Here is a 144179-nt window from a genome sequence, read left to right as displayed (position 1 = left end):
CTGCCTCTCCTCAAAATGGCCCCTTACACCCCAAGCACATGTTGCCTGTAGCAGCCAGCACTCAGGATGGCCACCACCACCACCCACATGGCCAGTCCACATCAACAGTACACCCCCAAAAAACAGAAAAACAGCCAGAAATCACCACAATCCAATGCCATCCATGATGTTTACATTAAAGAGAGTGAGACCACACCACAGGCACACTCAGTCCATGCACCACCACCCCTGGGCAAAAGGCCACACCAGCAGCCCCCCAAAAACGACAAAAAACAATAAAATAAGCCCAATCCCAGCCCATCCATGGCCTCAATTATGTTTAAATTCAAGAAGACACCCCACAGAAAGACTAGGCCCATGCAACACTCACCACCCCTGGGCAAAGGGCCCCACCAGCAGGCCCAAAAAAACGACAAAAAACAATAAAATCAGCACAATCCCAGCCCATCCATGGCCTCAATGGTGTTTAAATTCAAGAAGACACCCCTCAGAAACACTAGGCCCATGCAACACTCACTACCCCTGGGCATAATGGATGAAAAGTAGGCAAAATAAGTGCAGGCCTCAGACACTGCCTCTCCTCAAAATGGCCCCTTACACTCCAAGCACATGTTGCCTGTACCAGCCAGCACTCAAGATGGCCACCACCACCACCCACATGGCCAGTCCACATCAACAGTACACCCCCAAAAAACAGAAAAACAGCCAGAAATCACCACCATCCAATGCCATCCATGATGTTTACATTAAAGAGAGTGAGACCACACCACAGGCACACTCAGTCCATGCACCACCACCCCTGGGCAAAAGGCCACACCAGCAGCCCCCCAAAAACGACAAAAAACAATAAAATAAGCACAATCACAGCCCATCCATGGCCTCAATTATGTTTAAATTCAAGAAGACACCCCACAGAAAGACTAGGCCCATGCAACACTCACCACCCCTGGGCAAAGGGCCCCACCAGCAGGCCCAAAAAAACGACAAAAAACTATAAAATCAGCACAATCCCAGCCCATCCATGGCCTCAATGGTGTTTAAATTCAAGAAGACACCCCTCAGAAACACTAGGCCCATGCAACACTCACTACCCCTGGGCATAATGGATGAAAAGTAGGCAAAATAAGTGCAGGCCTCAGACACTGCCTCTCCTCAAAATGGCCCCTTACACCCCAAGCACATGTTGCCTGTACCAGCCAGCACTCAAGATGGCCACCACCACCACCCACATGGCCAGTCCACATCAACAGTACACCCCCAAAAAACAGAAAAACAGCCAGAAATCACCACAATCCAATGCCATCCATGATGTTTACATTAAAGAGAGTGAGACCACACCACAGGCACACTCAGTCCATGCACCACCACCCCTGGGCAAAAGGCCACACCAGCAGCCCCCCAAAAACGACAAAAAACAATAAAATAAGCACAATCCCAGCCCATCCATGGCCTCAATTATGTTTAAATTCAAGAAGACACCCCACAGAAAGACTAGGCCCATGCAACACTCACCACCCCTGGGCAAAGGGCCCCACCAGCAGGCCCAAAAAAATGACAAAAAACAATAAAATCAGCACAATCCCAGCCCATCCATGGCCTCAATGGTGTTTAAATTCAAGAAGACACCCCTCAGAAACACTAGGCCCATGCAACACTCACTACCCCTGGGCATAATGGATGAAAAGTAGGCAAAATAAGTGCAGGCCTCAGACACTGCCTCTCCTCAAAATGGCCCCTTACACCCCAAGCACATGTTGCCTTAAATTCAAGAAGACACCCCACAGAAAGACTAGGCCCATGCAACACTCACCACCCCTGGGCAAAGGGCCACACCAGCAGGCCCAAAAAAAGGACAAAAAACAGCACAATCCCAGCCCATCCATGGCCTCAATGGTGTTTAAATTCAACAAAACAGTTGTATCATGCACCCCTAACCAACCCTGGTCCTACTGGATACTGTGGCTACCCACAATATAATTTATTTAATGTTCTGAAAAAGTTCCAAAATTTTACTTGCAGCAACTGTAATGCCCCAAACAAACTTACTTGTGAAAGTTGATTTCTAATCCAAAAGTGATCCAAAGACAGTCAAAAAGGCCTCAAATCCAAATATCCAGCAGCACCCACAAAAAGTAATCCTTCCAGCTCCAGATCCAAATGAAAGTGACCAGGAGATGGACAAAGCACTGGGAGGAGCCTGCTGGACAGGAACAGGAAGTTGGAGACTGTGGGGCACTTCCTTCCTCCCCCCCCCCCAAAATGGACTCCTTGCAAAAAAAAAGGCCATGCAAATGTCAACCTGAGGAGTGATTCTGATAAAAATCATAATTTTCTGAAGGTTTATCCTGTTTGCTGGTGATTTTCTTGTGCGAAATTGCAAAATCTCTATTTCGCAAGTGCGAGATTGTTCCTTTCCGCCGCAACTACGTGTTCGCAATTGCGAACTCTCGCGAGGTGTGCTGTGCAAGGTGGCAAGCCGCGATTACGTATTCGCGGGCGCCAAACTCCCGCGGGAACACGCAGCAAGATCTAAAATGGCGCGTCACTTGCAAAGAAAAACAACTCGGCAAACGCTAAATGACGGAAAGTGAACGCCGTGCACCACGCCGCACGCCGCAACCAAGCAAAAAATCCGCCGCGAGCGGATTCACGGATTTTTGACAAATTCGCGAGCGTTCGCGGATTGCGAATTTGCCGAAAATCCGAAAAATCCGCGAGCGGAGCGGATTTTACGCCCATGCTTAGTTTTTATCCATAGGCTTTGTAGCCAGTTCAACTTCAAGGACTTCATTAACAACCTTAATTGTGATATCCAAGAAGTCCACCCTAGTTTTACTAATCTGTGAGGTAAATTTAAGATTGGAGTCCCCCAAACTGAGCCAAGTCAGAAAATTCATTCAAGAAGTCCAAGTCACCGTCCCAAATGAAAAAATATGTCGTCAATGTGGCGGTACCAGCCCGCTACATTTTCTGAAAAGGGAGCAAGATCATTAAAAATATGCCTTTTTTCAGACTCTCCAACATAAAGACAGGCCAGACTTGGGGCACAAGTAGCCCCCATGCTGGTACCCTTCTTTTGTTTGAAGAGTTGATCACCAAAGAGAGAGATATTATTCTTTAAAATCATTTTCACACATTCAACAATAAAGTTTTTGTTAGCACCTTCCAACTTCACCTCATTAAGCAATTCACACACCATAACTATGATGTCATCCTGGGGAATGCTTGTGCAGAGAGACTCAATGTCCAGGGTGACCAGAGACTGACTCTCTCCACAAAACGGTGTGCCCTCCAGCAGCAAAATATTGTGTGATGAGTCTTTAACATAAGATTTAACCCCTTAAGTGCTGCCGTCGGCTGTTGGACGTCACGAGCACTACCTTTGTAGTGCTGCGCACGTCCAACGGCCGACATGGTTCCGCCCGTTTTGCAGAAGTGCCGCACTGCCGCGAAATAGCGGCCGCGGCAAAGGGGTTAAGACCACTTACCATTGGGCGCAAAAAACAATCTACATACTTGCTAAGAGGTTCTAGAAGAGAGTCTATACTGCTAACGATGGGCCTCATTGGAAGATTATCAGGGTTGGTATGTACCTTAGGTAGGCCATATAGTGCAGGAATCTTCGGTTCTACATTGTTTAAAAACTTATATTCTTCTTCACATATCCAATCGTTATCTCTAGCTTCATTCAGCAATCGTAGACAATCTCTAAACAACATGGTAAGGGAACTACTTTGAGCAGGTTAATAGTGTTCAACTACATTTAGCATCCTAGTCATTCTTTCAGTGTAGTCAGTAGTGTTGAAGAATACTACTCCACTGCCCTTATCATCTGGTTTTATAGTCAGCTTCTCATTGTTTCTTAAGGCGTTGACGGCTACTCTTTCCTCCTAGCTAGTGTTATAGAGAGAACATTGATTACTATCACTTAGGATTCTTTGTATGTCACTTTCTACTGCTTTTTCAAATACCTCTACATTTTTTCCTACCATTCCTAAAGAAGGTGTAAATGAGGATTTAGGTTTTAAGCCCGATTTATTGATCAAATCCCTAGGTGGTCGGTTTTCAAAAAACCTATTTAGTCGGATTTTGCAAAAAAAACGTGCGCAAATCTTTCTCTAATTCAAACATATTGTCCTGGGTAGAGGGGCAAAACTGAAACCTTTTCATAAAATCCTAATTTCTGCTTCACTAAGCACACCATCTGACAAATTAATAACAGGGGCTACATCTAACGCCAGTAGCTCTGTTCGCGTGTCCGAATAGACTCTTGAGGTCGAGGAAAGCGATTGTTGTTTTGCGGTAACTGGGAGTAGTATGCTGATTCATACCACGCTGATTTCTATAATAGGGAGGATTATTATATACAGGGCCTAGTTTCCTTCCCTCAGTGTTAATAATTGGGGATAGCTCATCGGCACCGTTTATTGACTGTGTAGCGTTCCACTCTTACCATATGGTGCAGGACGGTTGCTATCGTGCTTTATAGTTGCAGGACAGTAGGGATTAACATTAACATGTTGACACCAAGGCGGACTTGTATTTCACCTTTGTTCTGTCTAGAGAATATCTGTGCAGAGTGAGAATGTGCCTTTATTCCATGTGAGAGAAATACGGTACGAGTCTGGACATTCGCAACAGGTACTTATGTGCAGGCTCTATCCATAACGGCCAGTGGGGTAGAGGAGTGTACATATAAAAATAACCCTCCCTGTCCTTTGTTTTTAATTAGATGAGGAGTTTTCCCTTTTGCCTTGTCTACTTTCGTAAGGAAGTGAACCTCCAGCAGAAAGAGTTTGTATGCCATTTGTTGAAAGGGGATTCCGTTCCTTTTTGAAAAGGTAAATATCCTAGCCACAATGAGCGATGGGATTCTTAACTAGCAATTATGAGTGTGGGCTCTTGATTTAGATATTTTTTGTGTATTTTTTATAGTTTTGTTTGTTGAGGATCAGAGCCTCCGTCATTCGAGTATATCTGAGTTTGGGAGTACTTTCACTTGGAGGTAAATTTGCACCTTGTTCTTGAACAAACCAGTTGATGGAGCTTTGTTGAGACTAGCAATAGGTCCAATGGCGAGCTTATGATAAACCTTGGACATGTTGTTTTTATGGTTTGGTAATATGTCTGTGGAGCTTTAGATGGCCCACAATTTTTAACTTAACCCAGGCTGGGGAGTCAAAGCACTTAGAGAGTTGTATGTTCATTTGTGCCTTACCTTTGAATGTATGGAGTATGAGTGTTACCTCTGTCAGGTCCACACACACATATGTATGTGTATGTATATATTTTTTATGGTCAGATGGTATGAGTGATTTGAGCTTTGTGAGGATGTTAGTATGGGCTCTTTAATTGAATCAGTTAAAAAAAAGTTGTTATATGTGTATACAAAAAGTTTTGTTTTATTTCATTTCCATTCATAATCATTGATACGAGGTGGGAAGAATTTTACTTTCCTGAAGAAGGTGGGGTGTTATTAAGTTGGACCCCCTAAAACACGGCGATGCTTGGTGTTGGAATACAACACGGATGAAGGACAAATGCAACACTTTACGATTAATATATAACAGGAATTGCTGTTCTAGTAGTGTGCATTTACATTTTATTTATCTGTCGCTTTGACTTTCGTGATGTCTTCTTGATTTGAAACTATATTTCTTGCTGCCTTTGTGTCCCACTTGTTGTTTTTAAACCTGTATGGATCATTTTGATCATTGATTTTTTTAAAATCTGAATGAGATTACTGAATATTGAGTCTGCTTTTGAAATGGTTTTTTTTAAATTCTGTAAACTCATATTTTATATGATATTTTAATAACGTGCAGTATTAAATTATATTACGACTATTCATTTTTGCATTGATTTGATTTTTGAGCCCATGTAACTTGTGTCCCTGGTTTGGCCCACTGGGTTGAATGACATTGTTGGTACGTGTATGTGATTGATAGTAGTGTTCGCTAAATATTTTCTCCCAAGGGGATTGTTGTTTGACTTTGGTCTACTTGGTACCCTACCCCTTTGATGTTATAGGGTCCCTCTCTCTTTTTTTGCAAAAAACTATTTTTGATCTTGCCAGTTTGAACTTGCTTCTTCAACATGCCTGAACAATTGCATTGTCGATTGCATCAGTAGAAATTGCCTTTGAGGAGGATCGATTGGACTCCTACAATGTCAAGGAGTTAAAATCGATTTGTAAGAACCTGAAAGTCCAGGTCAGAGGCCTCACCAGGAAGGATGAGCTACAAAAGGAGCTGAGGGCCTGGGTAGCAGCCAGATATGCCAGTGGGCTATCTGGTAATCTCAGTGTAAAGGTGGATGAGCCTGTTCCTAGGATGGATGTGCTTTTGGGAGGAGGGGAGCCCTCCAGGCCAGGCAGCAGTAGCTTGTCCTCAGAGGAGCTGGAGGACAGGCGTGAAGCAAGGAACTTTGAACTAGAGTAACTCAGAATAGAAAGTGAGAGGGAAGACAAGAGAATAGCCATGGAGGAAAGGAAGATGATACTAGATCATGAGAGAATGATCAAGGAGCTAGAGCTAAAGGGTGGAACAGGCTCAGATGGTGGCAGCAACTCTTCAGCACACACAGACAAGATTGTACACATCCCCAAGAACATAGGTAAAGAGTACAAAAAGGGTGATGACATTCAAAGGTGGTTTCAAGGGTACGAGTCGTCTATTCATATGAATGGGGTCCCTGAGAGGAACTGGGGGGCAGGGTTGTGGCCTCTGTTTCTAGAAGAAGCCAGGGATACTCTGATAGCTTTGGGTAAGGGGCAGGACCTCACCTATGCTGACATGAAAGACGCTCTCCTCACTAGGTATGGACTCACTCCTGAAAATCAGTTTAGGTCCAGTAAAAAGTCTGAGGCCAACACTTGGTTGGAATGTGTGGATATGTTCTGTAGGTCGCTAGATGGCTGGGTGAAGGGCAGTAATGTAACAGGTTTTCAGGGGCTCTACAATTTGATTGCATGGGAGCACTTGTCTAGTCCATGTTTTGAAGATCTGCGCCAGCACCTAGTTGACAGTAAGCTAAATGACCCCAGAAAGCTTGCTAATGAGGCGGATCGCTGGGTGAGTACCAGGGTCCACAAGAAAGCGTTTGGAGGAGACTCAGCCAAAGGTGGACAGGGTCCCCAGCAGAAAAGTGGTGGGGACAGCGGTAAAAGGAGTTCTCTAAAGGGCCCTAAACTAGTACCCAGGGTAAAGGTTCCCATCCCCCAGGTGATAAGAAGAAAGGGGTCTCTACAGGAAAGCCTGCTGAGACCGGCCCCCGCAAGTGTTATGCTTGTGACCAGGTGGGTCACATGAAGGGGGACCCCAGTTGCCCAAAGGGGACACAGCTACCCACCGGTGGACAGACCAAGGTGTTGGGTAGTGTAGTGCTTGGGGAGGAGGGGTGCCCACAGGAGGGTGGGGATCCCACAGAAATGACCCTCATCTCACTAGGGCAGTGAGATGGTCCCAGGAAACCAGGTGCCCCCTAACACAAAGAAATATAGCACCTGGGTGACCATTAATGAGAAAAGGGTAGAGGCTCTCAGAGATACTGGAGCCAGTGTCACCTCAGTCCGGTGTCACCTGGTCTCTGAGAAGCAGGTAGTCCCAGGGGCATTCCACCAAGTAGTTGCTGTGGACAACTCTGAGCACCAGTGTATGGTGGTGCAGGTTCCCTTCAAATGGGGGGAGTCTCAGGTCTCTTGAGGGTGGTTGTGAGCCCTACCATGCCTGTAGATTGTCTGTTGGGTACCGACCTGGAGCAGTCCTTATGGAAGGATGTTGAGCTCAGGTCTCACTTGGAGATGCTTGGATTGCCAGAGTGGGCATGCGTGTCTACTAGGTCAATGGAAACCAGGAAGGATGATCAAGAGGACTTCGAGCCTGAAACAGTGGCCCAAGTCCCTGCTAAGAGAAAGGGCATGGGGCACGGGAAACCGGCCCTCGAAGTTCCCACGGACCGGGAGGAGGCAGACCTTGAGGGGGATTCCCTGGTGCCTACAGGGGAGCAGGTTGCCGAACTGGGAGACATCTCTGAGCTGACCCATTGGCAGCAAGAAGGGGGTCCCACCAGGGAGGAGTTCTGCCAGGAACAGAACAAGTGCCCTACTCTGGAGGGTCTGCGGTGGCAGGCTGCAGACCAGGCAGCTGGTAATCAGTCCGGGTCACATCTGATCTTCTGGGAGAATGGTCTCCCATACAGTGAGCCTAAGGTCGCTGAGACTGGGTCAGCCCGTGTGCTAGTGGTACCCCAGCGCTTCAGGACCTGCCTACTGTGTCTGGCTCATGTCGTGCCTTTGCCAGGACATTTCGGTCAGGCCGAGACCTTTGACAGGCTTGTCACCCACTTCTTTTGGCCCCAAATGCAAAGGCAGTCAGATGCACACTGTAGGTCTTGCCAAACTTGCCAGGCAAGTGGTAAGAGTGGGAGGAAGGTCAAAGCTCTTCTCCAACCTTTTCCTGTTGTTGGAACACCCTTTGAAAGGGTAGGGATGGATGTTGTGGGGCCACTGGATCCCAAGACAGCCATGGGCAACAGGTACATCCTGGTTTTGGTGGACCATGCCACCTGGTACTCGGAGGCAATCCCTCTCAGGACAACAAAGGCGCCAGTGGTGGGCCGGGCGTTAATGGGGATATTTTCTCGCGTGGGATACCCCAGAGAGGTGGTTTCTGACAGGGGGACCAATTTCATATCCAAGTATATGAAATCCCTGTGGAAGGAGTGTGGTGTAACCTACAAGTTCACCACTCCTTACCACCCCGAAGAAAATGGTCTGGTGGAGAGATTCAACCAGACCTTGAAGGGCATGATCAAGGATCTAACAGAACTCATGAGGCGTACAGCCTCTTTGAGCTCCTGTATGGCCACCCTTTCAGAGGAACTCTGAGTTTGGTAAAGGAAGGCTGGGAAGCATCTCCCAGGAAAAACCCCCAGGATGTGTTTAGTTGCATGCTGGCCTTCAGAAACCAAACTGCCTGCTTCACGAAACGCACTCAGGCGATGCTGGAAGCAAGCCAGGACGAAATGAAGAGGTGGTATGACCAGAATGCCACTCTGGTCAAATTCCAACCTAGGCAAAAAGTGTGTGTCGTGGCCCCAGTGGAACCTTGTGCCTTGCAGGACAAGTGGACTGGGCTATATGAGGTGGTGAATTTGCAGACTCCAAGGAACCCTTTGAGGGTCCTTTACGTGAACCGCCTCAAGCCCCACTTCGAGAGGTCCGAAGTGAGTATGCTCTTGGCGACAGATGATGGGGTGTAAGAGGTGAGTGAGCCTCTCCCGGACCTCCTGTCTACCAAGGAGCATGATGTCAGTGGAGGGAGTGATCCTCTCCCCTACACTGACTCAAGAGCAGCTGGGGAAGCTGTCACCAATTGTTGGGACAGTTTGCCCCACTGTTCTCTCAGCCCCCCAGTGTTACTCACTGGTGTACACATGACATGGACACTGGTGACAGCCCTCCTGTAAAGCACAAAATGTACAGGTTGACTGACCGGGTCAGAGCCAGTATCAAGGAGGAGGTCTCTAAGATGTTGGCGTTAGGGGTAATTGAGCCCTCCAACAGTCCTTGGGCCAGCCCAGTGGTCTTGGTCCCAAGGCTGCTGCACCCGGTGCCACTCCAGAACTGCGGTTTTGTGTTGAGTACCCTGAGTTCAATGCCGTCACCAGGACTGACGCGCACCCCATCCCCAGAGCTGATGAGCTCATTGATCAGTTGAGAGCTGCCCGGTTCCTCAGCAAGTTTGATTTAACGTCTGGTTACTGGCAGAATGCCTTAACCGATGGGGCCAAGGAGAGATCAGCATTCTCAACCCCAGGAGGTCATTACCAGTTTTGGGTGATGCCCTTTGGGTTGAAGAATGCCCCTGCCACCTTTCAGAGGTTGGTCAATCAGGTGTTGGCTAGACTGGAGGATTTTAGTGCCGCATACCTGGATGACATTGCTGTGTTCAGTTCCAGCTGGGAAGAACATTTACAGCACCTTGAGAAAGTGTTGAGGGCTCTGCAAGGTTCAGGCCTCACAATAAAGGCCAGTATGTGCCAGATCGGGCAACGGTTCTGTGGTATACTTGGGACACAAGGTAGGAAGCAGGCAGGTGGCGCACCTACAACCCAAGATTGACACCATTCTGGCTTGGAAGCCCTCCAAGACCCAGACAGAGGTGAGAGCCTTCTTAGGTCATACCGACTACTATATGAGATTTGTTAAGGGCTACAGTACCATTGTTGCCCCCTTAACAGAGCTGACTTCCAGGAAGAAGCCCAGGAAGGTGATCTGGACTGAGTCCTGCCAGAAAGCTTTTGATGCCCTGAAGGGAGCCATGCGCACGGGGCCCGTGCTCAAGGCACCTGACTTCTCCAAGGAATTCGTTGTGCAGACTGACACTTCAGAGCATGGTGTGGGAGCGATACAAAGTTTTCCTTAGCAGGAGACTACTACCCAGGGAACAGAGGTGGAGTGCCATAGAAAGGGAAGCTTTTGCTGTGGTCTGGGCCCTGAAGAAGCTGAGATCCTACCTGTTTGGGACTCACTTCTGGGTTCAGACAGACCACAGGCCCCATAGATGGTTAATGCAAATGAGGGGTGACAATCCAAAACTGCTGAGGTTGTCCATTTCACTACAGGGGATGGACTTTACAGTGGAACACCCCCTGGCACAGAACTCGCTAACGCAGATGGTCTGTCCAGGTTCTTCCTCCTTAGTGAAGAGAACTCCCAGGAGGGTGGGTAGTTCTCCCTATTTTCAGCTGGAGGGGACATGTGTTAAACGTGGCATCTTTTGACTTGTTTCCCCTGACTTTTTGCTTTCTGACCACCTGTTTTTGCTGGTGTAATGATTCTGCGCACTTTCCTCACTGCTGTCCAGTGGTAAAGTGCAAGTGCTCCTGTATAACAATGTGTTATGGATTGGTGTTTCCATGATTGGCCTACTTGATTTATGTGTCAGTCCCTGTTAAAGTGCACTACGAGTGCCAGGCCCTTTAGATAAAATGCTGTTGGTGGGCTGCAGCACTGGATTGTGCCACCCACGCAAACAGGCCATAAGTGTAACTCTGGCCTGCCATTGCAGAGCCTGTGCGCAGCCTGGGGCTGCCATGTCAACTTGGCAAGTGTACACACTTGCAAGTCCTTAAACCTTCCGTTTTCTATATGTGAGTCGCCCCTAAGGTAGGCCCAAGGTACCCCCATAGGCAGGATGCATTGCATGTAAAAGGTAGGACATGCCCTAGTGTGTGTGGCAAGTCCTGGAAGTGAATTACAGCCTACTTCGTTTTTCACTATTGCAAGGATAACTGTTCCCCATAGGCAAGAATGGGCAGTTTGATTATTACAACCTATAATCCTAACTGACTCAGGGAAGATGGTAGAAATTCAAGTTTAGTATGCCTGAACTCAGAATGATAAAATACATCTTTTAGTGAAGTTGGTTTTAACATTCTGTGTTTGAAAATACCACTTTTAGAAAGTAGGTGTTTTCTTGTATAACCATCCAAGCCTGCCTCTGCTAGATTGTGTATTCCTTGTCTGGAGTTTGAGTGACAGGGGCTGGGGGATTACAGGAGACAGGGTGAGTCAGTACAGGGCGGAATAGCAAGATCTACATGTAGATGGGTGGGAGGAGTTGCACCTGGGACCTGAATAGGGCTGGGCCTTCCCTCCACAATGCTGGCGCCACCTCCTGTGGTGCGTCTGATGTCCCTGGCCTACATTGTGAAAGGGAAGACGGAGTCTTGTCAACAAAGTGCTCCAAGACTGACCAGAACTGGTTTGGACTAGGCAAAGGCCTCTCTGCCTTCAGAGAACAAAGAGAATTTGAGGATAAAAAGGGGGACCCAAACCCCAGATCTTCAGAACTCGCTGGAATCAAGGAACCTGCCAAGAAGAAGAGCTGGAAGAGCTGCTGGGAGGAGTACTGCCCCTTTGCTGTGTTGGGTTGGTCTGCAGCTGCTGCTTCTGCCTTGGGCAGTGAAAGGACTGGACTGAACTTTCTTTACTTGTGCTAAGTATCTCCAAGGGTTTGAGGTAGAGCTTGCCCCCTGTTCAAAAAGTTTCAGGACCAGCAAAGACTTCAACCCCGAAGCCCTCTACGATGCCGCTGCCGACACCATGTCCTGAAGGCACAACAGAGGGTACCGCCGCACCGCGACCCTGGTCTCACCGACGACGCCTGCTGACGCCGTCACCGAGCCGCTGCTCGCACCGTGACCAATGGGCTCCGCACTCCGCACCGCCTCGCTTCACGACGACGCCTTGATATCCCCAACGACGACGCTCCACAGCGGACTCAACGCCGCTGCTTGCACTGTGGTTCGGGGGCACCGCTCGTAAAGTTACATGATGCACCGCCCTAATCCCACACCGCAGCCTTGACCTACTGATGCCGGTGCCATCGACTCCAGTTGTCAGCCGACGACAGCGCTTCAGAGACAGCGACGCCGCTGCTGCACCATGACCTGCCCGCACCATGACGAGCACCGCCTTCATCTCACACCGCGACCCTGGTCTCACCGGCGACGCTATCCAACGCCGCCACCGAGCCCCTGCTCGCACCGCGACCTGAGGGCACCGCTGCACTTTGCACCTCAGCACCCGACGCCTGCCGACGCCAGTGCTCCTGATTCCATCAGAGAGGAGATCGACCTGCAACGGGTGTGACAACAAGAGATCATTGACGACCTGCATCTCTGAAAGGTACTGTTTGTGGGTCTCCCTGACACCGCAGTTGACCCGCGATGCCGCAGTCAGCCAGAACTGTTTGGATTTGTTTATTCACAACGCGGTGATAGCCGCGGACTGAGCTATCGACATCAAGGAACTGTGTTTTCAACGTATCTTTGCAATTTAAAGACATCGTGCAACGCATCTATTTTTAAAGTACTGTGCTGTGGATTTTTATTGTATTTGGTCTTGTTTAAGTATATACAAATATTAGCTATTTTTCTAAACAGGTGTGGTGTCTGTTTGTAGTGCTTACACTGTATTACTGTTGGTTATGTGCAAATGCTTTACATACTGCCTCTAAGATAAGCCTGACTGCTCTTGCCAAGCTACCAAGGGGGTGAACAGGGGTTATTTTAGGAGTGTAACTCCCTTATCCTGACTAGAGTGGTGGTTTCCACCTGGCTTTGGTGCAAACCTTAGCCATCCAGAAATCCCATTTCTAACAGTACATATGAAACATGTGAACATGTGTTTAACGCTCGTGGTTTAACCTCTGTATCCCAGTATTAGGTAATATAATGAATTGCAATTGTTTTATAGGTTTTAGCATTTTTTCTAGCTGTTTTAAACTGTTTTACCCTGTTTTATCATTTTGATCCTAGATTTCAAGCATCCAACTATCTTTTTTTTTATTGCGTGTTTGCATTGTGTCTCACAGAGTATGTATTGTATGTATTGTGCTTCTATGACATACATGTCAAATAAAGCTGATTGGATTGGAATGATGGCTCGGGGTTATGGCACAGCAGCTTATTTCTTCTTTTCTTCAGCCTGTTCAGCAAGTCTTGACTGGTTCTCCAGCAGTGCTTCTCTGCAAGGCCTTCAACTTCTTCGTGAGGCCTTGTATGGCCTCGAGTGCGGCCTGTACTCCACATACGCCAACTGCAGACTCTTTAAAAATATATATTTCTTTATTCAGTTTTCGCAGAGAAAAACATACATAACATACCCACCCCTACTGTTGAGGACATGTGAGTGAAACAGATGCCAATTATTACATAGGTCTTCCCAAGGGTTGGGCCAGAGCATGACACCAGCGCAGCTATCAGATCCTTTTCCTGTCATTGTGCACAGCATCATCAAGAAAATCACAGGTTAACTTGTGGCTCAAGCCCACTACACCCTCCATTTGCTTTGTATCTCCTGCTTTTCCTCACTCTACATCTTCACTCACTTCTCTCCAGGAACCCCAGATCTTCTCAAATTAACGAAGGCAACCTCTCACTTGGTACATTCGTTTTTCTGCCGCCATGCACCAATCCATGTCTTCCTCCAACTCCTGTATGGAAGGCAGACCAACAGCAGACTCCTTTGCACCAGCTTGTGGTGCATTTGGCATGCATGAGCAGTTTGCTGTATTCTTGCAAACTCTCAGGGAGAGCAATCTAGTTTCTTTGGAGAATGTATCCCCGAGTCATTGCCACTTTTCACATCCCCCGGAAGTATGCAAAATAAATTACTCACACACAGAGCTCGTCACTGATGTCTCTAGTTATCAGCATACAACGTTTAAGTGAACTTCTCATTATCCCATAACTGTTCATAACCACACCTTAACACCTTCCAAATAGTTACATAATCATTTCATTGAGTTTGCCAAGAACTGCGAGGTCTTGACGCTCACAGTCTCAAGACACTACACATGCGAAAATCTAAAACCAAGGTTGCAGCTACATAACAACCTGATAGAGTGTTACATCCATCCAATAAGAAGCTCTTTCTTACACCCAACCCAGCAGCAATAGAAAAAAAAGGTTGGCGACTGGAAGCTTCCAGCAATTGAGTGTTCTCTCTGGAATCCCTTGCCTGAGGACTTGAGAACTAATGACCAAAATCTTCCCTTCCAGATGTTGTTTAAAAACCTTTATTTTGAGCTGTAACCACTTTCTTGTCTCTATGAGGTACAGGGTTGGACTGGCCTGTAGGGCAATCAGGCAGTGCCCTACGGGCTGGTATGAAAGGTCAGTGCGTGGGCTGGTTTTATGGCTATTTGTGGGCCTGTTTTATGGTCTGTTGGGCAGCATGTTAGTCTGGTATTACCACAAGCAATGCCTGCACATATGCATGCAGTCACCCATATAGCTGCAAAAAACATACGCAGCATGTCTATACAAGTAGAGAACTGCCATGATTTGTGATTATGACCCACTTTTTTAGCTATCTGATTTGCAAATGGGGGTCACTTTTATTTTGGTGCCTGAGCCTATTTTCTGTCCTAGTCCGACGCTGATGAGGTTTTTACCAATGTTTAGGTCCAAATGGGGTGTACTGACACATACAATGATGTCCTTGTGACCTTTGAGGCCAAAGGTCACTTAATTTAATATTATTGATATCAAATGGCGTGTTGTGTAATTTGCAGTGATCAAACCCGAGTACAAAATGGTGTCTTGATATGTATGGTGAAAGGTGTTTGATGTTGCTGCGACAAATATTTTAATGGTTTTGGCCCATTGAATCCAATGTTGATCTTTTTTGGGTGGATACAAAGGCACATAAATGGGAGAAGTCAGGGCATTTGTGCATGTCAGCGACTGCCGCCGAGGTGGCGTTGTAGAGCTAGAGACATTGTGGCAGTGTAGCCTGCTCCATTTGAAGTACAGTGATGTGAATTTAGCTAGCAAAACCTTTAAAGTGGCCATCTAGTGAAAATAAAATTGTACTCAGTCCTGCATCACTTACAACACCAACAGTAAGCAAGTTAGAATGTTCAATTGTTTGATAATGTCTGTGTGAGTTTTGAGACGTATTGTGACAACCTTCACTGGATGCACCCTTTAAGCGAGGTGTAGCTTACCCGTCTTACCTTGTTCGACATTCATTCGCTGCTAGAGTTCTTAAGACTCAGTGTTTATTGAGGTTGGTAAGTGTGCAAGAAGATCCCTCCTCAATGGAAGAGCAGTGCTGAGCTAGGTATTGTTGGGTTAGATAGTACATCAGAGTGTAGGTGTGTACTCCCCGTTTCTAGATGTACCTTAGATCCATATGATGGGAAACCACAGGGGGAAGCCGCTGCTTCTCTTTTTCATTTCTTTTTTCCTCCTGCGACTCTCCCCACATCTTTCATGCTTCCTTCCAGGAACTTGATGACAGAGAAGAAGATGGAGCAAAGACAGGCATTTCCCTCTATATGGGTCAGTTAACCAAAACCTTGTTCGGTGTCGCCTGCATTAAGTGGAAGAGGATTACAAAGCTCTGTGCAGCCCATGCTGGCACCTCTGCTACCTGCAACAAAAATCAACCTGAAACAAGAAGGCTAACATGGAAACAAGGAGGAAATACAAATGGGACAGGAAATGGAGACACTGACAATAGAGAAATAAAACACATGGTCTAGGACTGGGAATACCATGACCCTGGGAAGTGACAGACTAATATTATTATAGTAGTAGCAGTAGGAGGAGGTTGAGAAGTAAGAGTAGTGTTAGCAGTATAATATTATTTTCACCAGCAGTAATAATAATATTAATAATATTTCAAGTTACTATTCTTAGTATAATCATATCAGTTCTACCAACATCTGTCTTGCATTATTCAACCTTGTAACTTCCAGATTCATATCTCCATGTTGACTAATGAAGTCCTTGCAAGCCAGTTAAAAGTGTTGTCTGTGTAACTGGGACAAGCATCCAGCAGGGTATTATGTCTTCAGCCTTTTTTCTTCAGTAGTTTTTGGCACTACTTACCTCTGGCAAATGTAGAGCAAAGGTCTAAAATCAGAGATCCTAGGGGCAGGATCTCAGTTTCAAAACCATTTAGGGCCAGCCATATATATTGCATCCACCGATGAACCTTGTGAAAGGCAGTGGTATTAGTGGGATCTTCTCTAGAAAGGGGTAGCTACAAACTGTGACATGATGGTCCATCACCCACCTCTCTGTGTTCTGGCTCTCTTCCCTTCCACAAACTTGCAGCAACTAATATAGTGTGCACATGCAGGTAAGTTTGGCTGAAGATCAGGCAATGACCTGCTAGCTACAGGAAGTGTAGGAGGGGGGTAGTCTGTCCATGATCCTGCCAGCACTGTGGCATTAATGTGCACAGCAGAACTGTCAGTGTACCAAAAATACTAAAACCTCTCGGGTCCTCAGTGCACAAATGGCTTGTGCGGAATCCTGCAGTGGTTGTATTCTGTGTTTAGTAGAAATGGATTTAAGCAAACAACCCTTACCCACTACATGTGGCACTGCCTGTGACCCAAAACTGCATTTCTGCCTAGCTCAGATGGATTTCCCACCAACTGGTCAAGCTCTGTGTTTATTGTGAAAATGGCTGGTATATGCAGACATGTGCAGTAAACCTAGTTGTAGCTTTAATAAAGAAGCTTGAAGTTTGAAAAATGGAGGAATGTGGCTGCAGTCCCAGCTGCACCATTTTATATTCAAGTTTGTTCTGGCCATCTGCAGGGGACTTAAACCAGCCCCCAGGGTGTACTTGGCTGCCCGGATGGCCATTCTTGCCTTGCTCTGCTTTGTATTTCCTAAGTGTATTTGCACCTTGCACATGCATGCAGTGAACACCCTGTCTCTCTGATGTACCCCTCCTTCTTCTGTATTGTTGCTATGAGAAAAATTATATATCCATATATACTTACCAGAGTGAGGATAGATGGGATTTGTTTCAACTGTGAAAGCTTAGACTTGGACTTCATGGCATATTTACACAGTTCAGTTAATATGACTGAAACGGTGTGACCCAGGTTAAGTAAACACTTCTGTGTTTGCAGGCCGTGCCAGGTGGATTCAGCATTATCGACTATTCACTGTAGTGGCATGAACAAATATTAACATGCATTAAAAAAACTAATATTCGATAAAGGAGCACAAAACTTGAGAACCAAGAGGATGTGGCCTTACGGCTAGAGCGGTCGACCTCGAAGCTGGGGACCTAGGCTCGAGTCTCGACAATGACGCTCAACATCCTGTGATTCTTGGCAAATCACTTAATTTACCCCAGCCAAAATAAAATGTATTTATCCATCTGTAACGAAACTGGTGTTCCTGTAAAGTGCTCTGATGTCTTGGGTCTGGTTGGTGCTATATAAAACTCTGGAAAAAAATGTAATGTTTACAATATTGCATTATTGAAACAGGTTCTTATAGCCTCAATAATACAACAAATAAAGCTAGGTCTCCCTCCCTTAAAGGTCGCTCTTTTGCCCAATGTTAAGTAGTACAGCAAAGTCCTAACAGCCCACTAAGCCTCTGTTCCATTCTAGTATACCTACTTTCAACCTACCCCATTCCTATCTCTTGTAGAGCCTTTAAATTATCTACTTGCACCCATTTAGGAGCTTGCTCATCTGTCACTCCTGAACCTGCCCCTAACTCAGCAAAACAGGCAAACCCTTAGAAAAGATTTCCTATCCCCAATTTATTCCTCCAAAATCCCCTTACCCCGAACGACCTTATCCCAACATTTCCCTTAATAATGTGCCACTTTCTCCCTCAAATTCAACGAGTACAGCTCCAAGGTGAGGGAGGTGCAGGAACGCTGAATGAACAAGCAGCTTTTAGGGTTCAAGGTTGTAGAAAGTGGTCTCAAAGGGACTGGATTCCAAGAGAGGGTGCAAGCCTCCAACTTTCAGGTGGCACTGTCCGTGGTGGTCTTGTCGCAGGCGATGGGGAGTGGAACTCACGGCAGTGCTGATGGGAGAAACAGTACCCTCGTCAGAAGGATTGACAAAGGCCACACTTTGAACGTGGTATTTATAGCCCTTCAAGCATGTGGAGAGTGCTGCCGGTCCTAGGACACTTGCTTCAGGTCCAAGGAGCACCTGGCTTGGCAGTTCAGGCTGGACTGTTCCTATGAGGCACAGGGTCTAGACTGATTTGCATATGGCCAGGTCTTAACTTGGGTGGCATGGTGAGCAAAAGATGATGGAGTTAACCCATATCTCTTGACTGGGGGTAAATATTTTGATTTGTTCTGCATTCAGACATCAATTGTGTGTCATTTTATATTAAAACATCATCATTGTGACTCCACTGTGACAAGCAGCGACATCCAGATCCTTGTTTCACAGGTGATTTAATTTTTGCGTTCAGATCACTGTTTACCCACAGCAGTAATATGCTGCTATGAGGAATACCATAATAATCAACTTCTGCAGAGAATATCAGCAGTATATATCCATCAGTTGTAACCCTAAATCCAATGCAAACACTACCTCGTCCCCTCGAATCCTAACTTTCACCGTAACTCTAACGTTAATTTAGAGTTTGGCAGATGGGTACTCTGTCAGATAAGGATACAATGCACTTTTAATAAAGTTGATGACTTTAGTGATTGAGTACCCATCTGCCAAACTCTAAATCAGGGCCTAAACCTACCTCTAACACTTTTCCTAGTCCTAAATCTTCTGTCACCCTCAGCCTGTGCTTCTCCATCCCATAGATGTATGGGCAGCTTTGAAGCCTATCTGCAAGGCAAGCTAATCCCATATAGATCATTCAAGAGCTAAAGGGTCTTGTGCCACAGCTCAAAGAACTAGAAGATGGGTGTTAGACTGAAACCTATAACCAAAGCAAACGTAAAAGGTCCAGTTAACAAACATCACAACGATAAAGTGGGATTTATAGCAATAAATGTGCAAAGTTGCTGACGTATCAGGTAAAAGTCTTGGTAAATAGAGGATATTAATCTAGAGTTTGAAGACTTATTTGAAGACATTGCTTTATGCACTCATAGTAACAAAGAAGTCACATTTTACCTTCTAAAAATAAACAATAAGGATTGTCAACTTTTGGCTGCAGGCAATAAAGTGGATGAAACTGAAACAACAATAAAGTCACTCAGTCTCTAGCAATCTCAGACTCTAGCACATGAAATTTTATTAGCAAGTAACATAAACTTTGGGTCAAATCTATCATTTTTCCTGATGCATGTGTTCAAAGAAATGCCTTCATTCAGTGCACTCATACGTGGCATACATGCTTCCTTTTGTGGTCGGTCATGGCTGATCTGCATATGGTTGGGCTGTCGATGCTGTAGTGCAAAGTGCAGATTTTGTGTTGTCGGTTGATGCTGGCTGTCGATGTGGCATTAAGGGTTGGGTTCACTGGAACTTCGTATTGGCAGTTGATGCGAGTGGCAAGATCTTGCAACGAACCGGCTGATTCCCGGTTGCGAAGAGCCCAAATCTTCAGGATTTCTCCTTTATTCAAGGAGGTGCTCCACTGATACCACACCAAGGGACTAGGACCACAATGGCACTTCTTGGGGATCAGGAAATCACTCACGAAGGCTCCAGCAAAGGCTCAGGCAGTTCTAGTTGCAGGTCCAGGCAGAAGGTGAGCTGGGCAGATGCAAGGATAATGATACAGTGAGCAATACATTGATGGAAGGGAATGCACCCACACCAGTTGCTAATAGTCACAATTATTTCAAACATTCCATCCATCCTTTTTGTGTCTTTCTGAGTCATCCTTAGTGGCAAAGAAACGTTCTGATGTAGGCCTCTTAGATATAGCATAAGGATTCAAGCTTTAACTCATTGACGGGTTGCAATGAGGCTGAAATTGAGTTGGAGTTGATTATGTTCCTCTTGGTTTGGCCCATGTCTGGCACTTTGAGCTGAATGTTTGATTTTGGAATGGAGACAACATTAATTTAGTAAATCCCAAAAAATGAAATGCACCCAGAGTACTTGTGATTGTAATTTTAAGTATTCACACCAATACATTTTTTCTAATACAATTATTTCTGGCCTGAAGGAACCAAATAATACCAAATTTCTAACACCAGGAGGGGATCCTCCTCTGTGTATAAGCTACTAAACACATTCTCTGCTGAGAATTGCCATTCGACTGCTTGCCTGAAATTGGGTCTGAGTAATTGAGGACATGGTGTGGAAAGTTTTTTGGGAAGATCCAGTTTTATTTATGATTCCAGCTTCAAGTGCATTTAATTGGACTGAAGTTAGTGACTGGGCCTTGTTGAGATGTTTACCTAAAGATATTCTTGGAACAAAATCTTATGAAGTATAGCAAAAGGTTCTTGTTTAGATTTCCATGTTCAGACTTAGAAGCTCATTTATCCTTTGGTGGGTGTCAGAGGACCGCCCGCAATATTTAAAGATCCCCAATGTATTGGCAGGAAATGTTTCTGCAGTGCTGGTGCAGTCGAACCACATTTGGAGAACTCAAGCTGTGACACCATCCTTCTTTTTTGGGGGTTTTGCTGACCAAAGCTGAGTGTTATTTCTGCAAAAGATAAATACAGTCACTCTAACTCTTTGTTCCTGCATCTGAGGGTGATTTTTGATTTCCCCTGCCTGGGTCTACGATTCCTTGCACACAGATTTAGGCCGTGAAAATGTGAGCTAGAAGGTCCTCCCTACATCGAGCAGGAATCCTGATGTTGCAAAGGCATCTGCCTTGTGGTCAGAAGGGCTGCTGCCAATGATTGGCAGGGCTCGATTCTGGGCCCTACTCTATTCAATTTGTACGTGGAACCCCTGACTAAGTTAGTGGAAGCCTATGGGGTGGAAATAGTGTCCTACGTGGATGACACGCAATTAATGGTGACACTATCTCAGCCCCCGGAGGAGGCGACTGCTAACTTCTCCGCCTGTCTGGGGGACCTAGCAGACTGGATGAATAACAACTGCCTGCGTCTTAATGCGAGTAAAACCGAGCTTCTAGTAGTGGGGAAAGCTCTGTTCATATGGTCCTCAGCGTGGTGGCCTCCCGCCCTGGGACCCACCCATACCCCCTCGGAACAGGTGAAAAACCTGTGAGTTCGATTGGACGTCAATCTATCCTTTGAACACCATACAAGAGGGGTGGCTGGCAAATGCTATGGTATCCTATAAAGTCTGTGTAAAACCCTGGACTTAATCCCTGCCACTGGTAGGAAAACATTAATCCACACCTTGGTTACTCCCCATTTAGACTACGGGAACTCATTGTCTCAGTAAATAATGCCTGCACCGATTGCAAGGTGTGTAGAACGCAGCTGCCAGATTGGCTTTGAATCTCCCTCGGAAGTCTTCCAGAAGTCGTGCTCTAGCCACTCTGCACTGGCTACCTGTCCGCGAGCGTATTATGTTCAAAACAATGTGCGTGACCCAGCGCATTGCTCAGGGAAAGGGACCTATCTATCTTCAAAAACTACTGACCGCTTACCAGCCCAGGCGGTCTCTAAGATCCCTAGGGACCATGCTCTTTCAAGTGCCGTGTATACACAGAGCACGGATGGGTGGTCGTTCTTTCAGATACCTGGCCACCAAATATTGGAATATTCTACCGATTGAGCTTCACATGGAACCATCGGGGACGAGGTTCCGTCAGAAGCTGAAGACGCACCTCTTTCCTAAGTAGTTGGGGCTCAGCTTTGCTGGGTCCCCTGGAGCTCCGTGCTTGACAAATTGGTGTGCGGGCGTGGTTGTCTGTCTTCACCGCGCGGGGACTCACTGTATCAAGTGAAACCAGGCGCTTTATAAAATGTATTATTATTATTGGTCATTGGCTCCCTGGCAGGGGCTCCACTATTTGTCAATCAGCAGTTCCCCATCGAAGAATGGGTTGGGAGAACAAGATGTTTGATGGAGTGGGAGCTCTGTCAATTTATGCCAGAACTGCTGCTCCACCAAACTCTACACAACCAATGAACCCAAAATATTCAGATTTCTTGTATTAAACAGCTGAACCATTTGGCAGCTCCACAAACCTTTCATGTGCCAGAATTGATGAATACCCTTTCTGGGGATTGAAAAGCACTCAATGAGATAAGGCTATGATATTGCCCAGGAAGACTGTATCTTTGTGGCGATGAAGCTCTGGGCACCACACTCTTCCAACACCCATGAATGTAGAGCGTTTGTCAAGTTGTCAAGAAAATTAGCCAATTGCTCCGTAAGAAGGGTTGTCAGGCAAAATGGTCCCTTTACATAGCTTTTTTCATGTAGTGTCTCCTAGTCTTGTCTTAGTGTTCTGAGTACTCTTGAAATTGGCAGTAATCGGCTCACCACAATTGGTGCACAGCAACCACACTCTGCACAGCAGCATACGAGTTATTTGCAATCCTGTGAAATCGTCAGCAGTCTTTTCTGGTTCAGGAATTTCTCAGTCATCAAGTATTTCAGGCTCTCAAGATGCAGATCACACAACAGCTACCTACCTGTTCACAGCAAGTCTGGAACAAAACTCAGCCTGGACCAGACCAGGAAACAAGCTTTCCAAATTCTCGAAATCATGTCAAGGAGGACAGAAGTTCAAGTGGAGTCAGGAACTGCCCTTCCATTGTTCCTCTGGCAGGTAGCACAGCAGTCAAAGACATCTTTATTTTTCTCATATTGAATGGAAGGGATTGTCTAGTTTTCCATTGGTGGGTGTCCAATTTTCAGTTTTTTAATTCCTACCCTGGGAGAGTGACCTGCGGTCCTAAACTAATTTCCAAAGCCATGTACCGCAAAATTCCAAATTGAAGGAATCTCCAGAACTTAAAGAAGAGATCTCAGCTGCTTTTCAGTGCCACCCATAGCAGTCCAGTCCATTTGAAAGGGATTCCAGCATCTTGTTATTGCACCCTCAGAGGATCTTCATCAGTGCTCAGGATGAACACAGTCTGAGATGGTCCCCTCTTCAAAGTCCTACGTGAGGGCAAACATTTACAGGCAGACTGTCCCGGGTCTGTCTGTCCCTCTCATCTCCTAGTATTGGGTGCGAAAGCTGGTCAGGCTGACCCATTAAAATTAAGTGATTGTCTTCTTAAACCCAATTCGCAAATAAATCATTAACTGACTTTGGGTGGCTCAAGCATTCAGGATTCCATATTTAATAACTATTAAAAGTAAATTTGATAAATCCCCTTTTGGATGCAGACTACCAAAAACCAAATCAAAAACTGCTCCTGGCATAAGTGTTTGCTCTGGCCTGCTGCAAATCACAGGAACTAACGGTGTAAAAAGGCCAGTGTGCGCACCCAGGAATGGGCATAGTGTTTTAAAGGTAGTGCATGGCTGGGGCTGTTTTATCAAGCATGATACCACAGCATGGGTAAAAAAATACAGAGATCAGAAATTACCTAATATTTGAAACATAGTTTATTTATTTATTCAAAGTTTTATATAGCGCGAACAGGATCCTTACAGATATCAGAGCGCTTCACAAAGACAGGGTAGGGGCAGTAGGAGTCAACAGAGATAATGGGAACAGTATAATAGTCAATAACATGGTAATAACATGGATAATAAAAACATACATAAAACCAATCCATATACAATCAGGTAAGGAAGTAATATAGGACAGCACAAGTCATTGATCCCACTACAGAGGTGTTCAGGTGGATCAGTAAACCAACGTGTATCATATCTTGGACGGTAGTAAGAGAGTAGCGTAGTAGTGCCCCCAACAAGTAGAGTATAGTGCCAAGGGATAGGGTGAGCAGTGATACAAAGCAATGCAGGGTCTCTGAACCAACATCTATAACGATCAGGAGATCTTGGCCAGAAGGATTGGCAGATGAGGTGGAGGAACCAAGCCATAGGCAGGCGGGGCATCTAGTTGTTTTGGTGAATGCCCCATTACCGTCCATCTTTAAATGAAGGAATTTGTAATTTTGATCATATGTTCTCTCGTTGACTCCTATCTCAGTTGTTTTCATTTTTTGTGGTTATTAATAGTTAATACTTTTTCCTGTAGAAACCAGGTTTGAACTTTGCATCCTTTATTATATCAATGTATTGTTTATTTGAGTTGTGGATCTTTGCATTCCCCTGGACATATTCAGCTTGGGCCAAGGACATTTTATAAGCTTTCGGAAAGACCCTGGACATTACCGGGGGATCATGGCCCTAGCATATTTAAAAGTCCTTTTCCACACTCCCTCCTCCGCCTCCCGGGAGGATTTCTTACACAGGAAGACGCTTCATTATTCTTTCTGTTGTTGTGGGCACTTAACCAAGAATAAGATAGAGCTTGTAGGAGAGATAGGAAAGTCCCAAAGGTCTTAGTACATGCGGCACTGTAGGAGAAAGAGTGTTTCATTTATTTTTTACTTCCCTCTACTCACAGTGTTTTCAGATCTTGGTCTTTCTGTGTTTAATGTCTGGTTTGTGGAAGCCAATCTCAAATTCCAGTCTGCTTTCAATGGTTAGGTTTTCTTCAGGCTCAAGTCATGTACAGAGCATTGCAGGTTCCTAGTGTGTTTTGGCAGTGGCAGCTCCTCCGTAATGGCGGAGTAGTGTCGCCGTCAACCAACTGCTCAGCGCCAACAAATGAAAAATAAAATGACATAAAACAATTTATTTTATTTTATTTTTTATTTCCTGACTGAGTGCGCCGATGCCATGAGTGTAGGGTAGAAAGTACGTAAGTCAAAGTTGCTCATCGTGCAATTGTAAGAACTTTGGCGCAACCTCTAGAACACGCCTGTGGGATAAGGACAGAGATGAAAAGCTGGGTACTGTTACTTTTATCAGAATTAATTCATTCGTAGATAATCACAGTAAACAAAATTGTCAACATGAGATATATACATGGATGGAGGGTGATTTGAGAGACAATAGTGCTCAGGGCTCAGTGCTCAAAAGGTGTACAATATATACAGTGTGGTCATGGTTGTCTATGTACAAGTGAGTGGTAGGCCAGATAATGCTTTTGATTCAGAGACTCCTATCTTTCGTTGTATGGAATCCTGGTAGTTCTGGACCTGAAGTATTCGTCGATGTTTCAACCCTACTGGTGCCCCGGTTGGTGGTCACAGCGGGTCATCAGGACAAGAGGTAAGGGGAGGGGGGTTGGTATTTGGTTGACAGCCCTGAGGAGGCCGGAGGAGTCTTAGCCAAGGGCGGGGGGGACTCGAGGAGTGTTCACGTCGTGTACAAATGGGTATTGTTCTGTGTGTTTCTGAAATTAATCGGGAAGCAGAACGGACGGACCGCAGTACCGTCTGTCCTCTGCATGGGGTGAGATTCTAGAATGCAGTGAATATTATAGTATTAGCTTTCAGCTGAGCTGGAGAGCCTGCCCCTTGAGGAATGTTTTGATATTGGATACTATAATATTCACTACACTCTAGAATCTCGTCCCATAATGCTTTGCATTGGTTGGGATTGTATTTGTGCCCATAACTGTGCTTGGGGTGGTCCTAGGAGGGTTGGACCACCACCGAATCGTTCAGCATGATGTGCTCTTTGTGTTCAAGGCATCTGCTTGGTTCTCTCCCTAGGTTAGAGATGACCCCATATATTTTCATTTTTACTTTTGTGAGATGACTATATGCAATTTAGCATTTAAAGATAGAATTAATTAATGTTTAAATAAATGTACTGTTTGTTATGTTTCATTTTCACTTTTTGTGACATGACTCTATGTATTTTAGCATGTAAAGATAGTTATTTGAAATTTTACTACAGATGTTATTAATCTGTCTGTTTAATTAATAAGCATAACACGGAATTCATGCAAAAACTCTGAAGTAAGCTACTGCACCTACAACCCTTTGATAAAACAACTTTACCTAAAGAGCATATAACCAATTCACAAAAGTGAGTTTTGAAAAATATCAGGCAATGAGAGAGGTGATGATTTTATGGTCCCCCCTAACCTGGGGGAGGACCAAGCAGATGCCTTAAACACAAAGAGCAAATCATGCTCAGCGATTAGGTGGTCCCATCCTCCTAGGACCACACCAAGCAAAGTTATGGGCAAAAATACAATGCCAACCAAAGGCCCAGCAAAGCCTTATGGGACAAGATTACCCTTGAGGAATGTTTTGATATTGGATACTATAATAATCACTGCACTCTAGAATCTCGTCCTATAATGCTTTGCAGGGCCTTTGGTTGGGATTGTATTATTGCCCATAACTGTGCTTGGGGTGGTCCTCGGAGGATGGAACCACCGCTGAATCGTTCAGCATGATCTGCTCTTTGTGTTCAAGGCATCTGCTTGGTTCTCTCCCTAGGTTAGGGAGAACACCCAAATCATCACCTCTCTCACTGTTTGCTGTATGTTCATTTTCGTGAGATCACTATATGCATTTTTGCATATAAAGATAGAGTTACTTGTTGTTTTATCAAGGGTATGTGAGGTGTCTGTTTCATTAATGGGGATGAAACGGAACAGAGTCCGCCGAATTCATATAGTGGTACTCCGTCAATTACACCCACCCTTACTATAGACAGCAGGGAGGAGGAGTGGTGGGCGTACTTGGATAGTGGTACTCCGTCAACTAAACCACCTTTACTATAGACAGCAGGGAGGAGGAGTGGTGGGCGCTGCAAGTGCACGTGGTGTCAGAGTTCACTGAGTGTTTGTTCAATTCTGCAGAATTCCGTGCAGTGGTACTCCGTCAACTACGCCCACCCTTACTATAGACAGCAGGGAGGAGGAGTGGTGGGCACTGCAAGTGGACGTGTTGGTTTGGCCAGCTGTTTTAGGACTACCAAACCGACATGCGCACTTAGACTTCTCCAGCCCACTTGTGTTGTACAGCCGGGTGGAGAAAAGGCACAGACTCTCTGTGCCTGAGAGAGCTTTAAACCAGTCCGCTCAGGCCAATCCCGGTGCTGCTCTCAAACTGGGTAATAGCATGAGAGCAGCATCTGGATTGGGCAGGGAGCCTGTGCAGTGTGGCCATGGCAGCAGAGCACCGAGGCGGACTGCAGTGGGAGTGGCGAGGCGCAGGTAAGTGTTTTCTTTTATTATTTTTTCTCCCTGCACTGCTGTCACCACTTTCTGCTGCCAGCAGCCGCCACTGCGTATTGGTCAAGGAGTGTTTTCCAATGTACTGCTAAGTTGTTTCTTCATTGTTTTAAGTGCCTGAGAGGTATCTTCTGTGGTATGTGGTATCCCATAGTATGATGTTGGCAAGTGATGATGCTGTGGGCCAAAAAATAATACCTCCTTGAGGCAGGCTTTAAATTGGAGAAATATTTTAATTTCTCCTGCCTTTTCACACATTGCCTGTGTGCTGTACTGTACAGCACTTATCCAATGTGTGAAAAGTTTAAAAGTGTGTCTAGTCGTGGTATTTACTATGGTGCAAAGATGTGTGTGTGGCAGTAGGCAGCCTGTCCTTGCACCAGTGGTGGAAAGACAGCAGTAGCACCACATCTGTGTAGGTTGACCCTCTCCCATCTAGTGCAATGCAGCGCCACACTTTGGTTGCCACGCTTTGTCGCACTATATTGTTTGCAAATTTACCACAGAATGTGTTCTGTTTGTCTCATTCTGTGTTGCCGGATTCCAATGTTTCATTTTTCCACCCCACACACAACTTTGTGGCCACAAAAGTGTATTGGGGAGATGATACTGTGATGGTTTTTAGTTGTGGTCTACTGGTGAAATAAACTATACTAGCTGATTTTTGGTGGCAAAAAAACTCATGGAGGGATTCTGCTTGCACTGCGTGCATTGTTAGTTCAGAATTACTAGATGATCAAAACCCCGTGTTCATCTGGAGCGGGGGAGAGTACCATTAAACAAAAGTGCCAACCCACCCTGCTGGAAGTTACAGCAGGTCAGCCAGCTTTTTTCTGTTTGAGCAGGGACGTTTCATGTCACCCATTGCATTACCACCCCTTCAGCTGCTCTCGGGATCTTCTGGAGTTGGCCCAGGATTACTCTGGACACATCTTCTTTGATGAGGGATGGTGTACAACTGGCCGCCATGTTTACCTGGTGATGTATTTCCCGCGTGTATATTTTCAACGCCTCAAATGATTTCCTGTTGTTATGTAGTTCCTTCCTCCCTTCCTGAGTTTCCACATTCTCGCGAGGAAACAGGTGTTCCGGTCGCTGGTTATTTTACAGATCAACACTCCCCCATTCCCCCCCCCACACCCACCCCCTTTCTGCCGTGCACTGTTTGTTTTTCGGCGTTTTTACAAGTGTATCAAGAGGTGGTCTAACAATAGGCTGTCAGTATGTGGTATAAGTTTGTGTGCCTTCGGGCCCTTAATACACATCTGCTGCCTTTGAGATATACACCAGTGTCATCTTGTGACATACAAACCCTGATTATATCAAAATTATTCCCCATCTTTGGTGATGTTGTTATTCGTTTTTTTTTGCGTTTTATTGTGCGGCCCTAGGAGGGGAAGGGCCAGGTGTGGTTCCTATTTCTCTGTGCCAAGGACTCCAATGGCACCTCACTAATAATGGACAATAAGCAAAGCCACTGGAATTATGTGGCAGGGGAATCACCAAATTATGCGGCAGGGTTGACTAAATTGTGCGACAAGCGAAGGCATATTATGCAACATATTTCAACAATAAGAAGCAGTGGTTCAACCATTCCAAATCATCACTTTTTGTCCTAAGAGAACGGTTATCTCAGGGCTGGGGCTGTGCCAGGCCTCTGCTCGTGCCAAGGCTCAGTCATCTGGGCCTCGGCTTGGCAGACCATGGGGCGCCCCACTTTCTCCTTTCTGCCCCCTCTTTTGTAAAGTAAGCAAGCATGAATGCCAATTCATCAAAATTCAAGGGTAGCGGAGGTGACATCACACGCTATTTTTTTTTATTTTTAGAGTTTTATATAGCGCAAACTTGACCCAGAAGGTATCAGAGCGCTTTACACAAGCACCAGTTGTGGTACATGAGGACACATTCATTTTTGTTAGGCAGAGGGAGATTAAGTGATTTGCCCAGAATCACAGGATGTTGCAGGTCTTCGCCGAGACTCGAACCGTGTTCCCTAAATTTGAGGTTGACCATCCTAGCTGTTAGGCCACATCCTCTCCCCATCTTTACCTTTCGACCTTCATTTTCACTCACACACTCATGCTTACACATACAAGCATTCACACTCTCTCACATAAACACACTCTAACCTGCAAGCACACACACAACCTACATTTAAAAAAAAACATTTTTTACTTGCCTCACCTGCCAGGCAAGGTCAGATTCCAGCTAATAAATAGTAATAGTCATTTTATTACACTATTAGTGAATAATGTACTATTATTAACTATTAGTGTAATAACAAATTGACAGAAAACTAGAGGAGTGGAGCCCCAACGGGCATCCATAAAGACTAGCTGCTGTTGTGTTCCAGGCACTCATTTGACACCTCTGAGGACAGGGGTCAAAGGGGCTGTGTCAGGGGTCGCAGCTGTGACAGCTGGCGACCCCTAAATGACGTCCATGCAAGTAAGTAAATCTAGGCTTGCAAAGCGCACGAAGGCCTGTTGGCGTCTTGGCGCTAGAGTCCAGACAGAGCCCCTCCAAGAAACAAGCATTTGCAATGCAATAGGTCTCGCAGTTACGCACGTTTAACTCTTTCCGTGCTGATGACGGAACCGCTCCGTCATCAGCCGCGGTAGCGCTGTGCTGCTGATGGAGCGGTTCCGTCATGGCCCGCCCGACGCGCCTGCGCGGTGCTGATTTCGCGCCTGAGCAGCGCATTCTATTGAGCGGGCGGGGCCATGACGGAACCGCTCCGTCATCAGCACAGCTCAATTGAGGCTGGTGACGGAGCGGTTCCGTCACCAGCATGGGCGCACCGCGTGGCCCCCCCAACCCCTTAGCGCTGCGGCGGAATAGCCGCCGCAGCAGCAAAGGTGTTAAGCTATTGGCATTGTAAATAACAATGGCTTTTATTTAAGTTTTTTAAAAAGAAAACAAAAATTAATGGCATTCTTATTTACAATGTCAATAGCTTAAACTCACATAACTGCGAGACCTATTGCATTGTTTTTTTAGTTTTACTCATTGTACCATCAAGGTATATGCATTAAATAAAATGCACCTGCGAACATGGAATGGCGGGACCCACAAGCCCGAAATCCCTCTTTGTAAGAAGATGCAAAGTGGATGACGGTTTGCTATGGCAACCTCGAGTTCTAACAGATGTTCCAGGCTTCTGCGAGCACGTGTGCATGGGCCTATCATTTATTTACCCTGACCGTACAACCTTGGCAATGTCAACAGATAAAGGATGTCATTGCAGAACTTTTACTTCTGCTGAGTCTCTCTCACTCTGCTGTCACTCTCACTCTGCTGTCACTCTCACTCTGCTGTCACTCTCTCGGCTGTCACTCACTCTGCTGTCACTCTCACTCTGCTGTCTCTCTCACTCTGCTGTCTTCCTCACTCTGCTGTCACTCTCACTCTGCTGTCTCTCACTCTGCTGTCTCTCACTCTGTCACTCTTACTCTGTCACTCTGGTGTCACTCTCACTCTGCTGTCTCTCACTCTGTCACTCTCACTCTGTCACTCTCACTCTGGTGTCACTCTCACTCTGCTGTCTCTCTCACTCTGCTGTCTCTCTCACTCTGCTGTCACTCTCACTCTGCTGTCACTCTCACTCTGCTATCACTCACTCTGCTGTCACTCACTCTGCTGTCACTCTCACTCTGCTGTCACTCTCACTCTGCTGTCACTCTCACTCTGCTGTCACTCTCACTCTGCTGTCTCTCACTCTGTTGTCACTCTCACTCTGCTGTCACTCTCTCTGCTGTCACTCTCGCTGCTGTCACTCTCACTCTGCTGTCACTCTCACTCTGCTGTCTCTCACTCTGCTGTCACTCACTCTGCTGTCACTCTCTCTCTGCTGCCACTCTCACTCTGCTGCCACTCTCACTCTGCTGTCACTCTCACTCTGCTGTCACTCTCACTCTGCTGTCACTCACTCTGCTGTCACTCACTCTGCTGTCACTCACTCTGTTGTCACTCTCACTCTGCTGTCACTCACTCTGCTGTCACTCTGCTGTCACTCTCACTCCGCTGTCCCTCTCGCTGCTGTCACTCACTCTGCTGTCACTCACTCTGCTGTCACTCTCACTCTGCTGTCACTCTCACTCTGCTGTGCCTCTCATTCTGCTGTCACTCTCACTCTGCTGTCACTCACTCACTCTGCTGTCACTCTCACTCTGCTGTCACTCTCACTTTGCTGTCACTCACTCTGCTATCACTCACTCTGCTGTCACTCTCACTCTGCTGTCACTCTCACTCTGCTGTCACTCTCACTCCGCTGTCACTCTCACTCTGCTGTCACTCACTCACTCTGCTGTCACTCTCACGTTGCTGTCTCTCTCTCTGCTGTCACTCTCTCTGCTGTCACTCTCTCTGCTGTCACTCTCACTCTGCTGTCACTCTCACTCTGCTGTCACTTTCCCTGCTGTCACTCTCACTCTGCTGTCACTCTCACTCTGCTGTCACTCACTCTGCTGTCACTCACTCTGCTGTCACTCTCACTCTGCTGTCACTCTCTGCTGTCTCTCCCTCTGCTGTCACTCTCACTCTGCTGTCACTCTCTCTGCTGTCACTCTCTCTCTGCTGCCACTCTCACTCTGCTGCCACTCTCACTCTGCTGTCACTCTCACTCTGCTGTCACTCTCACTCTGCTGTCACTCTCTCTGCTGTCACTCTCACTCTGCTGTCACTCACTCTGCTGTCACTCTCACTCTGCTGTCACTCTCCCTCTGCTGTCACCCTCTCTGCTGTCACTCTCACTCTGCTGTCACTCTCACTCTGCTCTCACTCTCACTATGCTGTCACTCTCAGTCTGCTGTCTCTCACTCTGCTGTCACTCTCACTCTGCTGTCACTCTCTCTGCTGACACTCTCACTGCTGTCACTCTCACTCTGCTGTCTCTCACTCTGCGGTCACTCTCACACTGCTGTCACTCTCACTCTGCTGTCACTCTCACACTGCTGTCACTCTCACTCTGCTGTCACTCTCACTCTGCTGTCACTCACTCTGCTGTTACTCACTCTGCTGTTACTCACTCTGCTGTCACTCGCCCTGAGATATACAGTGATGTCTCACACTCACACACTTATCTTTCCCTCGCACACACACTCCCCCAGGCATACACAGCTGCCTCTCTCCGTTACCCATACACAAACGGAGGCTGCTGTCTCTCTCCCTCACACACACGGTTCCTTTTGTGAAGCGCTCTGGCACCTTCGGGTAAAGTCCGCTATAAAAATGCATAAAATAAATACATAAAATAAATAAACGCTGCTGTATCTCCCTCAGACAGACACACCTGCCTCACACACACTGCTGTCTCCCACGGTCTGTGGCTGCGCTGGGCACGGACTGCCAGTCATGCGACCTGCTGGATGTGGCGCTAAGTCACACGGGCAAACCCTCCAGGACGGCGGCACCCGGGGTCCGACTGGGACAGTAAATAGACCCGGCACCTAAATAATCGCGGACCATGCAAGTATTACAATACACGTTCCTAATGGAGAATTAAAAAGTTTTAAAAAATGCATATGAAATGCAATAACGGTAGCGAGTGGCCATGCAGCACTTTGCAGCTGCTTCCTACTTAAACTAGCGAGACCTAACAAGGCAGAGTGACGAAGCTTCAGAGAAGAAACTTCGTAATGACGTCCGTAATGCAGGCTACCATGTCCGGAGGGGCCGTTCCGAAAGCGGACAGAGCGGCAACGGAAACCCCTCCTTTCTAATGGGAAGCCAGCGTTTACCATGAACGCTGACGCTACCCAATAGAAAGTAGGGGCGGGGCTTAGGCTCCCTTTTTGTTTACAACATCTCTCCGAGGGCGGGTCAGCTTTGCTGCCACACCCACGTGAGACCTAAAAACTGAAGACCTGTTAAGCTAAGGAAGAAAAAAAGCCAGGCTTTCAACTGCTTACTGAATTTAAGCAAATCTGGCTGGGCTCCAAGATGGCTTTTCAGTGAGTTCCACCATTTACATGTGGAGTGGGAAAGCTTCTATCTCTCCATCGAGCCATTTTAATTCTGGGAATTACTACCCTTCTCGCTGTGCTGGAACAAAAATTACGAGTATGCAAGCTCTATTGAAAACGTTTGAGAAAATAGCCAGTGCCAACTTTGTGTGCATAGGGCCTTAAACTCAGGGCTTTAAGTGGGCCTTGTCTCACCGGTGCTGAGAACTGGCAGTTTTTAGGTTTCGCCTGCCGAAGGCTGCGCTCTGCGCAGCTTTTCGGCGCAGGCGAAATCTATTGTTTACAATATGGGCTTCAGGAACGTCCCCCGGCTCCCATTGGCTAGCTCCATAAATGGAGGCTAGCCATTGGGAGCCGGATCTGTCCGTCAAGGCCGGACCAGATTCGGGTGCGTTCCCGCGATTTTTTCGCTCTCCACCCACTTCTGTTCGTCATCGCGGCGGTGGGTGTGTGTTATTTTTTTTTCGAGTCGGCCTGTTTTCTTCTTTTTACAAGTGTTTGTTGTTGGAGTTGGCTGCAAGATTTGAGTTCCCACGAAGCGATCAGGTAAGGAGCATTTTTTTTATATAATGTCTTTTTTTTGTTTCCTTTGTCTGTTCGGACGTTGGCTCGTGAGCTCTGTTTCCCGCCCCCTCCCGCTGTCCGTTCCGCCCCCCTCCCCGTGTGCCCGTTCCCGCCCCCCCTCCCCTTTCACTCTCCGTTGCTTGTTATTTCATGCTTACACCGACAGAACATGCAAAGAATGCATTATAAGAAGGCGACACAGGTCCTGGTAGCCCTGCCGGCTCCTGCTATCCCCTTGGCTACGATGGTGGGCACTTTTCACATCTGCAGCTAGCCGCCTAGCCCCGATATGGACACGGATCTCTGCCGCTGATTTAAATGTCCTCCGTGCCGACCTCATCCCTCATCTGATGTACTCGTTCCTTCCAGCTGCGCCCGCACCCCGTGATGTCTTGAGCCACCCCTGAGCAGGTTCACATGCTAGCAACCCCTTTTATCTTTTAAATTGACTTTGGGGATAGGTTTCTTTCAGTTGTTGTTGGAGTTGGCTGCAAGATTTGAGTTCCCACGAAGCGATCAGGTAAGGAGCATTTTTTTTATATAATGTCTTATTTTTGTTTCCTTTGTCTGTTCGGCCGTTGGCTCGTGAGCTCTGTTTCCCGCCCCCGCCCCCTCCCGCTGTCCGTTCCGCCCCCTCCCCCTCCCCGTGTGCCCGTTCCCGCCCCCCCTCCCCTTTCACTCTCCGTTGCTTGTTATTTCATGCTTACACCGACAGAACATGCAAAGAATGCATTATAAGAAGGCGACACAGGTCCTGGTAGCCCTGCCGGCTCCTGCTATCCCCTTGGCTACGATGGTGGGCACTTTTCACATCTGCAGCTAGCCGCCTAGCCCCGATATTGACACAGATCTCCGCCGCTGATTTAAATGTCCTCCGTGCCGACCTCATCCCTCATCTGATGTACTCATTCCTTCCAGCTGCGCCCGCACCCCATGATGTCTTGAGCCACCACTGAGCAGGTTCACATGCTAGCAACCCCTTTTATCTTTTAAATTGACTTTGGGGATAGGTTTCTTTCAGGTGCAGAATAAACCACATTGTCTACAGGGCCCAGGTCTCACTTGCACCGTAATTATTTGCGAAGAGATACCCCATTCAGACTGAACTTTCCAAACACTTGCCTCATCCATCGCAATTTGTTGGAGAGTTTAATCTGGACCCCCCAAACAAAGGTAAAAACACCTAGGCTCAACCTGGCCGAGCAGCAGAGAGCCGAACAGATCTGTTCATGTATGTGTCACGAGTGTAAGCTGCAGCGAACGGAGCTACACGCTGCTGCATGTGTGCCCCAGGAGAGCAGACAATCGTGTCTGCCAAGTCGAAAGAAGACAGAAGGCCAATTGCAGCTACTGCTGTACCCTCCTCCTGCCTCAAATGCCAATTGTGGGGATGAAGGAGGCCACACCACAAGATGCCTCTCATTGCATCAAATCATGCACCCAGACCAATCTATTGACCCTGGATGGAGGAGAGCAAAATCGTGGCCAAGAACCATTCTTGCCCCTGCCTGTGGAATGTGCAGAACCAGAGTGGTCAGAGCCAACCCATCTGTCAAGAGTACTGGGTCCAGCCAATGGTGAAGACTGGCCCAGCTGAGAGACATCAGCACCACTTCCTGAAGGCTTCGGTTTCTGGGCCCCCCCAGTGGAACATGTGATGCGCGAGGGTCTGCCCACAATCCTGAACATATCACGCTGTTCTGAGGTGACCGGACATGCCAGTGCTTTCTTGGAAGGTATAAGGCCTATCGGGCTCTCTTGAAGCTTCAGAGTATGAGAAGACTAGTGAGCATTAAATACAGTGCTCACAAATTGCTGAGCCTGGCCGTGTACTAGATAAGACTTCAGTTGGTTGAGCCACAAATGCACCTGCACTAGCATCCACAGACTTGAGGAAAGAACGGACTAGGGAGACACCACTTTTTGAGATGGAGATGAAATAGGAGGAATCTTGTATGTGCAACTTCAAGCTGAAAAGCCGTCACTTTTGCACACGCATCATGGCACCACCTTGGCATACAACGTAAACCAATACGGATGATATTTTATTCCCCGGCACAAAAGGCTAACAGGATATTAAATGGCACACAACCAGTGCTGGGCATTATGCCCTAATTTTTTTTTTTTATTATTTCTCTTGGTATGTGATTTTTCTAAAAGGGAATAGCACAGAAGAAAGAAGTTGTTTCCAGTGTACTGACGATATAGTCGCCTACTGTACACCCAATATTTTGTGGAAGGTCCACTTTTCCCTCAGCCACCTGCATGATTTCCTGCTATAGACAAACCTATTTCCGGACTGCTGTGGCAGACACTGAAGTAGTTCCTTTGAAACACGAAGGCACCGATTAGAAGTGGGTCAGAGTTCCCAACCTGTGCGCAAACCCCCGTTTGCAAAGAGTTCAGAATTAGGAGGTGGCTGATATTTAGTGCATTGGGTAATTACCGGATGTGTTAAATAGCTCTCTAAATTTGTTGAATTTAGGCGGGGCAAATATGCCACAATTTAGAAGGTAAAAATGTGCATGGTATCCCTCAGAAACTCGTTATAGGTGCTACTTATTGCACCTAATAAATAACAAACCCCAGAGTATTGTTATTTAACTAAAAGAATAAACAAGCATTTACAATGCAACGCTTTCACCTTTGGAAAAGTTTGAGCTATTGGCATTGTAAATGACAACATTTGTATTTATGTGTTGGTTTTGAAAACAGATAAATAAATGGCATTGTCATTTACATTGCCAATAGCTCTAACTTTTCCAAAGGCGAAACCGTTGCATTGTAAATGCTTGTTTAAAGGTGGTCTTGAAACGGGTCTCTATCGTGCTCTGTTTTGTGCCCTATTTTTTTTTATACAAAACAAGGGAACCCAAAGGTATAGCACTAGGGACCTTGGGCAGTAACGTATTACAAAAAACAGGGGTCCCTAGTAGTTCAGGGATCTTTCGCAAAAATGATAGACATACGCTCAATAGTATGTATGACCTTTGTCCAGCCGGACAGGAATTTTAATTAACGTGATAAGCAAGAATAAAGAGGATTTTTTTACACAGTGGGTGCAGCCAGCAACCCACAGGGGACAAGACAAAACAAGGGGATGGGTTTAGAACGAACAAGGCGGTCTGTATACTAGTAGTTCAGTGAACAGACAAAAATACATTTTAGAAGCATCATTGTATACAATTTATACTTTTCATTTTACATATGACGCTAAAATGTCGACGACGTTTCGATGCCTATTGTGAAATGAGTGGCATCATCTTCAGGACAGAGAATAAAAAGGCTTGTCTTGAAAATCTTTAGGCAATTTTTGGCCAGATTTAGGTCCAAACATTGTTTATTTCCAGGGGGCGGTGCCCAATATCAAGGGACATATGGTGGGGTACTCAATTATCTGAGCATTTTCCAAACCAGGGCAAGAAAGCCTCTTCATAGGAGACCGGACGATCGTGTCTCATTCCTGGTTGGGTTGCTCGATGTCAATTCTGGGCTCGATGTTTTGTGCCCTGGCACAGGCGCTCCGTTTTTTTTCCGGACTGCAGTGACAGCAGGCACATCGATGTGTGCCTGCTCTCCCTGCTCACTTCTCACGATTGGAGGTTACGTCATGACGTCATGCCAGGTGAGCGTTGTAGGGGAAGGGAAATCATTTAAAGAGAGTCATTTTCTCTCTGGATTCCCCCTCTTTTTTTTTTAACTCAGGAGCAGCAACATTGTCGTGGTGTCACCAGGGCTTTAAAGTGGAAGCTTTTTCAATATTACATACAACAAAGCCATAGTTGCTGCTTATTTATCTTATGCCAATAATAAGCATTGACAAAACCAATAGTCCCACTTGTTGTAGGTTTGACGTTACTTGTTGTATCATATCTGGATGCAATGACAGAAACAGCAAAATACAAGTCGGGCGGCACCCTATGTTAAGCACAGATTTCTAGCTTTCATGTTTTAAGCCACGCCCTTTTGGGAGACCCCTCAGTTTTTTCATCACACTTAAAGCCCTGCTTAAACGGAATTGTGTGTCTGTTGCAAGCTAGAATCAAAATGGGATGTTGTTATGTTTAAGGTACATTGAAGATGGCTGTTAGCTCAGTGTAGCTAAATCTCTGAGGCTGGGCCGGAAGTTGCAGCTTGTTACTAGGCCTGGATCAGACGAGCAGGCTCCAGATGGCTGCATCTTTTCCTCCTCTGGCTCAAGAACAGAGGTCTGGCGTTAGCTCAAAAACGCACAGCATCTGCCACAGAGCACACTGCCTGCCCTGCAATGTCAGATGTAATGTCTGTGACTGTAATAAACATGCACAGCTACCACACTCATCAACCTACTCCTAACAGTTTGCACTCAAGGGAGTGCACTATCTTCAATAAATAATCCTCAAATACAGAGGAGGCGAACCTATATGTTATGTGATCACAATAGTAACTCTGTAGTTAAGGATCAATTGTGTAATCCATAGGAAAAGCAGTGTTTTATAATTTATAACTTCTACCGCATTTAATCAATTTTCAATAAAAAAAAAGTGCTAAGAATCAATTATTTGTTTCTTTACAATGTCATGCAGATTGCATTTTTTAGGTGTGTGAGTGGGTGGACGGGGCGGGGGGGTTAAATGTTGATAATCTCATTCAAGTTCCCATTAGAATGTTTGCCCTATAGGAACAATTGCTGCCCAATATACTTCACAATTTGCATAAATATAATGATTGGGCCATTTCTACACCTTCTCTTGGTTTTGTGAAAATGTGATCAAAAGTTATAGATAAACTATTTTATACAATGTAAGGATCTAATGGTAGAGTCTTAAAGTACACATCTGATTGTTTAATGGCTTTAAAGGTCATGAACCTCCTAAATCAGTTTGTGATAATCATCTTGAGCCACTGAAAGGTGATTTGCTGAAAAAGTTTTAAGAAATGGATCTAACCACCATTAATTCATGAGAGGACTTTTTTTCAGATCATGAATGGCTGTTTACAACCTTGCATTGCTTTAAAACATTTTGGGGAATTACATGGGAATATAGTAGGCACTCTCACTAAAGAGTAGATGAGTGTACTTCCTACAGCAGTGAAAAATACACCTTTCCACAGAAAACGGGGTAAAGGTGCCAAAAGGTTTCAGAAAAAAATATGCATTTTTATTTGAAAGCAAACCTACGCTGAAATGGCATTAATAAATTCCTGCACGATAAACCTGGCATTATTCATTTCCCAAAATCTGCACTGGTACTAGTGTGTTCTGCCCACAGGGGCTTGACCTGCACCCTGTGCCAATTGGCACTGGCAGATACTGGTGTTATGTACAGCTGTAGAAAAATTGGAATATTTGTAACTTTAGCCACATGATCAATCTGTATGAACTTTCAAAAAAACAAATGTGACCTTTTTGGATTATTGGAGAGTTATGGCCAGGTATGTGTAAATAAACTTGGTATTTTGACAAAATAAATACTTGTTTCGGTGAATCAATTTGGGAGAAAATAACTGATTTTGACTACTTCTTACCAGTGTGTATTTAATTTTGGACAAACGTGCTCTGTATATTTCGCTTTGTTTTGATTTATTCCACACAAAATTTTATTTTGTAAAAATATGTAATTGTAACTGCAAATGAGTTCCATGTGAACACTTGCCTAAAGTTAATACAGGTTGGTCAACGATCAGATCTCTGGGGTGTGAAACGGCCTTGCACTGGGCTTGTTCAATTACCCACACATCTCCTTACGGGGTCTCTGCTTCGTTCTAAACTTTCCTCGAACATTCGTGTCCTCAACACATACAAATTAGAGCACTGATATGGAATCACAGCACTGAGAGGAAAGAAGCTTGAAACAAAATCCCAGAGATGGTAGAAAAAAATTTGTAAAATTCAGGATATCTGAACAAGTGTTTGTTGACTTCCTTTGGCGTTGCGTATGAACACGCCTGTGAAAAAACAACCCAAATAAATCTGCAATTCTCCAATCTACAGACAAAGAAAACACCCAAATTTTACAAGAGATGCCAAGAGAGACAAAGAGTGCCAGTGGGAGGTATATGGTGGCAGTACTAGCACCAGAATGAATGTTTCCATTGTTTCAATTACGTAAAATTGTTACAATAAATACAGCACAAAGTTAAAACAAAGAACTGTGTACAATCCTATTGGACTGTAAAATGTCAAATCAATTGTTAGCTATAATCATCAACGCAAGATTGCACAATTGTCTCTGTAGTGGAAGTTTTGATCAACGTCTGTTTGACATCACTGACACCAACAGCGGAGATCTTTAGTTCTTTAAAATATTTGATATTAAAATGTCATTTATTATGCATACATTGTTCTTAACCATAACAAAGTCTATGAAGGTGCTGCATCCTATTTCAGCTCGTTTATCAAGTAGAGGACGTTTTTGAGGATTAACTGAATCAGCTGAGCTTACTTAAAGATTTAATTCTGTGAAATATTACATTTATGTACTTACCAAACTGAGCTAGCTCTATCTTATCTTATCTTATCTTAAGGGAATTTTGTATAGCGCTCTGTCACCGTAAGTTTCCTGGCGCTGGGTAGGTGCTGAAGAATGTAGAAGAGGGGAGCTAGCCAGACTGTGTAAAGAGATTGGTTTTCAGAAGTTTTCTGAATTCCAGGAGGGAGTTAGAAGATTTAAGTGGTAGCGGCAACTGGTTCCAGAGTTTGGGAGCCAAATGAGCAAATCTGCAACCACCGTATTTTTTTTGTTTGATTGGAGGTGCAGTCAAAAGTTGGCGATGAGAGGACCGTAAGTTACGTGCCGGACGGTAAGGAATCACTAGGGATCTGAGGCAGGCGGGAGAAGTACCAGTCACAGCTTTGTAAGTCAGGCAGCCGATCTTAAATGCGGCTCTCTGTTCGACCGGCAGCCAGTGGAGTTTGCAGAGCAGTGGTTTTGCAGACTGCCACTTCGGGGTTATATAGGCCAGTCTAGCCGCCTGGTTCTGCACAACTTGCAGCCTATGAAGAAGATATTTGGGTAGGCCATGGTACAAGGAGTTGGAGAAGTCCAGGCGGGAGAGCACCAGGGCGATCAGGACTTGTATCAGGGCCTCAGGCGAGAGGAGGTGAGAAACTTTCCTAATTCTCCTAAGCTGAAACATGCAGTATGACACAACTGCACCAACCTTAGGCTTAAGTGAGAGCTCTGTGTCTATAATAACCCCAAGGCTCTTTGCCGACTTTGCCGGGGTGGGCGGGGAGCCCAACTCCACAGGCCAGAACTGTGGGCCCCAATGGATGGAACTATTGCCCGGAAGGATTAGCTCTGTCTTCCCCGGGTTCAGCTTGAGCTGGTTAAGGTTCATCCATTGCTGGATGTGTAGCATGACCGCCTGGCAGTCGAGAGCTGCGTTAGGAGTATTAAGAGGGAAAATGATTTGCAGATCGTCTGCGTAATTGAAGACGGTGATGTCCCAACTCTTCAGAGAGTGGATGAGCGGGCGAAGATAAAGATTAAAAAGCAGGGGAGACAGAGAGGATCCCTGAGGCACTCCACAGGTGGATGGTTCCCTAGTGGCCGTGAAGGGACAAAGGTGAACAGCCTGGGTTCTGCCTGTCAAGAAAGATTTGATCCAGGCCAGGGCCAGGCCCCGGATGCCGGCTTGCTCGACACGGTGGAGAAGGATGTTATGGTCCACCGCGCCGAACGCTGCCGACAGATCCAATAAGTGCCTGAGGAGACCCTTTGTCTGCATTGCCCCTGAGAGAGTCCATGACCGCCAAGATCACAGCCTCAGTAGAGTGGGCAGGTCTGAAGCCGGCTTGATTAGGCTCAAGGTAGCCGGAGCACTCGACGAACTGGGAGAGGCAGCTGGTGACGTGTGCCTCCAAGATTTTGGAGAGATAAGGCAAGAGAGAAATAGGCCGATAGTTGGCAAGGTCCTCTGGATCAGCTCCAGGTTTTTTCAGCAAAGGTACCAAGACAGCCTCCTTAAAGGAGTTAGGTACTGTGCCAGCCTCAAGAGAGGTGTTTAACAGTGGCAAGATGCAATTTGGCAAAGCCAGGCAGATGTCTCTGAAGACGGAGGGAGGACAGCAATCATTAGGGGAGCCGGATTTGACTCGAGAGGTGAGTTTGGCGAGGGAGGGAGAATCAAGGGGGGGAAAATGTGATAGTGAGCATGGGTTTCCAAGAGAGGAAACAGGTAAGGCGGCGAGGGGGGCCGGGGGGATAGTGTTCTTAATCTTAATGATCTTTTCAGTGAAGAAGCTGTTTAAGGCATCACAGGATTGTTGGGTGGGGACCTGGGAAGGGAGGGTTCTGGCGTCAGACGCCAGCTCGCCCATGATTCTAAATATCTCCTTAGACTTGTTGGGGGCGACAGAGATTCTTTCGGAGAAGTATGAGGATTTTGCTGCTATGATTGCGCTTTTGTATATTTTGCGTGCCGCGACATATGCCTCTCTATTGGGCGATGAGTAGGAACGTCTCCACCTGCGTTCCATCTGACGCAGTTTGAGCTGCTGGGATTTCAGGGAGGTATTGAACCACCTGTGTGATTTGGGTTGCTGGTGGTAATGCAGAATTCTAATGCCTCCTTGTAAATAGAAATCCCATTTGGTAGAAACATTGGTTTGAGTAAAGTATGATGTGCTAAAATAAATTCAGGGCAGCAGTGTAGTAGATGCAAAATAGATTATCTTCTATAGTTGCAGAATCTGCAATGTGTACTAACAATGGCCATATTCATCCAGTTAAATCAGTAGTCGTTGATGGGCAGGGCCATAAATATTGCACTCAAGATGTAAATTGTGCAGGCCTGTTTAGTGCCTCCTTTAGATAATATTGAATCTGGCTTGTTTCATATGATGCAGTACAAAAGGGGGTGGTGATGGACGGAGCATCTGAATCAATCAAACACTCACACCCAGTCAAAAGATCTGGGTTTAATCCATCACCGTTCTTTAGCCCACTCTTCCACCCCAGTTCAGACATGGCTATATGCAAATCAGTCTGACCCTGTGCCTCATGGGAACAGTCCAGCCCGAACTGCCAAACCATGTCTTCCCTGGACCGGAAACAAGCTTCCGAGGAACGGTTTCTGGCATTCCAGCCGTCTTCAGCCCGGCTTGCTTGAATCCAGTGGCAAAGTGAGCAAGGGACTCACGTCTGAGCATACCCTGCCACACTTATGGTGGCCAAAAGCAGTACAAAAAGGGGTGGTGATGGACGGAGCATCTGAATCAATCAAACACTCACACCCAGTCAAAAGATCTGGTTTTAATCCATCACCGTTCTTTAGCCCACTCTGCCACCCCAGTGCAGACATGGCTATATGCAAATCAGTCTGACCCTGTGCCTCATGGGAACAGTCCAGCCCGAACTGCCAAGCCATGTCTTCCCTGGACCGGAAACAAGTTTCCGAGGACCGGTTTCTGGCATTCCAGCCGTCTTCAGCCCGGCTTGCTTGAATCCAGTGGCAAAGTGAGCAAGAGACTCTCGTCTGAGCATACCCTGCCACACTTATGGCGGCCAAAAGCAGTACAAAAGGGGGTGGTGATGGACGGAGCATCTGAATCAATCAAACACTCACACCCAGTCAAAAGATCTGGGTTTAATCCATCACCGTTCTTTAGCCCACTCTGCCACCCCAGTTCAGACATGGCTATATGCAAATCAGTCTGACCCTGTGCCTCATGGGAACAGTCCAGCTCGAACTGCCAAGCCATGTCTTCCCTGGACCGGAAACAAGCTTCCGAGGACCGGTTTCTGGCATTCCAGCCGTCTTCAGCCCGGCTTGCTTGAATCCAGTGGCAAAGTGAGCAAGGGACTCACGTCTGAGCATACCCTGCCACACTTATGGTGGCCAAAAGCAGTACAAAAGGGGGTGGTGATGGACGGAGCATCTGAATCAATCAAACACTCACACCCAGTCAAAAGATCTGGGTTTAATCCATCCCCGTTCTTTAGCCCACTCTGCCACCCCAGTTCAGACATGGCTATATGCAAATCAGTCTGACATTGTGCCTCATGGGAACAGTCCAGCCCGAACTGCCAAGCCATGTCTTCCCTGGACCGAAAACAAGATTCCGAGGACCGGTTTCTGGCATTCCAGCCGTCTTCAGCCCGGCTTGCCTGAATCCAGTGACAAAGTGAGCAAGGGACTCATGTCTGAGCATACCCTGCCACACTTATGGCGGCCAAAAGCAGTACGAAAGGGGGGTGGTGATGGAAGGAGCATCTGAATCAATCAAACACTCACACCCAGTCAAAAGATCTGGGTTTAATCCATCACCGTTCTTTAGCCCACTCTGCCACCCCAGTTCAGACATGGCTATATACAAATCAGTCTGACCCTGTGCCTCATGGGAACAGTCCAGCCCGAACTGCCAAGCCATGTCTTCCCTGGACCGGAAACAAGCTTCCAAGGACCGGTTTCTGGCATTCCAGCCATCTTCAGCCCGGCTTGCCTGAATCCAGTGGCAAAGTGAGCAAGGGACTCACGCCTGAGCATACCCTGCCACACTTATGGCGGCCAAAAGCAGTACAAAAGGGGGTGGTGATGGAGGGAGCATCTGAATTAATCAAACACTCACACCCAGTCAAAAGATCTGGGTTTAATCCATCACCGTTCTTTAGCCCACTCTGCCACCCCAGTTCAGACATGGCTATATACAAATCAGTCTGACCCTGTGCCTCATGGGAACAGTCCAGCCCGAACTGCCAAGCCATGTCTTCCCTGGACCGGAAACAAGCTTCCAAGGACCGGTTTCTGGCATTTCACACAAATCTCTCCACAAGACCGGCCCAGCATACCTCAACACTCGACTCAACTTCTACATCCCCACCCGCCAGCTCCGCTCCGCCAGCCTCACCCTCGCCACAGTCCCCGCATCCGAGGAACGACCACCGGCGGCCGATCCTTCTCCCACCTCGCCGCCAAGACCTGGAACACCCTCCCCACCAACTTACATCAGACCCAGGACCTACTGGCCTTCAGGAGACTCCTCAAGACCTGGCTCTTCGATCATTAGCAGGACCCCCCACTCCCCCAGCGCCTTGAGACCCTCAAGGGTGTGTAGTGTGCTCTACAAATGTTATGATTGATTGATTGATTGGTGTGTCTCAGTCCACATCCATTGTATTGCCCTTGTTTATATAAGAAGCAGATAGACCCATAAAAATTTGCATAACTTGTGAATAAAAAGGCACTTTTTACCAATCTATTTCTGGCGAGGCAAAAAGAATCTGGAACCACCTCCCCCGGCTCTAAGAACATCATTGCTTTCAAGAAAGCCACGTAGGAGAACTCACCTTTAACTGACTTGTGGATCAGTAAGGGAAACTCCTGAGACAAATCACAAACTGCTCATTTTTCTACCAAAACAACAGCAGGAGGTCTTCAAAAATGTTTCCTCCTGCATTAAAAGTACAGATGTTTAGAGGAGGGAATGTGGCTTAATAGCCAAAGCTACCGACTTTGAAAGCGGGGAAATCAGTTTCGAGTCTCGGCGTTCATTCAACATCCTGTGATTCTGAGCAAATCATTCAAACTACTCTCCCCGTGCCTTAAAAATCTAACCTTGAGTGATATATTCAATGCGATGAAAGCGCTCCAATGTATTTGGACCAAGTTAGCGCTACATAAAACAAAAATCCCGATTTAGTGACATCCATAGGATGTTATTCTCCTTTGTGGTGCATTATATGCTTATTTGGCAACTTTGTAAGTAATTAAATAAATAAAAAAAGAAAGATAAAAGTTAAGGATCACATCACTCAAAGCCTTTCATGTTACCGTTTAGAATGTTCTCCTCTTTCCCCTAAATATGTAACTAGTTCTGACCCTATCTTCTTGCAGCTAACGCTTGCCCTTGTTATTCTATGATCTGCATTTCTCTGTATCTTGTAACTGTTTGTCTCGGTTCCTGCTGAGCGGGGAAGCATCCGTTTGTTTCCGCGAACCCCCGCCCCTCAGTTTCTAATACTTCTGCTGCAGTCTGACCTCGGACAGATGTGAGATTTGACATACATTATGAATAAATCTGCTGAAGATTGTCCTGCGCTGTACGAGGCTGTACCAGCCCCTGCTCCCCGCAGCGCAGTGTTTACAGAGCCCAGCCCTGCTCGTGAAGTTTATGAACATCCCTGAGCAGGAAACACCGCCCCCTGCCGGCCCGGGGGCCCGGTGTCCACCCTGCGGGGAGAGGGGAGCGCCCACTCTTCACAGCAGCAGCAGCAGCACGGCGGGTGCTGCCTCCCGACGGCAAAGCAGTCCATATAGGTAAGTACCAATGAGCCATGAACGAACAATTGGATGTCTGAGCCCATGGATGCGCGCTGCGAAGGCTGCTTCTGCGCGCTGCGAACTGGGAGGGCTACGGAAAAAGTTTAGCCGCGCGCCAGCTGCAGTAAGAGAGGGCGCGTTCCATTGTTCTAGTTAGACACCGTTTGCCCTGGGAGGTGGGTGGGTGGTCCTTGCTTATTGGAGGGGTCAGTGTTGTTGCAGGCTAATATTTTTCAGACCTCGCGGGGTCTGCTTTTTTCGGTACCTACGAAATGGAGCCAACAGATGGGTTTGTCCGGTTTGCCAGTAAGTGACACGATTGTAGTGCAAGTGGGCACATCTCGTTCCAGTCATGCACATTCATTTAAACGCCTGTTGAATTGTGGGAGTTGTAGTCTTCGTCACCGACCAGTCTCTCGAAATGTCTACATTAGTGTGGCTTGGGAAAGGAAAACCTGGTCTGGACTACTATCCCTGATGACACGTTGTCACCTTCGCAACGGAGCTTATTCAACATGTGTTCAAGTTCAAGTTCAGGTATTTATAAAGCGCACTACTCACCCAGAGGGTCTCAAGGCGCTAGAGGGAGGGGTTCATTGTTTATCGAATAGCCAAGTTTTCAGTTCTTTTCTGAAGGAGATGTGATTCTGAGTAAGGCGGAGGTGGGTGGGGAGTGAGTTCCAGGTCTTGGCAGCCAGGAAGGAGAAGGATCTGCCACCCATGGTGGTTTTTCGGAAGCGCGGGACTGCGGCGAGGGCTTGAATGGATGATCTTAGATGGCGGGTGGGATAGTAGAAGGACAGTCGGGAGTTGAGGCATTCTGGTCCTAGATTATAAAGGGCCTTGGGTGCGTGGGTAAGAAGGCGGAAAGTAATTCTTTTGTGGACGGGAAGCCAGTGGAGGTTTTTTAAGTGACCGGTGATGTGCTCTCGGCGTGGGATGTCTAATATGAGTCTCGCTGATGCGTTTTGGATGCGCTGGAGCTTTTTCTGCAATTTTGTTGTGATTCCGGCGTAGAGAGTGTTGCCATAGTCCAGTCGACTCGTGACCAGTGCATGTGCAGACCAGTGCGATTCTAACACCTTAACAAAGCCGTATTGTATGCACTGTAAGTCCAGGGAATAGGGATACCCCGCATGACCTTTCACAGCATTGACATTAAGGTCACACATACGTCACCAGAGGCCAGATCTATTTTCCTGCATCCCCTATTGGGACGGTGAAACAAGCAACACAGCCACCGGCTCACAGCCCCTCTCCTTTCAGACCTCCAGTGGCAGTGCCAAAGTGATAAGACACAGCTGCTAGGTTACCATGCCTGATGAGCTGCTCCTGTCAATTTCTTTCATTTTAATTCGAGGCTTATAGTCAGGGGGGCACAAGTCCTAAAAAATAGAAGTGGGGGGACTAACCAGGTTAGGCTCTAGGCAAGGGAAATCATGAACGCGCCATCACAGCGCATGATGTCGCGGTGAGAGACATTGCATGTGACATCACAGGAAGTGACCTCACTAGAAGTGACATCAGATATTAAGACCTCACACATATGTTTATCAGATATATCATGAGTACATTTAAGCACATTATGAGATTTAACAATTGAGATTTGGCGTTGGGGTTGTGACACAAAAGTGTCGCAATCCTGACGCAAAATCTGGGCCTCAACTAATACATTTATTTTTTTAAACCCTGTGACAAACAAATTGGTAACAAGGAGAAGCATGGCAGTAGGGCTGTTATGCTTAATTGGTTGCGAAGTCTACATTTTATAATATTTGATTGGGTTAAGGCATCTGCTGTGAACATGCCCAGTAAATCTCAGGGAATAGTAATAATGGTGAGATAACTCTGGTGGTTAATGCACTTGCTGGACAGATCTGTGTTTTGTAAAGTCCCAGATTTTAATCAAAGTACTAGCGAAGGCAAATGTGTCTCCTGCAAAGCACATCATTTTACACGCAGATTACAGATTTTTATTTTATGTAGATAGTAAAGTGGGTTACTGCTTTTAACACAGAGATCCTTTTGTTTCCTCCAGGTCAGACATTGCAATCCTTGTAATATAGCACAGTGAGCTTATATTACTCCTACACCTTATAACCCTCACTGTCTCATGTAACTCATTTTGTATATTAATTTACCCATACATGAGTTATTGTCAATGTATAATGTGCATGTTACATAAAGAGCTCTGATACTTGGCATTGGGTTGTGTAGCGCTATAAAAGAAATACAATAGTGTTATTGAAATTATTTTGTAAATACTGAGACAGAGGAACACACCTAGCATTCTTGCAGTGCATGCATCTCTTATACACAGGGACTGAACAAAGGCAAGAGCTGCCTCTCTCTCTTAAGTACTTGTGAAGAGATAATTAGCTGTGTGCCTTTATTTTCCCTGCTTGGAATTTACATTTAAGTGTGAGGTTCCAGGCCGCCTCCAGTCAGGATATTCAAACAAAAGCAGGCCTGATGGTTCCCTAACTTCGGCCCAGCTGGAGGTGAATAAAAAAGCTCCCTCGCTGCCTGCACGTTGCTGTTGAGAATCGAAAACGGACAACGTACAGGCGCTGCTGAATGTGTCTGGAAATTACACCGGGAGAAGTTCAGCATATTTATGTGGGGCCCAACTTCTTGGCGAGGGGGGGCGGCATCCACCCTGTGAAAATGGTGGGTGGATGCCGTGTACCTGGTGTATCCCCGACTTGTGCCCTGCTTATATTCCTGGTTTTATACTGGAATAAACAAGACTACAAGTCCCAGAATTCAAATTACAAATCCTGAGCTGGAGCATATACTCTCGCACGGCAACGGGAAACTTAGGACAGCTGAAAATAAATATGTCTGCAGGGTTCATTAGTTCCTCGTTCGCCCCACGTCCTTAGAGCACCACGTTGAATCCTAGACTTTCATTTCACAACTTGTGTGTTCTGGGAGTTGTAGTCCTGTGTAACATCTGTGAGCCAACTGCTGACGCACCACAAATTAGTTATAGTAACAGAAGAGCCCATGGCTTGAAACATAGGGGTCGATTAGGATGTAGGGCAGATCCCGACCGCCATGCGGGCGGTGGCGATCCGCCCTACATCCTTCCCTGCCCGCCACCCATTTCCCCAGTCATATTAGTATGGCGGGGGGACCCCAGTGGACGGAAAGAACGTCCGCCGGTTGACCAGTCGACTGGGTGGAAAAGGGACCATATATGGTGGCAGTGTCTGTTAGACACCGCCATCCATATTAGCATGGGCAGCAGAGCATGACTTTCCATGGCGGAGACCCCGCCATGGAAAGCCATGCAGAGTCTGCTTTTGGGGCCCGTTGTGGGCCCCCAGGTTATTGGGGGGGTGGAGGGTGCACATGGGGAGTACCTATGTGCCTGTCACCTTGTGCATGACAATGCACGCAGTGCATTCCCAGCATTGTGGCGGGCGGTATGTGAGCATCGCCTGCCACAATGCTGGGAATGGAGGATGCCACCACCACAGTGGCGGTGGCATCCTAATTGAAGGTTTGAAACCGCCGCACCACTGGCAGCCGGTCCCAGCACTGCTAGGGTGGCTGGCAGACTAAAGTCCTCCCACCATCCTAATCGTCCCCATAGTGTATCGATGACAAGGCGCTAGGTGGCACCCATAGACACCCCAAAAACAGGGAGTGCAGACTTCAATGACACCTCATGCAGGTCTGACCGAAAGCAACATAACAGTGTGTTCATTGAGGTTTACAGGTGGTCGAGCATTAAACAAACTTTTCATAAACGGCTGTTATTATGCATTCTGTTGTGTAGTTAGCGCTATTGAAGCATCACAGATGCTTTATAGCAACTTTGTTGCTACTGGGAAAGGTGAGACTTAAAGCTAGAGGCTTGTCTTCCCTACGGGCGGGGGGTCCCAATGTCTAGTTGAGCAGAGTAGGGTTCTTGAATCAAGTCCTTGATAAAGTTCACATTATTTCAGTATACACCCGGGATCTGTACATTACAACAAGAAGCACGCGCCCGGCTCCTATGCAGACTGGCCATCCCTATGTGGCTTCTCACATGCACGAGCCTCCAAGGCAGGTATGGACATGACGTCTCTTCTTGCTCTTCTCCCTGGGGTGTCGCAGGGTCTGGTGGAAGGTAGGGGTGTTCCTCGTCAGCAGCCCTCAAGGAGGTGATAAGGCAGGGTCACCATTAGAGAATATCGTTGAAGGCTGACAAGTCTTTCCAGGCCTCCTTGACTCCATTTAAAGTTTTCTGAATAGACCAGGTTTGGATGGCAGACTTTTGACATCATTCCATTTTCAAATTAAGTGCCAGTAATGAACTGACAATTAACAATAAAGGTCATACTATGCAACTAGCCTGATTATCAAGTCCCCAAGACCCATTTTGCAGTTCCTGGAATTTAATTTAGCAAGCAAATGCAAATCAATAGATTTATCAAATGGGCATATTCCAGTAAAAAGAGTGGTTCCTACTACACATCTGTGCAGTCATGTTAAATGAACAGTTATGTCCTCATTATACATTTGAATCAATACTGAAAAGTACATTTATGATAAATAATGTAACAAGAATGAAACATTGGTGATGACAGAGTCTTCGTTCAATCTTGAGGAGAGTAAGTTAGCTAAGCAATCATTGAGGGTGAACTCAACACGCATTGATGTTCAGTAGAATAAGTTAATGAAGAAGGCATTGAGATTATGTGAAGCAAGTTAATTGAGCAGGCATTGAGGTTATGTGAAGCAAGTTAATTGAGCAGGCATTGAGGTTATGTGGAGCAAGTTAATTGAGCAGGCATTGAGGTTAAATAGAGTATAACAAAGAAGCTGATGATTAAAGCAAACAGTCTAGCCACTACTCAAGACCTAACTGGGTTCCCCCAAAACACGACCCCCACCTTGCTGAGCCTCCCGCAGACTCAGCTGTACCTCCTGCGGACCCAGCGCTACCTCCCATCGGACCCAGCCGTACCTTCCATCGGACCCAGCCGTACCTTCCATCGGACCCAGCCGTACCTTCCATCGGACCCAGCCGTACCTTCCATCGGACCCAGCCGTACCTTCCATCGGACCCAGCCAGACCTTCCATCGGACCCAGCCGTACCTTCCAGTGGACCCAGCCGTACCTTCCATCGGACCCAGCCGTACCTTCCATCGGACCCAGCCGTACCTTCCATCGGACCCAGCCGTACCTTCCATCGGACCCAGCCGTACCTTCCATCGGACCCAGCCGTACCTTCCATCGGACCCAGCCAGACCTTCCATCGGACCCAGCCGTACCTTCCAGTGGACCTAGCTGTACCTTTCGCAGACCCAGCCATACCTCCTGCACATACCCCTTAAGATGGGTCCAGAAAAGGCTTGTCTTTTCTACAGTGCTTTCTGCCATTTTATTACTCTCTTTGATCCCACAAAAGACTAACAGTCCGATTTACAACGAGCTCTGCAGTCGTGGTGGAGTCTCCACACTCATCGCGGAATCTTTGCACTCATGGGGGAGCCTCTGCACTCGTAGCAGAGCCTTCGCACTCTCAGCAGTGTCTCCACTCCCGGGGTAAGCCTCTGCACTCGCTGCGGAGTCTCTGCACTCGTGGTGGAATCTCCGCACTCCAGCTCTCATCGCAGACATTCCGCCACAACTGCAGAGCCTCCGCCAGGACTATGCAAACTCTTTGTGAATCGGACCCTTTATCACCAATGGCTACATGTGGCAGACCTTCTACAGAAGAAACATGTGGGTAGTTCTCCAGTGAAATGAGATTGAAGTGGCTTGTGCTGTGCCGACAGTCATGTGGCACCCCATTCCCTCCCTTCTAATGTCATGCTTGGATCCTACCGCCATTAAATGGTCGCACAATCTTAGGCTAATGTTCCTCTAGCGAGAACAGAAGAACTCCTAGTGGCCCGCCGGGCACGAAAGAGGCTAATATTTCACCCACAGGGATGTATTGAGTCCTGGGTGGAATGCTTGACAGAGAAGGTAGTGTGATGAGGGAGTGAAGTGTTCTTGCTGCTCTGTTCAGAGTACTCTATACTCTGCCACATCCGGACAGACGTTTAAAGCATTGGGGTATTTGTTGTTTAAGGCTCTGGGGTACTTGTTGACCAAAGCTGGTCCAGGAACTCTCTGGGCCATATCAGTTCATGTGACCGGCCACCCTGCAACTAAATAGCATGGCATGGATAAAGGGGCACTTTGATTGGCGGCACGGCAGCCAATCTGATAGGTCGCACTTCAGGCAGTCATGACTACTGTGCCTATGAATGGTATTACCGTGGTATCTATGCCCTAAGATGCTTCTCCCTCTCTGGCTTCACACTGGAGTACCTAAGACCTCATGACCCCTTCCCTGTTAAGTGATGTTGCTCATTGCTTTTATCTTTCCTTGCAGGCATCTACTATTGTAGAACTAGGTAATGAACACTTTTATGCAACCTAAGACTACCCATCTCCCCTCCCTGAAATGGGTGTTTTTCAGTAAGAGGTAAACAACACCGTTCACAGCTTCTTTTCAGAAGCGTCTCTATCCAGGAACCTCCAAGTCTGGGGTACTCGCGCCAAGACAAGCGGATGTGGTCTTTTCACAGAAAGCATCCATTTTAGTAAGAATGGCGAGCACCAGTGGAGTCCCACAAAAGAAGGTGAAGCACACTGGAACAAAAACAGGACTGCATGTCAGGACCGAGCACCACAGGGATAAAGCCCTGTGGTGTTGGTATTTCTAACTGATTGATGTTACATTTTGTGAAGCCTGGCGCTAGTCCTATCTGTCGGTTTCACTTGATGCTTTCAGCGCCTTAGGAACAGGTATTAGGATGAGCAAGAGTGTTGCATCCTATGTGGAGAAGTTCAAGTGAAAAAGGGGCGCATTGGGGAAAGAATAGAAAGGATCCTGTGCACAGGAACATGGGGAGAACATACATGATAAAAAGGATGTCTGGTGGAAGTACACGTGACGGGTTGTAGAAAGTGCAAGAAAACAAAGCTGAGCGAGAGCAGGCCAACGTAAGGAAAGATTGTGCGAGGAATGTGAAAAAAGAAGATATGCCAGACTGGAGGCACCCAGAGTAGTTCATGCACATCAGATATCGTTCCTAGCCTTAGGGGTGCAGCCCCCGGAGGGCCTGTCAATGGCCGTTTTGCCTTTACTTATAAATAGTGACTCCATCAAGACCTCAATATCTTTATCCCATAAATCATGCAGAACAAATATGATATATCATTACCTTTGTTAGTGCAGTTGTTTGCAAGATGTATTGTTACTCCTTCTTTAAGATGTACATAGAGCGGCTCCTAGCTCAACCCACAGGAGTATTACTCCTCACCTCATGCTATTGGATGTTTGGTTAATCATTCTTCTGGTGGTCTGTCCAGAGGGGCTGCATGGTGTGGCTGAAGCGGATGTTGTTCCCACCTGTGAAGATGGGGTCGAGGGTGTGTCCTGCCTTGTGAGTGGGGGTGTTGATGAGCTGTTTCAGTCCGATGTTGGCGAGGTTGTCCAGGAGGGTAGTTGAGTTGGGGTCATTGAGGTTGTCGAGGTGGAAGTTCAGGTCTCCGATGAGTATGTAGTCCATGGAGGCGATGGCGTGGGGTGCGATGTCGTCAGCAATTTTAGTGGCAAACAAAGCGCGAGGTCTGGGGGGGTCTGTAGGCGAGGGTGCCGAGAAGAGTGGTTCTAGGGCTGGTCTTTATCTGGAAGTGAAGGTATTCAGTGGCGGTGGAGGAGTCGCTTGTGGTGGAGGTAGGGAGTCGGAGGGAGCAATGGCGAGTCCTCCTCCTGGGTGGTTGGGATGGTCCTTTCTCTGTATCTTGTAGCTGTCGGGAATGTCGGTGGTGATGTCGGGGTGGAGGAGGCTCTGATAGCCCTTACTCTGTCTGGCCATCGGAGGAGTATGTAGGCGGCAGAGCCGGTTACATACTGACGTCCTGCCTGTCTCTAAATCAGGTCATTGGACCTTCTATTTGGCAAAGAGAGTACTAGTGGAGAAGTGTGGCTTACTGGTTAGAGCGGCAGACCCTGAAGCGGAGATCAGGCCTTGGACCAGGGTTCAAGTCCCGACGCGGCAGGGTCTTGAGCTCAATGTCCGCGGACTCGATAATTTCCGCCTCGGCGCCTACTCTAATCATGGGTCCCACGCTGCAACTCTGGGCAATAGCTTGCTTAATCTCCACAACGGCCCCTACAACACTGGCATGCCTGGCTTCACCTTGGGGGTGCCCAGGAGGGGCTTCTCACAGGGAGAGCCAGGAAGGGTTCCACAGCGTTATACAGCGCCGGGACACCCCATTGGGGCAGCTGTGCGCTTTACAAAATACACTACACTACACTACACACACTCCGTCCCCTTTTGCGACAGACCACCCCATCCACCAAACTGTAGATCTGGCCCTCCATTTGTTAACTTGTGCTGCCAACGCAAAGGAATGATGTAATTTCATGGTTGCACAACATACTATTAAAAAAAATGGAGTAAACTCACAAACGCGTTGTGTGCCAGTGGCATAACATAAGCCCCTGCAGCCCCCGCGGTGCTGGAGTGCGAACTCCTGAGGACCCCTCAGCAAAAGTGATAGGTGGTGGGCCGGGAAGTGGGGGATACTTTGCAAGGAGGGCTCTCAGGTTGTGTTATGCTACTGTTATGCCTTGTTCACAGAGACAGGCTTCTCACCCTCCTCAAGGCTTTTCATAAAAATAATATGCACCTCATTTATAGCCGTTTAGAAGTATTCAATGGCCTTGTAAACTGTTGTTCTAGACCCTGTTCAGCCCAAAGAACAAACGCTGATTTATGACTGAGAACTTACTGACCGATTAACTGAACTTTTCTGCAGCTTCAAGTGTGTTTACACCTCCTTACCAAGGCTGCTGCCTTGACAAGAGCTGCTTGAGGGTGAAGGAGGCACTTTCTGTGCTGTGCAAGCATCGCACCAGGAGCTGCCAAGGTTAAGATACTTTTTCAAGGAGAAAGAATGAGGGTGGTGAAGTCAGGCAGATACACAGTTTCAGAATGTAAACAGCTTGCATGGCCTCACCCTCTCTGCTGCCTTTGTGTGGTTCCAGCTCCCAGGCACAGACCTCAAAAGTCTGCACTGGACAGTGCTCGCTTGCTTTTCTTACTTAAGTTTGAAAATGACATAATTCTCTTTTTGGCTAACCCTTTCCCTTTCCTAAGCAGACTCTGCTTAATTCCTCCAGCTGGAGGAGGGGCTGAGCCTGATGGGTGAGTTGCCTGTTTCTTGGAGATGAGTTGCCCTCATAATATAAAGACTGTGATGGGGAGGAGGGTTAGGTGGTATTGTGGTCATGTGGCTAAGCTGCTTACCTTCCATCCTGGAGACTTGGGTTTTAGTCCCAGCTTTTGAGAAATTGTAAATATTTTTTATTTTATTAATAAAGTTTTATATAGCGCGAACTTGACCTAAGAGGGTATCCGAGCGCTTTACATTTAGAATCGTTGCAATACAAGTTACATCAGATACAAGAGCATAGTAAGGTACAGTGCACATAAACAATGTTTCAATAATTCGTAGGAGGGAGGGGAGGAAGGAGTAATAGCGGGGAGACGAGGAGGAACTATGCCCAGTGTCTAGCTGGGTAGATGACGGTCAAGGGGAAAACCAGGGCCAATCTCCTCACTAGCTGTCGAGCAGCTCCACCGGTCACCAGCCATGTTGCTCAGGTCTCAGAGTTCAGGAAAAAATAGTTTTTCGTTTATTTGATTTGCCACGGTTATATAATGTTTTGTAAAGAGTTACTAAACCTGTTTAAAGGTACTTCGGAATTCCATTATGTCTGCCCCACTTACTAAAATCACAGTAAATCCACCAAAAGAGTTTTTATGTGTTCCTGGTGATCTTCCTGTTCCTGGATACAATGGAAGGAGTATTTTATTAATTACCTTTTTACTATTCACAGAACAAATACCCCGGCACTCTAGTCATTTACTTCTATGGTTTAACAAAAATAGTCATTAGAACTAAAACCAACACTACAATAATGAGTGAAACTTTCTATCACAGGAATTATGTATAGAGACAGATATTCTTCATTTCTTTCAGTTGTTTATTCGCAAGTAGGTATCAAAAATAAATAATTCTTCCTCACTAATACCACAACCAGATTTTCTAAACATTCACAAAAAGCAAAATGAGATTTCTGTGATGTATTCTTTGTTCCATTCCTTAGTCAGGTAAAGTAGGAAAACCGCCAACGCGCGTTTCGTCACTACGGTGACTTCCTCAAGGCTTATGATGTATAGTCTGCGAGTCCTAAAATCAACTTGTTTGGCTCTGATATCCCCAAGATTGCTGAGGGTTCTTGGTCCCGATTCGCAAATAAACAATAGTTGACAGAATTGTAGTGGATGATAAAGATTCCCACGTCTTTCAATACGTTCCGGGCATAAAGTATTGACAGCAACGAAAAAAGTCTATTTTATCAGAGTCTTCACACATATAAGTGTCCTCCGAGACGTTACTGGCGTGTGGGAACTGCTTCCACTCAACTGACAGGGTCTTATCATAGTACCCAGAACTCTACAATTGTACTGCGCCTTGAACATAATGGCAGTTGACACACCTTTGGGATGAGAAACAAATTGGAATTAGCACCCATCCAAAGTTATAGCATTTAGCAATTCTCATAGTATCAAATGTCCAAATGGAAGATCAAAAGAGTAGGTCCCAAATCCACTTGTGATAGAAAATTATTCTTTATTTTTATGCTTCAGAAAGCTTGTTATAAAATCCAAACTCATCAGAAATTTTTTAGCCAACGCGTTTCATCTCGGTCGAGACTTCTTCAGGGCTCAAGATGAAAATATCGAGTATTGTAATGGATTCCACTAATACAAATGGACCTGATCAGCTGATAATGACCACTCAAATATTCAAAACGTAATCTCAAAGTGATGTTTGAGTAATTCTCCAGTGTGTGGTAAATGTAACACAAAATTGTCTATGCGATAGCAGTCAGTCCACAATGTAGGAGCAATCTGACTTCATGGTTTGTGTAGCTAGGTATCGAAAAAAGGCATGGTAGCAGGCATGGTAGCCAGAACCGAATTGCGTCTGGCTACCATGCCTTTTTTGTAGTGGACTGACTGCTATCGATGCGGTGCTGAACACCTGTTTTTTCCTGCTACGTCTCTTGTGGAAATGTTTATTTTTTCTATAGAGAGCGGCCAGACAACAGGTGACTCAAGCCCTGATTATATTCTGGTTGGACTACGGGAATGGTCTCTATCTTGGCCTGCCTAGCTAATTGCTAGACAGATTTCAGCTTGCCCAGAATGCAGCTGCCCATACCATCTTTGAGCTTCCCCGGATTGTGCCTGTGTCCCACTCTCTGAGGAGCCTTTATTGGCTCCCAGTAAGGAAAATAGTAATCTTCAAGACCTTACTCGTTACCCAGTAAGCTCTGTATTCGGACCAGACTAGAGTACCTCAAATGGAAAATCGCATTCTATACCCCACGTAGAACTCACCGTTCATTTGACCTGCTGCTAGCAAACACCCCCCCCCCGAGTTAGAAAGTCGAGGACAGGGGGAAAGGCTCTCTCCTATCTTGGTCCTGTCCTCTGGAACAAAATGCCCTTTCACTTAAGAAACATTGAATCGACTCCTCAGTTTCGAAAGAAACTGAAAACCTGGCTCTATTCTTGCCAATAATCGTTTCCTCCCAGCTGCTCTCCTTTCAGCCTTTAGCGCCAGGACACTCTTGGGAGTAACTGTGTGCTCTACAAATACCCCATACATAGACATAAACATAGAATACACTGACAAAATAACTCTATGGCTGAGACTTATAGATGGTCTATTCTTGATATGGAACGGCATGAGCAAAGAATTTATAGAATATTTTGAGAGACTAAATGTGAATAATGTTGGTCTAAAGTTCTCATGTAACACGATTACAGCATCAGTACAGTTCCTGGATGTGATGGTGTACATTGAAGAAAATCATATACAAACAACTGTCTATCGCAAACCTACATCCACCAATGGCATATTACACAGATCCAGCTTCCATCCAAACTCTGTAAAAAAAAATGCATTCCTTATGGAGAATTTATTAGGATGAAATGAATCTCTTCTGATAAGAAAGAATTAGAACTCCAACTTAAAGAAACAGAACATAGATTCCTGCTAAGGGGATAGAGACCAATGTACATCAAGGAAAGAAAGAAAGGGGCAGAGTCTGTGACACGGCACACACTTTTGTGAATAAGCAATGAGGCAAAATCTCAGAAAAGAAGATCCAACAATCAGAATGGTATTAAGCTACAGCAAAGAAACTCAAGACATAATCCGAATTTTGAAAAACCATTGGAATATACTTAAGAAAGATACAGACACTGGGGAACTGCTGGGCAGTTGACCAGATATATCATACCAAAAAGCCCCTTCACTCAAAGATAAACTAGTGAAAATCCACTTTGAAATGGAAAACCAAAATCATGGCTGACAAAACAAGAAGAAGGGTTTACAGGCAAAAATATTTGAGAATTCCCTGACTTCAACGAAAAAATCTTTTCTATTGATGAAAGGATAACATCGAAACTACTTATGTAGTATACATCATTGAATGTCTGTGTGGACTAAAGTATATAGGTAGTACCATCTCTCCCCTGAAAAAGAGAATACATAACATATTCGAGCAGTACAGAATAAGGATATGAACTATGCAGTGATGAAACATCTGGAAGTACATCTTAGATATGTCTGCCAACAGATGCGATATTATGGAATAGCTAGTGTACCCAAAATTGAAAGAGGAGGTGACAAAACATTAAGATTGAGACCTTCAGAATCACGTCTCATTATAGGATTCAGGAAAAAGCATCCATATGGACTGAACGGGGATGAAGAACTCAACATTCATCTATGAGTGGAATTGCCAATAAGAGCAGTAGAAAAATTAAATATAGAATGACTCTGACCATCTGCCCTACGCAAATAAGTAACAATTGTATGGTGTGATAGATTTAGACATTTAGAACTTGCAGGACATAAATAAATTGCAATTAGATCCATAGAGATGCTTTAGGATACAACAATGACATAAAAACATAGTAATTTGATGCCAGAAGGAATGGGGCCCTGAGCCCAGAATCATGAAGGTTGAAACCACACAAAAAGCAATTATTTCAAAGCCCAAAAAGAAAGCTATTAGAGCACACTAATATTAATTCTCAGAAAAGGGGATAGCACCCTAAAATATAAATTTGTGAGGGCCTCATAACATAATGTGAGGAAACAGCAGGAAGGAGCCTTGACGTTAGGCTCCTTAGTGTATGCATGGGAGTCAGCCACCAAGCTATTCAGTGAGACTCTGGAACTGAGCCTGTAGAAGGGTAATGAGATTTCTAACACTTAATTAAATGAGAGGAAGCAAATGAGCAAAAGTGCATATAACAATGACCTGACGAGTATACATCTTTTCTCAAAACTAACACCTAGGAGTGAGACTAGGCATAAAATAATAACAAACACAACAGTGGTAGGCATGAAGTAAGGTGTATAAGTATGAAAATCTGGGTAATTTGTTTTTAATGTTTATTATTGTATGTAATCTCTTGATCTTCATATCCCACAACGCTTCATGGTGAGCCAAGTGGAAACTATGTATAAATAGAGGGATTCACTTAACAGTGAACAATACTTTGTAGCCGAAACGCGTTGTTGATTGTGTACTGAGTGGCAATGTATGCCACTAAATCAACTTTGCTGATATTTCTACAAAAAAAGGTGATGGTGTGCTGTGTGGCAATGTATGGAAACAAAATAAACTTTGCTGATATTTCTCTGAAACTCCTGGGGTGCGGTGTATAACTTGTTGGTGAGAGATGATTGCTTGGCATGGTTCCGGCCTGAACACCGGCCGTGAAGAGCACGCTGTAATTGGAACCAATTGGACAATATATTCTATTAATCTTATATGATTAAATGTTCTAAGCAGTCACAGACCCCCTAAGTAGGCATTGCGGTCCCCAGGGGTCCCCGAATCACAGGTTAAGAATGGCTGGCGCACAGTGGTTCAAGATATATTTTTATATGATTACTGTGTACAAGCTATTAATAGACAATGAATGGAGTGAACCACAAGGAGAAACGTAAAACAATTAAATATCTGTAAACTGGAGGCAAGAAGAGATATGGAATATCGCAGATAACTTCAATCATCCTAGCAAGAATCTTCACAAAGCAGGGATTTTCCATTGGAGGACTATTCTCAAAAAGAGGATATTGGTTTAGAGAGGGATTAGACACAAACTCAGTCGGTCTGGTACTGGTCTAATAAGGAGAAAGCTGGAGACCACGGAGAGTTTGTGTTCCAAAGGCAGCTGGTTATGGTAGAGAGGATGTGCCTGGCTCTTCTCCCCAATTTCAAAGGTTTGCCAAAAGGCTCTACTTCACAGATATAATTTGAACATTACACTGAATTCATAGAAATGTGCTGTTTCCATTAGGACTAATCTTGTATTAGGAAATCGTGCTCCTTTTTGAAGACATTGCAAAGTTTTCTGGGAGGATTTATGTACTACATGTTTAAACCTCAACATTGAAGGAGTATCCCATACACACTCCCACTGAGCATAGTGTGACTCACAACAGTGGGGGAGTATTTAATCATTGAGGCGTGTTCTCCATTATGTCCTGGAGTGAACCACACTAATGAACACACCCCTGGCCCATCATCTGGAATGGATTGCAAAACAGCTGCTGAAATTTGGTCCCAGGAAAATGCTGAGTAGCCAAAGCGAGACCTCGTTAAATGAGAATGAGTCACCAGTTTTGAATGATTCCCACCAAAAATGAGAGCAGAAGCAGATGGGCATTAACATGCACAGTCTGTCTACAAACCCAATACATATTTTTCTGATAACCAGATTTTGATGTATTTGCCAGTTGTTACCCACACACAAGGGTGCTTCTCTCAAACAGAATGACAAAGGAGTACATGGCATATTGGTTGACTATATGCACCCCATCTGCTTCCATGCATTACTACAACTTTAACCGGACTCCAGGCTTACTGAGAGAAGAGAAAAGGGACCTTAAAAGGGCATCAGGACTATCCAAGGGGCCCACTGTGTATTTTGTTATTTGCAAGATATTTTTTGTTTTTGGTATTATTGATGCATTCGTGACTTTCATGAAAGCCCAACTGGCTGGGTCAAAGAGGTCTGGCACCATATGACTAACTCTTGCTGACAGAATGCCCAGGAAAAGCTTGGTATCAAGATTCAGAAAGGAGACTGGTGTATAAGGACTGCATGTGGAAAGAGCCTTACCCAGTTTAGGAATTATAATGGTTGCCTCTGCCACAGAGCCAGCCACAACTCCAGAGTTACTAAAGTGAAAATATATATAGGTTAGCAATGGTGTCAGTGCTTGCAAAATGTGGTAAAATGCAGCTGTAGAGCCATATGGTCTGTGGTCTTTCCCAGTCTTTATTGGTGCATAGCACTAATTACCTCCTCTACACATTTAGTAAATCTAAGTGCTCCACTCACTCAGGTGGAAGTTTGGGTCCAAAATGAGCCTTAGATACTTGTCAATCAATTGTCCATCTACCCACTCTGTCTCATAGAGACTCTAATAAGATTCAGCTGTATTGATATATACGTGTTATATGGACGCACTCTTTTGCCTCTGATTTCTCCTACCTGGCGCTTGTTGAATTTGTTCCTAAGCTGTCTGCCCAGGAGTTTGCCCACTTTGTTGCTGAACACGTAGTACTTTTGCTTTGTTGTGAGTAGGGTATATTCTGCTTCATCAAGATACCGTGCCCTGGCTGAGGTGCATGATCACATAACCCAACCTTTTCTATAGACTTAGTTCATGTTCTGCTTCCAAAGAGGGATGACCTTCTAGTTGTGCCCTAGTGTCAGATCTGACAGCTTTCAGGTGTACTGCTCCTGATGTAATGGATACCCTCTGGATCTCTTTGACAGTGTCTCAAAAAACTCATTCGTATATTCCATCTACGTAGTTTTCTTTGATGACATTAGAGATACTTTCTATGACCTCTTCACTTAAAGCAGAGTTAGAGGTGGTTGTGATTCAAACCCCATCAGGAGTTCAAAGCGGGATCCTTCCCAGGGCAGTGGTCAGGGCCGATGCGAAAGAATTGTCAAGGCATGCATACATGTCCTTACCAGCTGACTAGAAGGTGAAATCCGTCTCCTTCGTGTGGCGTTCTTTGCACACATCTATCCGAACCATTGAGCTTACCCATAAACAAAATGTGGTTGAGGCCTGAAAAGTGATGTGATCTATCTCTGTTGAATTCCATTACTATAGTGAAACCCCATATGACCACATCACCTTTCAAGTATGAGATCTGTGAAATTGCCCTTTTTTAGAAATACCTCTTGACCCTCATTTGGTATGTAAGGGGATGTGAACATTAATAACTCTGAGCCCAGTGAGACCTTAATGCTCAGACATCTTGTCTGGGAACACCTGTTCTGTTGTACAGATCTCCTGAAATGTCTTGCACACAGGATCGCGGTATCTGCCTTCTTTAGTGGTCTGGAGTATAATTGTTTTGCAGTGGGAACCATTTAGATTTCACTTTGGAACAATCCCTTTTTAAAAGGTAGGTCTGCAGAAGGCAGACATCTTAACTCTTCTCTATTCATAGATTCAGTGTTTCCTCCAGGGAATTGACACCTTTCACATTCAGGCTGACAGCTTTATGCAGGGAGTTATATGAGGACAGGAGACTGTAGTTTGTACTGCTGCTCTTTCACCTGTCCTGCTCAGTCAGAGACCTCATTGCCCCTAGCCAACCTATGTCAACCAGAGTGTTGTGACCTCTAAAGGCCACCAACGCTTCCTCCTAATTGAAATTGAAGACCATGAAGAGAATAGAAACTACTACAACCTCCCACCCCCTGCAGGAATGAAATAACCTGTAGACTTTCAGAGGCCAACTCCCCTTTGTAGCTATCCCCCTCCACCTGTCGAGTTGACAGTCTTGACTATTCACAGCTTTCTGCTCTAGTCCATTGATACTCTCAGTATACCAGCCCAGCTTCTGTCTGCACCTCTCTTGCCACATCTTCTGATCTCTTGCCACATCTTCTGCACTCTTGCCACATCTTCTGCACTCTTGCCACATCTTCTGCACTCTTGCCACATCTTCTGATCTCTCGCCACACCTTCTGCTCTCTTGCCACATCTTCTGATCCCTTGCCACATCTTCTGCTCTCTTGCCACTGATCTTCAGGACTTCGTTTAGGGCTTCCACTATGGCCATATTCTTTTGCATGTTTTTACAGTGAATGTTCTGCTATGTGAGTCGTGTTTCTTGTAGTCTCTGTTTCTAGAGCTCGAAGTCCTCCTGCTGGTGACTTCCAAGCGGGGGCTATCTTGTGCTTTCTCTTGGGCTCTAACCAAGGGCGTTGTTCTTCCCAGGGGAAGATCGATCTGAATGGGTCAACGCATTGTTAGGATGTGTTAGTTGACAGAAATATTCACCCTTCTGAATTCCCTTCTCTTCCACAGCGTGGAGGCTGCAAGGTCCTAAACATTAGGACCTTGTGACCTTCATAGATTCAATAGTCTTTGGGCCAGATGAAGATGGCCAAATACTGAGCGCTAAAGTTTGCGACCGGTATTTGGCTGAGAGCAATGTAGGTGAGTTTAAACGTACTAGCAAAATAAGGAATTGCAAAATTGCGATTCCTTATTTTGCTCTTGCATTTAAGGAATCGGTAATTGCGATTCCTTAAATGCAATGTAGGTAGCACAAAAGAAAGTGCACTTTAGCCTTAAGGAATCGCTAATTACCACCAACTTCAAGTTGGTGGTAATTAGCGATTTCCTTTAAAAAAGCACTTTTTTGCTTTTTTTAAAGTGCCATGTGGCAGACATTCATGGCCTCAGGGCATGTCTGTTCGCCACATGTGCACATAAGCACATTTCAGGGGTGCAACAGGGTGTCCTTTTGACACCCTGGCACCCTTGAAATAGCTCCCTTTATTTGCAATTCTTTAATAGCGAATCCCAAATAGTGAATATATCCCCATTCATTCCTATGGGCCTCCTAGCCCATAGGAATGAATGGGTAGGTATTCATTATTAGCGAATCTCAATTTGAGATTCGTTATTAAGGAATCGCTAATATTTTAGCTATTCCTACCTACATTCAATTAAGCGAGTTTTTAATAGCAATTTGGTAAAAATCGCTATTAAGGACTCGCTAAATTGAATTTACCTACATATGGCCTATTGAGTTCATGATTTTACCTTTTTCATCACCATAAATTATTCTCATTAGGATATTTGGGGGCAACTGGTTGAGAAGGACTGGTTGGTTAATATGGTTCTTTTATGCCGGGATCTGTTCTCAAGATCCTCCTGCCTGAGTGCAAGTACTCCATACCCGTATTCCAGATGTAGGGTCTGGTTGCTGACTACTTTTTATTCCTACAGCTGGTTATCAATGTTTTTTTCTCAGTAGTCAGTCTGGAAGCACAACTTATTTACATCTGTTTTACAGTTTACTTATGTAGGTCTTTTGGTCCAGTCAAATGGTTTCCACCGCTGCTTTGATCTATGCCAGGTACTAGTGCAGGTATTTCCTCCCATTGATCAGGGGTGTGTTTTTCTAAACATTTTCCCACTGTTAGTGACCCTATCCGGTAGTCCTTTCCATAGTGGGTGGAGTACTTGTCCTGCAAACCATAAATAAGGCTCACAGAAGACTGAGAGTTTGTGTTTTATTAATGTTGCTGCTGCCTTCTGCACGTGTACGAACATAAGCCTTTATATGGATATTGTACACTATTTAAACAATCTTGCATAGTGTACAATTTGCCCCTCTTTATTTATTCCACACCTTTTAGAATTGGTGTTGACAATAGGTTTGTGCTAAATTTGTAAGGACAACGTGGTGAAGTTCTACTTTGAAATATCAGCCTTTAAAACAAAAATCAGTCTGTAAAAAAGGTGACAATTAAGCTGTTTATCACATTTGCAATATTTTGTCACTGTAATAATTATATTTTTGCAAACTCACATCCTTCTAACACATTAAGTAAAGTATGATTCCTTTTGCTCACCTTATTTTCGGTTGGTTTACTTTTTTATTCTCATTTCAATCAAATTTTTTATTTTGAAGTATCTTTGGTTGTGCTCCTTCAAGTTGTATAAAACTGGATATACAGGTTTTTTTAATGTTAGTGGCTCACTGTAGCCCGACACGTCTCTAGGAAGATTTTTAGCAACTCTGAATCATTCAACAATGTTTCCTGACCGGTCTGATATCTGTGTATTTACAATGATCCAGTGGTCCAGATTGTCTCAAAGCGACTGTGATGATCTTTTCCTTTGTGTTCTAGTATTATTTGTCCCAAATGTATACAGCTCTGAGTGCATTTTCCTCTGTTTATCGTGTAATTACTACAATTATTTCCTCTGCGTCCTTGATTCTTGCCACAGGAAGGCAGCAGTGTGTTCTGTTTTTATCATCTGTGGTTCAGGGTACCGCCTCTGTGTTTCTGTCTAGAATGGCCTGACTTGTTTTGTTCTTCTCTCCCCTGATACCGCCATGACTCCAAATTGCTAATTCATGCTTTTCCTATCTCTTGTCGTCTCAGCATTCTAGTCTCTCTCCTCAAACATCTACCAGTTTACTTCAGTTTACCTTTCTCTTTCCATGGTGTTTGTTGTCTTCAGTAATTTTTCTTTGAAATACCTTCTCTGTTCCCTCACAGAATAAGTATCACGCTATCCAAAAAAATATGAATAAAATCACCTTTGTCTACTCACCTGTATTACCTCCTGTTTTTTTTATTTTGTTTTTTATTTTACAGTTTCGGTATTTTATAGAATAGATCATTACTTTTGAAAGTTGCTGATAAAGACCTGTCAGCAGCCGTCCTTTTGCTCCATGTTTTGTGATTCGCTGACTTTTGATTTTTAAAAATATTTTGCGAAATATTTGCTGGCCACTTTGTAGGCTATGGTCTATTTACACCCAGATGAAATAAATGGTGTCTCGAATGCGCGGGTGATAGTTGTGTCCAAGGACCAGACTTCAATTCAACAGTAGGGTAAAATGGCCCTGATTAAGAAGGCTATACAATCCAAGGAAACTAAACCATTCTGGTGACATGAAAAATACCTATTAAAATGCAGAAGCAGACCTTTTAAGTCTGCACTATGACTCTGTGGTACATCTCTGTGATGTGAGAAACGACCCCTCATCCCAGCTAATAACTATTTCACACAGTCACTGAATTGCTTCCCAAGCTCCTCTCCTTCCTGTCCCCCAGCAAGCTTGTACTGTGCTATGCTGTTGTTGTCATATACCTATCCAATATAATATATTACTAGCTATAGGACACACAAGAAGCTTAAGGCCTACATGTGCAAATTTCACATTGGGAGTCCTGTCCCTCACAACCAAATGGATGAAATGGAAGAAAAAAAGTGTGAACCAAGTTGGGCTATACTATTGCATAGTAAACCGTACATTTGTTTTGACTTGCAATTCCTTTGAGACTAAAAACAGTGTTAGTACAAGCAAATATCCGGGACACAAGCACAGCTATATTATTCCTTATATCCACTGAGCAGGAACTTGCCCAAGGGGTGACAAGAACGCTTATTTGACTGCGACGGAAATAGACATAAAGATTATGGTAAAACCAATAGACTACTTCTACAGCGGAATGAGGGGAATATCTAACCATGTGCTATGAATGCCCGGATAGTTGTTCAAGTTCTGTGTGTTCTTGTTTCCTGGTATTAAGAGTGCATGGACTAGTGTTTAACATTTGTGATATTCATGTGATAAAGAGTTTTGATATATTGTACTATCAACTGTTGAACAATAAATTAAGGATGAATAGGAGAAAAGATGGAATGGTAGATGGCTTGGGCTAAATCGCTGATATTTTATCTGCCCTCATGAGGGTTTTTTGTGGGCAGTGTTATTGCCAGACCTGAAAGAAGGCAGCGGTAAAGACACAATAGTGGTTTGGGCAAAGATGGGCAGCTTTTTGTAGTCTTCATCTGGCCGCTGTGGGCTTTGTTCTGAAAAGTGTATTTGGAGAAAAATCCAAACCCAAGCAAGACTTGGCTATAGAAAAACCTAACAAGTAGGACTTTGGGTTCAGAGACATGACATTCTTTCCATCAATATCAATGGGTTAAAACGTCATTTTGAGCCTTGAGTGCCAGAGGGTGACCCTTTATCCTTGGGTGCTTTATGATATGATGGGCTGTAAGGTGCAGCTTGATGGCCCCACCATCCAACACTTGCCCATACACTTGATTATTTTAATCAAAATAAAAGATGTATTTGGAACCAGACATGCAAGATGTGATGAGGGAAGGTGCTACAATATCATTACCTTTATCAAATAAACATTTCCTCAATATTATTTCTCTGGGAAAATGGAATAGGCCCAGGTTTAACCATAAGACAACTCAAAGAGTGTATGATTTGCAGATGCATTACATTGAGGAAATGCACCTACTATGAAATATGCTCCTTGCACCGAACTGTGTGGTAAAGTAAATGTAAAAACAAGTCAGACGTTTCTGCAGTTTAAGTGGCAAAGAAAGAAGTGGCAATCAGCCTTTTTCTTAGTCTTAATGGCATTGTCATTTATGATCAATCAGGCTTGTGGTGGCCTGTTGGCAAGAGAGAGGCACTTATTTAGACAACAGTCTGATCATGTACCAGACCCTTTAAATTTGCAGGAACAATTTACGTTGACTGTGATTGTACTATAGAACTTCCGGCTGTCATGAATAAGGCGAAATTGATCCTGATACAGTCTCAAAATTTGCAATATGTTGGTTTCTCAGTAGAAATAACAGAGCTGCGTGCAGGCCTTCAGACAAAGGTTGGAGCTCAATTTTGTTATTTTAGTTTGAAAAGATTGGATACCATCAATTATCCAGTCTTGAGACAATCCTTCTCCACACACTTTTAATTGAAAAATTATTACAATAGAGTATCTCCCCAAACAATAGCCAAACACATATTAATGTCTTCTACCAGGAAACGCGCTTGAGCTCCGTAGGCTTTACATTGTTGTTTTTTTCCTTGTTATATACCCAAAAGCCTATGGGTTATATGGGTGACCCCTGTATTTTGTTCAGACAAAGGTTGAGCACGCGAAAGAAAGAAATAAGTACTTTCATGAAAAACCAACTTTTACGTTGAGGCAATGATCAAGCAACGAGGCATCCATCAAAGGAATCTCACTGTGCCTTTGGCACTGCAGATCCCATTGAATCAAAAGGTATATACTCTCCATCAAGGCTTTTGGAAGAGGTTCAGCAGTGCTACATTAATGATTATGGAGCATACAATGTTTGAATTGCAGGGCAATTTTGAAATGGTCGGTGGCTGAAACCTGTCCAAAATTTTATTTCCTGGTAAGCTCTTTTGTGATTACATGTTTGGTCAAAATAGGTAAGAATCGTTTTATAGACCTTGTGCATGTTCAACATTTTTACGATCTGTTACATTTATCATCGTAGAGGAATTTGATGAAAAATACCCCAATTACTCTTGGAGGTGAATATCTTCTAGGATGGAGGACTGAAACGTTGGGATTGCAAAAACAAGAAGTTCGGCAAGATGAGTTTTAATGTTTTCATGTACTGTTGAGTCTCCTGAATGTGGACATCTTTGCCAGGGGTTTTATTATGGATGGTGGTTTCCAGTTGCAAAGCGACACAATTTTAATTTCATAGTGCTGAAATTAGACAGACATAATCAATATGAGAAATCGTAAGAGTAAAATAGGGCAAGACCGCAGCAAGAGAAGAGAAAGAAAGCAAGAGGTGAGAAAAACGAAAGAGGATCAATGAGAATTTGCATAGAGGCTTAGCATTAATGCACTATGTAACAGGTAGATTTGCTACACAATTTAAACGCATAAAATATGATAAAATAACCAAACCAAACTCAGAGTACTGTAATTCCAAGATACAGTATTCTGGGCATGGCTGGGTAAAGACTGGGTAGTCAACACATGCACTGTGAATCTAGTGTGAAGCTTTCAGCCCCCTACTGACACTTGTTGTGATCCCGAGCAACTCACTTGGTTGATATGTAATATGTAATCCATCAAAAGGAGTAGTATAAACGAGGGACATCTAGCAAATTATTCGAACAGAGACTAGAGTCTGTAAGAGAACATGCTGTATAAGGCCTGGCCGTGTAACCTATGTGTCGCATGAAAGATAGCTGAGCTATCCAAGGCCTGAACCTGAAGGATCAGTATAACCTGTGAAAGCCACCACATCAAGTACAAGGTGAACAATTGTGCTCCAAAGTTCCTAGCATCCAACATCAGGACCACTCTAGAACTCCACAAAACCACCAGCAATGCCATCAAGAGACTAGTGATCAGGATAAATTAAAAAACAGATTCCATGTCATTGCTTTCTATGGCCTAGAATGTGGTCAGCCATGCTGGTAGACATTTACAAGCATCCTTCACTTTAGAAACAATTCTTGACCCTGCTCTTCAAGCAACGCCAAATCAGCGTGTGTCTTCTAGATCATTATAGCATCTAAAGATTAACCCTTCATGCCCCATTCCCCCCCCGAATTTATACCACAAACACCGGGTTACCAGCTGTCTTCTAGTCACCTCTCTGGTTTTGAGTACACTTCGCTTGGTTGCGCAGGTACACATTATTTCCATCTACTACCAACAAATGGTAAAATAAACAAATTTAGTACTGAGGTTTGAGTAAGCATATATGCAAAGGTCAATAAAGGCTTCAGGGTTATTATATAGCTACTGACTAGCTACAATGTCTACCTAGAAATCCACTTTCATCACATTTGATTCTTTATCAGGAAATCTTAATTTAAGTACAACTGACTTGACAAATAATACTAGCGCTATGAGATGATATGATAAAAACATTTATTGTAGCGTGTGAATCACTCCCGGAGATGTATCTCGGTGCTGCATTGCCTAGAGAGGGAGAGATTTCCTATGCAGAAGTCAGTGCTTATCCTTATAGCTGTCTTGAATCCTAGCAGGGGCCACTCAACTTCTCTATGTAATACTGTGAAAATAAATATCATAGTTTTGAAGTAATCCGGTACTACGGCAGTAGGATATCCAAGTGTGGCTCTACTGAAACTATCTATTAGTATGTTTTTGAGTGATCTCTTGTTTTTTATTTCTATGGAATCAACGTAAGTTTTCTTTTAAATAATAACAAATGATAAATATATTCAACATTATTTTTATTTAATTCCGCTATCGTTACACCAAAAAAGCTCCAAGACTATATTACTTTATCTGTAAAATGTATAGCTTTTGCAAATTTTTGTTTATTACAAGACATATTGAATATAGTATTTTAATTGAAGGAGTGCCACCATCCAGCATGGCAGGCTCCGCCCTGCCGGAGAGGACTACGCTGTTCAAGAGTGAAGGCGATGGCGTCACATACCGGATTCCCGCTCTCCTCTATGTCCAATCCACAAGCACATTCCTGGCCTTTGCTGAGAGGCGCCGGTCCCCGGAAGACGTTGACGCTGAGTACCTGGTCATGAGAAGAGGTCTCTACAAGAACGGTTATGTGGAGGTAACCTGTGAGGGGATCAAACATTGTGTTTCTTTGTACTTGTGCTCATGAATGTTGCCCTTAATTAATAGGGTGCTATTTGTTAAAATAGACAAATATGACAAGTGGGTTTTTGCCGAATTCTTTTCAAACGTTATTTACAAGAACACATGTCGATCTCCTGTAGCATGAGACCTAGGAGATGGCAGTGGTTTCAGCACTCTTGTTTTCTGTATTTTTTGTGCCTATAGTTAAAGCAAAACAAGAGTATTCTCAAGAATAAACAACCATTGGCAATGCAATTTGTCTGGCCTATCAATGAAAGTGCCTATTTTGTCATTGATGGGTTAAGGCACGGAATAGGTCCTCATGCATGATCTCTGTAGCTTATCTTTGCACTCATACATCCAATCATCCATCCACTGACTCATTCTTGCATTTACCCTCTGAACCAGTCGCAATAAAACACAAATTAAACAACATGTGGAATGGTATACATTCCTAGGGCGGCCCTCCTCCCGCCTGTGCTGCTGCCAGAGAAAGACAAACACAATAAATGATCTAGTTATATAGATACTTTTAGATCATTACAGTGTTGTGTGTGGCCCTGTAAGTTCAAACTCTGGCATCTGGATAAATAAACAAAATGATCAAAGCTGGGTGGTTGGTAAGCACTTTTTATAGGAAGCACACAACTACTGCCCAATCAAAAAATTTACTCCTGCTCCCAAAATGTGAGCGGAGACAAAGGTCCTCTATAGTAATGCTCACATAATTTTGTGGTGACAGCTGTGCTGTCAAGCAAGAACATAGAAAGCTGGGTTAGCATTCTTATCACAATGTAGAATGTTATCTGATGTTGATATTGTGTTCTGCCTGATGAAAAACCATTTTTAGGTGGTGAATGCTTAGTTGCTGGTGAGTGACAGCTTGGTAAATGCTGGTAGCTTGTGTTTGCTTAATTAGTCCAGTTAAAGCAGAGTTTTGTTTGCTGGTGGGGCATACAGAAGACACGTGGAAGTAGAGGTTGCTGCTGAGGTGAAGTCTGGCAAGGGTGTTCATCAGATCTCCTGGTCCTAGAGCACAATGTCTTTAAAAAACACTAAACCTTTGTGTTATCATGAGAAAGGTCCCAGGTATCTCACCCCTAGTCACAGATCTGGGTTGACTCCATCTTCGTTCTTTATCTCACTTTCCCACCACTGTTCAGACCTAGCCATATTCAAATTAGTCTTGACCCTGTTCCTCATGCGAACACGCCAGGTCTTCCGTGGACCGGAAACAAGCATCCTGGGAACGGTTTCAGGGGTAACACCTCTCACCAGCCAGGCTAGCTTGAATACACTGGCAAAGTGAGCAAGGGACCCATGTCTGGCCATACCCTGCCAAATTAGGGCAAACAAAGCAAACACAAGTAGATGATGGACGGAGCGCAGAAAGTTTTCAGACAATCACCCCCAGTCACAGATCTGGGTTGAATCCAACATCGTTCTTTAGCTCACTTTGCCACCCCAGTTTAGACCTAGCTATATGCAAATCAGTCTTGACCCTGTTCCTCATGGGAACAGTCAAGCCTGAACTGCCAAGTCAGGTTTTCCCTGGACCAGAAACAAGCCTCTGGGACCACAGGAGTCAAGCTAGCCTGGCTGATGATGTGTGATGCTCCGAAACAGGTCCCAGGATGCTTGTTTCCAGTCCATGGAGGGTTTGGCCTGGCAGTTCGGGTTGGACTGTTCCACTGGGGGAGCGGGGTCCAGGCAGATTTGCAGAAGGCTGGGTCGGAACTGGAATGGGATGGGGAGCTAGAAAACTGTGGATTTAGGCCCAGATCCGTGTACTGGGGTGAATGTTTGACATTGTACCACATTCTGTCCATCAATTGTTCTTTTTGCATTTGTCACCCCTTTGACACCTAGCCAGACGAGTGTTCTTAGGTGTTCCTCTTTTGTTTTTACTTAATTTATTCTTCTTTTGAAGTCTGGTGGAACTCAAGGGCAGTGCACGGGATGACGTTGTGCAGGATTTGCCATACATGCAAAGTTACTCTTAATAAAATCAATTGCAAACATAGCATTTATTTATTTTGCAATTATTGTTATAGAAGCCTCTATGCATCTTGGGCTGTGCACGCACTATAATCATGAGTAAACAAACAGCTGCAACATGTGACAACTGAAAAAGAAAGGAAAAAATCTCCCTGACTCATTGGCCATGGCCCCTTCCCAAACTCAAGAATGGTAGTACATTTCATATTATGCCATCTGCATCTCCAGATATGCTATATATATGCAGATGTGCATAGTGTAATATGGATCTAACCATAAATACGCTGTTGTGGTCGCAGGCTATGTAACAACAGCTCTGTGCTTATGCAGTTGTAATCTGTAGAAAAAGCATTCTTTGATTGCTAATAGGTTGGCCTTATTTTATGGAAACCTTTGTATTAAGTTTTAGGTAGATTGGTAGGTGTATTGTCTCTTCTCAGCGAGCATTTGAGGCTGGAGTACTGAGGACATTGTGTGGCCAAAGAACCTTCCTTCTGATATTTGGAAACAGGGGTCTGGCACACTGGGCAAAGCTGTGATTGGAATCCCCCACTGAGCACTGGGAACAGGAAGCAGAGGTACACAGCAAGAGTCATAGCCAAAGACTGCATCCTGTTTCCAGTGCACACAGAACATGTTCAGAGATCTTCTGGCTGGTGCAGTAATTACCAGTCCTGCAATGATTCGACTGTCAAAGTTGAAGTTTCATTATTAACATCTACAAGGCAACTTCATTCTGACGGTCTCTCACTCCTGGAAGTCCTTCACAGCTTCAAAGCTGGTTGGGAAGTAAAGCCTCATCCTATATGGCTCCCTCCTCTTAAAACAAAATCACCCTGGACTTTAAATCTCCTACCTCACACTCAGCTTTTTGAAAGAAAATGAAAATGTAGTTTTTTTTGTTTGAATCTTTCAGCTGAGGGTTATGGAAGATCTTTTTACATGCTCTTTTAACATAACATGTTCCATACCTGTGTGCAGCGCGGGAAGTGGGGGTTCATCGGGATATGTTGGCTAGAGGAAAGCTAATGTTTTGGTGCAACTGATGATTTCCCATTCTCTGTGGACATTCGGTTTAATGTTTTCCTCCAGGTATCTGAAGTAAGTATGCACCATTGTGGAGAGTCTTTCTTACGTAGGTTCACTAAATGTAAACAAGGGGTTAACCGCTTACTTCTATACTAAAAACTTTCTTGAAATGGCATTCATTGGCCAGAGATCTCCTAAATCAGTCTGTTTTAGCTTATACAACAAATAGTGGCAGAATGGAGGAGTAATATCGATGTTCGCTTTTCGCACCACCAGATCTCTTTGCATTGTTAACTAATATCATTGTTATTCACATCACCAGATGTCTGTGTTCTGATCTCCCTACCCTAAGTGTCCAGCTCACTCTTTCACAGGAGGGGGAAGCCTTCTCACAACAATATCAAACAATTTTAGGTGCATTTTTCTTGGGTCCTCATGTTTTGTGACCCGGTATGGTTTCACCCACATGGGTTTGCGAGGGGCGGAGCCTAACTATGAAGGTACTATAAACATGAGCACTTCAAAGGGTGGTGCTCTACCTGTTCTTTATGGATCACCCAGTTGATGGCATCTTGTTTGGTTTTTAGTGAACAATATTACTTAGAGGTATGAAATCCCACTTTATTCCAAGATATCACTGAGACAAAGACATCAGAGTGCTCAGTCAAAACCAGCCTTTAGGTGGTAGGTAAGCCATCAGATTGGATCTATACTTAATCACAGACAATCTCTTCATGGAACTGTGAACCTACCCAATGTGGTAATTGTCACAGTAAATCGTAGTAGAGCAGTCATATCTGGTCTTCATGTACTCAGTACACATGATCTCTGACGCGGCTGTTTGTTCTCGAGGCCATTCTTTAGCTATGAACCGATCCACTCTTAACAGTTCTTCCTGTCCAGTTTGACTAGAATTTTCCTCACTAGAATGTTGGCAAAAGTCCTTCCAAGATTAACCCAACCACCGCTGAATCCATTGCCTATGAATGACATAAAGAGTACTTTACTAGAGAAAATCTTTTTATCTCTGCAATAATTTGTAAATTTAATTCTATTTAATTATCTAGTAAGCAACAGGAGCTCTTCGATCAGAGAGGGCAATGCGACTGTACATAGGACAGTGAGGGCGGGGAGATTTACAAAGTTCTAAAATCATCAGTTAGTTTAGGGATTTATTGCACCAGTTGCGTATATGTCACTGGTGAAGATAGCCTCACCTAGCATCTTTGTATGCCAATATCTAACTGACCATGCAGGCATGACATGTACATATTTACATCTGATTGTTGAGAGAGACAACGTTCAGCCATGATTTCCAAGTTAGAGGTAGCAAATGCAAATAGCATTCGCTATTCCCAAAAGTGCTTTGCAACTTGTAATTGCAGGCGGGATGGAGGTCTGCTCTGCTGTCCCATGCAGGCCTTCATTCCAGCCTTCACAACAATTTGCAAGCCCAATCCCACACCATTAAAATTAATGCAGCAGATGGTTTGCAACTTGTTTGGAAAAGTGTGCTGCACCCACCGCCTTTCTTGCATCAGTGTCTTCTACTGTGATAGGCCTCAATACTAAGTTTGACCAACGCGGATTTCATTGCAATATAACAGCCTGTGTAGCCTATCAGCACTGCATTGTTGTAGAATATCCACAGAGTTGACAAATAGATGGATAACAATAGAATACATAAATATTTTTTTTCTGTTAAATTAGTATATTAAATTTTAAGAAGTATAAGAAATAGTTAAATAAAATACATAGTGATACAATTGAAATCCATAGGCACAGTACTTATGATTGAATCAATTACAAATAAATCCCGCAAACAATATAAAGGTGAAATATAAGAAACCCATAAGGGAAATGTCAGTGAACCAAAATATCCGAAAATATCACTATTATGAATGGAAGAAGTAAGAAGAGAGAAAAAGGAAAAGAAGAAAGAAAGTAGAAAAGGAGACAGCAAGAAGAAGGAAAAAGAGAAAGGGAAGGGAAGGATCCACTGCAGTACTACAAACACACCCCACACAAATAACAAACAGCAATCAAGTAGATGACACAAAAGGATACTGGTCAACCAAACCCTTCGAGGCCAAATCCATATAAGCGTCCAGAGCTTTCCAAACATTACTAGAGATAGTAGGGGTAAGATGAGCCACAACAACTGAAATGTGTGCGCTTCGTAAAAAAGAAACCCATGCCCACCATGTATGATATGATACGGAAGAAAAAGACTTCCATTCCATAAGAATTACCTTAACAGCAACTGTCAATAAAAGATCAAGCAATTGCAAATCTAAGGTATCCAAAGGCAAAGGCACTCGGGAAGCTAATGGGCCCAATAGGACCATGGGGAAGGCAAGCTGAAAATCAGTATTAAAATGTAATAGAAGATAGAATACATAAGTATTAAAGCTGTTTTAAACTATATATGTATCTGTACACAAGAGAGGTCTTGCACAAGGGTCCTTCAATAACATAAAATGGCTTTTCTCAAATAATTGAGAATATGCATCTACTCATTAGAACCCTATGGCCTCCTCTGTATTTGTTGTTAATACTTAATGCAAGTTTACCCTTGCTACCCTGTCAGCAGGGATTCGAACTGAGACCCAAAGCTCTAAACCTATATACATTATTTGTCTTCGACTGACCTACCAGTCAAAATATGGAATAACCTTGAAGGGCGCTTGATATCAATAACCCTATTTTCAGAGGCTGTATGATTTCAGACTGTTTAATAAATGTCTCATCACACGGGTGACTCCAGGAACCACAAATACTACTGGCAGAAAGGATAATGAATAAATAATGACATAGTATGCTTTCACTTACCTGAGGATCGAAGAGGCAAAACAAATCTAAGCGCACTGGTCGCTAGAAGTACTAGGACGGATCATAATAATCCAACTACATAAAGACAAAAACATAGATACAAGAAACGGGCACAGAAGGAATATTAAAAACATACCAATCGTGAGATAAAGTTTCCTGACCGTGAACCAGAGTCCAACCGAGGACTGTGACGTCATTTCGTTCTTTTTAGGATACCCCAGCACCCTCCTTTAGGAATTAAATGAACAATGGGAGGTCCTGAAGAAGGTGGTCTTTGAATCAGTTTACCCACCGAAACGGCATCGACAGTATGGACATCTAGCTGGCAACACAATCATGATTAACCATTGAAGGATTCTCACTCATGGTCCAACAGTGTATGCCGTTATAGCTGGTTGAAGGATGTGTGTGAAGATTGTATGAGTAAGTCAGATTAGGGTGTGATGTGATGTGAGGTAGTTATGGTGCTTAGGTAGATCACAATATGAGGTTATTATTTTTCGCAAATTAAACACGGAATGCATATTAATTAAAAATGTTGAAATGTTAAAATGTTGAGATGATACATTGAAATCAAGGACATTGCATATCAAATTTTTTTTTTTTTAATTAAAAAGTAATGTCTTTTGTACTTAAAATTGTTTTAAACTTTTGATAAATTAAATTGAATTTAAAAAAGAATGCATTTGAACAAATAAACTTTTGTAAATATTGTGATATTGCAATATAGGGGTGCCCAGTGAGCTGTAGGAAGCCAATGGTGAATTTGACATAGGTCAAGTGGGAGCGCTCTTGTAGCTGATACATATATTGTTTTCCCCCCTTCTCCCAGACCTCGAAATCCTTACTTAGGGGGCACCTTCTAGACATTACATGCATGCATTAGATGCAACTTTTCATATAGGTGGGGCCTAAGTTGCGTACTGTCTTGAATGTGTGTGTGTGTGAAGAGTTTAAAATGAGCGCGTGTATGTATCGGGAGACAATGTAGCTCCCCGAGTTGTGCTGTGATGTGAGTTCTGAGTGGGATGTTGAGGATGAGTCAGGCTTCAAGTTCTGGTTCGTTTGTAGTGCTCTAGTGAGTTGCTATGTGATCTTGGTACACAGGGTGTATCCATCTTGCTGTTGACTAGGCCATGAGTGACGGTGTTTCTGGTGTTACCTGGGAGCGAATTAAAGATCATCCTCAGCATCTTCATGGTGTGGAAGCAGGATGCAGTGATGATGTTGACTTGTTTGACTAGTACAGTGTGCTGTCGATGATGGTTCTGAGGTTTCTGCCGTGGGAGCTGGGTTTGGATCTGATTACGGCCATCCACCAATTAGAGCCAGCAAGAAAACCTCACCATGGAAGATCACTACTTCCCTCTTGTTGGTGTTGAGCTTGAGACAGTTGGCTTTCATCCAGTTAGCAACTTTGGTCATGCAGGCGGTGAAGATGGTTCTTGTGTCGGGGGAGTCTTGTCAGAGAGGGAAAGTATGAGTTGAGAGTCATTGGCATAAGAGAGGATGTTGATGTGTGCGCAGATAACGTGTGCTAGATGGATTATATATGCATTGAACAGGGGTGGGCTGGGTGATGAACCTTGAGGCACTCTACAGATGAGTTTGCAGGCTTCCAAAGGTGTCCATCTTGTTCTATGCATTAAGCACAAGCAAATCCAGCAGAGAGTGGTTCACTAGATGCCAGTCACATGCAAGCGCGCAATAGGGTGTGAGACTGGGTCAAATGCTGCAGAGAGGTCCAGGAGAATGAGGGCTTTGTATCTCCTTTGTCAAGGATCATGTGAATGTCATCTGTGGCAGTGATGAGTGTTGTTCCTGTACTGTAGGTGGGCCTGAATCTAGACTGCGTGATGTTGAGGAGCTGGTGGTTACCGAGGTGGTCGGTGAGGCATTGGTTGATTAGTTTGTCTAAGACCTTGGCCCTGGATGGTAGGAAGGAGATGGGTCTGTAGTTGGAGAGCATGGCTGGGTTAGAGAATGGTTTCCTGAGCATGGGTGTGATGGTGGCATGTTCCAAGGTGTCCGGGAAAGTAGCAGAGTCAATGGAGGCATTGAGAATGGGTGTTAGTGCTTTGCTGATGGGTAGGAGTCCTGTGGTGAAGATGTGATGGGGACAAGGATCAGATGGGTCCCTGGAGTGGATGGTCTTCATGATAGGGGCAGCTTTGATGGTGGTTACAACAGGCCATGAGATCAGGGTTTGTTCTTCGGCTGTGATGGGAAGTTGAGCTATGGTGACACGGTGTCGTTGACGATCGAAGTTGCCATATATGGAGGTGGTTTTGTTACAGAAGAATTCCAAGAGCTTGTTGGAAAGGTCTTGCGAAGGGTTGCTGTTGCTGGAAGTGGCTGGAGTCTGCTTCTTTGATGAAGGTGAATATTTTCTTACTGCTGCTTTTCCAGGCATCAACGTGAGCCACAATCTGTGCACTTGGTGTTCAGTATCTGCATGGTGGTAGTGTTTTAGGGTGGAATTGAAGTGGCCTTTAGCCATGATGCCTTGACTTGTTTTCCATTTGCGCTCCAGTTGCTTGCAGTGGCATTCTGTCAGCCAGTGTTCCTCTGTGTACCAGATGGCCTGTGGTTGGACGTTTGCAGTTGAGTTGCACTTGATGAGTGCCAGGGTGTCCAACTGTTCTAGATGGCTTTCGGCAAGTTGCTGGTGTGCTAGGGTCAGTGACCAAAGAGTGCAGAAGCCCAGTCCTCTTCTCTGAGGCTTTTCCCGTCGGCAGTCCATAGATCGACGGTACTGTGGGATGGCTATGCTGAAACTGATGAGGGCTTGGTCTGTCCAGGTCATAGTTGCTGGCTTGTCGACTTCGATGTTGCTTATTGAGAAGATTGGTTCCAGTAAGTGCCTGGCAGTGTAAGGGGGATTTCATAATGTGCTGGATGATGCTGAGGTTTCTGAAGTTTTCTAAAAGGGCTGTAGAGGTATTCTAGAAGCGCCATAGAGTTTGGGTCGCTGCTGTCTTCTAGGTGAAAGTTAAGGTTTGACAAGGATGAAAGTACTGTGACTGATAATGAGGAGGCAATTAATTTTGTGATGCCGCTGGTGAAATTGGTGCAGAGGTCCTGATGGCCTGTATACCAGGGTTCTACTCAGAGAGAAGTTGGCTGTGATACGTATCTTGAATGTAAGGTGTTCCATGTAGCTGGTGGGGGTATTCATGTGGGTGATGCAGCTGATGGTGTCTTTGAATATGATGGCGAGTCTGCCTCTTGCTTGTACTTATGGTTTTTACCTGGCAGTCTTGTAGCCTGTGGGGATGGCTGTAATGATGCCCTGTGCAGAGGTTGGGTTTAGCCGTGATTCCGTGAAAAAGAAGGCCTGGAGCATGATTGCGCAGTAGGTCCCATATCTCCGTGGACTTGTTTGGTGAGCGAGCGAGTGTTGAGGGGCATGCATGTGAGTATGCCGTTTTAGGTAGTTGTTCTGTGTAAGCATGAGCTGGGAGATAGTTTGAGCAAGTGGAGTGCTGTTGGTGAGGGATTTGGGGTGTGGGAAGGTGAATGAGAACTTGCAGGAGGGGCATGGGAAATTTCCCTCCGTGTTATGCGGCTGTCAGGGATTGAGAGGGCTGAGGAGTGTGGCAGAGTAGTGGTGGGTAGGTGGGATCATCGTTTCTGGCACTGGATGCTGTCAAGGTACTGATGGGTGCAGACAGACTTGCCTTTAGCGCGCCAGTGGTGCACCTGCTGCACGTGTCAGCTGTGTCTCTGTGCTGCAGCTGCCACTAAGTAGGACTGCACGGGATAGTGTGCAGATGGATCATGTTTATTTCATAATATTCTACCCTTAGTGGATAGAATGCTCTAATAACATTATGGCCCTTCTACCAGTTTATACAGTCCTCTAACTTTGCAAGAGGGCATTTAACAACTGTCCTAGCCTTTGGCAATGGACTATAATGCTATACAATTATACAATGGCAGATGTCTACTTATGCTGCCTTTCACAGGTTACAAATAAGTGAAAAGGGAGGTCTCCTCACAATCCGATAGGGGACGAGGAGAAAAACAATTGTTACAACGAACAAGTAGTCCCTAGCAGGCCTATAGTTTAGGCAGAGAAGGAAAATTCCTCAGTTAAAGAGATGATGGGGTGGGGGGGAGGGGGGGGAAAGCCAATTGGCCAGCAAATACCATAACCACATGAAAAATAAATCACAAATGTTGAGGGAAATTTCAGAGACACAATTCAAAACACAAGATGTATGTACTTGTACAATTTTTTAATTCACAGTATACAAAAATTAATATATAATGCCAGTTTAAAAAACATAAAAATGTACTTTGAGATGTACATGGGTACAAAGAAATAATTTAAAAACACAAGAACACAAGTTGTCGACGCAGCGTTTCGGTATCTAGGATTTGACCTTCATCAGGACAGGGTTTCTTGAAATGGAGAAGACGGGAACCTCTCTGTTGGGTTCTATGTTAGTGTTGTGACATCCAACCTTGTGGTGGCACGTTCCTTTAGATGATAGGGTAATTCTTAAAAATTAGTATTCTTGGTGTATGCTTGAATCTTAACACCGATGAGATGGTTCAATTGGATCTCTATGGAGGCTACCTTCATCAATTGGTAAATCTCTATGAGAGTCCTTAAAAAATTGGTATTCTTGGTGTATGCTTGAATATTTAACACCGCTGAGATTGTTCAGATAGGTCCCTATGGAGGTTACCTTCATCAGTTAGTAATTCTCTGTGGGTGTCCTCTGATGTCCTTATTCAATTAGGAAACAAAGTGGGAGAGTGCAGGTAGCCACCGATTATTCATTGCTAACTGGTCATTTCAAGGCGTATATATTATGATATATTTCTTGAAATAGTGGTCCAATTTCTGATGTCTCGTCGCAGGGAATAGATTGCTGCGAGGGACTGTTTTGTCTCCACACTGGGTAAATTGTATCACCAGGCTTACAAGTGTACTGCGGCCTCCCTGCTACCTCGCGTCTCTCCGGACTACTTGTTCGTTTTCACAGGTTACAGCCAGTATTTTTAGAGCAAAACACCAGCCTAGTTCCAGCCAACGCCACACAAGCTTAGCAGTGCGACCCGCCCAGTTGACACATCTGCCCACTGTTTTCCAACACAATGTACAATTATAGTTTGGAAAACTGCCATTTAAAACAGTAGAAAGACCAGTAGGACACTGGGAACCACTGGATTTCCTAACAAATTCTTTACACTATTCATGCATAAACTCAGTGAGCCTCTGGAAGAACTCATAAAAAATGCAGCTAAATGCGGGACACCCTCCGTCCCCATAATTTCTGTAGGGTTGAAATAGTAGTAATCCCAAAACCGGTAAAAACCTTGGAGTTATGCTTGTCCTACCGACCCATTTCTCTCCTAAATATTGAAGTCAAGATAATGGCCAAAGCGATGACTGACCGCTTGGTCAAAGTTGTTCTCTCTTTGATACACCCAGACCTGGCACGATTTATGCCTTGGCGAGCTACCCGCCACAATATTAGATGACTAAACAATGCCATAGCTCCACCAACCTACAGCCATGCTACTACCTGACATTGAGAGGGAGTTTGATTGTGTCAGCTGGACTTGCATGTTTGCTCTCCTAAGATGCCTGAACGTTGGCCCAAAGTTCATCACTTATATTAAGCTCCTGTATACTGACCTGACAGCGAATGTCAAGGTGGGTGCAGAGGCTTCTGCGCTGTACCAGGAAGAAATGGGCATGAGGCAGGGGTGCCCCCTGTCCCCACTGCGGTTCACCATAGCCATAGAACCCTTGGCAGAATGGCCCAGTAATGGGGTTTGGATGGGTCCCTGGGCTCTTGGTTAGAATCATCTTGTATGCAGGTGATGCAGTGATTTTTTAGTAAACCCCGAAATGTCTGGACCTAGGAAGCTTCAGATTGTTTAAGTATTTGGAGAAATGTGGGGCCTCAATATTAACATAAGCAAATCCACCATCTTTCAGGTTTCCCCTCCCACGCATAACCCTCAATGGGCGCCTGGTATACCGGTGGTCTCACAGGGATTTAAAAACCTAGAATTATTTTCCACTTCTAATATGGTGCTCGCTTGGACAGTGAACATCCAGTCAATACTAGACGGACTATTGGCTGACATTAAGACACAACCTAAATCCAGCTGGTGAGGGAGGTCTGCCATTTTTAAAACGGTATCACTCCCCCACCTTTTATATCATTATTATAGAATTATTGTTAACCTCTGCATAAATCCCTCTTTTTACAGACTCCATTCCAAGCGTAGGTGCTTACTTTGGGATCAGAGGATACCCCGAAAAGCCCTCACTAAATGCTTCAAATTGACATACGAGGGGGGGCATAGCTGCAGAAGATGTTGAAACTGATGGTCATCAATGAGTGGTGGTACGACACCTGGGGGGGGGGTGGGGGCACTGTTTACATCTCTAAGAAATGGGCCCTCCATGGCACATCTCTACAACACCTACTAATTGGGAGGAAAATCTCACAAACACTCCCCCCAGCTATGATGGCAGTCCTCCAGACGTGGAAAATGGGCCTAAAAATCATGAGATGGGCAAGTGACACACAGGCCAAACAACCTCCGTGGTCAGGCAACATTCTCCCCCAGGTGGCAACATTGGAGGGGTTCTGTGGCTGGAATACTATTGGGATCTCCACACTAGACGACTTGATGGTTGGCACAACTCTTAAAACATATCGGACACCATAATGGACATATGCCCTACCTCACAGCCAGTTTTATCGATACCTGCAACTAGGGCATGCCTTCATGCCCCACATTGTTGACCTTGAAGTCCTTCCAGAATGTAACCTTTTCGAGGCCAAACCACTCCAGGGGTAACTAGGTGACCATAAAATATCCCTCCTCTATTGTTCCTTGATACAAAACCCACCAGATACGTTCGCAGTGTTAAAAGCTGCTTCGGAACAGGACTTAGCCCTCGGCCCGATGAGGATTGGGAGGGGACTAGAGCATCTCCAAGACATGTGGCGATTGCCACACGATCTCGCCCCATCCGTTTAAAATACCTGCATAGAATCTACCTCACATGACACAGACTTAGACAGATGGGAGAGATTGCCTCAGCTCTCTGAGGTGCAAGACGCTTACGGAAGACATCTGCACACCCAATGGAGATGCAGAAAGCTACGCCCATTCTGGGAATCACATTGCGTGGATCCCATAGTGGGCTGCCCTACACCATGCAACCCTAAGCTAATCCTCCTACATACCAACGATTATATAGATATGAACCGCTACAAACGGGCAATGCTCTGATTGAGCCTCAAACAGCAAAAAAGGATTTTGCCGCCACTGGAAAGCTGAGGCCTCACCATCAGTCATGGAGAGAAAGAGAGGTATGGACTGGTGCATGGTCAGCGAGTAGCCGGTCTATGAAGCCAGAGGGTGTCGCCAGTAACATGGAAAAATATGGGGTACGTGGGTGGAGTACACAGGTATTACTCTGGTTAAAAGACATCCTACTATTTTCAACTAAGATACACAAATTAGAAATAAGGACATATACAGGACTGTGATTGTCACATGGACATGATGCACCAATCCAAAAATAACGACATGGTGTAGGGGGGGATTTATTGGGGGCACAGGGCTTACATGGCACTGTTCTTGTGTTATTTCATAGAAAACTCAGAAAAATGTGTTATTTTAAAAAAACAAAAAACAGGTGAAGAATCCTCCTATTTTGAGAGTGTATTACCTGTTAGTCCTCAGTTACTGCAGATGTAATTTGCAAGAGAATTCCTTTTTGGAAAATGATTTTATCGAAATGCATCATGCTTGATACCAAAACCGCTTGTGACCGCTTTTAACTTCTCTCAAACTATTACTTGCCCTGTCTCTGTACAGGAAAAGAAAGTAGCAATAATATGTAACGGTGATTGGGGGTCGACAGGAAATTCAGTGGGTGGACAACAATATCAACATTTCCTGGTTACTGCTCTAATCGTTTTTAATGCTGGAGTGACTTCTTGTTTTTAAAAGGCTGTAGCTCCACCCATATTTTCTCCTAGAGTGTCTGGAAAAAGCAGTGGCAAGCATATCTGTTTCCCTCCTTGTGCTCACCCTTTCCTGAATTTGAAAAGTTCAAAGAAGGATACAGTTCAGCTCCAAATAAGTTTGTTTTTTGAGTTTCCATTTTATTTTAATCATTTAAATGTAGTTTGCTTGTCTAAAGATAACAAATTACTTCACTAATCTTCTAGCACAGTTTGACCATAATTCATGATTATAAAAATGTAGAAAACTGAAAGAACGTGAGTTATGTAAATGTACTTAAAATGGTCAACCTATTGTAGGCCTGGCAGGTGACCGCTTTGTTATGTTATGCTGATATGTATGGCGCACTAATCACCCACGAGGGTATCCAGGCGCTTGGGCAAGGCATGTAGATGTGTGATCCTCAATGTGCTTATATATAGAGCCAGGCCTTCAGCTTCTTGCGGAACTCGATAAGTGAAAGGGAGGCTTTGAAGTGTTGAAGGAGGTTGTTCGACGTCTTGGGTGCGATGAAGGAGAATCAGCGGCCTCCAGTTGTGCTTTTGTGGGTGCAGTTTGAGCTCAGGAAGAGCATACATGACCTATACACAGAGCTTGGTGCAAAAGGAAAGACTCCCAGCAATTGTTTGCTGTGTCCGTCACATTGATCAGCCCATATTCAACTGGGCTGATCAATGTATTGGCTGATTGTCAAGGCTATGCATGACGTATGGAGTGATACCTTTACACAGGTTGAGAAAGTCCTCCAGAGGCATCCTTCCTCTGTAGTGCATGGACAGTGAAAGAGGGAAACATCCCGTTGTTGCACTGGAGGGTGCATTGGTAAGCTGGCAGGACATGAAGAATTGTGGCCCTGGGAAACTCTGGTGTGCCTCCAGAAAGTTTGAGATGAGCCCGCTCACCATCTGCTCAGGAAAACACTGCACTGAGATGTTTTTCTTAAGGCAGTTGCCTCTAATGAAGCAATGTATTTCACCAGGAGCTGAGGCATGCCTTCGGGGGTCAGGCCTTCATGCATTTTACACTGCACCTTACACTACTAAGTGCTTGGGTGCTATACATTTGAGATTCAGTGGCTGGCAGATATAATAGATCTAGGGCAATGAGAACACAACTAATTCACCAGATGATTCAGTTATACCAAAAGCAGGCTACAGTCACACTTTTACTGGCTGCACCCTGCAAAGAGCTACACCTTGGCTGAAGAGCACTTTGCCTCCCAGGGTGGCCAAGCAGAAAGGGGCGGGTGTAAAATGGTTGTAGAAGTATTTATTTTCCACTTTGTACTGGGGGCTGCCCCAGTAATGCATTGCTGGAGAATACTAAGGCACTTAAATTTGATTTGGTTTCCCACCAGAAGCCATCACAGTTTCCTTTTGGCTTTTTTGATGTAAGTAGGGTCTTTGCCAGGCATCCCTTTGAGTCTGTGTATTTTCCAATCCATGCATTCATTCTATATTACTCCAGTTGGGATCGTGTTTGAGGTGTATATATTTTAGCTCCATCTTATTGTTGGAAAAAAACAATTTACAGTTTGAATTTGTTTATTGGGGTGGATGTTCCAGATGTATACTGTGTTTGTGCACCCAGAAAAGACACTGTAATGCTCTTTGGTAATCTAAGAAAAGTTCATATTAGACACCTCTGTACCTTGTATGACCAGAGCATGTTTCTGCCTTCAGACTTTTCAGTTCCTAAATTTTCCCAAAGAATGATCACTATTAATTCTGTCATTCAGACTAGACTGAACGCGATTTTCCTCCCAAATTCGAACGGAAGGTTTCTGCTCAGATTGAAACATTTTTAACTTCTCTCTGAACACTTATGGAAGCTACACTGGCTACCAGAAAGAAAAATATTTCACTTGAAGGCAGCAACTGTCTACAGTCCTACCATGGGAAGGACCCTTGCTTCCTTTAGCAGAAATGCATCAAATACTAGCCAACAAGATACCTTAGCTCAATAGATGCAATGTTTCAAACCATATCAAAACTCAGGTGGAAAAAGTGGGAGATAACGCCTTCAGAGCTGGAGCGATCCAACCTTGGGACACCAATGCCATAGAAAAGTGGTGACCTCCAACTCCTCTTCGCTTTTGTAAACTAACTTAAAAACGTACTAATCAACAGTACATAAGTCTCACACTGAGAGTTCACTCAATTTTCCAAAGGCGAACAATGATGCTCCCTACGGTGTCAAGAGAGTGAACATGTGCCTAATAAAACCCATAATAATAGTAATAAGCATACTGATAAGAGTAACTTTTTGGGTGTTAAACCCTCACCTAGGTCACTTGTGAGAATTGTTTTTCTTTGCTGTGCATATTCATCAATCTTTAAACGTGAGATTACCGAGAGTCCTGTTTCACAGTTTCGATCGAGCATGGTTTGCTACAGTTTCCATGAATTCTTAATGAATTTAATTAAAGTTGGGTGAAGCTGTTCAGTTCTTGTCATTTGATGGTCCAAGACTGTAGGATATTAGGCTAGCGTTCCCGGAATCTTCATATAGGGACTGAGCTGGTGTCTCCGGCTCTTCCCTCCTTCTTCTTCCTGATCTCTGCCCCCCTCCCCCCCCCCCCCACTCCATACTCCTTAGTGCTTAGGATATTACTACTGCACCTCCGCTGCTGTCCCCCCCTTGCGTCCCTTGGGCTGACCTTCAGTGATACACTCTCGCCTTTCTGTATGTTTGTTCTTTCATATATATAAAACCTGTTTTGGTCCTGTATATAATGTGGAGTATTGCATTGTTGATTGACGGTTACCTCTGCGGGCATATGTGATATGTGTCTACTCCTTTTTAGCGGCTGGCCCGTGTGGTTGTAGGCCCATCCTTGTACATTTCTGCTTGCTCAAATAAAGGTTTTTAAAAAAAAAAAAAAAAAAAGACTGTAGGATAAACCAGAAAGTCATTGGTGGTTAAGGTTAAGTCGACTTGCGGCCATAGACGAGTATTTGTTTATAATAAATAAGGTCCTTGGTCGAGGTTAGCTGTAGTAATCCCCTGTCAAGTAGGTAAACCATGCAGCTCACCTGTTTGTAGAAGAGGGTTCTGGCAAAGGGCGGACAGGCATCTAGGATAGGCACTCACACGGGGCATCTACAAGAGATAATACAACACCCTGCCCTGGATCACACAACTGCATATAATATGAATCAAAAGTAAAGACCAAAACAACAATAGCAATAACTGCAAGGGAAAAAACTAGTAGCAGTATATGTAAATATTAATAACATGTATATCTCTACGTTTGAAAAATGGGCTTCACGGGTTGATTAGTATAAAACAATGACCTTCTGCAATAGGAATGAGACAAGTCAACATACAAACAAGTTCCTGAAAATTTATTAGTGTTGTTGCATCTGGTAGTGTTCTTGGTGGAACTGTCCTGATATCTTCTCAAGTGTGTTGTAAGGTCATCTTATAAGTGAAAATCTATCTATTCTGCTCAATGCTTCCTACTGGCTGATCCTGCCTCTGGCCTGTACTTTGTTTCTAAACTCCAAGAAACAGTGGCACCTTACAAATTTGTCACTCAATGAATCATGGATGATGCAGTGGAGAGATAAGCCTTGGCCAAGGTTGCAGATGTCGATCATCCACATGGCTGGTGCATTAATAATCAGTACTTGTATGTAGAACTTCAGTTTCTGAGTTGTTGTTCGGCAGGCACTGTAGTGACAAGAGATGGTGCTTTTGAGCAGGACCGAATCACTAGACCTAAAAGTGGGAAGTAGGTGATATAAACATGCTTCAAAATCTAGAAAACTGTCTGTTTTGAGTCAGATGTTCAGGGAAACATTCGGAAGCAATGAACAAATATGTACAGCATGACCCAGTCTTTTGGTCTGCAAGAAGCTTAATCTATGATTGTGGTAAGCAGTCACAATAACAACCCTGCACCATTGAATACAACTTCATCCACAAATTGGTGCTCTTTGGGTACAAGATTCCTCAGGTAGGCAGGGCAGCCTGACGCATGATTTTATCCTGAATTTTCAACGCCTCTCGCTGCGAGATCGAAACATGTGACAAAGATAATTCCTACAGTTTTGGAAGGTTAGTGCTGACAATTAAGTGTGATGCTTTCAAACAGCAGGGATTAGGGTGTTAGGCTAGCTGTGAGAGAAGGTGGTGCCTGGCATCCTGGCTGAAGGGATTTGCAATGGCAGGAAGCCTTCTGCAAGCTAATAGTATGCTCACTCTCTCCAGACACAGATAATAAAAATACCGATATTGCCTCCACCATATCTGGAGACCTCACCTTGCAGACAAAATTCTGTGCCCCTTCCCCAAGACCTTGCAAGAAACCATACCGCTTCACTTTTCTTCTATATTAGGAGACACTAACTTGCTGGTGAGATTTTTTGGCATGGCCCATCTTGTTCCCTCTACCTTGCTTGCATCTTTAGTCATCAACTTGCTGGTTAGGTTATGGTTCTCTTTTCAGCTCCCCCTATGCTCCTGTATTGGGTTACCTCTTTATTTGGGAATCGTATCCCTCCTTGTGACCCTATGACCCTTTTTCCTAGGAAGCATTGTCTTCTACAACCCTTCCTCTGCCCCATTTTGATAAATTGATTAAAGCCATTTATAGGACATAATCAGCAACTTCCTATGAAGTCTCTCGGGTGCTATAGGGAAAAATATCTTAACGTCGATCATCCCAATTGATTCACAAATAGAGAGAAAAAGGAAACAGCACATTGTAGCACATTCAAAAGGATACTCGGCTATGGCTAAAAATTGTGAGTGAACAGGTAAGTGATGAGTGGTTTCCTGACGATCAAAAGGTTCTGTTGCGACCAAATAGCTAAAGGTACAGATTTCCAAGCTTCTCCACTGACAGTGGCCACCTTGTCTGTCCTTCTTAAATCTAGGTACATTTGCCAAAACATTTTGTTTAGATTGTAAATCCCTAGAGGGGACATTTCCAAGAAAAAAAGAGAGGCCATGTAGGTGGACTGGTTAGTATTATGCACAGTTTTAAGGCACAAATACAAAGCTTTGAAATAACACCTCTTAATAACTGGCAGCTAATGGAATTTCCATAGCTTTTATGAGACAGGAGAGTCTCTCTTTGGACCCAAAATCACTGTGGCAGCAGCATTCTGAAGAAGCTGTAGGAGTTGGGTAAGATGTTTGGGTTGTCCAATCCATAGGGAGTTGCAGTAGTCCATTCTAGATGTGAAGTGCTTGTACCAGATCCTTTCTGGCAGCTGGAGGGATAAAAGGCAGAAATGTTCTAATTATATGCAAATGACTGAAGCCAGTGGCACAGTTGGTTTTAATGTGTTCTGAGAAGGTTACTTCATTATCAATGATAACCCCCAGATTACGTGTTTATGGCGAGGGCACAATTCCTAGATTTTCCAGCCACCACCTTTTGGTCTATGCAGAATTTGGCCCAAAGACTATGATTTGTGTCTTCTACCCATTCAATGATAGGGAGTTGACGTCCATCCAGCTGGCTACTTTCTGCTGACAATTTATCAGATAGCAAGCTGCTTTAGTTGCACCGCCATCCAATCTGATTATCATTGGCACAGGAGAAAAACGAGATGCAGAAAGATTCAACAGAAGAAGCGCGTTGGCTACATACAAATTATAAAGACTTGGCCCTCAGGTGGGACCCACACCAAATGTTAGATTAGCACAACACTGGAACAAGAAGACAATTGTTTAGCAAAATATATTGATAGATTGAAAAAAATCATATGTTCGAGCACATAGCAGGTAAGACTGATTCCGAGTAGTGCTGGAACACTAGTGACTTTAAATTAGAGTCAAAGTGGACTCTTGAGATTCAGACTGCTAGTGGGCATACCCTGGATGTTACCAATAGTGAATGGGGAATAACCATTATTGCTAGAGCGAGGAGGGAGTGAGACGGGAATAACCATTATTGCTAGAGCGAGGAGGGAGTGAGACGGGGAATAACCAAAGAAACACTAGAGCCTGCCCTAAAATGGGACCGTGTGATTGTTTGTGAATGTCGTATTTTTTCTTTGTATTGGTAAGCAGTAGAAATGAAATACTTCCCTTGTTTCTTAAAAGTGAGTATTTGGCTGCACAATGATTTATTGCTGTTGCTGCTGCACGCATGTTGAGTTGTGAGCCCGCGATCACTATCCCTTATCTACCCCCCCCAAAAGGGAGCCTTGACTGCTCGTACCACACTAACCCTGATAGTCCAGTGCAGAAGGGGTACTTGGCCCAGTTGCTCAGAATCCATAGTAGGTCGGGTGGGTCCTGGGACTTCAGGAGTAAAAGGCCTCAACCTCCATGGTTGGGCCTAGTTGCCCCTGCTTGCCCCAAGGCACTCTGTAAGTGGTTCTGACTAAGATCACACTCTTTTTTCAGACCTGCATTCTTCTCTGTGACATTCTATGTGTATTGTGCATCAAGGTAGTATCTGGGTGACCCAGGTTAGGGCTGTTGCAATAGGTTTTTTAATGCTATTTGGCTGCTTGTTTTATGAAGCAGGTTCACATGAATCGGTGCCTGGTCCTTGAGTGACTGGCTCATTCTTCCCTGCACTAAGGATTCTTCTGCTGGTAAATACTTTTTACCATCTGGTTACAGGCAGGAATACCAATACCAAACATCACAACACAACACAGGGTTGTGTGTCGATCCTTGGTATTGTTTATTGCATATTTCTATGAAGTAGTTCAGCTTCACTGACTGTAAAGCGCCCTGGCATCCAATGGCTGGTCTTATTTCTAACTAGGCGCTTGGTTCAGCATAGTTTGCCTTTATGGTCGAATGTGAGAAACCTGCTCTGCTCAGAAGGTAGCACAGATGCAGGCTTCTTCGGAATGAGACTGGAGGCAGCCGTAAGCCTCTGTATACGTGCATGGATCAATTCAGGAATTATCCATTTTACATTAAGTTAACTTTCTACACCTGTAGGCCTTGGGTCCAGTCTGTATCTAGGTAGAGCATGAGCAAGCGAAAGCTGCTGGCTTTTCTCTAATGCATCCAAAAATATTGTTTTTCGATGCCTGCCACTGAGCAGAGCCCTGCAAACATGTGGTCTGGATTCATGGCGCTCTTTGAGCGAATATGGGATGTCCCCTGTGATAATGGGGGGCAAAGATGTGCTAGAAAGGGATGTTCACCATTCATAATGGGGAAAAGGCCCTGAGTGGACGGCTTATCCTTGCCTGCTACAACAGGCAGCATTGAGGGAGCAGGCAGCGGGCCCCCCAGGACTGCTGCCTGACCTGTGAGGCTGATCTCAGGCCACCTCTGAAACTGGCACGGTGGCCGCCTGACCCTTGCAGGACTTGACTTTTCCTTGTGCAGTGGAAATGATTGTAGAAGGATAGACCGCCTTCATCCATGACTGAGCTGTCATGCACACAAAGTGGGACACAAATACCATATTAATATGAATGAGACAGTCCCCTTGAGGCTCTTTTCCCTGACATCCTTCACTTATCTCTTCATTAACATAATTTGCGTAGAGTAAGTGCTGGTGGGAGCTTGGAATGGAGTTGCATATCATGGCACAGTCAATGCAGCTGTACATTTCCAAATAATTCAACTTCAAAAATATATTTTTTTAAACAAACAAGAGCTTCAGGCTATCAACTCTTTTTTTTCCCTTCTGACCCCGTTCACCTTTTCTCAAGCTGTTGTTTGCTTAGTTACTGAGCAGGAAAAGAAAGTAACAATAATGTGTCAGGGTAGGTACCGGTTAACAGGAAATTTGGTGGGTGGACACCAATATCAGCATATCCTGGCTGCACAGTAATCGTTTTTAAGGCTGTTATGAAATCTCACGTGTTTCCATCACAAAATATATCTATTTTAATTTTTTTAAAGAAAAATGCTCCAGTTCCACACAGGCTTTAAGCTGGAGGGGGTGGGTGAGAATCCTTGACAAGCAAATCTATTTAACCCCTCACTTTCTCTGTCTCTGCAGAAAGGAAAACGTTCCAACAAGGAGGCAGTTCAGCTCCAGGAGTTGTTGGTTCTACTTCATTTTATTTTAACTCCCTTAAGTTTATTTTGTTTGTCTTGCGATAGAGTGTAACTCTTCCAAAAATTAAGAAAAGTGAGATCAGGAGACTTACCATGTAAATTTACCCAAAAAGTGTGAACTAGTTTAAGGTCTGGCAAAGCCAAAGATTTATCGTCGTGAACATAAATACAGACTCCATCAGCCATTGATTGCTTTAGAATAGACCACTTCAGTCATTGCTTCCCTGAAGTATTTTTCACATGTGGATCAGCCCGCGAAAGTATTTCCCAGGTTTACGTGTAGTTTTGCTTCACAGCGGCGCAGTTTCCTGATATTGTTGACCTATTGTAGCTGTTTCATCCCCAAAGTATCCACACTGACTGAACCATTGGGACGAGCTGTCACACGTAACATTGTGTTCATAGCAGCCATGGATCATCCGTTGCATGACACCATGATGAAGTATTTTGCCCCAAAAAGGAAGGTAATATAGAGGTGGATACAGGCCCCTACGGGCTTTGGCCAATACCATTGGAAGATCATTACCATGGCGAGAGTGCCCCTATCGCATTTGCCCGTCAGCCCCTGAGTGAAACTGAAACCAGATGCTCACAGATTGAGCATGAAGGCAAGCAATCAAATGGCGTTGCCAACTCTTTTACATATATGTCTACCATTTCCAAGTCATCAGTGGCCACAAACCACTTATGCTAATTTTCCTTGGCACCGCATCACACCCTCACCTTCCCGCCAAACTCGCCTCATGCCAGCATAGAAACTGAGCCTTGCAAATCAGGTGTGAGACTTCAAAGGCCTGTGAAGAAGTCTGAATAACCGGTTTATCTAGTGACTTTTGGCTCCTGCACCAGGACCGTGAATAAACAGCAACTGCTGAAAGGACAAAGTACGATGTGTGTCTTCAGGTTACGTCTCTGGCAGCCAAAACAACCTGTGGAAGTCGGGCCTACTGGGTCAACAACATCACGCCCATCGGTCTCAGAACTTCTTTACATCTCTGTGGATAATGCACTATGACCTGAGCAATGAGCATCGCGATGCCTCACCACTTTTTGGACAGAACCATTTAGCTGGCACATCAAGTGTAACAAGGAGTCATTTGAGCACATGCTTGGTTGACTGGTAAAGTGTTGTTCCCTGACTTAGAAAGACTAGTGGAGGAAACTGTTAGCCATTGCACTTTGCCAGACTGGTGAACAGAACAGATCTGACATTAAAGAACATTTCAGGAGGGGTAGGGGGTTACAATGTGGGATTGCTTGTGTGGAATATTATGTGTTTGAAACGTGGCCTAATATGGGTAGTGTTACAGTGCTGTGTGTGAGTCTTCTTGTGTTTGGTTATTGCACCTTGGTGTGTATTGAAGGGGGAAAAAAGCAAGAGATTTGACACATAGGTGTTGGTTTATAGATGTATTAAATGTCCAAGAGTGCAGTATGGCCTATGTGGGATGCGTTTTTGTTTCACGCATTTAAAACAAAGGCTGGTCATGCATACTGATTTCTACCTTCTTTGGAGAACTCTGCATTGTAATGGTGATCGAGACTCCACTGATCTAAGAGGCTAGAGCATGAGGTAACAAAGTTGATGTGACATTTCAAAGGGGAAGGTTTTAAAAAAGAAGTAGCTAGGGTCGGAAAAGACCATAAGAGCAATGATGGAAATCAAAGGTGACGGGGCGGGGGGGTCAGCAGTGGTAGGATTTAGGGCAGTGGTCTTTAAACTTTTGAATGCCACGCCCCCTCCAGTGTAAAAAATATAAACAATTGCCTCCGCACCAAAATTATAAAGTATTTTTTCACAATTAATCTATAAAATTGGCAATGTTAAAATATGTATGAATATATTTAAAGACTACAGTTATCCCTTGTAAAAATAAAGTCAAATATCAGGGAACTAGCAGGGTGAGACTGGGAGAAGACTGGCTAACGGGTGTAATATAAACAAGAGAGTACTTGAAGTCTAAAAGGGAAGTAGGACAGAAGCTGAGGACCGAAGCAGGTTGGAGCAGGGTTTGAATAGGGAACTAGAAGTCTGCAGTAACAACACAAGTAATAACAAAAGAAAAGTAAAGCAGGGAAACAATAGACAAACTATGATAGTAGATATCATAGTTTATCTGCTTCTCGAAAATGATCTATATGTGATTATTCTGCTCTTTGCTTTTGCATAAGATCTTTTCTCCTCACAGAGTTTGGAGAAACACCCAGCAACTCCTATGGAGCAGAACTGGATGAGTCTCTGTGCCAAAGGCAGAAACCTTCTAGTCCAACTGGCACAATTGGAAGCTAGTACAATCAAAATTACAACACAACCACAAGACAGAACAACCGGGAACAGAGCAAGGAACACCAAAACAGAAACTGGGCTAAGAGAAAAACTGGACAGTAATCAGAGTCAGAAACTGGACTGGAATGCACAGAGCTGAGATACTGAAAAGAAGGCTAGGAAAGATCTACACTGAAACAAGGCAAGCAAGAAACATGCAGACTAACAGGAACACAGAACAAAAGGCAAGGAGTCTGCCTACGACAGGGCAGATCAAGAAGACTGCCCTCAGGAGACTATGATCAATGGCTAACAAAGGAACTGAGATGCAGGAAAACAAGGGACAGGAACACATATTACAAATATACTCAAAAACAGAAAATGGATACAGGGAAAAAGGGAAAGAGAATAAAAAAACAAGCCTGTAATAACAGCAGGAACACAACAGAGCACAGGAGACTCAACAGAAGTCAATTGCAAGCCTCTGCACTTTGCGCTCACAAGGTTGAAATAGCTGAATGCTCGGGGGAGGAGCACAGGTGCAGGGAGAGAGCCAGGTGCAAAGAATAAACCAGGTGCAAGGAATCAGAGAACCATTAATGATGGGAAGGCTGAGCGGAGGCTTGTAGGAAAGAAGGCCAAGGAAACCAGGAGACACAAGACCGGGAATAGGAAACGCTGGAACAAAGTCTGGATCGGAGCAGGTTTGTAAAGGTCCCACGTGAGTGACATCTAGTGGCAGGATAACAGAATCCTGACATCAAATACATGATTGCCGACATACTATTCTGGTCTGCAAGGTCTTACTAAAATGTAAAAGGATCATTAAGAGGTCCTCCCCTTTGACACCTACTCCCAGTCAGGAAATGAACGACAAAAGATGTTAGTAATATCCCTGCATTGTGGCCTATTTAAACACTGCCGTAGAATGTCCGTGCTGTAGGTGCACCTTCGTGCCAAAGACAAGCCTGTCGGCACCCTGACCGCACCAAGCACAAGAAGCCCTGGCTGTTTTGCTCCACAATCTTATCTTAAATTGAGTTACTTGAGGGGTGAGTTCCTCGCCTGCAAAATTTCGGATAGGAAAACTTTTTGAACCGTACTTGACCTTAACAATACCATAAGAACTGATCACCTTTCTTGTAAGGGTTGTCATTTTTCACCAGCCATTACTACAGTGGAGGATAATGTCAGCACAGCTCCTAAAGATGAGGATACTGTATGCCCTGTCAAAACTTTCACGAAAGGTAAAATAAACTGTGTACTTTTCAACGCGAGATCCTCAGTTAAAATCAAAATTGAATTTGCTGACTTTATAGAATATCATTCAACTGAAATAGCTTTTGTTACTGAAACCTTGGTGGTCCGAACCTCTGTGCCAGATTTAGTGTCTGTCATACCAACGGGTGACTCCTTATTTAGATAGATCGCACAGGCAAGTGGGGAGGGGTTTTAGCGGTTCTATTCCACAGTGACAGGGCAGCCACATTTTTGCCTTGGTCTTTTACTGACTGCAAAGCACTTTCTCTTAAAATAGAGCTCTCTAAGAATCAGTCTTTCAATGAACTGGTATTGTACTGTCCTCCAGGACCGAGTGCATCCTTTGTACACACATTGAGTACTCTCTTGGAATCCTGCCTACATCTATCTAATTTTACCCTAGTAGGGAATTTTAATTTTCATTTGGAAGCCTCAGTGGATAGGGACACTGAATATTTAATTGATACAATTTCCAGTCTAGACCTTGCCCGATTAGTCCACGCTTCTACACACTCAGCTGGTCATACTTTAGATAGGATGTTTTTTAATAACCAGTCACTAACAGTCATGGTTACACTACCACTGACTTGGTAAGATCACAATTATGTTCAGGTTGAGGGTACTTAACAAACCATCCCCCACTAGCATATCAAGTCAAACCGTAGCGTCATATGCTTGGCACAAAACTGAAAAGACCAGTTCAATCAGATCGTATTAGAAACTCAACCGGACTACATTAGTGATCTGTACTTAGCAAAATCTAACGACACCAATCGGGTTGGCTCAGCAATGGACCGATTAGTTCCTTTAAACTTTCAGTTACCATTGAAGCAAACCTACAGCCCCTTGGTTTTCTGACAAATTAAGAACTCAAAAACAGCACTGTTGGCGACCGGAGCAAAAATAGAGGAAAAATGATGATACCAATAAGAGAGATAAATGCAAATAATGCATCCGGGACTATAAAGCCTTGATCCAGGCTGAAAAATCAGCTTACTTCATTGATAAAATCGAATCTGCAAATATTTCAGCTAGAGCACTTTTTCAGATAGTTAACATATTAGCTAATTTCAATGACAAAATTACCTCCGGCGATAATCAATCATTTTGTGATAAACTAGCTAATTACTTTCAATTGAAAGTCGAAGAGGTTTATAATGAATTTTCCTAGAAAAAGCAATCCAATCAAAATGTTATTAAAGATGTAAATTCCCCCATTATAACTTAGACTTTTAATTAATTCACCCCTTTTATGGTTGAGTATGTAAACAAACTGATGGAATCAGTAAAGTCGGGCTCTCCATCTGATCCATGTCCTCCGGCAATAATACAGCTTGTCCCAGAGACGGTAGGTCAACATCACACGAACATCTTCCATCAGTTAGTTAGATCTGGATATTTTCCCAAATCCCGGAAAAAAGCCTTGGTGCTACCCTTAATTAAGAAGCCCAAGCTTAACTTTCAGGAACTCAGCAGCCATCGCCCCATTTCTCGCCTCCTGATGACAGCAAGTTTTGTAAAGACGGCTATGAATCTGGAACTATCTTCCTTTCTAAATGAAAACAATCTCCTAGGCTTTGCTCAGCTAGAATTTAGAAGCAATCATAGTACCGAACCAGCACTGAGCGTGGCTTCAGATGAAATCAGGGCAATACTGGAGAATGGTGGTAAAGCAGCACTCCTTCTTCTAGATCTGTCTGCCACGTTTGACACGCTCAATCATAACATGACTTGGATCATCTTAATAGCATTGGGATCAAGGGCACTGCTTTGGCCATTTTAAGCTCTTTTATCTCAGTCAAAGAACAATCAGTCACCCTTAACAAGTTTGTATCTACCCCTTTGGGGTGCCTCAGGAGTTGTCGCAGTGTCCCACGCTTTTCAGTATATGTCATGCCCCTGAAAAGCCTAATCAGCACTTTTGGATTTTCTATTGTGTCGTATGTTGACACACACATTGTTCTCTCTATTTCAAGTGATCTTTACAATGTAGCTAATAGGTTCCATGATTGTATGATGGAAGTGGTCAATTGGATGAAAAGTAATTGCCATAAACTTAACTCTGGTAAAGCAGGTTCTTCTGTTTGGCAATGATATTTCCTTCTCGTCACCCATTTTGTGGCCACAGGACTTGGGAACTCTTCCAACTCTCGTTGAGAAAGTAAGGAATTCAGGCATTTTGTTTGATGACAAGCTAACCTTTGTGTATCAAATTAACTCCGTCACTTCTTCCTCATTCCATACTTTAAGGACAATAACAAAAATTCTTTCATCCCGTTTGAACTTCAGAAGACAGTAAGAGTGACTCTTGTGCTATCTAAAATGGTATGTAACCTTTACCACGGATTTTTTACAACGCAATACAATTACCACGGATTTTTTACAACGCAAAAACTTTTACAACGCATACTTTTACAACAGATACTATTACAACGCAAGTACTTTTACAACGCATGTACTTTACAACGCATTTTTTGGGTACAGGGGTATTTTAAGTTTTAAGGGCTAGGTTTGGGTTTTTGGGTAAAGGGGTATTTTTAGGGTTCAGGGCTAGGTTTGGGTTTTTGGGTAAAGGGGTATTTTTAGTGTTCAGGGCTAGGTTTGGGTTTTTGGGTATAGGGGTATTTTTAGGGTTCAGGGCTAGGTTTGGGTTTTTGGGTAAAGGGGTATTTTTAGGATTCAGGGCTAGGTTTGGGTTTTTGGGTAAAGGGGTATTTTTAGGGTTCAGGGCTAGGTTTGGGTTTTTGGGTAAAGGGGTATTTTTAGGGTTCAGGGTTAGGTTTGGGTTTTTGGGTAAAAGGGTATTTTTAGGGTTCAGGGCTAGATTTGGGTTTTTGGGTAAAGGGGTATTTTTATGGTTCAGGGCTAGGTTTGGGTTTTTGGGTAAAGGGGTATTTTTAGGGTTCAGGGTTAGGTTTGGGTTTTTGGGTAAAGGGGTATTTTTAGGGTTCAGGGCTAGGTTTGGGTTTTTGGGTAAAAGGGTATTTTTAGGGTTCAGGGCTAGGTTTGGGTTTTTGGGCAAAGGGGCATTTTTAGGGTTCAGGGCTAGGTTTGGGTTTTTGGGTAAAGGGGTATTTTTAGGGTTCAGGGTTAGGTTTGGGTTTTTGGGTAAAAGGGTATTTTTAGGGTTCAGGGCTAGGTTTGGGTTTTTGGGTAAAGGGGTATTTTTAGGGTTCAGGGCTAGGTTTGGGTTTTTGGGTAAATGGGTATTTTTAGGGTTCAGGGCTAGGTTTGGGTTTTGGAGTAAAGGGGTATTTTTAGGGTTCAGGGCTAGGTTTGGGATTTTGGGTAAAGGGGTATTTTTAGGGTTCAGGGCTAGGTTTGGGTTTTTGGGTAAAGGGGTATTTTTAGGGTTCAGGGCTAGGTTTGGGTTTTGGGGTACAGGGTAAAAATAAATTAAAATTAAAATTAAAATAAATTTTATTAATTTTAATTAAGGGGTACAGGGTAAAAATAAACTAAAATAAAATAAATTATATTATTTTTAATTAATTACATTTTTTTAAATATATTATATACTTACCAATACTTACGTTGTAATGGGATGCGTTGTAAAGGTATATGCGATGTAAAAAAATGCGTTGTAATAGTACTTCGTTGTAATAGATCCTGCGTTGTAAAAATTGCGTGGTAAAGGTAGACGTTGTAAAAGGATGCGTGGTAACGTCATACATCCATCTAAAATTGACTACAGCAATGCCCTTTATGTGAATATGCAGCAGCAAAAGTTGAACAAATGTCAGACCCGTTAGAATGCAGCAGCTCGCTTCCCCTTAGGCTACCTCAAATTCCAGTCGGTCTCCCAGGATTTGTATAAGCTTCAGTGGCTACGGATCACAAACTGGATTGTTTTTTAGCCTCTATTTATCGCCCATAAGGCACTTCACAAGAGAGGCCCAGAATACCTAAAACATAGTGTGGTATCCTGCTCTCTTCTCTGGCCTAGGCCTTTCTCTGTGTTCTGTACTCTGCTGTTTTCAGGTGGTGGACTTAATTCTACGTCCAATCGTTTTCTGTGTTGCGGTGGGTTCTTTTGTGGATGGATTCCCAAATCACTTTTACGGGGCACTTTCGCTCCATTTTTGCACTTACTGTTGTCTGGTGGTGGACATTTGCTGTTTTCTGTGTGGTGATGGGTACTTCTGATGCTGTTACTCAAACTATGTTTTGTGGGCATTTTCGCCCCTTGCTTGCATGTTTGATGTGCAATTCTGAGTGGTGGTGGGTTTTTCTTATACTTATATTTAAACCACAATAAGTGAGCATTTTTGCTCCATGTTTGCTTTTACAGTTGTGCGCGATGCATTTTGGTATTCAGGGTGTTGGGACGCTTCTGAGTGCTCAAACCCACTTGCTTTTATGTTTATTATGTTGCTTTCTTTATTGCACACATTTCTTTACTGTTGAAAGGGGTGTGTGTGTGTGTTTTGTGTTATTCGACTGTTCTTCCTTTCTCTTCACTTATTTGTTCTCACTTCAATGCCTCTTGCCTCTTTATTTCCTATTGTCACCGTTAGGGAGGGAGGTGTGTGGTATCCTGCTCTCTTCTCTTTCTAGTCCTTTCTCTGTGTTCTGTACTCTGCTGCTCAGCCAGTCTTAATGATGCCAGAGAATGTTCCATGTGTATGTTTGAGTGAAACTGTCAGTTGCTGTATGTGGGCTGAGCAGCAGGGATGCTTCTCCCGGTGGGGCTGATTTTCCTGATACTACCTTCAATACTACTACAACCATCTTATCCTCAAATGTTCCTGTCCTGACTTACTTAAAGAATAAATCTACCATTTGGATAAAACTACATCCCAGCGTACTTCTTTCTTGAATTACACACATAGGTTCAAGTGGTACACCCCCATCAGGACGCTCCTTTGACCTTTTTCAAAAATGTAGTGGTTCCTAAATTTAAATGCATATCCTGGGGCAGCAGAAGTTACATTTGCTGCACTGCCAAACTATGCAATAGCCTTCCTCTTCAGCTAATATCTTTGACCAACTTGCTCCATTTCAGGAAGGCTGTTTTCCAACTGTTAGTTGGCCTGTGGGGTCTATGATCCATTCTGCCAGTTGCCAGCACGTCTTCATCCCAGGACATTTGCCTGCTTTATAAGAACATATCATATCAAATATCATATCATTAAAGAGTGGCCTAGTGCTGCTCTGCTATTATTTTAGTAAAAACCAAGCTATCAGCATTAAGATTCTTTTGTTTTTTGTGGAAAAATCTTTTTTATTCAAAGAATAATATAAAATACGGTACACAGAAAAACCAGGTGTAGTACAATGCATCAATCTAAACTTCAAATAATCGCAACATACAGTACAGATACAAGTCCAGGTATTGGGTTATCGTACAAAAGGCACACATCAATGTTCCACATTGAGATGATTTAAATATCTTCATCGTCCACCACAAGGGAAGGAGGGAGGCTGACAGGAGTGCATAACAAACCTCTACTCTCATTCAAGGGCCAAATTTTTGTCTATTTATGCGAGCAACCCCTACCTTCATAGAAATCCCTCTCAGCTTGCATGCACCATTCCATATCCAAATCTCAGTCCGTGTATCTTAGCTTAACTCCTCCCTTCCATGTTCTAGCAATATTGCGCTTCGCCACCATGCAGCCCAATGCAACCCACATCTTCTGAGTACGTGATAAATCCGTGGCATCCCTGATGTTCCCCCTAGGCCTACATGGTTTGTTTCCAATAATGGTGTAACTTGCATTAGTTTGGCTTTCCATCCCAGAGCACACATTGCCTTGTGCCATAAATCTACCGTAGAGAACACAGGTGTGAATCTAGGTGTGTACCCCCATACAGTGCCCATAGATAAGTTCCAGGGAGCATGTTATGTCTGTCCATTCTGTATGCGGGATCTGATATGGGACGATGGACCCAGTGATTTAAAACAACTAATTGTGCGCCCCAATAATAAGATCTGATTTCGGGTAGGGCAATACCACCATCATAACAGCTTTTTCTTAATTTTGTGAGGGCAATACCGGGAGTACCCTGGTTCCAACAGAGGGCACATACTTCAGAGCTAATTAATTGAAAATACTGCGGCGAGACTACATATAGCGTATTTTGCAGGGCATACAAAAAGTGCGGGAGTGCCATCATCTTGTAGAGGGCAGCTCTACCTAAAAGCATAAGGGGTAATGGTTTCCATTGACGTATATCTGTTCTAAGGCGGTGCAAAGGGGGCTTTAAGTTACGTTCATAAAGAAACCGAGTAATCCAGCGTAATATATATTCCTAAGTGTTGAAAGGCATCTTTTACTATTTGGGCTTCACAGCCCACTGGCAAACTCGGAGGGTCCCCACTCAAAATATAAATCAGGGATTTATCCCAGTTAATATTGTAACCAGAATATTTTTGAAATAGAACAAAGATATGTAGCACTCTTTGAATCAAAAAGGGAGGTCTAGCCATGTACAGCAAGATGCCGTTGGCATAGAGGGAAATCTTGTTCGTCCACTCCAACCACCAATTAAGGCCCCTAACAAGTGGGTCTCCCTTTATCCAGATTGCCAGAGGTTCCAGGGCCAAGGCAAAGCGCAGGGGCGTGAGCGGGCAACCCTGTCTTGTGCCCCACCCCATCGCAAAGGGAGCGGAACGAGTTCCATTTACCGAAATCCTAGCCAGGGGCTCTGAGTAAAGAAGACACACCCAAGGCAGAAACCGACCAATGAATCCATAATTTTCAAGTGCAGAAACCAGAACAGGGCCATTCGATCATGTCATTTAGCATCAAAAGACCTTATAATGGAGTTCTCCTGTATAGTGGCGGCCCTGCCCAGGATGCCGAACAGACGGCGAACATTCAATGCTGTATTCCTGGTAGGCATAAAGCCTGATTGGTCAGGATGCACTACTTTGAGGAGGCACGGGGAGAGACGTTGTGCTAGAATCTTAGCTAGGATTTTAACCTCAGGGTCCAGTAAGGAAATAGGCCAATAGGAGCGGCAATTCTCGGGGGTTTACCCTTTTTGTGAATTATCAGAATATTAGCTAGTCTTTGCGTTACAGGCAAAGTACCCAGAATCGTGCTCTCATCATACATTCGCACTAAAAATGGGCCAATGGTCGCGGCATTAGATTTACAAATGCATGACGATTCTCTTCGACAGTGCCTGGCGCCCTCCGGGATCAATTATGGCCCCCCATTAAAGCCCAGGTTGAAGACCCATGAGTTAGTGGGATAGCACAGAAAGCTATGATGAGATACTGAAGGGCAGGTACAGTGGACGCTGAAGTAGAATGAGATGTGGTTGATAATACAAAGGCAGCCATTGGGGAAAGCCACATAGTAGGCCGAAGAAGGACTCTAACTCAGAACACCCTTTTGTTAGACATCAGGTACTGCCTAAGGATGAGGTAGGCAAGAAGGGCAGCTTTGGGTTCAGATAGACTCTAGAGGCTTGGATGGAAAGGTGAACACTGATAAGACGCTTGCTGCATTTGCCATGGGAAACAGTATGAAAATCACTGTTGAATACAACTAGACAAGTACCCAAAAATCTCCAACCTGAGACTTTGTACTATACACCAGCATTCCTCCATCAATACCTATTTTTTCTCATTCAAAGGTGCAGCCCACATGATCTACAGATCAGGACTCATTTACAGACAGCTGGAGCTCTTGCCTGTGGTGTCTCATCCCATCCCCCAGTCAGTATAATTTCTCAAAGGGTTGAAACATTTCTGAAGACTATAAACCTAACAGTAACAAGACTTTTAAAAAAAAATTTTTTTATTGAAGTTGTTTGCAGTATTTTAAAACAAATACAAAAAATAAGGATTTCACAAAAAATACACTTACATCCTTTTTCAGTTTAACATAGTATGTGACAAATTACTCAAAATAACACCCCCAGATCTGATCGAAGTTTTTTAAACCCCCAACTCTTTTTGCATACTGTTGTTCACATTTCCTAACCATATTCATTTTCTCAAACCATTCCTGAAACATCGGAACTTCTGGTGAGCGCCAATTCTATAATATTAGAGATCTAGCAACGGCCATTACAATGTAATTTTGCCAAATAACTTGTAAATCTACATTCTGGATCATACCCAAATAGTAGCATTTTTGCATTACAGGGAATTGATATCATATAATAAGTTTTAAGAAAAGCGAAAATTTCCTCCCCAAAAGACTTAATTTTAGGACAATACGCCATGATGTGAGACCAATTAGCTTGATCGCAGTTACAGCGTCTAAAACAGATAGCGGACGTATTGTCATACATTTTGGCAATGATTGCTGGTGTGCGATATAACAGCCATTTGCTAAAATAAAGCATTCGACGCCAATTGGCGCCACGTAATGAACCAAAATTAAACTGATTGATAGTTTTCCATATTTCAGTGGATAATACTAGGTTTCCTGTGTATGCCATTTGCGTATAGCTTTAGAAGTCAGCTCATCCTCCCGACTCTGTGTCAGGCACTGTTTCCATGCCCCGGGTTTCTTCATAAGATCATTAACAAAAAGATCTAATGTCTAATTGCGTCAGAGTATTAAAAATCAAATTAATATAGGACCCAATTAACAGAAAATTGCCAGGGATCAAACGTATCATATCATTGACAGTGAACCAGGTCCCATTCACCAAAAAGTCAGCTAACGTTTTAAACCCTGTGTGGCCCCAATTTTCAATAACTATAGGATCAATCTTAATACATGAAAAGGCAAAAACACCAATTAAGGGAGATGTTAAGTGAAAGAGAGGGAGGGAATATCTCTTATGCATGGCATCTCGCCGTTTAAAGAACCAATTTAGGGTCTTATAACGGACGAACTTGGGTGATTTCGGCACAAGCAAAGGGGATGGAATCTGAATTTCTAAGCATATTAAATCAATTTTTTTTTTATAAAAAACCCGGTACCTGGGTTTGTATTTTTAAATCTCTCTAGGTACTGCGCAAAGTATGCGTAATAATATTCTTTTAAATTTGGTAAAGAGAGACCTCCATATTCAATTTCTGCAGATAAAGTCCGTAAGTCTATTCTAGGCGTTTTTTTTTTGCCCAAATAAATGTGGAAAACATAGATTCTATTCTGGAAAAAAAAGAGCCAGGCAAAAAAACTGGAATAGTTGAAAATAAAAAATTAAAGAGGGGGAGTATTGACATTTTAATCAAAGCAATTCGACCAAGAATAGATACAGGCAGAGGGTCCCAACGGGCAAACATTAAATGAACTTTCCGAATTAAAGGGACAAAATTAAGTGTATATAAATCCTGGACGGTAGAAGAGAAAAAGATCCCCAGGTATCTTTTAGGTTTTGAGTTGATGCAGCCTTGCAGATCTGTGTGTAGAACTGGGTCTGCAAAATTTCAGTCTTTTTTTAATTAATTCGATAGCCTCCTAAGGCTTCGAACTCTTCAAAAATTTAAAGAGCCTGTGTCTGTGATATAAGGTCTGGTTTAATTAATAACATAATATCGTCTAAGTAAAGTTTTATCTTGGCCATGGAAGTAACCGGCGGAGCGATCTGGACACAGTTCCTAATAGCTACAGCGAGTGGTTCAATAAAAAAAGCAAAAAGAATAGGAGACAGGGGGCAACCTTGCCTGGTGCCCCGTTGAACTACAATTGAACCAACTGAAAATGTGTTAATGATTATAGTGGCTATGGCACCCGTGTACAAATTCTGTATCAAATTAATGATATGTTGTGGAATAGCAAACTTTCTTAAAATAAAAAAAAGTGTGTCCCATACCACTAAATCAAAAGCTTTTTCTGCGTCTAATAATAATACTAAAGCCTGTAACCCGCGTGACTCAAAATAATCTAATGCCTCAGTTAAAAAACGTGTATTTGTAAATAATAGTCTACCTATAATAAAGCCGTTTTGGTCGGGATGGATCAGCTCCGCTGTAAAATTATTGAAACTAAGTGAAAGCAATTTAGTGGTGATTTTATAATCTGAATTTAGTAAAGTAATTTGCCTATATGAGTTCGGATCCTTGGGTTCTTTCCCCTTTTTCAGGAAACTGACAACTGTACCTTCATGGAATGATTCAGGAATTTGCCCTCCATCAAGCATTGAATTTAATAGTGACAGAAACAAATCACAAAAAGAGCTAAAGAAAACTTTAAAAAATTCTGAAGGAAGGCCATCAGGGCCACAGGCCTTGCCCAATGGAAGGTCCTTTACCACTGATTCCATTTCTGCCTTAGAAAATGGTCTTAGCATAATCAATTGGTCATCTAAGGATAGACTAGGAATTGCGTGTCGCCCCAGAAAATCAGACAAGTTTTGATGGTCGATGAAGTGTTGTGTACTATAGATTCGGTCATAATGATGGAGCATAATAGAATTCATTTCAGCCTGAACTGATGTATCGATATGAGTGACGGGGTCTTTTAAAGAATTAATCATATTTGAAGCCGCCTGTTCTTTCACTTGCCAGGCTAAAAATTTCCCAGTAAAATTACTTTCTTCGTAAACTTTTTGAGATTATTTACGAAAGACCTCTTCACTTTGTAAGAAGTAATGGGCACTAAGTTCACGTTTGACCTCACAGTTGTTTTAGAACATTACAAGTTGGATTACGATGTTGTCGTGTTGTTGGGTCCAGAATTTTTTGAAGCAGAGAATTCCTAATGCTTTTCACAGCAGACCACTCAGCCGCATCTTTACTAATAATTATGCCCCGTATAAAGGCCTTTAAAGAATCCCAAATAATATGGAGAGGAGCCGTACCTGTATTTCGAACAATATATTCCACAATCTCTAATTTTAATGCAGAGACCCAATTTATATCCTGTAAATACATTTTATTAAACATCCATCTTTTTGAGACTTTAATATTCTCTTCAAGGTCAAAATTAATCACCACCATGGCATGATCTGAAAAACCATTGTGATAGAATTTCTGAGAGCTGAATTTAAGCTGTCTAGAAGCAAGAAAAAAATCTATACGGGAGGAGGATTTAAACCTGTCTGACCAACCGGTAAAATCCTTTTTCCGTGGATTTCTCATACGCCATGGGTCACACAATCCGAATGTTGATATGTAATTTAGCATAGTCCTAAAAGATTTAGGTTTGGACTGTCTTTTGGAGGATGTAGTAGAATCTAAATTGGGGTTCATAAGTATATTAAAATCGCCACCTATAATGATGTCCCCACCTACTAATAACAGGGATTGAAACAGACCATCGTAAATCCGAGGATTATCTTCTATAGGAGCGTAGAAGCAGACAAAGGTAATTGGGCAATGATGAGTTTTAAAATTACACGAAACCCAAAACCAACGACCCAGAACATCTCTTTCCGTCTGAATAATTTCAGTCTCCAAATTTTTATTCATAAAGAGAGCAACTCCCCGTTGTGAACTCATGGCGCACGAAAAACCCCGGAAAGAAGCCCAGGTTTTAAACATCTTGAAATCCTCTTTTTTAGAAGCAATAATATGAGTCTCCTGCAACATTACAACTGCGGGATTCTCAGTCTTAATCCAAGACTCTATAGCTCGCATTTTTTTACCATTATTCAGACCATTCCAGTTAAACGATATTAATTTCAACCCCCTATTAACCGACATAATACATGATTTACTGCAGAAAACAATACAAAAATCTTAATCACATAATGCCAAATTTTGCATATACTAGTGTACCTGAAAAACACTATTTTCCAAAAAGCAATCCTACTGCAAACAACTTCAGTCTTTTCAATTTTTACCCCCAGTATCCCCACCCCCACCTTCATCTGTGGCCATCTTCTTGCTGCCCTCACCCATGCAGGCCACTGAGTCTCTTCCCCTATCCTAGAGGTGTCTTGATGTAACACCCCATAGCCTCCCAGCATCCCCCCCTGACCACCTACCACCCCTCCTCGACATTAGTTAACTATTTTTAGCCAGGCGACATTTTACTAAGCAGATCCTGTGCTTCTTCAACATCGGTCAGCAAATAAAATTTGCCTTTAATCAACACCTTGAGTTTTGACTGTTGTGCGATTGAGGCCTGAGCTTCCTTGGCCTTCAACAAATGTAATATTTTAACGAACTCTTTTCTGCGGCGGGCCGCAGCCGCAGACATGTCCGAAAATATCCGACATTTGGTAGTTGCATTCGCTGCGAATTGGCCTTGTTTACTGGCCTAGATAGAATTGTCTCTTTTATACGAATGTCAGCAAAATTTAACAAAATAGTAGGAGGGAGAGCAGAATTAGGGAATGGCTGAGCAGGTACCCGATGGGCTCTGGTGATCGTCAGATCGCCTTTAAACTCCGGTATAACTTCATGTAGCAAAAAAGAGGAGACCCATTTGATCATATCGGACCCCTCAATTTTCTCAGGAACCCCGACTATTCTAAGGTTTGATCTACGATTGAAGTTTTCAGGTACATCAAGCTTACCTTCCAAGGCCTTAGATGTTTTAGAAGCACTTTTACCATCCTTTTTAACCTTAGTCATCTCATCCTCTAGGACTGAAATCCTAGCTTCGGCTTCCTAAAGACGGGGGGGAAGAGTGGATACAAGATCCTCAATTTTGTCCAAACGATTCTGAATCCCGACCAGCTCAGCCCTTTGAAACTGTTTAACTTCTCGTATCTCATCTAATATCAAGTTTAACATGTCTTTGACTGACAATTGCAATGTTCCAACAGTCTGAGTAGTTTCCGAGTCCATAGTTAGAATAGGGCTTAGTGCTCCCGCCCCTTCAGTTATACTGGGTGTCGTGTAAGTAAGGGCTGAATTCGCCAGATTATCTATATTATGCTTTGAAGTTGGTGCCATCTCTCCCAGAGAAGGTGCTGCCTTTAGGATTGAAGGATAGATCAATGGTATGTCAGTATTTAGCAATAATGCGTCAGTCTGCAGTGGCGCGTTGTCAGAAACAGCAATTGTTGGAGCTGGGCCAAGGTATAAATCTGAAATAGTTATAGTAGAGCTGTTAACAACTAAAGAATTAGCCTTGGTTTCAAATAAAGGAAAGTGTTTCAATGGCTTATTAGTAGCCATAATAGTTTTTAAATGTGTAGCAGTTTGCGCCAAATTGTGGCTAGAAGCGCCCGCCTGCATTGTTTCAACTGAAATATTACCGTCCAAAGTCTCTCGATGTACTGATATTCCCAAATGTCTCTTCCCCAGAGGTCACAGAGGAGTCCTCCTCCTTACCTTCCTGGGCGGCTAATTTGGCTGCTGCTTCTTCTTCTTTAGCTTGGAGGCGACGGGCTCTTGCTCTGGCTCGTACTCCTGTGAGTTTGCCCATTAAAGCGGCGAACTGCCGGCTCTGCTCCGTTCTTTATTTCTGTTGAGAATCAATGTGGAATCCCACTGAAAGAGGTGGGAGATGGGAAATGTAGTCTGCTTTTACACAACAGCCGCTGTGCAGAAACAAAAGCACCTCAAAAGCTGCTTCTTCACTCAGAGCAGATACACTGAGCTTGAAACTCTCCCAATCTCCAATCGCCAGCAAAACGACAGGTGTAATGATATCTACTTCGGTGCATCCAACGAGACATCAAACGAGGCAGATACACTGAGCGTGAAACTCTCCAATCTCCAATCGCAATGAAAAAACGACAGGAGTAATGCTACCCACTCCGGTGCTTCAAATGAGGCGGCACCAACAGCAGAATATAGCGCCTGCTGAGCCAAGCCTTCCGCCGAGGAATCAGCCCCACCTCAGCGCGGGAAAACAAGAAGTCAGTATTCTCTGCTGCCGACGGAGCGTTTCACTCCAGTTCCCGACTTCAAACGAATTTCAGAGCTTCTGAGCCCCAAGAACCACACTGTTTCGGTACCGCAGCAGCCCCAGCAGCCGGTCCGTTAAACTAGCAGCCGCTTAGAGAAAGCCTCTGGAAAACCGTCCGAAAGCAACAGGAACTCCGTCAGGAACGCCATCCAGAATCCGCCATCACTATCGCGTTCATGGTAGGGGGGGCGTGGATCAAGGGTGGGACACACAGGTGCTACGTGGAGGCGTGGAACTCCACCGTAGCTACAAGACTACTGAAGAAAGGTACACTATTAGGAATCATCAACAATTCATGAAAACGTTCAAGACATTTATTTTCACTTCTAATGAGAGACCAATTTGAGAATGATTTATCTTTAACATAACATAGATCAGCCTTTCTTATTGTGGGTGGAGGAGTCTGCAAAACACACAACTGTGGTCCATGCTGCTTAGAAAATTAAATAATATTAACGATTTAAAAAGTATAAATACCTAAAAAAGCCAAATGTAAAGTTCACAAATCTAATACGCTGTGTAAATGTGCAGGAATTCGAAACTAAATGTTAAAATTTAACTTGTTATCCTTAGCTTGAATTGTATGATTGTAGCAATTACTTAAATACAGAATCCAGTATTGGCAATTGCACAAAGTAAATAAATGCGTCATCGTTGAGGCTCCAGCATTTAACCATCATCAGCTGTTTTCAATGAGCTGCATTGCAAGCTGTAATAAAATCATGCTGCTGAGAATTAACTACAGGTGCAGTCATGGAGTTGAATCCAGTAGGGATAACTGATTCATTCATCTCTTCAAAGTCAACATATTGAGCATGACCGAATTGCTTAACAGTAATACCTGTTGCATATGCCCCTACAAAACAGTAAACTGGGGTAGCAAGGGCAACATATTAAAACAAGTTAGAAACACAGACCCTCACTCACTGCACCTATTCGACCCACTTGAAGATTTCTTATCATTTTCCTCCTACGTCGTCGTATTTTACTCTGTGCTCCACATCATCTGAACAGCCTCACTGGCCCCATCCCCAATATTTTTTAAATAAGATGCTAGGCCAGCCAAAGAGAAAGAATGAGGTGCACCTATGTAAGTGTAACGAGAAGTGCGTGGTTCAGTGAAGGAATGGACAAAAAATAATTGTCAGCCATTGAAATCCCAGATCACGACAGACCTCGCGAAGTGGCACAAATTTATATATCCTGGTTGGGGCACATTAATGTTGTTAACAAAAATTGTTGTCGTTAGAGCCACTGTCCACTGCTGTTGTGAAAATTGAAAGTAACTCCCTACAAAAAATAATGCTATCATTAATCTGTGCAAACGGTAAGGCCAGAAGAGCAAAAAAAGGTAGCAATGGCCACAGGAGAAGGCTGGTTAGAGAATCAGAGAAACCTTGTCTGGAGAGATCCCGAGCAGGGCGACTCTTATGGGATTCTCCTTGGCCCCAGAATCTCTATATTTCTGAGATAACCAGATCCCCGCTCGAAATATGGGACAATTTAGCAATCAGGGAAGGACTTACCACCATCACCTCTCACTGTCCTCCTGTACCCTTAAATCCACACTTCTCACCACTGTTGCAGTAAAATGGGTTTGAGAAATGGGAAAAAGCCTTACAATTAGAGACATGTTTTCAGGGGATGTTAGATGTTAAATCTTTTACAGAATGTAAGAACACTTTTAAGGTCACAGAGTAAGACAGACATCGATATGACTAATTTAGGCTCTCAGTAATTGGATTAGATTAAAGCTTATAAAGTGCTTAGTTACTCCAGAAGGAGTGTCCCCGCGCTAAGACATCCCAGTCCTTAACGGGGAAGCCCTATCCAAAAACAGCAGAGATTAGCACCAGTCCCCCGAAGGTGACAGAAAGAACCATGTTTTAAGTTTTCTACGAAACCGCACTTCCGAGGGTTGCACCCTAAGCTCCAACGGCAGTTGATTCCAGGCTTTAGCTGCTAAAAAGCTAAATGATCTGCCTCCTAAATGTGCCTTTTGAATTTTTGGCAGTGTCAACTTAGCAGTGCCCACGGACCTAAGATTCCAGATGGGTCTGTAAGGGGTGAGTAAGGGGCAAATATAGCTAGGTCCTTTCTCATTCAGAATCCTATGGCAGAAACAAAGAGCTGTAAAAGTAACTCTGTACAGCACTAGTAGCCAATGTAATTCCCTCAGGGCCGCTCCCACCGAGGTTCACCGTGGGATGTTCAATATCATCCGGGCAGCTGCATTCTGGACTTTCTGCAGCATTCTCATATTACTATTAGTGACCCATAGGTAAAAGATGTTGCAGTAATCCAATCGAGATGTAATCAGGGACTCCATAATGGTCTTTTTAGCATCTAGAAGTAGAAAATCTAGAATTTTTCGTAGCATTCTTATAAGGCCAAAACACATGCCAGCCAAAGCTGATATCTGTTCTGTAAAAGATCGGGAATTGTCAAACTAGACTCCCAAATGTGTCATCTTCGGTTTGGAAATCGGGGTTGGCTCTAGTTCTTTCAGCCACCAGCTATGAGACCAGATGGAAGGCTGTTTACCAAATACCATGATATCAGTTTTGCCTGCATTTAATTGGAGGCAACTGAAATTCATTCAATTTACCAAGTCAATTAAGCTGGCTTTGAATTTAGGCACAGCCTCTGTCTCCTTCTGCTCCAATGTGATGTTCAGCCAAGTGTCATCAGCATGTGACACCATCTTCACCCCATGTTTCAGTACAATGTCTGCTAGTGGGCGCATATACACATTAAATACCATTAGCCTAAGGCAGAACTCTGTGGCACCCTTTGTGACAGAGGGCAGATCTCAGACTTAAAGGGCAGTTGCAGAACTTGCAAGGATCTATCTTGTAGGAAGTGTTTGATCCATTCCCATGTGCTATCTCTGATACCTGTAATGTAGACAGTAAATAGAATAAGGACCACTAGGAAACTTGCCTCACTTAAAAAATTACTGAGCAAGTTTGAAACCACAAAGGGACTCCTCTCAATAATATATTCAACACTGTTAGGGACCATTAAAAACGGAAATACCAAACACAATGGGAAACTAAATCTCTGAGGCTCATTGGTAGTAGAGCTGGAAAACCTTGCCTAGATACTTCAGGAGCCTTCAAACTAGTTAACGGGATACAACATCAGGATGAGATGGTACATGACACCCCAACAGATTACAACACACATACTTGAGTTCCTTTAATCAGTGTTGGAGGTGTGGGGAGGAAGCAGTGTCAGTGCTGCATGTATAGCAGACTGTCTACTTCACATCCATAACTTTAGTAAGACATTTCCTTCCAAAACTGAGAGCGCTGGGACTTTTATAGACCATCTAATCTTGGGATGGCTCGAGTCCAATAGCAAACTAAAATAAAAAAAGCCAGTATAGGCCTATGAGGACAAATGCTGAGTGGGGTGTTGGGCTCGAAAGTAATGGGAGATTTAAGTTGGGATATTTGAAGTGATATCTAGTTCTGTTTACAGAGCTATGAAGGATGCATTTATGTATCATGATGTAATAAATATTCAGCAAAATGTCTTCTACATATTGTCTCTCTGAATGTCAATTGGTATACAGTGTCACACAAAGACATTTGACTGTGTCATACTGTTAATAAAAATACTAACATTTTCTACCCATAAATGTAATGCGAAAAATCTTGAAACATTAGGAGTCAAGGAATTAATGGCATCGACTCAGATGTTCTCGCGTGTGATTTTAGCAAAGACGAGGGATGCCAGCATTTGTTTATGTATTGATTTGATGGGTTTGATATCTGTTATAACTGTTGTGCATAAATAGTTTATTCTTGTATGTTGGACAGTGCTTCTGTTCAAGAATTTCTTGCACTCTTCATTGCTCTCATAAGTGATTTCAGTTTAGCAGATTGTCTCGTGGGCTAACCTTTGCCAACGTAGTATCCTAGAAGGCAATCTTCTCCTTGGCCACGGCAAGGATTGTAAAGGCCTTCCATGGTGATATTCTGGTATTCATGAAACACAAAAAAATATGTTTATGTATGGAAGTTTGTAACTAAAGTGTCTTCCCTTCTAAGCAGAAAAATATGTAAAATGTTGGATTATGTTGAGACTTATCATTTTGAAAGACAATATTATGGCCTAAAACATAGGCATATTAGCTCCGTGTGTCCACGTGAGGCAGAAGCCGAATGTTGGTAGGGTTCTGGTGTCGGCGGTTAAAACAGTTCAACCATCAGGATGTCCAATATGCCTCTGAGTTGTTCCAGATATAGATTTTAAACTTACCACTTGTCACCTGGTGCATATAATACACTCCATATACACAAGGAAGGAAATCAAAGGTAAAAGCATGAGTGTATGGTATACAATTCTGAAATTATTTGAATAACACCTAGTGCTTTGCCCAAGTTATAAGCATTATTAATGTAATTATTATAATAATGTTTATGGACATTTTCTAAACTATTATATTATTTGTCCCTAAGCACCAAAATGGAGCATTGAAAACCACTTAAGTAAAGAAGCCTTACATTTCATCCAAGACTAGGGAAGCCACCTCCTCCTTCATAGACGGATGAGCCCCCTCTCCAGCCTCAGAACTAACCATGAAACCTAAAGGCTGATATACGCACCCCAGAACAATGTGAGCATGCATATCTAGTCTGTCATAATAAGGGAACCAGGTTCAGATCTGGCAATTAGTGCTAATTCTCGTAGCACCTTTAGTATAAATATAGAGACAATTTATGTTGCATTCAATGAAGAGTTGAGAAGGTATTCTAAATAAGAATACATTTTATTCTTAAACAAGTGCAGCACTCAGATCCAGGCAGAGTGTTTCTTCAATCAGCTACAGCTCATACTGGCTAGTACAAGCCCAACATTCTAAACTGCTAAGCTCTATCAATTGAAAGATGCAATAACAATACAGCATAGTTAAAGATACATGAATGGTAAAAACAAAATAATGAATAAACAGAAATAATAATTAACCATAAGATATAACACACCTCCTCACCTTACAATATCTAAAAATTTTAAGTGACATAATCCTCCAAATATTTAGGTGTAACCTTCAACCTAGTGCTAGACCTAACAGAAGAACTGCATACATCTGGAGGAGAAATGACATCATTCGCCAATTGTGTATCTGAAACTGATACAGAATCATTTCCAGTGTGCACATCAGAACCTGATTCAATATTATGTGAAGCTTTATGCCCAACATCATGAGTATGTCCACCACCAAGAGAAAATTGGTAAAAATCATTATACACAGATAAATCGCTTACATTAGAAGATTAACCTGACATAAGATTAGATGGACAATGAAAGGACTGAATAGAATGTTTCTTAGAGTTCATTTCCACAGACTTGTCTACTCTAGCAACATTTTTGTTGCTCCACCATTTTCTACCTTCAACCATGACAGAATGTTTCTTATCTAGCTTTAGACTTAATTTGAGAATTCTTCACATTCATTTTAACTAACTCCAAATCCACTTCTGTCAAAATGAGTTTCTCACAACCCATTCTGGGGAAAGTTCATTAAATGACTCTCTCCCTCTCAACATGGCAAAAGGGGTAACTCCAGTTGTAGAGTGTGGAGTATTATTGTATGACCAAATTCTGTCACTAACAACTTCTTGTACTGACAGACCCGAAGAAATAGCCAACTGGACAGAATCTTTTACTACACGGTTTACTCTTTCTACTAAACCATTTCCCTGTGGGCTGTAAAGGGCTGTAGTTAAATGTTTTATACCAAGAGTACCCAAAAAATCTCTCCTAACATATGAAACAAATTGTACGCCATTATCTGAAACCAGATAAACAGGAACCTCTTCTGATCTGAACAGTTTCTTCAAACATTTGACTACATTTTCAGTATTAGGATCCTTCATGAATTTGAAAGACACCCATTTGGAATGGTAATCAACAATGGTCAAAATAAATCTGAAACCTTGATTCAAGCCACACACAGGACCCAAAAAGTCAATTCCTAACTTTTCCCAAGGATTCTTTGGAAAGTCAACTGGAGATAATGGAGAATTGTATGTGCGAAGAGATTTCTCAGCATGGGAACATTCAATACAATTGTTTAATAAAGTCTCCACACGAATGTCCATACCAGGCCACCAGTAGTGTAGCCTCAATCTTTTCTTTGTGCTAGTGATTCCCCCATGACCTTTATGAGCTAGTGCAATAATTTTATCTCTGACTGAGTTTGGAGGAATGAGTAGAGAACCTCTTAAAATGAAATTGTCTTCAAGACTCAATTCATCCTTTATTTTAGAAAAAGGAAGTACATTTTTATCAAGTTGATTCTCCCTTGGCCATCCCACAGATATAAATCGTCTAAGAATTTCTTGAGAAGGGTCTTCTGCTGAAGCTTCCACCCAATCAGATTGAGAAACAACATTCTCCATAAAGCTTTAACCCTCAACCAGACTGATTACAACTTCTTTATCATCTAACACAGAATCAAGTGCCGATTCCTGTAAGGGACACCTGGATAAAAAATCTGCTTTAAAATTTTGACCTCCTGGTATGTGCCTCATGACAAAATTAAAATCATAAAGTTTAGAAAACAAGCGAACCAGTCTGGGACTAGCATTTCTTGTCCCCTTATCATTCCACATAAAAATTAGGGGCTTATGATCCGAAATCAAAGTAAATTCTTTACCCCAAACATAGGTGGAAAAATGCTTAACACCCCACACACAAGCTAGGGCCTCTTTTTCTATAGTGCTATAGTTCTTTTCAGAAGAAGAGAGTTGACGTGATGCAAATGCAATGATATTTTCGTTTCCGTCAACCATCTGACTGAGGACAGCTCCTAATCCACAATTACTAGCATCAACCGTAATATACGAAGATTCATTTTGATTAAATGGTTTGAGAGCTGGAGCACTAATTATCACATTTTTGAGTTTCTCAAAAGCCAAAGTTTGTTCATTGCCCCACATAAATTTAACCTTGTTCCTAGTTAACAATCTTAGAGGTTCACTAATCAGTGCAAAATTTTGAACAAACCTTGAATAGAATTCGCTCAACCCCAAGAAAGACCTCAATTGATCTTTATTAGCAGGTCTAGCACATTCCCGAATAGCCTTTAACAAATCCTGTTTGGGATTAATAGCTCTTTGAGAAATGACATGACCTAAGTATTCAACCTGATCTAGTAGGAATTTACATTTTTGCTTCTTTACCGTCATACCATATTTGTGTAATATGCCTAAAACCTGATCTAGTTTGGTAAGATGTTCCTGTACTGAATTGGTAGAAATTAAAATGTCATCCTGATAAGCCAAGACGTCTTTAACATCTCCAAACAATTGGTACATTAACTTCTGAAAAACAGAAGCCGCAGAGGCTAGGCCAAATGGCAACCTCAGAAATCTGAAAGCACCAAATGGCGTATTAAATGCAGTCAGGTCTCTGGAGTCCTCATGCAATTCAATTTGGTGGTATGCGGCTCTTAAATCTATGGTGGAAAAAATCCTCGTTCCCTTTAACTGAGCCAACATGTCCTGGATGCGGGGTGAGGGAAAACAATCAATTTGAATATTCTTATTCAATGATCTCAGCTCAATACACAGTCTGAGCTCATCACAATTCTTTTTAAGAGCGACTACAATGGGAGAAATACAGAGTGAAGAATCAATTTGCTCAATAACTCCATCATTGCATAATTGATCAAGATGTTCTCTTAACTTGTCTCTAATACTGAGAGGAACATGTCTAACTTTGTGAATAGTAGGAAAGGCATCCGGTTTCAAAATTATTTTATGTTCAAAGCCTTTGACTGAACCTAAAGTATCAGAGAAGACATCACGATGTTTATCAATCACAGCTTCTAATGACAAAACATCTGAGATCACAGAACTCACATTTTTGGAACGATCAAGAGAAATTGGATTATCAGTGCCAGGTCTTAATACCATGCCAAACTTCTCTTGATCCTTCCAACCAAGGATATTATAACCCTTATTTGCTATGTATATTTTAGATTCAATGACCCTATCTTCAAAGGTAAGACTATCATTAAAATAACCCATCATGACAATCTCCTGTCCATTAAAGGCTACTGTGCGAATGTCAGGGGGTAACAAATAAACATTTTTCCATTCTTTAAAGAAAAATATATCAGATAGGATGGTGACAGGGGAACCCGAGTCAACTGTTACTTTGACAGGAATTTCTCCTAGTTTCATATCACATACGGGATCACCACTGTTGGAGTCTTGAAGAGAATCAACCATATCAATGGATAATAATAATATTTTCTTAATGGATTCATTATGCTTAACAATGCCCACCTCATTTAAATTATCCATTTCAAGATCCATCGTTTTAAACTTAGATTTGCAAGCAGAAGCAAGATGTCCAATTTTCTTACAAATGGTACATTGTTTTTTAAAGCCGGGCAAGAAGGAGAGTTAGCAAGATGTGTTTTCGAACCACACCTGAAACACTGAAAAGATCTTTCAGCCTTCTTTGTCTCATTTTTGTTGAAAGTTTTATCTTTATGAGGAACCTGAGTAAAGTGTTAAGACACTTTGTTTATTGACTCAGAAATAGTAGGCTTAACTGGGTTAATACTAAGGGCCAGATGTAGGTAATTTTATTTTACCACCTCTTAAATACCGAATCATACCGAATCGGTATTTAAGAAGTGGTAAAATAGAGGGAGGGAGATGTAGGTATTTCAGATTCGGTAAATACCGAATCGTTAAGATTCGGTATTTACCGATTCTGTAAATACCGATTCGGTAATGCCCATTGATTCCTATGGGCATTGAAGCCCATAGGAATCAATGGGCATTACCGAATCGGTATTTACAGAATCGGTAAATACCGATTTCAGCAAGGGTGCAGGGGGTGTCACTTTGACACCCTCTAGCACCCCAAATACAGGCATGTGTGCCATGTGGCACACAGACATGGGAGGAAATTTTACACCGTCAATGGCTATAATATAGCTATTAAATGCTTTAAACCATTGAGCCCATTTAATTTTAGGAGTGCCAGGCTCAGGGAGAAAAGGTGAAGGAAGAACTGCAGTTTACAAGGCCATAATGAAATAAATAAATAAAGTAAATGAGGTAAATAAGTAATAACTCTTCAGAATATCGTAAAATGAATGTAAATGTAAAATGTATAAAAGGCAAAATTACCCTGAATAAGTGAATTAAATTAATCACTACCTGTGTGACTCTAATGACAAGTATGGAGAAAATGATTAACTTTAATGTAAAAGTGTGCGTGGCACTGATGTTGTGTCAGTAAACACGCAAAATTAAAATAGAGAATACACTGGACCTTCATGTAAAAGTGTGCGTGTCACTGATATCGATAAACACGCATAAACTCTAGCGCAGAATGAAGAAAAACGGCAGTTCATGAAATATAATAAACTAGACCTTAATGTAAAAGTGTGCGTGTCACTGATGTCAGTAAACACGCATAAACTCCAGTGCCGAATGAAGAAAACGGCAATTCGGCAATTTGGCAGAAGATGGCTGAAGAAATGAGAAAAGACGTGAAAACGTGCAACGTCACAGAGCTACGGAGGAGTTGTTGGTACAAACAAAGTCAATGACAGCGTTTTCAAGCTTGAGGAAGTTCTGTGTAGATTTCTGCTGTGTTAAACAATGCCGGTTGATGTCTCCGTCACAGCTGATGTCACTAAGAATCGAAAGGTTGACTCGAGGTAATTTTTAAAAGATGCAATGTAAATAATGAATGTTAAAAGATGAAATCCAAAAGAGATGACATCCAATCTTGTAAATCACTCGATTTAGGCTGTGAAGTCAGGGCAAAGTGTCAATAGTTGGCAGTATTCAAAGAGCATTAAAAAAAAAACGATTTAATGAAACCAAGGCAGAAATCTTCAGGGCAAAGTGTCAATAGTTGGCAGTGTTCAAAGAGCATGAAAACAATTTAATAAATGCAGCGAAGCTCCCAGTAGTGAAATATTAATCCATAAATATAGAGCTTGAGGTGAAATAAATAAATAAAAGAAAGCTCAAGTTGAGGATTAAACGCTACGAGCCTGCATCGAATTAAATAATAAAACTCCCAGTAGAGTATAATTCAAAACGCAGAAAATATTTAAAAGTTTGTGAAAATGTTCAAAGTAAAGCTGTAGATAGTTCATATATATTTATCAAAGTCACTTATCTCGAATTGAGGAATATAATCTTCTTAAAGATGAGTAGAATTTTCATAAGTAGATATGAAACACTGTAGGTCTGCAGGTAGGATCTTCTTCAAGCCAAAAGCGATGGGTCCAGAGAGTGCTGACTTGACCACCTCGTCGCCAAATTTATGTTGCATTCAATGAAGAGTTGAGAAGGTATTGTAAATAAGAATACATTTTATTCTTAAACAAGTGCAGCACTCAGATCCAGGCAGAGTGTTTCTTTAATCAGCTACAGCTCATACTGGCTAGTACAAGCCCAACATTCTAAACTGCTAAGCTCTATCAATTGAAAGATGCAATAACAATACAGCATAGTTAAAGATACATGAATGGTAAAAACAAAATAATGAATAAACAGAAATAATAATTAACCATAAGATATAACAAATTTTCTCTAAAATACTTTTATAGTTTCACTGCCCTTTCTCTTGGCCCATGTTGGAAAATGTGACTCTTTTGGTCATCACATTTCAAAAGATTCTTGCTGTAGTCATATTCTCATAATGGTTGAGAAGTAACATTTGCTTTGAACAAATATTTTGTGTGGTTATGGTTGTGCTGGATTTCTTGGGTTTGTGTTTAGATTATACGGAAGTTCATGGTGTGTGCTACTGATTGGAGGAGAAGGCACATGTGCCAGTGTGTGGATCCCAAGTTAATAATATCAATTTGTTTACTCTACAGTGGGAAGGTTGCCTGCGAGTAGACAATGCCACCATTTCAGGATTTCGAACAATGAATCCTTGCCCAGTCTTCGAGGAGAGAAATGCTGTACTGTTCCTGTTCTTCAACTGCATAAAGGAGGGTGTGTCTGAGGGCCATCAGAAGTGTTGTGGCAACCAGACAAAACTGTGCTTCATTGAAAGCAAGGACTGCGGCATTACCTGGAGCCCCTGCAGAGAGCTGACTGAAGCTGTTACGAACACCTTCCCGAAACTGGCCACATTTTCAGTCGGGCCTGGACATGGCATTCAAATGCAAAGTGGTGCACTTATCCTACCGGCGTATGCCTACGTTGCCAAATGCATGTGCCTCTGTATATTTCCATGCTGCCCCAAAGCAAAGTCTTTCTACCTTTATAGTGAGGACCGAGGACAGACGTGGCGGGCATCTATGGGCATAGGCAAGTATGAAACCTTGGAATGCGAGGTAGCTGAAATTGTGGGAGAGGATGGCAAGAGTATGCTGTACTGCAACGCACGAACCACAGGCAACAAAAGGGTGGAAGCCATGTGCTTTAAAGTTGGGGGGGAATTCAAATGTATAGAAAAGAGCAAAAAGCTAAGTGAGACGAGAAGCGGTTGTGAAGGCAGCACCCTTAGCTTTCTGGGAACAGAAACCCTAGGGCAGGACCCCGCGCACTGGCTCTTATTCTCACACCCTTCAAAAAGAGGGCACACAGACCTTGGGATTTACTTAAACAAATCTCCCGAGCAGTCTAAATCCTGGTCCAAGCCTTGGGTAATTTACAAAGGCCCAAGCGCCTACTCCGACTTGGCTCATTGCAAAGATACTGACACATTCGCCATCTTGCTTGAATGTGGGGAGAAAACCGAGCACGAAGGGATCGATTTCTGCCTATTTACAGTGCAGGATGTGCTAGAGAATATTAAAAAAAAGAAAAGCTTTTTTGCAAAATTTCGGAAATAATCTTTAAAAACATTATTTGTAATTGGACAATCAGTTTCAGCACTGGAAAATAAACACTGGTCTACAATATTTAAGATACCTTAATATTAACCATTATTGCTGCACCAGTGTGAATACTTAAAAAAAGAAAATATAAAATTAATGGAGGTTCCAAGAAAATACATTACAATATTCAAGGTCTGCCGAAAGCAGGTCTCTTCACCTAGTATAGTTGTGAAAATAGCTTCATTAAACCTTTTGGAACAGGAAAGCTTAAAATTCCATGTTAAAAACATGCAAATCAATCCGTTTTTTAGGCCTCACCTATATTGTTGAAAGACCTTTTGTGTACAATATTAATACTTACTCTGGGCTTTTGGTCACAATTGCTTAATATTGGTTGACTTTAATGTGAATCTATTTTTTTTATTCTTATTCGATGGTGTTCCTTCCTCTTCTTGTGTTTTTTCCTACCTAGAGCAGAGCTTCTTTACCATTCTTGTGATTCAATGACTTGTATCCTTCCACTGATCACTCCCAGGGAACTACCTTTTTCTTTTGCTTTTAACTCTCCACTGGAGTGCATTTGTTTCTTGCTCTCTCCAGTGTGCTACTTCCCCTTCTGGCTCTCGCCTTCAGTGCGCTCTGTGTTGCTTGACCACCAGCCCGTCCTATTCTGCCATTTTTTTAAATTATAAGCTCCACACTCACATGACTCCCCACTCCTCCTAGCCCGCTGCTCATCATCAGCAGCAGCATATATATGCATTTCTTGTCCTCTGTCCACTCCTTAAATCCCATTTTTACACTTTGCGAGGGCCTGGCAGGTGAAAATCTTACAACTCCACTGCTTTCTGCTAACATACTTTTGTACACCTTTTCCTTTTCTATTTTATTTTCTGCTCTAAAATGGACTTCACCTTCTTGAAAATAATAATAAAAATAGAAAAAAAAGCGCCATGGCATTATTACATATATGTGTATGTCTTCACCCTGGGGCCACCATACTGAAATGATGCATATATGCACACCCATGATGCTTGATATATGTGCAAGATCTATAACTCATGCATGCATATACATTATCACGCTGGGCTTATTATAACTGCTTTTTATTTTTGCTGATACCGAACAGAACTGGCAATAGCTATTTCTTTTTTTTGCTAGGGCTGAACAGCATCAGCAAAACGTATTTGCAAAGCCAGCAGGTGAGACCCATTTGCTTTGCCAATGCATGTTTAGCTTTGAGACCAAAACAAAAGGCAGCAGCCATTAAGAATTGTGACAGTCCCATCCCACATACTAATGACAGAAACATTCAAGTATAAGGCCAGAGCAAAAAACACGGATCATCAGCTAGCTTACATCTGAAGCTCTAAAGCTAGGAACTAATGCTTTAAACACATTGCAAGCCTTTAATTTTCTGATTCCTATTTTTAAATATTTTACATTTTCCACTTTAAACAAACAAAGCATCGATTGTAAGTCTCCTAGTATGTTCTTTTTTTTATAATCTGCTGTTGAGAGTAGTTTTGTTCTTACTACAGTAAATACTTGATTACAAGTACCAGAACTCAAAGAAAAATACAGGACTGATGAAATACAACTCAAACAGGACTACTAAAGATATCTGAAAATCTCTCTTTCCTACAAAACCGGAAGCAGTGCAAAATGAACGCAGAGCCTGGCTTTGTCTTACATGGCACTTACACATTCTGATATTGATTTATTGTTCCTAATTTGTCTTCTAAGGGTCCTACTGGTACAGATAGTAGCAGCCTGGTTAGGGCCGCTGACTGGAAACCAATATTTTGTGATGGCAACTCTGCTCCGACAATCAAAAAGTGATTTATAAAATATTTGTGGCCGTGCCCTCAACAGCAGTGACTGTGCTCTATGTCTAGTAAATGCACTTCATAAGGTTTGGCACTTTATGAGGTTTGGCCTTCATACCACCCTGATGTAATCAAAACGAATCATAAATAAATAAATAAAAAACAAGCATATACTGGATCAGCAGTCTTCAGCCATTGATCTGTTCAACTGCCATTCACGTTTATCTTCTGGACAGCCCTCTTCAGTGACTGGTTGTTTTTCACTGGGAGTGATGGGATTTTTTCAATTCATGAGCACATCCGTCCAGGGCCGGACTGAGAACCCAAAGCAGCTTTGGCAAATTTTGTCAGACCAGCCCCGTACACGGTGCGTATTGAGTAAGCGTAGCAAGCGAACTTGTCCACTACATGGGGGATTGGTGGACTCTTCCCCAAGAAAAATTTTAAAAATGGTACATTCTGCAACACATTTCATTATGTATTCAATTTTATTAGATTTTAAAGCATAGTAAATGATGGGCTTACAGTGCACCAGGATACCCAGAGACATTCCTACAGAAACACAACAAAAATGTCAAGAATGAAACATCAATTTAAATAAAGTGCACATATTCCCTGTTAAGCACAGCCATAATGAAATGCCAGTTAGGGCCTCCAATAAGTGGCGCAAAAGGGACAGCTTCAGCACTGATGGCCCCCCAGTGCAAGAATATTTTTGGAGCATCCCCCTCCCATGACCACCTCCTTCACAGATTCCCTCACTATCACTCTCTGACAGTGCCCCTTATCTCTCTATAGCCCCTCTCTCACATGTATTTCATTTGTTTTTATAGCACCTCTCATACCAGTGTAGGGTTGTCACAGCACTTTACAGCACACACACACATTATAGAGAGACAATGAATCATACGTGTGTAAATCAGTCTATAGGAAATGTTACATGGTGTAGGAATCCCATGTCAACCATACTGATAGGCCTGTGCTTGGTCGGGAGAAGCACAAATCCAGTATTCAAAACACAGTGGCTAGGGTTGGCTTTACTAATAATAATGTATTTCTACCCAAACAAACCCCTTTTAGCAACATTAGGATAATGAAAGCTTGGCTAACAAAAACATTACATTATAACCTGTATCGTGCAGCTCTTTGATGGCAGTTCATAGCTCACTGTGCTATATTAGGATTGTAACTCATGAACTGCAAGTAACAAAAGGATCTCCATGACAAAAGCAAACACCCGCTGAGCTATGCACATTAAATACAGTTTAGTGATCTGCATGGTACACATTCTTTGGAAGCGCATATTAATCCTATGCGGTACTTCAGATGAGTCAGAACTGCCACTAGACAAAACACCAATCCTTCTCCAGCAAGAACATTAATCACCAAAGATACCTTAACATTTTTATTTTTGCTCGAATACTGCTGGATATAAAAGGAACTCTGAAGCTGGTGTTTTTAAACCCATAACAATTTGCAAAACACAGTGCCCCCCTGCTCAGCGATAAACCACCCCCAGTAACAAAACTGCCCCCCTCCAGCCTCCCAGGGAAACGCCTAGTGCCAGGTACAGTGAGTCAGGCCTTGCATCCGTCTAAAAAGAAGGCATTTGAGTACCGGGCGAGGTGAGCCATTCCTTTACTTTACCCATTTTTTTTAATTACATTTCTTTATCCTTTTTGTGTTTTTGGCATCCTTGTGTTTTTACCTGCTCTAACTGCATCTGTACGCTAAGAAGCAGTAGAGCTTTTTTTTAACTAAAATGATGTGCAATTTCTTTTTGCTTAAAATGTTATTGCAACCATTGGCTTCCATGGTTAGGCAGCGGCATGTTTTTATTTTATTTTTGAGGCATAGTCTTGCAATAAAATAAAATGTATAAAAAAAAACACCAGTCCAGCTTGCCAAGGTATGACTTATTGGTTTCGCCAGTGCTTGTTTAGATATGCATACATAAACAGCATCTGTTTGGTGGTACAAACATGCACTTCCAAAGCAGTTTGCTCTATACAGTCTGAAAAGCTACAGATAGCAATCAAGTGGGAGTGGAGCAAATGCTTTCCTTTAATATGACAGAATATGCTGTGGAAGATTTGCTGACTTCACCTTCTAGAGCATATGTTGTTCTCAATCATTGTGTTTAATCACATGACCTCAACATTCCCGAACTCTCAATATTGAGTCTTGCTGAAGGTTTCTTTTCTGCTGACCAACAGCAGCATTAGAATTTCTGGCATAGCGTACCATTTCAGTTCAACCCTCCAGTTCGTAGTAAAGTTTGTGTCACGAAAATCCACAACGACCAAGGCTATGCTCTTTTCTGCAATATTACAAGCTTAGCGGTCCACCATCCTCAGAAGGATGAATAAGAAAGTCAGTACTGCAGGGTTTAAACCTATCACTCGATGTCAGTGGTAAACATTCACTTCACTAGTGTTGTTTCTGGGTGATGATGACTTTTTAGTAAACGGTGTGAAGTCTTAATAGTGGGCACATGGAGTGCTTCCATTTATTGACTAATGATGACCTAAAACAAAAGAAATGTCTGGTGGGATTAACAAATTAGATGTTATACCATTCCCATATGTATTACTTTGCTAATTCTGGAACCTTTCCAAGTTATCTTCTTAAATGGAAATGTAGTTGTCTTTGAATATTTGTGACAGTCTTTGTCTTAATTATTGCTCTTAACACTGCTGTATTCCAATTTTGTTGAATAAAATTGTAAGATAAATAATGACTTGACACTATGAAGTTACTTATTGTCTGAGAAAACAAACTGCCTTTTTGTCAGTGGTTTTGCTGCCTTTGGCCCTGACAAGGACTCCCGTTCAGGAAAACCTGATGTGAGATCATCCTAGGAGGACTTTCCCCCACCAGGGGTTCCTGCAATAAACTCCACTGGGCCACCGAACACTAACCATCATCCCTCTCTGTCAGGAATATGGATGAGCCCCACACTTACAGTACAGGTGTGCAGTATGGGAGGAGACACCATTCCAGGCTCTCAACCACACTGTAAATGTTGACCTGAAGTACATGTTTCCTCTCTGTAGGGCCTATACCCCCGGATGGTTGGATGATATTGGGGCTAGTCACACATCAGACCCCATGTGGCTGCTCAATTAGGGCTACTTGCCACTAAATGCACATTCCTATCAAAGCTTCTAATGATTAGCCAAGCCTATGGCATCGCAGCCACATGTACTCTCCCTTGCTGTCATCTCCTGTTTCAGGGTAGTTTTAATAAGCACTGTGTATAAAAGCATAGACTATGACACTCACTTAGACTTTAAATAAAGAAGCTTTTTCTAAAGCAGCCCATTTAACTTAAAGAAAACGGAAATGCTTTAACAAAAAGTTTTTTTTTTTTTAAAGTTTCTTTGAGAGTAGGCAGTAGTCAATAGCATCACTGACTGCTCTCAATGAGACTTTTTTTCAACAATCACAAAGAGGAAGGGGTCTAAAGAGTTACCACCTCAACTTGGGATATGGTAACTTTTCAACGGTTGTGACTGAATTCCGGTTGCAAACCACTGATGCGTAGGATACCAGTTCGTAATTTGGAAATGATGCCTACAACATATCCTTTCCAAAGTGCAAATCAGTATCCATTTGGAATCTCGCATTAGGAGCCGATAAAAGTTTCCTAATTGCTAAAATAGGATTCGTACATTGAAAAGCCTATTTTGGGGTCACACACACTCCTCTTTTGCAAATCTAGGCGCTTACTACTGCAAAATAGGTTAGTACATCTGCCTTTAGGTTATGTCAATTATGAAGATTTTGCAATCCGAAATATCTAATCTTTTCTGCTGTGTCTTGGGACCCAAACATTTCCAAGTATTTTACCGGTAAAGAAAAACATTTTAAAATGTAAAATATGTTTTGTGTTGCAGTCACTCTTTAAGGCTGGAATTAATTGGCAGACCTGATATGTATTCTGCACCTTTGCAAAATATAGCCCAGCTATTAACAAACCATAGGCACTCTGGCCAAAGCATAGTCTCAAAGGCAACTTACCAACTCAAGACCATAAACCTGGTGGACAGTAACCTATGAACCACCTAAGCATTACATGAGGATGGTGTGTTCCGGCCTACAAACAGTCTTGTAAAACTACAGGTTTATTAGTCAACTCCAAAACTACTTTCACCATGGATGGTCACACACACACTTTACAATTTAAAGACTTTATGAAAATTTGTGTTCTAATCTAATACAGAACATGTATTGATGTTACTATAAAAACAAACACAATAGTGGAAATGAAAACAATAGGAAAAATATTAACAAGAATTGCAATACTGTTATGATGTTTCAGGAATTCCTTGCATTGCATGATGGAAGCAGCCTGTTAATCAATCCCCTCCTTTGTAGCCTGTAGCTAACCTGTCTTAGCATTTAAAGTGCCAATCTGAGTTTCTTGAGGTGGGCTCTAGCCTGCATACCTTACATGAACAACAAGCCTGTTCTGTACGTCGAGACAGTCACTGTCTCTTTTAGTGTCTGCCTTCTTGGATGAGCTGATAAGGCTGTGTTGGCTCCAAGAACATGATAGTATTCGCTTGGGCTGCTTGCAGCTCAGCTGACAAACTAATGTCCCAGAAAGAAAGCTGGAGATTCCTCTCTGCCTAATACATGACTATGCCTGGCTTGAATACACTTTCCAGACTATTTCCTAAAGAGGAGGTATTCCAATGAATTATATAAAGGGCAAGCATTTGCATATTAATTATGTGGCACTTACACTAAACTATCAAACATCATCAATCACATTGATACACATACATGAATCGATGCACTACCAAACTATAATATATTAAATACTAATTGTTGTACATGTGTAATCAATACTAAATGCAGCACGTTAATAAATGAAATATGTGATACATGAATATATGAAACATAATGGATATACACAGGCAGAAGATGCCAAAAATATATCAAGCACAGTAGTGTCATATTGTTTTTAGAGATACAGGAAAGACTCTTTCTTAACATTTTGCAAAAGAAAGATGCATTTATATTTACCTTATCTGAATGCCCATAGAGAAGTCTGCATCCCAGACAAATCGCAGTCCTTGATTTGAGCAGACATGGGTATAGCTTGCTGAATGCTGTACATTGGAGTCTGAAATGCACTGAGGTGCGTGTCTAACAACCTCTATGTCCTAGAGACCACTTGGTCCTAAACATCATGAGCTTCACCTTACTGTCACTGAACATAAGGCTCCTCTCTCCAGTCCACAAGCTTCCAGCCCCATTGATTCAGTAACCTTTATAAGAGACACACATGCATGCATGTATGTATGTTTCTGGCATAACACTGGAAGTATATGGTGTTCCTCCAGAGCAGCACCATGACCAGGGCAAAATAAATGTGTACCGAAGACATCTGGGATGTGGCAAAGAACTAAATAGACAAGCAACAACACCTGAACCAAGACCACCCTCTGGACTCTGTCAACCTCCTCCAACCAGTGCAAGTGGATAGCATTATCCACAACTTTTAAAGCAGCAGACAGGTTAAAGGAGATTATTTTTGAGGGCATATCCTGGTAAGATAGCCAACAAGATATCTTTTCGAGCAGATTCAGTGCCATCACTGGCACAGAATCTGCCCCTTTGCGACCGCAAAAAACAATGATGCATGTGCCCCTAAGGACCATCTTTATCAAGGTCTTGCGTCGCACTTGCATCACACAAGGGTTGTGCCAGGGCAACGCAAAACCTAACTCGGATTTCTCAAGCCGAGCATAGTCACCTTGCGAGGCCATGCGTAGCTTGATATATCTAGAGCAACGCAAGGCAGAACAAATGGCTGCCTTGCGTTACTCTGCTCCACGGAGGTGTTCCATGGGTAGTAATGTCAACTGAGTTCAGATGAGAGCTCGAAGCCCACATTGAGGCCTAACCGTTTGGATGTTTGGGCTGAGATGAGCAGGTTGACATGGTCAGTTCCTCCTGTAGTGCATATGAATTGGGTGGTATCTGTTGAATTGTTAAACGAGCCGAGGCTTGGGTGTAGCAGATGAAGGACAGAAGGGGTGTCAAGAAAGCATTGAGTGGTGGTGAAGTCCGGGTTCAGCCTTGATGCACTCTGCAGAATACCTGCTTGGGTCCTGACAAGTAGAGTGGCAGGTTCTGCTTGAGATATGACACTAGGGAAAGACAAACAAGAATCAGAGTCAAGGGCCCTCACTCCTAAGGGTCCTCAGTCTGGAGTGTAAAGTGATGTGGTTTACCCTGCAGAAGCCTGCCTGTCTGTCTGTCCAGCAGGATTAATATGTCAACGCCCTTTCTGCCAGTGACTGGCTTTAGGCCATCCTACATTGATTCAACTGTTGACTGGTTCACCCCTTCGTTGGGCGCAAGGCATCATGGACCCGGGTCTTAAGGTGTGTGCTTCTTCATGGCGGGTGATCTGAATGTAGACAAAGCACTCAAGAGCTGTTAGAGGCAGAGAGAGGATTCATTTTTCAGAAGGGCTCGATTTTGGCAGCGTTAAGTCGAACTTTATTGATGTCTGAAGGAAAGCTGAGAATCCTACAGTCGTCTGACGGGCAGGGGCTCCAAGGAAACCCATTTCTATCACCTTTCACTGATCAAAAAGGAATTGGTAAGTGCTAAATGAGTGTGGGTTGTTATTTTTTGGGACTGTTTTTGTGAGTTGTTGACACTGGTCACAGCACTTGGTTTGTGGAGTGATTAGTTGGAAGTGCTTTTTCTAATGGTGGATCTTAGTGGATATTTTATGTCTAAATTGTGTTTTTTGTCGAATTGCTAGTTGATGTATACGGTGCATTCCATTACACGTTTACACATTTATTTGTACCCAGGTGCGTTGTGCACCCCCCATTTTTGCAGCTACAGCGGGGGTGGGGTTCTTTTTTTGCCCAGTTCTTTCTACAACTTGGCAGACAAAAGCTCATAATTAATTCTAATAGTTTGCCTTGTGTAAATCCACTTATTACTCCTCACTCATAAACTAGGGCCAAAAACTGAAAGAATTCTGCAGCCTGTAATAAAAATGAAGTATTTCTGCTTTTTGGTGTTGTTGCACTCACAGCATGCCCTCCTAGGCTGTCTAAAATACAATGTGCTCTGGAAAGAATGAAATCTAAAAATATACTTACTTTGCCATACGTTTATAAAATAGAACAGACAGCAGGTGAGGTTTAGAAGAGGCCTAGCCGTGTTTACATTACAAGGAAATGCAGCAGGTCTGCCAGCAGCTTATGACAACCAGTGCTCCTGGTGTCTGTCGTGTTTAGACTGCTGGGTCCTTGTTAAGGAAATAATGCTTCAGATTTTGATTTTGTGCCTAGTATTGTCAAGTGCTTTTGCATTTTCCGGAAGAGGATTTCTTCATACACCCCATTTTCTTTTTACCTACATGAAAAGGCTTTTATTGCCCATCAATGTGTATAAGATTGGCATGGGGCACATGTAAATATGAGACCATCTTGCATTTTCGAACTGTGGGAAGGTGTCCCATTTTCTGCACTACCAAGCCAGTAACCATTATTTTTGTAACAAGCTTTCCTTTGCAGTATGTATATAGGACACAACATCATAGACCAACACACAAGATTTTACGGCAATAACAGACCCATCACGTCCCAGAATCAGGAGATCAAAGTAAAATGGAGATAAACAATGAGAACCCAAAGACAAAAGCGGTCAACCAAATGAAGATACCAGAGTACCTCAAAGCATCACAGTTCAGCATTTTCTATTCACTACAGTGCAACAAGTCACTAGGCTAGTTGGTGCAGTTATTGTCACATCATATTATAAGAAGGCACCTGTCAGGGTAGAGGTCATGAGTACCAGAGGCAGAGCAACTCTGACTCTCATGATGAGTACCATAGAAACTTACAGCAGGGGGAGGTCATTTACTCTGATCCATAGTAGGGCTCACTAACATGTCAAGTAGGAAACATCCAAATTTCAACCCTTAGGTCCTCAGTCATGACATGTCCTCTGCCCTCCCCGTCCCTGTATGCCTCTTCCTCGGTTACATATACAGAAAACCTATGTGCTAATTGCGACTGGGGCAAGCCGGTATGAGGACGTTGCAGCTCATAAGTGTGTGTGGGCAGGAAGAGGAGGACATGTTACAATAACGATCCAGCCAGGCGGATCGTGTTTGGTTATCCAAGGAATGGAGAGTGGATCCGTCTCAGTCAGTAAAGGTGCAGACGTGATGTGCAGGATAAGAGTAATTACCGTAAAGATGTAAGCCATGTCTGAGTAGGTGTCTGTCATGCAGTGTTATGCAATTCTGAACAGTATTCAGTGATACACAAGAGAACAAGAACATCCAAGTGTCACCAACTCCCCACTATTGGCCACTCTCAAAGGGCTCCACCAGCCTCTCTCGTGGTCAGTATCATTGACAACAACTACACTTTTTCAGTTCTTGGATCAAATCACAAAACATTTCTGACTGGCGGTAATACTTCTCATTAGTGGTACGTTGACGCAGTGCTTGGTGCAAACACCCTTTTTGAGCTTATTGCATTCTATTTTGACAATTCTGTTGATAGTTTGCTTTGTGTTTTGTTATTGTGTTGTTCTCTGTTGTGATTGGCATTTGCTTTAGAGATCTCAACAAAGCAACACATGTCTTTGAAGTTCCAGCAACAAAAAACAATTTACTACTGTCAAAAGTGGTAAATACCATTGTTCTAGTTCTTCTAACCTTTAAAGACATTGGTCAGCACACTGTGGCCATGACTGGTATTAAATTAGCACTGCCAGAGCTCACTTTATGTGATAAAGTCCCTTATCTCTGGACATGGAAATAAAAGCTTAGCAAGCAGAAGGAAATCACGTTGTCCAACACATTTCCTACATAGTGGATTATGCATAGAGATCTGTCAATGAGTGTGTGCCTCTGTATTGAAGAATGACACCTCACTACATAGAAAGGAGGCATCGGTGCAAACTGGCTCACCACCGAGGCCTGTCTATTCCTCCAGAGGAGCAAATCTAGATATTGGGGGGCTACAATAGGCTGGGCAAAAAATGGGCTCTACCCTAATGCTCAACACAAAGGCTTCCACATTGAACCACAATGATGTATTCACTCACACAAAGGCCAAAGTCTGTTTTAGCAGTCTGCAGCTCCCACCTCCCCCATGTGTGGCACCGTAGATAGACCGGAAAACACTAATCCTGACTTTCCTCAACCTCAAATCTCTCTTCCTCCCCGTTGCTTTAAAAACCAGTTAATGCAATCACAGGTCTTCTTCCACCATGAGCGCCCACCTGCCCAGATCAGCACAGCGGCCCATGCGAAGCCTGATGGACTTCATCTCCAAGTGTTACATATCAGACTCAAAAAAGCATTAAAGTGACAACAGCATAATCATGGTACTGTCAAAGTTGTATCTCTGTTTCAGTTTATCAGTCACTGTCTGCACGAGCTTGGCTACCTCGGCTTCTCTACTAGCAATGCTCCTTTTCAAGTCCTCCAGGCAGCCGTCTTAAGCAATTACTGCTTTCAGTTATTCCAGCGGTCTACAGAAAACATTTCCATTCTTCACCCGCTCATCCCCCGAAGAGGGTTCATTTTCTGGGCTCTACATTCCACCACCATGTAGGATCATCCGGAAGGTAACCCATCAGTGTACAAGAGTCCTGAGATTTATCATCCTGTCCCTAGTCTCTGCCAGTGTCCTCTATGTGCCATGGACTGGGTGGATTTGAAATGCACCAACTCACCATGTCTCTTTCATGTCACCACCAAACTCAGAAGTAATTCAGTGCCAGCAGCAAAATAGTCATTGACATTCAGGTGGACTTCCGCCAACCAAATAACATTTGGGCAGAGTAAAATCTTGGATCCAGCAGCCCAAAAGTCTTGAGAAGGGAACTGCACTGGAATGCTTGCGACTGGGTGCTCATTTGTTTTCTTATCATTTTATCCACTGGAATAACAATTCTTTTTGGCGCAATTAGTAAATATGCAAAGGACAATTTATTTGTCAGAAGTGATTAAGTGGCAAATGGTGTGATATTTGTCACAAATTCTAATATTTCTAGAGGCTAACAGAACAGGACAGACTCTTGTAACCTCCTTCTCTTCCAAAAGCAACCCACATCTACCCAAAAGGCAGCAAATAGGCACACTCTCACTAACACACATACAGAAGTGCAGTACACACTCCAGCCTGACCAACACCCGATCAACTCAGCTGGCTAAACTAACATGACCACGTGCCAGGTGGAAGAAAGAACATTTATTTGTGATCTGAATACACTAACTTCAGACAGAACGTCTCCTGTACATAGTTACAGTCCCCATTACTCTGAGTCTGAAACATCTGACAAATCAGAAGATGCAGAGCAGTCCAATACTCCAAACACCAGTTCACATCAGCATTCTAGGTCACCACTTAGTCGCTAGGATAAGGAAGCACTGACATATTATATCAAACACGACCTCTGCAGCGAAAAATATACACCCATGAGATCCACCCACTAATCTGCAACAATGACTGACCATTGTACATGCAAGCTGAAACATCCACGCACAAAAAACAGAACACATCAATGGACTTTGCTTGCAGTACCACACCCTTGTCAAAGCTTTCAATTCATATTAATTGACGACTGGTCCTAAGGCACATACATGCAGAACATACAGCTACCTCCTGCATGCCAAAATGGACAACACTTCTCCAAACTTCCTATTGCGAAAGGGAACTGCTTTTCTCCATGTTTTCAACACCAAAATATACACCACCTGAAAGGGTGTTGCTGTTCCTCATATATAAACCAAGGGACTGCACTACCCCATAGTCGGACACCAGAAACCAAGGTGCTATATCTTCCCCATATTCGCAAAACCAAGATCAAATACTGCAAAAAAGGTACTCTCCTTCCCCTCATTTGCACTCTATAAGATGCACATCCAATTCATGGCTCAAAACACTAAGCAGAAGAGTATTAAACAACACTTACCCAATCTGCCAACAAGGAGTCAAACACATTGGCACGCCACAGACAACACCTCCACAGCCTGGAAGCCGGAGGGTACTATCATCTTCCCCAAACTGAAAGCAACAATTAACATAAAACATCACATTTTTCTTCAAACACAGAAACTCCCCAAAACACCACAACTAGTACCTGCAGGAGGGTACCGACATTGCTTCCACGTCCTGCCATGCAACAATGAATCATGCAAACACAAATACTTGAATCATTATAAACTTCAAAGCATGAACTTCTGCAAGTAAGATGCATAGTATGAACTGTTTAACTTCCCAAAAAAAGAAAAGAATAAGCAAAGAAATCTTAGCAACCACAACCTGCTTCCCAAGGGGTACACCGAATGTGAAAGCATACTTTATTTGCCCAAAAAATTAATTCACAAACCTCAGCAAAGCAATATCCAAAATGAAAATCTCATATGCAAGACTATTTTTGTCAGTGTTCCAAACACTGAATAATTGAGGAGTCTCAAATATTGATCGCAACTCTTTCACTTTTGCCCTTTAATTGATTACCCAGTGTCAACCTCAGTCAAGCAGACATTATATTTTACCCGTAAAAAAATTATAATCTTCAAATGGAGTCTCGAAACAGCTTTGGGAAAGAACTGCCATAGGGCTTCTTTATTGTCAACAGCACTGAGGAAAAATGAATACAGCCCCAGTTCATTGGCACACTGACCCAACAGAAGACACTCCTCCAGTCAGTGCTGCAGGTTAAGAGGCTTCTTCTATACTGCTGCTGCTACTCTGACTCAAGCACGATGCAAGAGTAAAAACCACCTGCATCTTGCAGAGCACCCAAGTTGCAAACCTCTTTTCGGATAGCTCCACCTACTCCAGTGGCTTGGCTTCAGTCACTTCCAGCCTTCTATAACCCAGTGGAAACATGCTATGTGAGCTTGCAGATTCCGGGACCACCAACGCATTCATTGAAAAAAATTCCTTCCCAAAGCATTTGCACTGTTAACTAAAGTGTGACATACGTAGTCATCCTTGGGTCATGCTCCTTTGACGTTTTTGTCTCGGCTATACCACCCAACACCACTGCCTTGTGCCGCACACTCTTCTCCTCTCATGTAAGGCAAGGCTCACTGCCAGAAACTGAAGCACTGACACCAGGCCGAAAGCAGAGCCCACACACAACATGATTTTAGTGAAGTGAGGCCTCACACACCATTGCGAGCCAAGACTGGATTATCCCTAAACCTAATGCAGTCAGTGCTTCCCAGTCAATACAAGTGCTCACAGGCCTCACTCCAACATGGACCAGTCAAACTCTTCACTCATATTTCTAGAAAGCTTACGTTTTCTACCCACCCTCCTCACTAGGCACCATTTGCTAACAACACATGACAATGCTAAGTGTCAGCCGAGGTGAGGTTGGGTGGTTCCAAGCTACATTTCCAGTTCTCTGGGTGTTTATCCAACTCTAGACAGTCCGCTTCCTCTCTCAAGAACATCTCCTCACTAACCTCCCATTCCCCCTGCTGTATCCCAATACAGCTGCATTTCCTCATTGGTAATTATTAACATCTCGCTGCCAAAATGTTTGTGCTAGAGGGCAAGCTTCGGCCACTGAGGTAAGAGGTATATTTTTATTTAATGATAGCCCCTTAATTACAGTCGCAAATAGACAGAAATAGTTGGAAGACGGAGACCTAACAGGGCCTACATGTCAGGCTCATGCACATCACACAGACCCCAACATCCTATGCATAATGAAATTCTAACAGCATTCACACTCAACATGTCACAGCATGCCCACTCAGCCCACGCATATACTCCCGCCAAGACACTGCAAACTAATACCCAAATCACCAGAGACCCAGACTATCAACAATGCTAAATTCACCTACACCTCACAATTCAACTACTGATGACCTTACATTCTCTGATGCTCACCTTCTCCAAAAAATGTACTTATTTCCCTGTCACATCTAATAACTTCCCCCTGCATATGCTTTACACCTCCTCAGCCATGCAAAGCCTCAGTATGCTCTTCATCTCAGACCTACAAATGTACTCCAACACAGTCACAGGAGCATGATATTGACTATTACATATAATATGTTTTCACCTTCTGTTGACTACTATTTGTTTGCATATCCGTTAAATAACAGAAAACCAGCACACAACCAAACACCGACACTAGGCACAGTAAAACGTTACTACACTGCCACATAGTCTCAAAGTTTGCACAAATAACATTTTAAAGTCATGCTATGATGGAATCCAACACAAAATCAAGATTAATAGCTGGATGTTTATTGCCACAGGTAAAACGCATCCAGTACAGCAGGGGCACAGAGTCAACTGGCAAAGAGAGAGCAAGGACAGTCATGACATTGATGAAGCAAGATTTCGCATATTACGCGACTTGCTTGAATTCATGAACCTCGAATAACATATAATAATGTAACTCAACCTGTACGTCTTACTAATTTCCCTTTTATTTTACACTTGGGGTGTCCTAGCGACGCTTGCCTATGTGTTTTACTAACTCCATAACCCTTGTTCCTAAACATGGCCGCTGCTTGGCGGGTTTTCTCCTGCGCATGCGTTAGTCACACTCACGTGACCTGACGTAATTGCAGTTCTGGTGGGAATCCTTGCGCCTGCGTACTTGCTTCTGAGATGGCTGTCTGTGTCCTAACGTGGTGAAGCTTGCGCAGATGCTTTCGTGTTATTTTCTGTTTGCACTAATCATACACGCAAATAGTATATTATAAAGTAAGGGGTGTAGAGTAGCTAATCACGGTATACAGTGAATCATTTATTTCTATGTTTTAATTTGTTTTAGCTTACTTTTCATGTACCGCGATATTGGGGGTCTGAGGGAGACGTGAACCATCTTGAAAGTCCCTTCTGCGCATGTCCGCATGGCAGAGAGAAGGCAACCTTGAGCAATGGAACTCAGCCAGCTGGCAGCCACAGTCAAGATGCTCCTGTGAACGCGACCTGTGACCCAGCAGGATGGAGCTACACTGTGCCTCAATTGATACAAATGTTATTTTTCCATTGTACAGTTAATCAACAGGGAGGGATGAGGATTTAAAGTGTCCGTTTCTTTCCCCAAAATAATCAATTTATAATCAACAAAATTGGACACTTGTTACACTGCTCGACTTTTGGTTCAGTGCAAATAAGGAAACCCTCAGAGAAGTCAATGTCTGCTTGGAAATTGCGGTGTATTTGTTTCATCCGCCCCACATTGACATTCACACAGTTATCATAGGGTTATTACTGTTAGTGTGTACTGCTAGCCTCATCCAGAGGCACCTCCAGTCTCGAGTGCAGTGTCCAGAGACAGAAGGACTTTCCCAAAAAAAGTGGTTTAAGAAATGAAAATGCCCACTCCGGGGGCAGAGCCAGCACAAGGCTGGAGTGCAGTCTCCATGCGGCTCTGCAGCACATGAAGGCGCCCCCGCAGGAAGTAGAGTTCTTTATCACGACAGATCGTGAAGAACACAACACTCATATAAATGCAATGAGTTTGGGATTACCGCACAACTCGTGTGAGTAGCATTATATGTGTATGTAAATATTGTTTGTCCTATTTTTTGTAAGTCCTGACGAAAGCTCTACAGACCGCCTGGCCCATTAGAGCTGAAACATGTCGACAACTCTAACCCAGTAATACTATACGGCCTAGTAACTCGGCCTACCACTAAGTATTCGCAATTTTTAAACAATGAAAGTTTGCCCAATAATAAAACTTTTCTGGGCACTCATTTTCATTTCTTAAACCACTTTTTTTGGGAAAGTCCTTCTGTCTCTGGACACTGCACTCGAGACTGGAGGTGCCTCTGGATGAGGCTAGCAGTACACACTAACAGGAATAACCCTATGATAACTGCGTGAATGTCAATGTGGGGCGGATGAAACAAATACACCGCAATTTCCAAGCAGACATTGACTTCTCTGAGGGTTTCCTTATTTGCACTGAACCAAAAGTCGAGCAGTGTAACAAGTGTCCAATTTTGTTGATTATAAATTTTTCCATTGTATTCAATAGAAGTTCTCATGAGAACCCCAAATTCAAATAGGCGGTTCCTAAGTATGAAAATAGGGGCTTGTAGACGTAAATTCTGATTGGTGTGTTGACCTAGCCTACTTGGGGACCAATCGAAATTGGGGATTCCGACACTTGCAACATTTGGGGCGGTGGTACACTGACCCGAAAACAGTATAACTAGCCTAGGTTTAGCTAGAGAAATTGTCCGACTTGTCTGAATAGCTGACCTGTCACTGACCCAACGCACTCAATAGGTGACTGATACAGAGGTGCTGCGGAGCACTCAGTCCGAAATATACCATAGACTCTGGAGGTTTTACTGAACCTTAAGTGCTGGTGAAGCACTTTGCTGGGGAAGTCGCTAACCCAATCGGGGTTCTGACTGATAGCTGCAGAGAGGGTGGAGCGCAGGCGTTGCTTCCAAACTGCGGGTGCTGGTCGTTCCTTGGTGGTCCTGTCCTGATCCTAATCTGGTTTTCCTGTCCTGTCCTGGGGTGTCCATTCTGCACCTGCTGTCCCATTGATGACTGTCCTTCCGTGGGGTATTTCCTGTCCTTGACTGATCCGTGGCCAGGGTTGGTCTTCACACCATTCTAGGTAAATATATATAGTGCTGAGAACTCTATACTGCACCTTTCTATTTTTCTGTCTTTGCTTTAATAAAGACATACCTTTGCGCATAATTGACTTTCCATGCTTTTCGCAAAGCTACTGAATGAAAGCACATATGTTATTGCTATTATTCTAGCATGTTCCTATGTTACCCTTCCTTTATACACCTCTCTCCATACTGTTCATGACATATAGATGTGGTTTATAATCTTCTCCTTTTCAAACTGATTGAAGTAAAGTTGCTAGAACTTAGCGTGTTCCATATTTTTTCCCCTACCTATAGATGCATAGGACTCTCCAAACGCTATTCAACCTTTGTAGTATTTCCCAGTAGTAAATTTCTAGTACGTGCATAAATTTGCCCTTTATAGTTATCCATTCTCGAATTCCATTCCTGAAATCTGCTTAGCATATTTTTCATGTTCTTACCCTCTAATAACTCATAAATGGTTGCCCTGATATTTTTCCTATATGGTTATGTGCTTTTCGTTATATTGATTATCGATTGCCTTTTGACTGTAAACTTGATGCTCTCCGAATCTGAAATCTAGATAAAATCTTTAAAACTTCCCAGTAGTCTGTGGTTATTTGATGAATACAGAAGAAATAAAGTCGGTATTGTATTTTGCCTGCCTTTCTTTTACAGCTAGCTCCCTGATCCATTGTGGTCATAGGTACCCGTAACGGAGGATTGGTAAGTCGGGTACACTAGAATTAAATAGGAAGGAATCAGGGTTACTGGTAGTAGAGTTGTAAGGTCACCTGATTAATGTATATGGTGAATTGAAGTTTATGGGCCCGAAACGTATATGGTAAAATTGTTGGTCGGGTGACCTGCGATCTCTATCAGTAATTTTCTGGTAGCAGAGCTATGGTTAGGGACTAGTTAAAGTTAGGTAGGACTAGTTAAGCTAGATAAGTTGGATGCTGCTAAAATGTATTGCTGCTAATCGAGAAAAATATTGCTGCTAAAAAGGTAAACATTTCTGTGAATTGATCACTCAAGTGAAATGCCTTGCTTTGAAAAATTATGAAATGTTTTAAACTGTTTTTCTTATTGATATACTAATTTATGTATTAACCCACTTGTGAGTAAAGTGTTTTATGTTTGTTGGGAATCCCCGGGGAATTGAATAGTGAGTGGTGAAGAGAATCCACTTGCTTTGAGGTCACTGGCCCAAGGAAAATTGGTGCAGGTTAGGCAGAACTGGAAGCACTGATTAGGGTTTTCTGAATAAATAGTTGAATAAATGATAGCAACGAGTTCGCTGGCAAAACTTCTATTGTGATATAAACCTAGTGAGGGTCACACCGGAAGGAGTAGCAGGTTCGTCGGAGCTTGGGTGATAGCAAAGGGGTTCGCTGGTGAAACTTTGGGCTCTGTATATATCCCGAAAAGAAGTGGATGAGTCAAAGAAGTAGCAGGTTCCCTAACACTTGAGTGAAGGGTAGGCAGAAGAGATCTATCCGTAGTGTGTGAAAGGTAAATGGAAGTAGTTTACTTGCAGTGAAACAAATCTTTACTGTCTAGACATTTGAGTACAGTGGCGAATGTGTTTATGTTGTTAAATAACTAAAGCACTTGCACTTTAAAAGAGAAATCAAGTTTCCGTTACCTTGGAAAGGAGGGAGTCAGTTGCGGAGCTGCTCTGACGTCACTCTGTGCCGCGCTGGGATTGGTAGACACAGCGGGTGTGTAGCGGAGCTGAAATTGTAAAGGAGGGGTGAGTGCCGAAGCGTGAAAACTGTCTCACGAAAAGGCCGCACACCCATTGGTCGAGATTATTTGAAACCGTGCACTTCGTTGGTCGCACGAAAATAAAAGACGCATTTAGATTGGAAGTGATTTTGTGAACAAAGTCGCTCGCAGTAATCGTATGTGGCACACGTATAGACCGCATACTAGACCTGATCCAAGACAGTTAGGGTTCGAGAAAGATCAGTTTAAAGGTCATAACACTAGCATAATGTACGGAAATAAGAGAAAATTGTCTCTTGTAAACAAAGTGAAGAATTATTTCAAGAAAGACAAGCCTATTAGAACTCGAGAAGGTGTTGTCATTCCGCCACCGAATACTCCCGCATCTTTCATGATGTTTGATAAAGGGTACCACTCTGTTCACATGGCCAAAAAATAATTTGGATACGTCGGGAGCCCAGTCCTGCCTATCATCTGTCTTTCGTTGGCTAGCCCTCGCCCAACTAAAATGCAACGAAAGTAAATCAGAAATCCTGCTGTATGGCTCCTTTCCAGACAACTTCAGCGACTCTCTCTGGCCCGACGATCTGCCATGTCCCAAATCCATCGGCGGCCCTGCAAAAAACCTAGGAGTCTGGTTTAACAATGACCTCAGATTTGAGGACCATCTAAAAAAACTTACTGGGATCTGTTTCTCCACACTTAGAACATTAGGCAGGTTCTTCCCTTTGCTCCCGAGAGGGGCCAAGGAGACTGTCATTCGCGCCCTCATATTATCCAGATTGGATTACGCGAATGGCCTCTTCTGTGGCTTACCGGCCTATTTGATTCATCGTCTCCAAGTTATCCAAAATGCTGCTGTGCGGCTTGTGTTTAACATACCCAAAAGCTCAAGTGTCCGTCAACCTCTGCGCATCCTTCACTGGCTTCCAGTCGCTCACAGGATTTTATTTAAAATCCTTGTTCTCGCATACCGTGCTGTCCATCAAACCGGCCCACTCTATCTGAGAAAAAGATTTTCCCTGTATGTTCCTAATCGACCTCTCAGGTCAACTAATCTGTTTCAAATGACTGTACCAAAGTTTAAATACAGCAGGCTTGGTGGTCAATCCATCTCTGTCAGATCTGCTAGAGCCTGGAACACCCTTCCTCTACATTTGAGAACAGCTCAATCCATCACCGTGTTCAAGAAGGGACTGAAGACCCACCTTTTTAACATCATTGCATAGGGCTCTCACTCCTATCTGTACACTGAAATCACTCTGCTTTGCCTTCCATCTCTCCCGCGCCAGGATACTATTTTCTTAGTAACAGAGCGCGCTATAAAAGCCTCTATAATAATAATAATAATAATATGGTTGGAAAACTGGGCGGAATACACCAAGGATGACGGAATTTTGGCTTTTCCGTTAGAAGGTACATTTAATGGCAGGATTCTATTTAATTTGAGAACCCGAATGAATGATTTACATCCTAGACCTAGATTAACGCAGTATGAAGCTCTAGAGGAATGGGAGATTGAGGCTTTTGAGAGAGACAAGCCCCGTATGGATAAAGGTTTAACAAAATGGTATCCGAAACTGAAACAAGAGATCCGAGACAAAAAGATGAAACAGTGGAGACAGAATATGATTGTAGAAGGGCTGTTTCCAATGATGCCAATGGGTGGTCCTCCGGCGGGGGAGAAGAAAACAGAAAAGTGCAAACATTGGGTGCCCATTGGGGAGTCAGATGATGAATTATTAGATGACCTGTTTATGAGAAGTCCGCCTCCTTATAATGAAAGAAATAGACCCTCTAGTGTAGGGAATACTTCCCAACAACCTCCGTGTCAGGAAGGGAATAGATCTGTAAACCCAAGAGACAGTTGCCAAATGCCTGCTTATAATGAGGGCCTAGGACCCATAGGTGCTAGAGATACCTGTCCAAGACTACCATTTAGTGGGGAGTCAAGATACTCAGGTGAGAGAGATTTCAGTCCCAGACCACCCTATGAAGGTGAGGCAAGACCCTCAAATACAGGGAATCCGTTCTCAAGACCTCCATATACTGAAGAACCAAGATCCTTAAGCACAGGAAGTTTGTTCCCGAAACCTAATTATGGTGAAGGACCTAGTATGACGCACCCAACTGCCCCAACATTGACTCCGCAAATAGTACCTGAAATAAGCCTGGATAGACTACTGCAGGAAAGAGAGCGAGAAACTCTAGCTCAACAAAGAACTGAGATAATTCAGAAAATTTCCCAGTTGAATACAAGTCCGGAAGCATTGACAATCCCGGTAACTATTGGACCAGTGGTTCCGTTGTATGGGGACTGACAGGGGAGTCCAAAAACTCCAGTTATTACCCCAGTTATAGCACAGCCGAGACCAGAGCCCTTGATAGTGGATGACCAGACAAGTGAATGCGAGTCTGAGGTCTCGCTAATGGATCTGCCCATTAGGGATGCAGGGAAAAGATTACAGAAAAGGCATAATCCTTTCAATACGAGAGAGATTCAAATGGAATCGACTTCGGGTACTAAGAGTGTCACGTTAGTGACTCCTGAAGAAATTGAAAGATGGAGTCGCGAATTAGAAAAACAAGCTCCTCAGACGAAACCTTTAGATATCTACAAACTGAGAGTAGAAATAGAAGAACTGATGGCAGGAAACGTAGGTTTGGATAGATTAAATACCTATTCTGAAGAAGAGCTGCTGTTTATAGTCAAGAGTCTTACCCGGAATGCCAGAGTGCTCCATGAGAAACTAACAGACACTGCAGCTAGTATGGGAATAGACATTTCAAAATCAAAACCATTGCAAAAACCGTACAGAGCAGATTTCTCAGACAAAGATTTGGAAAACCTGAATGTGTCAGGGAAAAAGGCACAGGTCAAAGAATTATTGACAGTGTTGCAAAAATGGGGAGATGTAGAAAGATGGAAAGCCAGATGGGCCAAGAAGAAAGATGAGGCTAGATCCAAACAGGCGACTCCTGAATTCGTTCTAAAGGAAGCTGACAAACCAGAGCAGTTATACCCTATGCGCAAAGTGCCAGGTGGAAAATATGTGCACGTTCCCTGGTCCAGACAGGATATTGTGTCCTTTACCAATGACTTTCCAAAATTACGAGAAAAGCCTGTGGATTGGTACAGGCAGGTGGAAAGGTTTGTAAAGGTGCAAAAATGCCTATGGAAAGACCTGGATGGTTTTTTCGATATAGTGGTTCCTGTGGATTTATGGACCGAATGCAAGGTTGCCATTGGTTGGCCTAGTGAGGAATACCCGAGGGACTCTAAAACAGGAGCTCCTTCTGATGAGGTGATGAAAAAA

At 43.5% G+C, this 144179-nt stretch overlaps 1 protein-coding gene across 2 annotated transcripts; it reads left to right on the top strand.

Annotated features, from left to right (window-relative positions):
- Positions 1-45879: 45879 nt before the first annotated feature.
- LOC144773514 (sialidase-3-like) lies at positions 45880-126261 on the top strand. Of its 2 annotated transcripts, none has more exons than XM_078658572.1 (3): positions 45880-46145; positions 70511-70728; positions 120745-126261. In XM_078658572.1, the coding sequence occupies exons 2-3, from the start codon at positions 70528-70530 to the stop codon at positions 121708-121710; spliced, it is 1167 nt and encodes a 388-aa protein (XP_078514698.1). In that variant the 5' UTR covers positions 45880-46145; positions 70511-70527; the 3' UTR covers positions 121711-126261. The 2 variants fall into 2 exon arrangements, with proteins under 2 accessions (XP_078514698.1, XP_078514697.1); XM_078658571.1 differs by lacking the exon at positions 45880-46145 and adding an exon at positions 46561-46685.
- The last annotated feature ends 17918 nt before the right edge of the window (positions 126262-144179 follow it).

The sequence above is a fragment of the Lissotriton helveticus genome, chromosome 8 (genome assembly GCF_964261635.1).
Source record: "Lissotriton helveticus chromosome 8, aLisHel1.1, whole genome shotgun sequence".
In the NCBI taxonomy this organism is placed as follows: domain Eukaryota; kingdom Metazoa; phylum Chordata; class Amphibia; order Caudata; family Salamandridae; genus Lissotriton; species Lissotriton helveticus.
Note: the sequence above shows the minus strand (reverse complement) of the source record. Positions and strands in the feature narration are given on the sequence as shown.

What these genes read in the sequence shown, in the direction of transcription:
- LOC144773514 (XM_078658571.1), top strand. Translation starts at nt 46,664, where the DNA reads ATGTGTTCAAGTTCAAGTTCAG. An exon ending in GTGTTCAAGTTCAAGTTCAG is followed by an intron (nt 46,686 to 70,510) that starts GTATTTATAAAG and finishes TTTTAATTGAAG; the next exon opens with GAGTGCCACCATCCAGCATG. An exon ending in ACAAGAACGGTTATGTGGAG is followed by an intron (nt 70,729 to 120,744) that starts GTAACCTGTGAG and finishes TTTACTCTACAG; the next exon opens with TGGGAAGGTTGCCTGCGAGT.